A 144,179-nucleotide genomic window follows, 5' to 3' on the forward strand; every position below is an offset into this window, starting at 1 on the left:
ATTTGAACAATTCCTGTGTCACTAGTTATAGATTCCGATGCTTCACTTCAGGTTTACTGTATCCCTCTGACGTTCTTATTGACGATGAAACACAGAAATTGCATCGGAATTAAATACAAAAATCACAATGCCGACTTAAGTACAAGAAGACTGACTCTTCCTACTGTCTACGTTTTGAACCATCCCTGTGACACTAGTTATAGATTCCGATGCTTCACTTCAAGTTTACTGTATCCCTCTGACCTTCTTATTGACGATAAAACACAGAAATTGCACCGGAATTAAATAGAAAAGGCACAATGCTGACTTAAGTGCAAGATGACTGACTCTTCTTACTGTCAATGTTTTGAACCATTCCTGTGACACTAGTTATAGATTTAGATGCTTCACTTCAAGTTTACTGTATCCCTCTGACCTTCTTATTGACGATAAAACACAGAAATTGCATCGGAATTAAATAGAAAAGGCACAATGCTGACTTAAGTACAAGAAGACTGGCTCTTCTTACTCTCTATGTTTTGAACCTTTCCAGTGAGACCGGTTTTAGATTCCGATGCTTCACTTCAGGTTTACTGTATCCCTTGGACCTTCTTATTGATGACGAAACACAGAAATTGCATCGGAATTAAATAGAAAAGGCACATTGCCGACTTAAGTACAGGAAGACTGACTCTTCTTACTAACTATGTTTTCAACAATTGCTGTGAGACCAGTTTTAGATTCCGATGCTTCACTGTATGTTTACTGTATCCCTTGGACCTTCTTATTGACGATGAAACACAGAAATTGCATCGGAAATAAATACAAATGCACCATGCCGACTTAAGTACAAGAAGACTGGCTCTTCTTACTCTCTATGTTTTGAACCTTTCCAGTGAGACCGGTTTTAGATTCCGATGCTTCACTTCAAGTTTACTGTATCCCTCTGACTTTCTTATTGACGATGAAACAGAGATATATAATAGATAAGGCACAATGCCGACATAAGTACAAGAAGACTGTCTCTTCCTACTGTCAATGTTTTGAAACATTCCTGTGACACTAGTTATAGATTACGATGCTTCACTTCAGGTTTAATGTATCCCTCTGACCTTCTTATTGACGATGAAACACAGAAATTGCATCGGAATTAAATACAAAAGGCACAATGTCGACTCAAGTACAAGAAGACTGACTCTTCCTACTGTCTATGTTTTGAACCATTCCTGTGAGACTAGTTATACATTCCGATGCTTCACTTCAGGTTTACTGTATCCCTACATCTACATCTACATCTACATTGATACTCCGCAAGCCACCCAACGGTGTGTGGCGGAGGGCACTTTACGTGCCACTGTCATTACCTCCCTTTCCTGTTCCAGTCGCGTATGGTTCGCGGGAAGAACGACTGTCTGAAAGCCTCCGTGCGCGCTCTAATCTCTCTAATTTTACATTCGTGATCTCCTCGGGAGGTATAAGTAGGGGGAAGCAATATATTCGATACCTCATCCAGAAACGCACCCTCTCGAAACCTGGACAGCAAGCTACACCGCGATGCAGAGCGCCTCTCTTGCAGAGTCTGCCACTTGAGTTTATGAAACATCTCCGTAACGCTATCACGGTTACCAAATAACCCGGTGACGAAACGCGCCGCTCTTCTTTGGATCTTTTCTATCTCCTCCGTCAACCCAACCTGGTACGGATCCCACACTGATGAGCAATACTCAAGTATAGGTCGAACGAGTGTTTTGTAAGCCACCTCCTTAGTTGATGGACTACATTTTCTAAGCACTCTCCCAATGAATCTAAAACTGGTACCCGCCTTACCAACAATTAATTTTATATGATCATTCCACTTCAAATCGTTCCGTACGCATACTCCCAGATAGTTTACAGAAGTAACTGTTACCAGTGTTTGTTCCGCTATCATATAATCATACAATAAAGGATCCTTCTTTCTATGTATTCGCAATACATTACATTTGTCTATGTTAAGGGTCAGTTGCCACTCCCTGCACCAAGTGCCTATCCGCTGCAGATCTTCCTGTATTTCGCTGTGACCTTCTTCTTGATGATGAAACCCAGAAATTGCATCGGAATTAAATAGAAAAGGCACAATGCAGACTTAAGTACAAGAAGACTGACTCTTCTAACTGTCAATGTTTTGAAACATTCCTGTGACACTAGTTATAGATTCCGATGCTTCACGTCAGGTTTACTGTATCCCTTGGACCTTCTTATTGACGATGAAAGACAGAAGTTGCATCGGAATTAAATACAAAAGGCACAATGCCGATTTAAGTACAAGAAGACTGACTCTTCCTACCGCCTATGTTTCGAACCATTCCTGTGACACTAGTTATAGATTCCGATGCTTCACTTCAGGTTTACTGTATCCCTCTGACCTTCTTATTGACGGTGAAACATAAAAATTGCATCGGAATTAAATAGAAAAGGCACAATGCCGAATTAAGTACAAGTAGACTGACCCCGCTTACTGTCTATGTTTTGAGCCATTCCTGTGACACTAGTTATAGATTCTGATGCCTCACTTCAGGTTTACTGTATCCCTCTGTCCCTCTTATTGAGGATGAAACACAGAAATTGCATCGGAATTAAATACAAAAGGCACAATGTCAACTTAAGTACAAGAAGACTGACTCTTCATACTGTCTACGTTTTGAAACATCCCTGTGACACTAGTTATAGATTCCGATGCTTCACTTCAGGTTTACTGTATCCCTCTGACCTTCTTATTGACGATAAAACACAGAAATTGCATCGGAATTAAATACAAAAGGCACAATGCCGAATCAAATACAAGATGACTGGCTCATCTTACTCACAATGCTTTGAACCTTTCCTGTGAGACCGGTATTAGATTCCGATGCTTCACTTCAGGTTTACTGTATCCCTTGGACCTTCTTAGTGACGACGAAACACAGAAATTTCATCGGAATTAAATAGAAAAGGCAAAATGGCGACTTAAGTACAAGAAGACTGACTCTTCTTACTGACTATGATTTGAACAAGTCCTGTGAGACCAGTTTTAGATTCTGATGCTTCACTATATGTTTACTGTATCTCTTGGACCTTCTTATTGACGATGAAACACAGAAATTGCATCGGAATCAAATTCAAAAGGCACCATGCCGACTTAAGTACAAGAAGACTGACTCTTCTTACTGACTATGTTTTGAACCATTCCTGTGACACTAGTTATAGATTCCGATGCCTCACTTCAGATTACTGTATCCCTTGGACCTTCGTATTGATGATGAAACACAGAAATTGCATCGGAATTAAATACAAAAGCACAATGCCGATTTAAGTACAAGAAGACTGACTCTTCCTACTGTCTATGTTTTAAACCATTCCTGTGACACTAGTTATAGATTCCGATGTCTCACTTCAGGTTTATTGTATCCCTTGGACCTTCTTATTGACGATGAAACACAGAAATTGCATCGGAAATAAATACAAAAGGCACAATGCCGACTTAAGTACAAGAAGACTGACTCCTCCTACTGTCTATTTTTTGAACCATTCCTGTGACACTTGTTATAGATTCCGATGTTTCACTTCAGGTTTACTGTATCCCTCTGAACTTCTTATTGACGATGAAACACAGAAATTGCATCGGAATTAAATACAAAAGGCACAATGCCGACTCAAGTACAAGAAGACTGACTCTTCCTACTGTCTATGTTTTGAACCATTCCTGTGACACTAGTTATACATTCTGATGCTTCACTTCAGTTTTACTGTATCCCTCTGACCTTCTTCTTGATGATGAAACACAGAAATTTCATCGGAATTAAATAGAAAAGGCACAATGCCGACTTAAGTACAAGAAGAGTGACTCCTCTTACTGTCTATGATTTGAACCGTCCCTGTCACACTAGTTACAGATTCCGATGCTTCACTTCAATTTTACTGTATCCCTCGGACCTTCTTATTGACGATAAAACAAAGAAATTGCATCGGAATTAAATAGAAAAGGCACAAAGCCGACTTAAGTACAAGAAGACTGACTCTTCTTACTGACTATGTTTTGAACCAATCCTGTGACACTTGTTATAGATTCCGATGCTTCACTTTAGGTTTACTGTATCACTTGGACCTTCTTATTGACGATCAGACACAGAAATTGCATCGGAATTAAATAGAAAAGTCACAATGCCGACTTAAGTCCAAGAAGACTGACTCTTCTTACTGTCAAAGTTTTTAACCATTCCTGTGACACTAGTTATAGATTCCGATGCTTCACTTCAGGTTTACTGTATCCCACTGACCTTCTTATTGACGATGAAACTTAGAAATTGCATCGCAATTAAATACAAAAGGCACAATGCCGACTCAAGTGCAAGACGACTGTCTCTTCCTACTGTCTATGTTTGAACCATTCCTGTGAGAGTAGTTGTATATTCCGATGCTTCACTTCAGGTTTACTGTATCCCTTGGAACTTCTTATTGATGACGAAACACAGAAATTGCATCGGAATTAAATACAACAGGCACAATGCCGACTCAAATACAAGATGACTGGCTCTTCTTACTCTTTATGCTTTGAACCTTTCCTGTGAGGCCAGTATTAGATTCCTATGCTTCACTTCAGATTTACTGTATCCCTTGGACCTTCTTATTGACGACGAAACACAGAAATTTCATCGGAATTAAATAGAAAAGGCTCAATGCCGACTTAAGTACAAGAAGACTGACTCTCCTTACTGACTATGCTTTGAACATTTCCTGTGAGACCAGTTTTAGATTCCGATGCTTCACTACATCTTTACTGTATATCTTGGAACTTCTTATTGACGATGAAATACAGAAATTGCATCGGAATTAAATACAAAAGGCACCATGCCGACTTAAGTACTAGAAGTCTGACTCATCTTACTGACTATGTTTTGAACCATTCTTGTGACACTTGTTATAGATTCCAAAGCTTCACTTCAGGTTTACTGTATCCCTCTGACATTCTTATTGACGATGAAACAGAGAAATTGCATCGGAATGAATTAGAAAAGGCACAATGCTGACTTAAGTACAAGAAAACTGACTCTTCTTACTGTCTATGTTTTGAACCATTCCTGTGTCACTAGTTATAGATTCCGATGCCTCACTTCAGGTTTACTGTATCCCTTGGACCTACTTATTGACGATGAAACACAGAAGTTGCATCGGAATTAAATACAAAAGGCATAATGCCGACTTAATTACAAGAAGACTGACTCCTCTTACTGTCTATTTTTTGAACCATTCCTGTGACACTTGTTATAGATTCCGATGCTTGACTTCAGGTTTACTGCATCGCTCTGACATTCTTATTGACGATGAAACAGAGAAATGGCATCGCAATTAAATAGAAAAGGCACAATGAGGACTTAAGTACAAGAAGACTGACTCTTCTTACTGACTATGTTTTGAACATTTCCTGTGAGATCAGTTTTAGATTCCGATGCTTCACTATATGTTTACTCTATCCCTCGGCCCTTCTTATTGACGATGAAACACAGAAATTACATCGGAATTAAATGCAAAAGGCACCATGCCGACTTAAGTACAAGAAGACAGACTCTTCTTACTGACTATGATTTGAACCATTCCTGTGACACTTCTTTTAGATTCCAATGCTTCACTTCAGGTTTACTGTATCCCTCTGACCTTCGTATTGACGATGAATCACAGAAATTGCATCGGAATTAAATACAAAAGGCACAATGCCGACTTAAGTACAAGAAGACTGTCTCTTCCTACTGTCTATGTTTTGAACCATTCCTGTGACACTACTTATAGATTCCGATGACTCACTTCAGGTTTACTGTATCCCTTGGACCTTTTTATTGGCGATGAAAGACAGAAATTGCATCGGAATTAAGAACAAAATGCACAATGCCGACTTAAGTACAAGGAGACTGACTCTTACTACTGTCTACGTTTTGAACCATCCCTGTGACACTAGTTATAGATTCCGATGCTTCACTTCAGGTTTACAGTATCCCTCTGACCTTCTTATTGACGATGAAACACAGAAGTTGCATCGGAATTAAATACAAAAGGCATAATGCCGACTTAAGTACAAGAATACTGACTCTTCCCACTGTCTATGTTTTGTACCATTCCTGTGACACTAGTTATAGATTCTGATGCCTCACTTCAGGTTCCTGTAACCCTCTGACCCTCTTATTGACGATGAAACACAGAAATTGCATCGGAATTAAATACAAAAATCACATTGCCGACATAAGTACAAGATGACAGATTCTTCCTACTGTCTACGTTTTGAACCATCCCTGTGACACTAGTTATTGATTCCGATGCTTCACTTCAAGTTTACTGTATCCCTCTGACCTTCTCAATGATGATAAAACACAGAAATTGCAGCGGAGTTAAATAGAAAAGGCACAATGATGACTAAAGTACAAGAAGACTGACTCTTCTTACTGACTATGTTTTGAACCATTCCTGTGACAGTAGTTATAGATTCCGATGCTTCACTTTAGGTTTACTGTATCACTTGGACCTTCTTATTGACCATGAAACACAGAAATTGCATGGGAATTAAATACAAAAGGCACAATGCCGACTTAAGTACAAGAAGACTGACTCTTCTTACTGTCAATGCTTTTAACCATTCCTGTGACACTAGTTATGGATTCCGATGCTTAACTTCAGGTTTACTGTATACCTCTGACCTTCTTATTGACGATGAAACTTAGAAATTGCATCGGAATTAAATACAAAAGGCACAATGCCGACTCAAATACAAGATGACTGGCTCTTCTTACTCTCTCTGTTTTGAGCCTTAATTATGAGACCAGTTTAGATTGCGATGCTTCACTTCAGGTTTACTGTATCCGTTGGACCTTCTTATTGATGACGAAACACAGAAATGGCATCGGAATTAAATAGAAAAGGCACAATGCCGACTTAAGTACAAGCAGACTGACTCTTCTTACCGACTATGTTTTGAACATTTCCTGTGAGACCAGTTTTAGATTCCGATGCCTCACTTCAGGTTTAGTGTATCCCTTGGACCTTCTTATTGCCGATGAAACACAGAAGTTGCATCGGAATTAAATACAAAAGGCACAATGCGCACTTAAGTACAAGAAGACTGACTCTTCCTACTGTCTATGTTTTGAACCATTCCTGTGACACTAGTTATAGATTCCGATGCTTCACTTCAAGTTTACTGTATCCCTCTGACCTTCTTATTGACGATAAAACACAGAAATTGCATCGGAATTAAATAGAAAAGGCACAATTCTGACTTAAGTACAATAAGACTGACTCTTCTTACTGACTATGTTTTGAACCATTCCTGAGACACTAGTTATAGATTCCAATGCTTCACTTTAGGTTTACTGTATCACTTGGACCTTCTTATTGACCATGAAACACAGAATATGCATCGGAATAAAATACAAAAGGCACAATGCCGACTTAAGTACAAGCAGACTGACTCTTCTGTCTGTCTATGTTTTGAACCATTCCTGTGGCACTAGTTATAGATTCTGATGCCTCACTTCAGGTTTACTGTATCCCTATGACCCTCTTATTGACGAGGAAACATAGAAATTGCATCGGAAGTAAATACAAAAGGCACAATGCCGACTTAAGGACAAGAATACTGACTCTTCCTACTGTCTACGATTTGAACCATCCCTGTGACACTAGTTATAGATTCCGATGCTTCCCTTCAGGTTTACTGTATCCCTCTGACCTTCTTATTGACGATAAAACACAGAAATTGCATCGGAATTGAATAGAAAAGGCACAATGCTGACTTAAGTACAAGAAGATTGACTCTTCTTACTGACTATGTTTTAAAAACCATTCCAGTGACACTAGTGATAGATTCCGATGCTTCACTTTAGGTTTAATGTATCACTTGGATCTTCTTATTGCCGGTGAAAAACAGAAATTGCATCGCAATTAAATACAAAAGGCACAATGCCGACTTAAGTACAAGATGACTGACCCTTTTTACTGTCAATGTTTTTAACCAATCCTGTGACACTAGTTATAGATTCCGATGCTTCAGTTCAGTTTCACTGTATCCCTCTGACCTTCTTATTGACGATGAAACTTAGAAATTGCATCAGAATTAGATACAAAAGGCACAATGCCGACTCAAATGCAAGATGACTGGCTCTTCTTACTCTCTATGCTATGAACCTTTCCTGTGAGATCGGTATTAGATTCCGATGCTTCACTTCAGGTTCACTGTTTCCCTTGGACGCTGTTATTGACGACGAAACACAGAAATTGCATCGGAATTAAATACAAAATGCACCATGCTGACTTATGTACAAGAAGACTGACTCTTCTTACTGACTATGTTTTGAACCATTCCTGTGACACTAGTTATAGATACCGATGCCTCACTTCAGGATTACTGTATCCCTTGGACCTTCTTATTGACGGTGAAACACAGAAATTGCATCGGAATTAAATACAAAAGGCACAATGCCGACTTTAGTACAAGAAGACTGACTCTTCCTACTGTCTATTTTTTGAACCATTCCTGTGACACTTGTTATAGATTCCGATGCTTCACTTCAGGTTTACTGTATCCCTCTGACCTTCTTATTGACGATGAAACACAGAAATTGCGTCGGAATTAAATACAAAAGGCACAATGCCGACTCAAGTACAAGAAAACTGACTCTTCCTACTGTCTATGTTTTGAACCATTCCTGTGACATTAGTTATACATTCCGATGCTTCACTTCAGGTTCACTGTATCCCTCTGACCTTCTACTTGATGATGAAACACAGAAATTGCATCGGAATGAAATAGAAAAGGCACAATGCCGACTTAAGTTCAAGAAGACTGACTTTTCTTACTGTCTATGTTTTGAACCATTCCTGTGACACTAGTTGTAGATTCCAATGCTTCACTTCAGGTTTACTGTATCCCTCTGACCTTCTTCTTGATGATGTAACACAGAAATTGCATCGGAATTAAATAAAAAAGGCACAATGCCGATTTAAGTACAAGAAGACTGACTTTTCTTACTGTCTATGTTTAGAACCATTCCTGTGACACTAGTTATAGATTACGATGCTTCACTTGAGGTTTACTGCATCCCTTGGACCTTCTTATTGACGACGAAACACTGAATTTGCATCGGAATTAAATAGAAAAGGCACAATGCCGACTTAAGTACAAGAAGACTGACTCTTCCTACTGTCTCTGTTTTGAAACATTGCTGTGACACTAGCTATAGATTCCGATGCTTCACTTCAGGTTTACTGTAGACCTCTGACCTTCTTATTGACGACGAAACACAGAAATTGCATCGGAATTGAATACAAAAGGCACAATGCCGACGTAAGTACAAGAAGACTGTCTCTTCTTTCTGACTATGTTGTGAACATTTCCTGTGAGACCAGATTTAGATTCCGATGTTTCACTTCAGGTTTACTGTATCCCTTGGACCTTCTCATTGACGACGAAACACAGAAACTGCATCGGAATTAAATAGAAAAGGCACAATGCCGACTTAAGGACAAGAGGACTGACTCTTCCCACTGACTATGTTTAGAACATTTCCTGTGAGACCAGTTTTAGATTCCGATGCTTCACAATATGTTTACTGTATCCCTTGGACCTTCTTATTGACGATGAAACACAGAAATTGCATCGCAATTAAATACAGAAGGCACCATGCCGACTTAAGTACAAGAAGACTGACTCTTCCAACTTTCTATGTTTTGAACCATTCCTGTGACATTAGTTATAGATTCCAATGCCTCACTTCAGGTTTACTGTATCCCTCTGACCTTCTTATTGTCGATGAACCACATAAATTGTATTGGATTTAAATACAAAAGGCACAATGCCACTCAAATACAAGATGACTGGCTGTTCTTACTCTCTATGCTATGAACCTCTCCTGTGAGACCGGTATTAGATTCCGATGCTTCACTCCAGGTTTACTGTATCCCTTGGACCTTCTTATTGATGATGAAACACAGAAATTGCATCGGAATTAAATACAAAAGGCACAATGCCGACATAAGTACTAGAAGACTTACTCTTCCTACAGTCTATGTTTTGAACCATTCCTGTGACACTAGTTATAGATTCCAATGCCTCACTTCAGGTTTACTGTATCCCTTGTACCTTCTTATTGACGATGAAACACAGAAATTGCACCGGAATTAAATACAAAAGGCACAATGCCGCCTTTAGAACAAGAAGACTGACTCTTCCTACTGTCTATTTTTTTAACCATTGCTGTGACACTTGTTATAGATTCCGATGCTTCACTTCAGGTTTACTGTATCCCTATGACCCTCTTATTGACGAGGAAACATAGAAATTGCATCGGAAGTAAATACAAAAGGCACAATGCCGACTTAAGGACAAGAATACTGACTCTTCCTACTGTCTATGTTTTGAACCATTCCTGTGACACTAGTTATAGATTCCGATGCTTCACTTCAGGTTTACTGTATCCCTCTGGCCTTCTTATTGACGATAAAACACAGAAATAGCATCGGAACTAAATAGAAAAGGCACAATGCCGACTGAAGTACAAGAAGACTGACTCTTCTTACTGACTATGTTTTGAATCATTCCTGTGACACTAGTTATAGATTTCGATGCCTCACTTCAGGTTTACTGTATCCCTCTGACCTTCTTATTGATGACGAGACACAGAAATTGCATCGGAATTAAACACAAAAGGCACAATGCCGACTTAAGTACAAGAAGACTTACTCTTCCTACTGTCTAAGTTTTGAACCATTCCTGTGACACTACTTATAGATTCCGATGCCTCACTTCAGGTTTACTGTACCCCTTGGACCTTCTTATTGACGATGAAACACAGAAATTGCATCGAAAATAAATACAAAAGGCACAATGCCGACTTAAGCACAAGAAGACTGACTCTTCCAACTGTCTATTTTTTGAACCATTCCTGTGACACTTGTTATAGATTCCGATGCTTCACTTCAGGTTAGCTCTATCCCTCTGACCTTCTAATTGAAAATACAACACAGAAATTGCATCGGTATTAAATACAAAAGGCACAGTGCCAACTTAAGTATAAGAAGACTGACTCTTCCTATTCTCTACGTTTTGAACCATTTCCGTGATACTAGTTATAGATTCTGAGGCTTTACTTCAGGTTTACTGTATCCCTCTGACCTTCTTATTAACGATGAAACACAGAAATTGCATCGGAATTAAATACAAAAGGCACAATGCCGACTTACGTACAAGAAGACTGACTCATCCTTCTGTCTATGTTTTGAACCATGCCTGTGACATTAGTTATAGATTCCGATGCTACACTTCAGGTTTACTGTATCCCTCTGTCCTTCCTATTGTCGATGAAACACCGAAATTGCATCGGAATTAAAACGAAAAGCCACAATGCCGACTTAAGTACAAGAGAACTGACTCTTCTTACTGGCTTTATTTTGAACATTTCCTGTGAGTCCAGTTTTAGATTCCGATGCTTCACAATATGTTTACTGTATCCCTTGGACCTTCTTGTTGACGATGAAACACAGAAATTGCATCGGAATTAAATACAAAAGGCACCATGCCGACTTAAGTACAAGAAGACTGACTCTTCTTACTGACTATGTTTTGAACCATTCCTGTGACACTAGTTATAGATTCCGATGCCTCACCTCAGGTGTACTGTATCCCTCTGACCTTCTTTTTGATGTTGAAACACAGAAATTGCATCGGAATTAAATACAAAAGGCACAATGCCGACTTAAGTACAAGAAGACTTACTCTTCCTACTGTCTATGATTTGAACCATTCCTGTGACACTACTTATAGATTCCGATGCCTCACTTCAGGTTTACTGTATCCCTTGGACCATCTTATTGACGATGAAACACAAAAATTGCATCGGAATTAAATACATAAGGCACAATGCCGACTTAAGTACAAGAAGACTGACTCTTCCTACTGTCTATTTTTTGAACCATTCCTGTGACACTTGTTATAGATTCCGATGCTTCATTTGAGGTTTTCTGTTTCTCTCTGACCTTCTTCTTTATGATTAAACACAGAAATTGCATCGGAATTAAATAGAAAAGGCACAATGCCGACTTAAGTACAGGGAGACTGACTTTTCATACTGTCTATGTTTTGAATAATTCCTGTGATACTAGTAATAGATTCCGATGCTTCAGTTCAGGTTTACTGTATCCCTTGGACCTTCTTATTGACGACGAAACACAAAATTTGCATCGGAATTAAATAGAAAAGGCACAATGCCGACTTAAGTACAAGAAGACTGACTCTTCCTACTGTCTCTGTTTTGAACCATACCTGTGACACTAGCTATAGTTTCCGATGCTTCACTTCAGGTTTACTGTAGCCCTCTGACCTTCTTATTGACGAGGAAACACAGAAATTGCATCGGAATTAAATACAAAAGGCACAATGCCGACTTAACTACAAGAAGACTGTCTCTTCTTTCTGACTATGTTGTGAACCATTCCGGTGACACTAGTTCTAGTTTCCGATGCTTCACTTTAGGTTTACTGTATCACTTGGAACTTCTTATTGACGATGAAACACAGAAATTGCTTGGAATTAAATACAAAAGGCACAATGCCGACTCAAGTACAAGAAATCTGACTCTTCCTACTGTCTATGATTTGAACCATTCCTGTGACACTTGTAATACATTCCGATGCTTCACTTCAGGTTTACTGTATCCCTCTGACCTTCTAATTGTCGATGAAACATAGTAATTGCATCGAAATTAAATACATAAGGCACAGTGTCGACTTAAGTATAAGAAGACTGACTCATCCTAATCTCTATGTTTTGAACCATTCCCGTGACACTAGTTATATATTCCGATGCTTCACTTCAGGTTTACTGTATCCCTCTGACCTTCCTATTGACGATGAAGTACAGAAATTGCATCGGAATTAAATACAAAAGGCACAATGCCGACTTAAGTACAAGAAGACTGACTCTTCAAACTGTCTATGTTTTGAACCATTCCTGTGACACTAGTTATAGATTCCGATGCTTCACTTCAGGTTTACTGTATCCCTCTGACCTTCTTATTGTCGATGAAACATAGAAATTGCATCGGAATTAAAAAACGAAAGGCACAATGCCGACTTAGGTACAAGAGGACTGACTCTTCTTACTGACTATGTTTTGAACCATTCCTGTGACACTAGTTATAGATTCTGATGCTTCACTTCAGGTTTACTGCATCCCTTGGACCTTCTTATTGACGACGAAACACAGAAATTGCATCGGAATTACATAGGAAAGGCACAATGCCGACTTAAGTACAAGGAGACCGACTCTTCATACTATCTATGTTTTGAACCATTCCTGTGACACTAGTTATAGATTCCGATGCTTCACTTTAGTTTTACTGTATCACGTGGACCTTCTTATTGACGATGAAACACAGTAATTGCATCGGAATTAAATACAAATGGCACAATGCCGACTTAAGTACAAGAAGACTGACTCTTCTTACTGTCAATGTTATTAACCATTCGTGTGACACTAGTTATAGATTCCGATGCTTCACTTCAGGTTTACTGTATCCCTCTGACCTTCTTATTGACGATGAAACTTAGAAAATGCATCGGAATTAAATACAAAAGGCACAATGCCGACTCAAATACAACATGACTGGCTCTACTTACTCTCTATGTTTTGAACCTTTCCTGTGAGACCGGTTTTAGATTCCGATGCTTCACATCAGATTTACTGTATCCCTTGGACCTTCTTATTGACGACGAAACACAGAAATTGCATCGGAAATAAATAGAAAAGGCACAATGCCGACTTAAGTACAAGAAGACTGACTGTTCTTACTGAATATGCTTTGAACTTTTCCTGTGAGACCAGCCTTAGATTCCGATGCTTCGCTATATGTTTACTGTATCCCTTGGACCTTCTTATTGACGATGAAACACAGAAATTGCATCGGAATTAAATAAAAAAGGCACCATGCCGACTTAAGTACAAGAAGACTGACTCCTCTTACTGACTATGTTTTGAACCATTCCTCTGACACTAGTTATAGATTCCGATGCCTCACTTCAGGTCTACTGTTTCCCTTGGACCTTCTTATTGATGATGAAACACAGAAATTGCATCGGAAATAAATAGAAAAGGCACAATGCCGACATAAGTACTAGAAGACTGACTCTTCTTACTGTCTATGATTTGAACCATTCCTTTGACACTAGTTATAGATTCCGATGGTTCACTCCAGGTTTACTGTATCCCTTTGACCTTGTTATTGACGATGAAACACAGAAATTGCATCGGAATAAAAATACAAAAGGCACAATGCCGACTTAAGTACAAGAAGACTGTCTCTTCCTACTGTCTACGTTTTGAACAATTCCTGTGACACTAGATATAGTTTCCGATGCCTCACTTCAGGTTTACTGTATCTCTCTGACCTTCTTATTGATGATGAAACACAGAAATTGCAACCGAATTTAATACAAAAGTCACAATGCCGACTTAAGTACAAGAAGACTTACTCTTCCTACTGTCTATGTTTAGAACCATTGCTGTGACACTACTTATAGATTCTGATGCCTCACTTCAGGTTTACTGTATCCCTTAGACCTTCTTATTGACGATGAAACACAGAAATTGCATCGGAATTAAATATAAAAGGCACAATGCCGACTTAAGTACAAGAAGACTGACTCTTCCTACTGTCTATTTTTTGAACCATTCCAGTGACACTTGTTATAGATTCCGATGCTTCACTTCAGGTTTACTGTATCCCTCTGACCTTTTATTGACGAAGAAACACAGAAATTGCATCGGAATTAAATACCAAAGGCACAATGCCGACTGAAGTACAAGAAAACTGACTCTTCCTACTGTCTACGTTTTGATTCATTCCTGTGATACTAGTTATACATTCCCATGCTTCACTTCAGGTTTACTGTATCCCTCTGACCTTCTTCTTGATGATGAAACACAGAAATTGCATCGGAATTAGATAGAAAAGGCACAAAGCCGTTTTAAGTACAGGAAGACCGACTTTTCTTACTGTCTATGTTTTGAACCATTCCTGTGGCACTAGTTATAGATTCCGATGCTTCACTTCAGGTATACTGTATCCCTTGGACCTTCTTATTGACGACGAAACACAGAATTTGCATCGGAATGAAATAGAAAAATCACAATGCCGACTTACGTAGAAGAAGACTGACTCTTCCTACTGTCTCTGTTTTGAACCATTCCTGTGACACTAGCTATAGATTCCGATGCTTCATTTCAGGTTTACTGTAGCCCTCTGACCTTCTTATTGACGACGAAACACAGAAATTGCATCGCAATTAAATACAAAAGGCACAATACCGACTTAAGTACAAGAAGACTGTCTCTTCTTTCTGACTATGTTGTGAACATTTCCTGTGAGTCCAGTTATACATTCCGATGCTTCACTTCAGGTTTACTGTATCCCTCTGACCTTCTTATTGACGATGAAACACAGATATTGCATCGGAATTAAATACGAAAGGCACAATGCCGACTTAAGTACAAAAAGACTGACTCTTCTTACTGTCTATGTTTAGAACCATTCCTGTGACACTAGTTACAAATTCCGATGCTTCACTTCAGGTTTACTGTATACCTCTGACCTTCCTATTTACGATGAAACACAGAAAATGCATCGGAATTAAATACAAAAGGCACAATGCCGACTTAAGTACAAGAAGACTGACTCTTCTTACTGTCTATGTTTTGAACCATTCCAATGACACTAGTTATAGTTTCCGATGCTACACTTTAGGTTTACTGTATCACTTGGAACTTCTTATTGACGATGAAACACAGAAATTGCTTGGAATTAAATACAAATGGCACAATGCCGACTCAAGTACAAGATCTCTGACTCTTCCTACTGTCTATGATTTGAACCATTCCTGTGACACTAGTTATACATTCCGATGCTTCACTTCAGGTTTACTGTATCCCTCTGACCTTATAATTGACGATGAAACATAGTAATTGCATCGAAATTAAATACAAAAGGCACAGTGCCGACTTAAGTATAAGAAGACTGACTCTTGTTAATCTCTATGTTTTGAACCATTCCCGTGACACTAGTTATACATTCCGATGCTTCACTTCAGGTTTACTGTATCCCTCTGACCATCTTATTGACGATGAAATACAGAAATTGCATCGGAATTAAATACAAAAGGCACAATGCCGACTTAAGTACAAGAAGACTGACTCTTCAAATTGTCTATGATTTGAACCATTCCTGTGACACTAGTTATAGATTCCGAAGCTTCACTTCAGGTTTACTGTATCCCTCTGACCTTCTTATTGTCGATGAAACACAGAAATTGCATCGGAATTAAATACAAAAGGCACAATGCCGACTTAAGTACAAGAGGACTGACTCTTCTTACTGACTATGTTTTGAACCATTCCTGTGACACTAGTTATAGATTCCGATGCTTCACAATATGTTTATTGTATCCCTTGGACCTTCTTATTGACGACGAAACACAGAAATTGCATCGGAATTACATAGGTAAGGCACAATGCCGACTTAAGTACAAGAAGACTGACTCTTCATACTATCTATGTTTTGAACCATTCCTATGACACTAGTTATAGATTACGATGCTTCACTTTAGTTTTACTGTATAACGTGGACCTTCTTATTGACGATGAAACACAGAAATTGCATCGGAATTTAATACAAATGGCACAATGCCGACTTAAGTACAAGAAGACTGACTCTTGTTACTGTCAATGTTATTAACCATTCGTGTGACACTAGTAATAGATTCCGATGCTTCACTTCAGGTCTACTGTATCCCTCTGACCATCTTATTGACGATGAAACTTAGAAATTGCATCGGAATTAATTACAAAAGGCACAATGCCGACTCAAATACAAGATGACTTTCTCTACTTACTCTCTATGTTTTGAACCTTTCCTGTGAGACCGGTTTTAGATTCCGATGCTTCTCATCAGGTTTACTGTATCCCATGGACCTTCTTATTGACGACGAAACACAGAAATTGCATCGGAATTAAATAGAAAAGGCACAATGCCGACTTAAGTACAAGAAGACTGACTCTTCTTACTGACTATGCTTTGAACATTTCCTGTGAGTCCAGTTTGAGATTCCGATGCTTCGCTATATGTTTACTGTATCCCTTGGACCTTCTTATTGACGATGAAACACAGAAATTGCATCGGAATTAAGTACAAAAGGCACCATGCCGACATAAGTACAAGAAGACTGACTCCTCTTACTGACTATGTTTTGAACCATTCCTGTGACACTAGTTTTAGATTCCGATGCCTCACTTCAGGTTTACTGTTTCCCTTGGACCTTCTTATTGATGATGAAACACAGAAATTGCATCGGAATTAAATACAAAATGCACAATGCCGACTTAAGTACAAAAAGACTGACTCTTCTTACTGTCTATGATTTGAACCATTCCATTGACACTAGTTATAGATTCCGATGGTTCACTCCAGGTTTACTGTATCCCTTTGACCTTGTTATTGACGATGAAACACAGAAATTGCATCGGAATTAAGGAGAAAAGGCACAATGCCGACATAAGTACAAGAAGTTAGACTCTTCTTACTGAGTATGTTTTGAACCATTCCTGTGACCGTAGTTATGGATTCCGATGATTCACTTCAGGTTTACTGTATCCCTTGGACCTTCGTATTTACGATGAAACACAGAAATTGCATCGGAATTAAATAGAAAAGGCTCAATGCCGACTTAAGTACAAGAAAACTGACTCTTCTCACTGTCTATGTTTGGAACCATTCCTGTGACACTAGTTATAGATTCCGATGCCTCACTTCAGGTTTACTGTATCCCTTGGACCTTCTTATTGACGATGAAACACAGAAGTTGCATCGGAATAAAAATACAAAAGGCACAATGCCGACTTAAGTACAAGAAGACTGTCTCTACCTACTGTCTACGTTTTGAATAATTCCTGTGACACTAGTTATAGATTCCGATGCTTCACTTCAGGTTTACTGTATCCCTTGGACCTTCTTATTGACGATGAAAGACAGAAATTGCATCGGAATTAAACAGAAAAGGCTCAATGCCGACTTAAGTACAAGAAAACTGACTCTTCTCACTGTCTATGTTTGGAACCATTCCTGTGACACTAGCTATAGATTCCCATGCCTCACTTCAGGTTTACTGTATCCCTTGGACCTTCTTATTGACGATGAAACACAGAAGTTGCATCGGAATTAAATACAAAAAGCATAATGCCGACTTAAGTACAAGAAGACTGACTCTTCCTACTGTCTCTGTTTTGAACCATTCCTGTGACACTAGCTATAGATTCAGATGCTTTACTTCAGGTTTACTTTAGCCCTCTGACCTTCTTATTGACGATGAAACACAGAGATTGCGTCGGAATTAAATAGAAAAATCACAATGCCGACTGAAGTACAAGAAGACTGACTCTTCTTACTGTCTATGTTTTGAACCATTGCTGTGACACTACTTATAGATTCCGATGCCTCACTTCAGGTTTACTGTATCCCTTGGACCTTCTTATTGCCGAAGAAACACAGAAATTGCATCGGAATTAAATACAAAAGGCACAATGCCGACTTAAGTACAAGAAGACTGACTCTTCCTACTGTCTATTTTCTGAACAATTCCTGTGACACTAGTTATAGTTTCCGATGCCTCACTTCAGGTTTACTGTATCCCTCTGACCTTCTTATTGATGATGAAACACAGAAATTGCAACCGAATTAAATACAAAAGGCACAATGCCGACTTAAGTACAAGAAGACTTACTCTTCCTACTGTCTATGTTTTGAACCATTGCTGTGACACTACTTATAGATTCCGATGCCTCACTTCAGGTTTACTGTATCCCTTGGACCTTCTTATTGACGAAGAAACACAGAAATTGCATCGGAATTAAATACAAAAGGCACAATGCCGACTTAAGTACAAGAAGACTGACTCTTCCTACTGTCTATGCTTTGATCGATTCCTGTGACAGTAGTAATACATTCCGATGCTTCACTTCAGGTTTACTGTATCCCTCTGACCTACTTCTTGATGATGAAACACAGAAATTGCCTCGGAAGTAGATAGAAAAGGCACAATGCCGTTTTAAGTACAAGAAGACTGACTTTTCTTACTGTCTATGTTTGAACCATTCCTGTGACACTAGCTATAGATTCCGATGCTCCATTTCAGGTTTACTGTAGCCCTCTGACCTTCTTATTGACGACGAAACACAGAAATTGCATCGGAATTAAATGCAAAAGGCAAAATACCGACTTAAGTACAAGAAGACTGTCTCTTCTTTCTGACTATGTTGTGAACATTTCCTGTGAGTCCAGTTTTAGATTCCGATGCTTCACAATATGCTTATTGTATCCCTTGGACCTTCTTATTGACGATGAGACACAGATATTGCATCGGAATTAAATACAAAAGGCACAATGCCTACTTCAGTACAAGAAGACTGACTCTTTTTACTGTCTATGGTTAGAACCATTCCTGTGACACTAGTTAGAGATTCCGATGCTTCACTTCAGGTTTACTGTATCCCTCTGACCTTCTTATTTACGATGTAACACAGAAATTGCATCGGAATTAAATACCAAAGGCACAATGCCTACTTAAGTACAAGAAGACTGACTCTTCTTACTGTTTATGTTTTGAACCATTCCGGTGACACTAGTTATAGTTTCCGATGCTTCACTTTAGGTTTACTGTATCACTTGGATCTTCTTATTGACGATGAAACACAGAAATTGCATCGGAAATAAATACAAAAGGCACAATAATGACTCAAGAACAAGAAATCTGACACCTCCTACTGTCTATGATTTGAACCATTCCTGTGACACTAGTTATACATTCCGATGCTTCACTTCAGGTTTACTGTATCCCTCTGACCTTCTTATTGACGATGAAACACAGAAATTGCATCGGAATTAAATACAAAAGGCACAATGCCGACTTACGTACAAGAAGACTGACTCATCCTTCTGTCTATGTTTTGAACCATTCCTGTGACACTAGTTATAGATTCCGATGCTTCACTTCAGGTTTCTGTATCCCTTGGACCTTCTCATTGACGACGAAACACAAAAACTGCATCGGAGTTAAATAGAAAAGGCACAATGCCGACTTAAGTACAAGAAGACTGACTCTTCTACCTTTCTATGTTTTGAACCACTCCTGTGACACTTGTAATACGTTCCGATGCTTCACTTCAGGTTTACTGTATCCCTCTGACCTTCTAATTGACGATGAAACATAGTAATTGCATCGAAATTAAATACAAAAGGCAGAATGCCGACATAAGTACAAGAAGACTGACTCTTCAAACTGTCTATGTTTTGAACCATTCCTGTGACACTAGTTATAGATTCCGATGCTTCACTTCAGGTTTACTTCATCCCTTGGACCTTCTTATTGACGACGAAGCACAGAAATTGCATCGGAATTAAATAGAAAAGGCACAATGCCGACTTAAGTACAAGAAGACTGACTCTTCTTACTGACTATGCTTTGAACTTTTCCTGTGAGATCAGCTTTAGATTCCGATGCTTCGCTATATGTTTACTGTATCCCTTGGACCTTCCTATTGACGATGAAACACAGAAATTGCATCGGAATTAAATAAAAAAGGCACCATGCCGACTTAAGTACAAGAAGACTGATTCCTCTTACTGACTATGTTTTGAACCATTCCTGTGACACTAGTTATAGATTCCGATGCCTCACTTCAGGTCTACTGTTTCCCTTGGACCTTCTTATTGATGATGAAACACAGAAATTGCACCGGAATAAAATACAAAAGGCACAATGCCAACTTAAGTACGAGAAGACTGACTCTTCGTACTGTCTATGTTTAGAACCATTCCTGTGACGCTAGTTATTTATTCCGATGCATCACGTCAGGTTTACTGTGTCCCTTGGACCTTCTTATTGACGATGAAACACAGAAATTGCATCGGAATTAAATACAAAAGGCACAATGCTGACCTAAGTACAAGAATACTGACTCTTCCTACTGTGTATTTTTTGAACCATTCCTGTGACACTAGTTATAGATTCCGATGCCTCACTTCAGGTTTACTGTGTCCCTTGGACCTTCTTATTGACGATGAAACACAGAAGTTGCATCGGAATCAAATACAAAGGGCATTATGCCGACTTAAGTACAAGAAGACTGACTCTTCCTACTGTCTCTGTTTTGAACCATTCCTGTGACACTAGCTATAGATTCCGATGCTTGACTTCAGGTTTACTTTAGCCCTCTGACCTTCTTATTGACGATGAAACACAGAAATTGCATCGGAATTAAATACAAATGGCACAATGCCGACTCAAATACAAGATGACTGGATCTTCTTACTCTCTATGCTATGAACCTTTCCTGTGAGACCGGTATTAGATTCCGATGCTTCACTTCAGGTTTACTGTATCCCTTGGACCTTCTTATTGACGACGATACACAGAAATTGCATCGGAATCAAACAGAAAAGGCACAATGCCGACTTAAGTACAAGAGGACTGACTCTTCTTACTGGCTATGTTTTGAACCATTCCTGTGACACTAGTTATAGATTCCAATGCCTCACTTCAGGTTTACTGTATCTCTCTGACCTTCTTATTGATGATGAAACACAGAAATTGCAACCGAATTAAATACAATTGTCACAATGCCGACTTAAGTACAAGAAGACTTACTCTTCCTACTGTCTATGTTTTGAACCATTGCTGTGACACTACTTATAGATTCTGATGCCTCACTTCAGGTTTACTGTATCCCTTAGACCTTCTTATTGACGATGAAACACAGAAATTGCATCGGAATTAAATACAAAAGGCACAATGTAGACTTAAGTACAAGAAGACTGACTCTTCCTACTGTCTATTTTTTGAACCATTCCTGTGACACTTGTTATAGATTCCAATGCTTCACTTCAGGTTTACTGTATCACTCTGACCTTTTATTGACGAAGAAACACAGAAATTGCATTGGAATTAAATACAAAAGGCACAATGCCGACTCAATTACAAGAAATCTGACTCTTCCTACTGTCTATGATTTGAACCATTCCTGTGACACTAGTTATACATTCCGATGCTTCACTTCAGGTTTACTGTATCCCTCTGACCTTCTTATTGTCGATGAAACACAGAAATTTCATCGGAATTGAATACAAAAGGCACAATGCCGACTTTGGTACAAGAAGACTTACTCTTCCTACTGTCTATGTTTTGAACCATTGCTGTGACACTACTTATAGATTCCGATGCCTCACTTCAGGTTTACTGTATCCCTTGGACCTTCTTATTGACGAAGAAACACAGAAATTGCATCGGAATTAAATACAAAAGGCACAATGCCGACTTAAGTACAAGAAGACTGACTCTTCCTACTGTCTATTTTCTGAACCATTCCTGTGGCACTAGTTATAGATTCCGATGCTTCACTTCAGGTATAGTGTATCCCTTGGACCTTCTTATTGACGACGAACCACAGAATTTGCATCGGAATGAAATAGAAAAAGCACAATGGCGACTTAAGTACAACAAGACTGACTCTTCCTACTGTCACTGTTTTGAACCATTCCTGTGACACTAGCTATAGATTCCGATGCTTCATTTCAGGTTTACTGTAGCCCTCTGACCTTCTTATTGATGACGAAACACAGAAATTGCATCGGAATTAAATACAAAAGGCACAATACCGACTTAAGTACAAGAAGACTGTCTCTTCTTTCTGACTATGTTGTGAACATTTCCTGTGAGTCCAGTTTTAGATTCCGATGCTTCACAATATGCTTATTGTATCCCTTGGACCTTCTTATTGACGGTGAGACACAGATATTGCATCGGAATTAAATACAAAAGGCACAATGCCGACTTCAGTACAAGAAGACTGAATCTTTTTACTGTCTATGGTTAGAACCATTCCTGTGACACTAGTTACAGTTTCCGATGCTTCACTTCAGGTTTACTGTATCCCTCTGACCTTCTTATTTACGATGAAACACAGAAATTGCATCGGAATTAAATACCAAAGGCACAATGCCCACTTAAGTACAAGAAGACTGACTCTTCTTACTGTTTATGTTTTGAACCATTCCGGTGACACTAGTTATAGTTTCCGATGCTTCACTTTAGGTTTACTGTATCACTTGGACCTTCTTATTGACGATGAAAAACAGAAATTGCATCGGAAATAAATACAAAAGGCACAATAATGACTCAAGAACAAGAAATCTGACACCTCCTACTGTCTATGATTTGAACCATTCCTGTGACACTAGTTATACATTCCGATGCTTCACTTCAGGTTTCCTGTATCCCTCTGACCTTCTTATTGACGATGAAACACAGAAATTGCATCGGAATTAAATACAAAAGGCACAATGCCGACTTACGTACAAGAAGACTGACTCATCTTTCTGTCTATGTTTTGAACCATTCCTGTGACACTAGTTATAGATTCCGATGCTTCACTTCAGGTTTCTGTATCCCTTGGACCTTCTCATTGACGACGAAACACAAAAACTGCATCGGAGTTAAATAGAAAAGGCACAATGGCGACTTAAGTACAAGAAGACTGACTCTTCCACCTTTCTATGTTTTGAACCATTCCTGTGACATTAGTTATAGATTCCAATGCTTCACTTCAGGTTTACTGTATCCCTCTGACCTTCTTATTGTCGATGAAACACAGACATTGCATCGGATTTAAATACAAAAGGCGCAATGCCGACTTAAGTACAAGAGGACTGTCTCTTCTTTCTGACTATGTTGTGAACCATTCCGGTGACACTAGTTCTAGTTTCCGATGCTTCACTTTAGGTTTACTGTATCCCTCTGACCTTCTTATTGACGATGAAACACAGAAATTGCTTGGAATTAAATACAAAAGGCACAATGCCGACTCAAGTACAAGAAATCTGACTCTTCCTACTGTCTATGATTTGAACCACTCCTGTGACACTTGTAATACATTCCGATGCTTCACTTCAGGTTTACTGTATCCCTCTGACCTTCTAATTGACGATGAAACATAGTAATTGCATCGAAATTAAATACAAAAGGCACAGTGCCGAATTAAGTATAAGAAGACTGACTCATCCTAATCTCTATGTTTTGAACCATTCCCGTGACACTAGTTATATATTCCGATGCTTCACTTCAGGTTTACTGTATCCCTCTGACCTTCTTATTGACGATGAAATACAGAAATTGCATCGGAATTAAATACAAAAGGCACAATGCCGACATAAGTACAAGAAGACTGACTCTTCAAACTGTCTATGTTTTGAACCATTCCTGTGACACTAGTTATAGATTCCGATGCTTCACTTCAGGTTTACTGTATCCCTCTGACCTTCTTATTGTCGATGAAACACAGAAATTGCATCGGAATTAAATGCGAAAGGCACAATGCCGACTTAAGTACAAGAGGACTGACTCTTCTTACTGACTATGTTTTGAACCATTCCTGTGACACTAGTTATAGATTCCGATGCTTCACTTCAGGTTTACTGCATCCCTTGGACCTTCTTATTGACGACGAAACACAGAAATTGCATCGGAATTACATAGGAAAGGCACAATGCCGACTTAAGTACAAGAAGACCGACTCTTCATACTATCTATGTTTTGAACCATTCCTGTGACACTAGTTATAGATTCCGATGCTTCACTTTAGTTTTACTGTATCACGTGGACCTTCTTATTGACGATGAAACACTGAAATTGCATCGGAATTAAATACAAATTGCTCAATGCCGACTTAAGTACAAGAAGACTGACTCTTCTTACTGTCAATGTTATTAACCATTCGTGTGACACTAGTTATAGATTCCGATGCTTCACTTCAGGTTTACTGTATCCCTCTGACCTTCTTATTGTCGATGAAACTTAGAAAATGCATCGGAATTAAATACAAAAGGCACAATGCCGACTCAAATACAACATGACTGGCTCTACTTACTCTCTATGTTTTGAACCTTTCCTGTGAGACCGGTTTTAGATTCCGATGCTTCACATCAGGTTTACTGTATCCCTTGGACCTTCTTATTGACGACGAAACACAGAAATTGCATCGGAATTAAATAGAAAAGGCACAATGCCGACTTAAGTACAAGAAGACAGACTCTTCTTACTGACTATGCTTTGAACTTTTCCTGTGAGACCAGCTTTAGATTCCGATGCTTCGCTATATGTTTACTGTATCCCTTGGACCTTCTTATTGACGATGAAACACAGAAATTGCATCGGAATTAAATAAAAAAGGCACCATGCCGACGTAAGTACAAGAAGACCGACTCTTCATACTATCTATGTTTTGAACCATTCCTGTGACACTAGTTATAGATTCCGATGCCTCACTTCAGGTCTACTGTTTCCCTTGGACCTTCTTATTGATGATGAAACACAGAAATTGCACCGGAATTAAATACAAAAGGCACAATGCCAACTTAAGTACGAGAAGACTGACTCTTCCTACTGTCTATGTTTAGAACCATTCCTGTGACGCTAGTAATTTATTCCGATGCCTCACGTCAGGTTTACTGTGTCCCTTGGACCTTCTTATTGACGATGAAACACAGAAATTGCATCGGAATTAAATACAAGAGGCACAATGCTGACCTAAGTACAAGAATACTGACTCTTCCTACTGTGTATTTTTTGAACCATTCCTGTGACACTAGTTATAGATTCCGATGCCTCACTTCAGGTTTACTGTATCCCTTGGACCTTCTTATTGACGATGAAACACAGAAGTTGCATCGGAATCAAATACAAAAGGCATTATGCCGACTTAAGTACAAGAAGACTGACTCTTCCTACTGTCTCTGTTTTGAACCATTCCTGTGACACTAGCTATAGATTCCGATGCTTGACTTCAGGTTTACTTTAGCCCTCTGACCTTCTTATTGACGATGAAACACAGAAATTGCATCGGAATTAAATACAAATGGCACAATGCCGACTCAAATACAAGATGACTGGTTCTTCTTACTCTCTATGCTATGAACCCTTCCTGTGAGACCGGTATTAGATTCCGATGCTTCACTTCAGGTTTACTGTATCCCTTGGACCTTCTTATTGACGACGATACACAGAAATTGCATCGGAATCAAACAGAAAAGGCACAATGCCGACTTAAGTGCAAGAGGACTGACTCTTCTTACTGGCTATGTTTTGAACATTTCCTGTGAGACCAGTTTTAGATTCCGATGCTTCACAATATGTTTACTGTATCCCTTGGACCTTCTTATTGACGATGAAACACAGAAATTGCATCGGAAGTAAATACAAAAGGTACCATGCCGACTTAAGTACAAGAAGACTGACTCTTCTTACTGACTATGTTTTGAACAATTCCTGTGACACTAGTTATAGTTTCCGATGCCTCACTTCAGGTTTACTGTATCTCTCTGACCTTCTTATTGATGATGAAACACAGAAATTGCAACCGAATTAAATACAAAAGGCACAATGCCGACTTAAGTACAAGAAGACTTACTCTTCCTACTGTCTATGTTTTGAACCATTGCTGTGACACTACCTATAGATTCTGATGCCTCACTTCAGGTTTACTGTATCCCTTAGACCTTCTTATTGACGATGAAACACAGAAATTGCATCGGAATTAAATACAAAAGGCACAATGTAGACTTAAGTACAAGAAGACTGACACTTCCTACTGTCTATTTTTTGAACCATTCCTGTGACACATGTTATAGATTCCGATGCTTCACTTCAGGTTTACTGTATCATTCTGACCTTTTATTGACGAAGAAACACAGAAATTGCATCGGAATTAAGTACAAAAGGCACAATGCCGACTCAAGTACAAGAAATCTGACTCTTCCTACTGTCTATGATTTGAACCATTCCTGTGACACTAGTTATACATTCCGATGCTTCACTTCAGGTTTACTGTATCCCTCTGACCTTCTTATTGTCGATGAAACACAGAAATTTCATCGGAATTAAATACAAAAGGCACAATGCCGACTTTAGTACAAGAGGACTGACTCTTCTTACTGACTATGTTTTGAACCATTCCTGTGACACTAGTTATAGATTCCGATGCTTCACAATATGTTTATTGTATCCCTTGGACCTTCTTATTGACGACGAAACACAGAAATTGCATCGGAATTACATAGGTAAGGCACAATGCCGACTTAAGTACAAGAAGACTGACTCTTCATACTATCTATGTTTTGAACCATTCCTGTGACACTGGTTATAGATTCCGATGCTTCACTTTAGTTTTACTGTATAACATGGACCTTCTTATTGACGATGAAACACAGAAATTGCATCGGAATTAAATACAAATGGCACAATGCCGACTTAAGTACAAGAAGACTGACTCTTCTTACTGTCAATGTTATTAACCATTCGTGTGACACTAGTTATAGATTCCGATGCTTCACTTCAGGTTTACTGTATCCCTCTGACCATCTTATTGACGATGAAACTTAGAAATTGCATCGGAATTAATTACAAAAGGCACAATGCCGACTCAAATACAAGATGACTGGCTCTACTTACTCTCTATGTTTTGAACCTTTCCTGTGGGACCGGTTTTAGATTCCGATGCTTCACATCAGGTTTACTGTATCCCTTGGACCTTCTTATTGACGACGAAACACAGAAATTGCATCGGAATTAAATAGAAAAGGCACAATGCCGACTTAAGTACAAGAAGACTGACTCTTCTTACTGACTATGATTTGAACATTTCCTGTGAGTCCAGTTTGAGATTCCGATGCTTCGCTATATGTCTACTGTATCCCTTGGACCTTCTTATTGAGGATGAAACACAGAAATTGCATCGGAATTAAATACAAAAGGCACCATGCCGACATAAGTACAAGAAGACTGACTCCTCTTACTGACTATGATTTGAACCATTCCTGTGACACTAGTTTTAGATTCCGATGCCTCACTTCAGGTTTACTGTTTCCCTTGGACTTTCTTATTGATGATGAAACACAGAAATTGCATCGGAATTAAATACAAAATGCACAATGCCGACTTAAGTACAAGAAGACTGACTCTTCCTACTGTCTATGTTTAGAACCATTCCTGTGACGCTAGTTATAGATTCCGATGCCTCACGTCAGGTTTACTGTATCCCTTGGACCTTCTCATTGACGATGAAACACAGAAATTGCATCGGAATTAAATACAAAAGGCACAATGCTGACTTAAGTACAAGAATACTGATTTATCCTACTGTCTATTTTTTGAACCATTCCTGTGACACTTTTTATGGATTCCGATGCTTCACTTCAGGATTACTGTATCCCTTGGACCTTCTTATTGACGATGAAACACAGAAATTGCATCGGAATTAAATACAAAAGGCACAATGCCGACTTAAGTACAAAAAGACTGACTCTTCTTACTGTCTATGATTTGAACCATTCCATTGACACTAGTTATAAATACCGATGCCTCACTTCAGGTTTACTGTATCCCTTGGACCTTCTTGTTGACGATGAAACACAGAAGTTGCATCGGAATTAAATACAAAAAGCATAATGCCGACTTAAGTACAAGAAGACTGACTCTTCCTACTGTCTCTGTTTTGAACCATTCCTGTGACACTAGCTATAGATTCCGATGCTTCACTTCAGGTTTACTTTAGACCTCTGACCTTCTTATTGACGATGAAACACAGAAATTGCATCGGAATTAAGTACAAATGGCACAATGCCGACTCAAATACAAGATGACTGGCTCCTCTTAGTCTCTATGCTATGAACCTTTTCTGTGAGACCGGTATTAGATTCCGATGCTTCACTTCAAGTTTTCTGTATCCCTTGGACCTTCTTATTGACGACGAAACACAGAAATTGCATCGGAATCAAACAAAAAAGGCATAATGCCGACTTAAGTACAAGAGGACTGACTCTTCTTACTGGCTATGTTTTGAACATTTCCTGTGAGACCAGTTTTAGATTCCGATGCTTCACAATAAGTATACTGTATCCCTTGGACCCTCTTATTGACGATGAAACGCAGAAATTGCATCGGAATTAAATACAAAAGGTACCATGCCGACTTAAGTACAAGAAGACTGACTCTTCTTACTGACTATGTTTTAAACAATTCCTGTGACACTAGTTATAGTTTCCGATGCCTCACTTCAGGTTTACTGTATCCCTCTGACCTATTTATTGATGATGAAACACAGAAATTGCAACCGAATTAAATGCAAAAGGCACAATGCCGACTTAAGTACAAGAAGAGTTACTCTTCCTACTGTCTATGTTTTGAACCATTGCTGTGACACTACTTATAGATTCCGATGCTTCACTTCAGGTTTCTGTATCCCTTGGAACTTCTCATTGACGACGAAACACAAAAACTGCATCGGAGTTAAGTAGAAAAGGCACAATGCCGACTTAAGTACAAGAAGACTGACTCTTCCACCTTTCTATGTTTTGAACCATTCCTGTGACATTAGTTATAGATTCCAATGCTTCACTTCAGGTTTACTGTATCCCTCTGACCTTCTTATTGTCGATGAAACACAGACATTGCATCGGATTTAAATACAAAAGGCGCAATGCCGACTTAAGTACAAGAGGACTGACTCTTTTTACTGACTATGTTTTGAACCATTCCTGTGACACTAGCTATAGATTCCGAAGCTTCACTTAGGTTTACTGTAGCCCTCTGACCTTCTTATTGACGACGAAACACAGAAATTGCATTGGAATTAAATACAAAAGGCACAATGCCGACTTAAGTACAAGAAGAGTGTATCTTCTTTCTGACTATGTTGTTAACATTTCCTGTGAGTCCAGTTTTAGATTCCGATGTTTCACAATATGTTTATTGTATCCCTTGGACCTTCTTATTGACGATGAAACACAGATATTGCATCGGAATTAAATACAAAAGGCACAATGCCGACTTAAGTACAAGAAGACTGACTCTTCTTACTGTTTATGTTTTGAACCATTCCGGTGACACTAATTATAGTTTCCGATGCTTCACTTTATGTTTATTGTGTCACTTGGACCTTCTTATTGACGATGAAACACAGAAATTGCATCGGAATTGAATACAAAAGTCACAATAACGACTCAAGTACAAGAAATCTGACTCTTCCTACTGTCTATGATTTGAACCATTCCTGTGACACTAGTTATACATTCCGATGCTTCACTTCAGGTTTACTGTATCCCTCTGACCTTCTAATTGACGATGAAACACAGAAGTTGCATCGGAATTAAATACAAAAGGCACAGTGCCGACTTAAGTATAAGAAGATTGACTCTTCCTAATCTCTATGTTTTGAACCATTTCCGTGATAGTAGTTATAGATTCCGATGCTTCACTTCAGGTTTACTGTATCCCTCTGTCCTTCTTATTGACGATGAAACACAGAAATTGCATCGGAATTAAATACAAAAGGCACAATGCCGACTTACGTACAAGAAGACTGACTCATCCTTCTGTCTATGCTTTGAACCATTCCTGTGACACTAGTTATAGATTCCGATGCTTCACTTCAGGTTTCTGTATCCCTTGGACCTTCTCATTGACGACGAAACACAAAAACTGCATCGGATTTAATAGAAAAGGCACAATGCCGACTTAAGTACAAGAAGACTGACTCTTCCAACTTTCTATGTTTTGAACCATTCCTGTGACATTAGTTATAGATTCCAATGCTTCACTTCAGGTTTACTGTATCCCTCTGACCTTCTTATTGTCGATGAAACACAGAAATTGCATCGTATTTAAATACAAAAGGCGCAATGCCGACTTAAGTACAAGAGGACTGACTCTTTTTACTGATTATGTTTTGAACCATTCCTGTGACACTAGCTATAGATTCCGAAGCTTCACTTAGGTTTACTGTAGCCCTCTGACCTTCTTAATGACGACGAAACACAGAAATTGCATCGGAATTAAATACAAAAGGCACAATGCCGACTTAAGTACAAGAAGACTGTCTCTTCTTTCTGACTATGTTGTGAACATTTCCTGTGAGTCCAGTTTTAGATTCCAATGCTTCACAATATGTTTATTGTATCCCTTGGACCTTCTTATTGACGATGAAACACAGATATTGCATCGGAATTAAATACAAAAGGCACAAAGCCGACTTAAGTACAAGAAGACTGACTCTTCTTACTGTCAATGTTTAGAACCATTCCTGTGACACTAGTTATAGATTCCGATGCTTCACTTCAGGTTTACTGTATCCCACTGACCTTCTTATTTACGATGAAACACAGATATTACATCGGAATTAAATAGAAAAGGCACAATGCCGACTTAAGTACGAGAAGACTGACTCTTCTTACTGTCTATGTTTTGAACCATTCCGGTGACACTAGTTATAGTTTACGATGCTTCACTTTAGGTTTACTGTATCACTCGGAACTTCTTATTGACGATGAAACACAGAAATTGCATCGGAATTAAATACAAAATGCACAATGCAGACTCAAGTACAAGAAATCTGATCTTCCTACTGTCTATGATTTGAACCATTCCTGTGACACTAGTTATACATTCCGATGCTTCACTTCAGGTTTACTGTATCCCTCTGATCTTCTAATTGACGATGAAACACAGAAATTGCATCGTAATTTAATACAAAAGGCACAGTGCCGACTTAAGTATAAGAAGACTGCCTCTTCCTAATCTCTATGCTTTGAACCATTCCCGTGACACTAGTTATAGATTCCGATGCTTCACTTCAGGTTTACTGTATGCCTCTGACCTTTTTACTGTCGATGAAACACAGAAATTGCATCGGAATTAAATACAAAAGGCACAATGCCGACTTACGTACAAGAAGACTGACTCTTCTTACTGTCTATGTTTTGAACCATTCCTGTGACACTAGTTATAGATTCCGATGCGTCATTTCAGGTTTACTGTATCCCTTGGACCTTCTCATTGACGACGAAACACAGAAATTTCATCGGAATTACTTAGGAAAGGCACAATGCCGACTTAAGTACAAGAAGACTGACTCTTCTTACTGTCTATGTTTTGAACCATTCCTGTGACACTAGTTATAGATTCCGATGCTTCACTTTAGGTTTACTGTATCACTTGGACCTTCATATTGACGATGAAACACAGAAATTGCATCGGAATTAAATACAAAAGGCACAATGCCGACTTAAGTACAAGAAGACTGACTCTTCTTACTGTCAATGTTATTAACCATTCGTGTGACACTAGTTATAGATTCCGATGCTTCACTTCAGGTTTACTGTATCCCTCTGACCTTATTGACGATGAAACTTAGAAATTGCATCGGAATTAAATACAAAAGGCACAATGCCGACTTAAGTACAAGAAGACTGAATCTTCTTACTGTCAATGTTATTAACCATTCGTGTGACACTAGTTATAGATTCCGATGCTTGACTTCAGGTTTACTGTATGCCTCTGACCTTCTTATTGTCGATGAAACACAGAAATTGCATCGGAATTAAATACAAAAGGCACAATGCCGACTTAAGTACAAGAAGACTGACTCTTCTTACTGACTATGGTTTGAACTTTGCCTGTGAGACCAGTTTTAGATTCCGATGCTTCGCTATATGTTTACTGTATCCCTTGGACCATCTTATTGACGATGAAACACTGAAATTGCATCGGAATTAAATACAAAAGGCACCATGCCGACTTAAGTACAAGAAGACTGACTCCTCTTACTGACTATGTTTTGAACCAATCCTGTGACACTAGTTATAGATTCCGATGCCTCACTTCAGGTTTACTGTATCCCTTGGACCTTCTTATTGACGATGAAACACAGAAATTGCATCGGAATTAAATACAAAAGGCACAATGCTGACTTAAGTACAAGAAGACTGACTCCTCCTACTGTCTATTTTTTGAACCATTCCTGTGACACTTGTTACAGATTCCGATGCTTCACTTCAGGTTTACCGTATCCCTTGGACCTTCTTATTGACGATGAAACACAGAAATTGCATCAGAATTAAATACAAAAGGCACAATGAAGACTCAAGTACAAGAAGACTGACTCTTCTTACTGTCAATGTTATTAACCATTCGTGTGACACTAGTTATAGATTCCGATGCTTCACTTCAGGTTTACTGTATCCCTCTGACCATCTTATTGACGATGAAACTTAGAAATTGCATCGGAATTAATTACAAAAGGCACAATGCCGACTCAAATACAAGATGACTGGCTCTACTTACTCTCTATGTTTTGAACCTTTCCTGTGGGACCGGTTTTAGATTCCGATGCTTCACATCAGGTTTACTGTATCCCTTGGACCTTCTTATTGACGACGAAACACAGAAATTGCATCGGAATTAAATAGAAAAGGCACAATGCCGACTTAAGTACAAGAAGACTGACTCTTCTTACTGACTATGATTTGAACATTTCCTGTGAGTCCAGTTTGAGATTCCGATGCTTCGCTATATGTTTACTGTATCCCTTGGACCTTCTTATTGAGGATGAAACACAGAAATTGCATCGGAATTAAATACAAAAGGCACCATGCCGACATAAGTACAAGAAGACTGACTCCTCTTACTGACTATGATTTGAACCATTCCTGTGACACTAGTTTTAGATTCCGATGCCTCACTTCAGGTTTACTGTTTCCCTTGGACTTTCTTATTGATGATGAAACACAGAAATTGCATCGGAATTAAATACAAAATGCACAATGCCGACTTAAGTACAAGAAGTCTGACTCTTCCTACTGTCTATGTTTAGAACCATTCCTGTGACGCTAGTTATAGATTCCGATGCCTCACGTCAGGTTTACTGTATCCCTTGGACCTTCTCATTGACGATGAAACACAGAAATTGCATCGGAATTAAATACAAAAGGCACAATGCTGACTTAAGTACAAGAATACTGTTTTATCCTACTGTCTATTTTTTGAACCATTCCTGTGACACTTTTTATGGATTCCGATGCTTCACTTCAGGATTACTGTATCCCTTGGACCTTCTTATTGACGATGAAACACAGAAATTGCATCGGAATTAAATACAAAAGGCACAATGCCGACTTAAGTACAAAAAGACTGACTCTTCTTACTGTCTATGATTTGAACCATTCCATTGACACTAGTTATAAATACCGATGCCTCACTTCAGGTTTACTGTATCCCTTGGACCTTCTTGTTGACGATGAAACACAGAAGTTGCATCGGAATTAAATACAAAAAGCATAATGCCGACTTAAGTACAAGAAGACTGACTCTTCCTACTGTCCCTGTTTTGAACCATTCCTGTGACACTAGCTATAGATTCCGATGCTTCACTTCAGGTTTACTTTAGACCTCTTACCTTCTTATTGACGATGAAACACAGAAATTGCATCGGAATTAAGTACAAATGGCACAATGCCGACTCAAATACAAGATGACTGGCTCCTCTTAGTCTCTATGCTATGAACCTTTTCTGTGAGACCGGTATTAGATTCCGATGCTTCACTTCAAGTTTTCTGTATCCCTTGGACCTTCTTATTGACGACGAAACACAGAAATTGCATCGGAATCAAACAAAAAAGGCATAATGCCGACTTAAGTACAAGAGGACTGACTCTTCTTACTGGCTATGTTTTGAACATTTCCTGTGAGACCAGTTTTAGATTCCGATGCTTCACAATAAGTATACTGCATCCCTTGGACCCTCTTATTGACGATGAAACGCAGAAATTGCATCGGAATTAAATACAAAAGGTACCATGCCGACTTAAGTACAAGAAGACTGACTCTTCTTACTGACTATGTTTTAAACAATTCCTGTGACACTAGTTATAGTTTCCGATGCCTCACTTCAGGTTTACTGTATCCCTCTGACCTATTTATTGATGATGAAACACAGAAATTGCAACCGAATTAAATGCAAAAGGCACAATGCCGACTTAAGTACAAGAAGAGTTACTCTTCCTACTGTCTATGTTTTGAACCATTGCTGTGACACTACTTATAGATTCCGATGCTTCACTTCAGGTTTCTGTATCCCTTGGAACTTCTCATTGACGACGAAACACAAAAACTGCATCGGAGTTAAGTAGAAAAGGCACAATGCCGACTTAAGTACAAGAAGACTGACTCTTCCACCTTTCTATGTTTTGAACCATTCCTGTGACATTAGTTATAGATTCCAATGCTTCACTTCAGGTTTACTGTATCCCTCTGACCTTCTTATTGTCGATGAAACACAGACATTGCATCGGATTTAAATACAAAAGGCGCAATGCCGACTTAAGTACAAGAGGACTGACTCTTTTTACTGACTATGTTTTGAACCATTCCTGTGACACTAGCTATAGATTCCGAAGCTTCACTTAGGTTTACTGTAGCCCTCTGACCTTCTTATTGACGACGAAACACAGAAATTGCATTGGAATTAAATACAAAAGGCACAATGCCGACTTAAGTACAAGAAGAGTGTATCTTCTTTCTGACTATGTTGTTAACATTTCCTGTGAGTCCAGTTTTAGATTCCGATGTTTCACAATATGTTTATTGTATCCCTTGGACCTTCTTATTGACGATGAAACACAGATATTGCATCGGAATTAAATACAAAAGGCACAATGCCGACTTAAGTACAAGAAGACTGACTCTTCTTACTGTTTATGTTTTGAACCATTCCGGTGACACTAATTATAGTTTCCGATGCTTCACTTTATGTTTATTGTGTCACTTGGACCTTCTTATTGACGATGAAACACAGAAATTGCATCGGAATTGAATACAAAAGTCACAATAACGACTCAAGTACAAGAAATCTGACTCTTCCTACTGTCTATGATTTGAACCATTCCTGTGACACTAGTTATACATTCCGATGCTTCACTTCAGGTTTACTGTATCCCTCTGACCTTCTAATTGACGATGAAACACAGAAGTTGCATCGGAATTAAATACAAAAGGCACAGTGCCGACTTAAGTATAAGAAGATTGACTCTTCCTAATCTCTATGTTTTGAACCATTTCCGTGATAGTAGTTATAGATTCCGATGCTTCACTTCAGGTTTACTGTATCCCTCTGTCCTTCTTATTGACGATGAAACACAGAAATTGCATCGGAATTAAATACAAAAGGCACAATGCCGACTTACGTACAAGAAGACTGACTCATCCTTCTGTCTATGCTTTGAACCATTCCTGTGACACTAGTTATAGATTCCGATGCTTCACTTCAGGTTTCTGTATCCCTTGGACCTTCTCATTGACGACGAAACACAAAAACTGCATCGGATTTAATAGAAAAGGCACAATGCCGACTTAAGTACAAGAAGACTGACTCTTCCAACTTTCTATGTTTTGAACCATTCCTGTGACATTAGTTATAGATTCCAATGCTTCACTTCAGGTTTACTGTATCCCTCTGACCTTCTTATTGTCGATGAAACACAGAAATTGCATCGTATTTAAATACAAAAGGCGCAATGCCGACTTAAGTACAAGAGGACTGACTCTTTTTACTGATTATGTTTTGAACCATTCCTGTGACACTAGCTATAGATTCCGAAGCTTCACTTAGGTTTACTGTAGCCCTCTGACCTTCTTAATGACGACGAAACACAGAAATTGCATCGGAATTAAATACAAAAGGCACAATGCCGACTTAAGTACAAGAAGACTGTCTCTTCTTTCTGACTATGTTGTGAACATTTCCTGTGAGTCCAGTTTTAGATTCCAATGCTTCACAATATGTTTATGGTATCCCTTGGACCTTCTTATTGACGATGAAACACAGATATTGCATCGGAATTAAATACAAAAGGCACAAAGCCGACTTAAGTACAAGAAGACTGACTCTTCTTACTGTCAATGTTTAGAACCATTGCTGTGACACTAGTTATAGATTCCGATGCTTCACTTCAGGTTTACTGTATTCCTCTGACCTTCTTATTTACGATGAAACACAGATATTGCATCGGAATTAAATAGAAAAGGCACAATGCCGACTTAAGTACGAGAAGACTGACTCTTCTTACTGTCTATGTTTTGAACCATTCCGGTGACACTAGTTATGGTTTACGATGCTTCACTTTAGGTTTACTGTATCACTCGGAACTTCTTATTGACGATGAAACACAGAAATTGCATCGGAATTAAATACAAAATGCACAATGCAGACTCAAGTACAAGAAATCTGATCTTCCTACTGTCTATGATTTGAACCATTCCTGTGACACTAGTTATACATTCCGATGCTTCACTTCAGGTTTACTGTATCCCTCAGATCTTCTAATTGACGATGAAACACAGAAATTGCATCGTAATTTAATACAAAAGGCACAGTGCCGACTTAAGTATAAGAAGACTGCCTCTTCCTAATCTCTATGCTTTGAACCATTCCCGTGACACTAGTTATAGATTCCGATGCTTCACTTCAGGTTTACTGTATGCCTCTGACCTTTTTACTGTCGATGAAACACAGAAATTGCATCGGAATGAAATACAAAAGGCACAATGCCGACTTACGTACAAGAAGACTGACTCTTCTTACTGTCTATGTTTTGAACCATTCCTGTGACACTAGTTATAGATTCCGATGCGTCATTTCAGGTTTAATGTATCCCTTGGACCTTCTCATTGACGACGAAACACAGAAATTTCATCGGAATTACTTAGAAAAGGCACAATGCCGACTTAAGTACAAGAAGACTGACTCTTCTTACTGTCTATGTTTTGAACCATTCCTGTGACACTAGTTATAGATTCCGATGCTTCACTTTAGGTTTACTGTATCACTTGGACCTTCATATTGACGATGAAACACAGAAATTGCATCGGAATTAAATACAAAAGGCACAATGCCGACTTAAGTACAAGAAGACTGACTCTTCTTACTGTCAATGTTATTAACCATATGTGTGACACTAGTTATAGATTCCGATGCTTCACTTCAGGTTTACTGTATCCCTCTGACCTTATTGACGATGAAACTTAGAAATTGCATCGGAATTAAATACAAAAGGCACAATGCCGACTTAAGTACAAGAAGACTGACTCTTCTTACTGTCAATGTTATTAACCATTCGTGTGACACTAGTTATAGATTCCGATGCTTGACTTCAGGTTTACTGTATGCCTCTGACCTTCTTATTGTCGATGAAACACAGAAATTGCATCGGAATTACATACAAAAGGCACAATGCCGACTTAAGTACAAGAAGACTGACTCTTCTTACTGACTATGGTTTGAACTTTTCCTGTGAGACCAGTTTTAGATTCCGATGCTTCGCTATATGTTTACTGTATCCCTTGGACCATCTTATTGACGATGAAACACTGAAATTGCATCGGAATTAAATACAAAAGGCACCATGCCGACTTAAGTACAAGAAGACTGACTCCTCTTAATGACTATGTTTTGAACCAATCCTGTGACACTAGTTATAGATTCCGATGCCTCACTTCAGGTTTACTGTATCCCTTGGACCTTCTTATTGACGATGAAACACAGAAATTGCATCGGAATTAAATACAAAAGGCACAATGCTGACTTAAGTACAAGAAGACTGACTCCTCCTACTGTCTATTTTTTGAACCATTCCTGTGACACTTGTTACAGATTCCGATGCTTCACTTCAGGTTTACCGTATCCCTTGGACCTTCTTATTGACGATGAAACACAGAAATTGCATCAGAATTAAATACAAAAGGCACAATGCCGATTTAAGTACAAGAAGACTGACTCTTCTTACTGTCTATGATTTGAACCATTCCATTAACACTAGTTATACATTCCGATGGTTCACTCCAGGTTTACTGTATCCCTTTGACCTTGATATTGACGATGAAACACAGAAATTGCATCGGAATTAAATAGAAAAGGCACAATGTCGACATAAGTACAAGTAGACTGACTCTTCTTACTGTCAATGATTTGAACCATTCCTGTGACACTAGTTATAGATTCCGATGCTTCACTTCAGGTTTACTGCATTCCTTGGACCCTCTTATTGACGACGAAACACTGAAAATGCACCGGAATTAAATAGGAAAGGCACAATGCCGGCTTAAGTACAAGAAGACTGACTCTTCTTACTGTCAATGATTTGAACCATTCCTGTGACACTAGTTATAGATTCCGATGCCTCACTTTAGGTTTATTGTATCACTTGGACTTTTTTCTTGACGATGAAACACAGAATTTGCATCGGAATTAAATACAAAAGGCACAATGCCGACTCAAATACAAGATGACAGGCTCTTCTTACACTCTATGTTTTGATCCTTTCCTGTGAGACCGGTTTTAGATTCCGATGCTTCACTTCATGTTTACTGTATCCCTCTGACCTTCTTATTGACGATGAAACACAGAAATTGCATCGGAATTAAATACAAAAGGCACAATGAAGACTCAAGTACAAGAAGACTGACTCTTCCTACTGGCTATGTTTTGAACAATTCCTGTGACCCTAGTTATACATTCCGATGCTTCACTTCAGGTTTACTGTATCCCTCTGACCTTCTTCTTGATGATCAAACACAGAAATTGCATCGGAATTAAATAGAAAAGGCACAATGCTGACTTAAGTACAAGAAGACTGACTCTCCTTACTGTCTATGATTTGAACGATTCCTGTGACACTAGTTATAGATTCCGATGCTTCATTTCAGGTGTACTGTATCCCTTGGACCTTCTTATTGACGATGAAACACAGAAGTTGCATCGGAATTAAATACAAAATGCACAATGCCGACTTAAGTACAAGAAAACTGACTCTTCTCACTGTCTATGTTTGGAACAATTATTGTGACACTAGCTATAGATTCCGATGCTTCACTTCAGGTTTACTTTAGCCCTCTCACCTTCTTATTGACGATGAAACACAGAAATTGCATCGGAATTAAATACAAATGGCACAATGCCGACTCAAATACAAGATGACTGGCTCTTTTTACACTCTATGCTATGAACCTTTCCTGTGAGACCGGTATTAGATTCCGATGCTTCACTTCAGGTTTACTGTATCCCTCGGACCTTCTTCTTGATGATCAAACACATAAATTGCATCGGAATTAAAAAAAAAGCACAATACCGACTTAAGTACAAGAAGACTGTCCCTTCTTTCTGACTATGTTGTGAACATTTCCTGTGAGTCCAGTTTTAGATTCCGATGCTTCACAATATGTTTATTGTATCCCTTGGACCTTCTTATTGATGATGAAACACAGATATTGCATCGGAATTAAATACAAAAGGCCCAATGCCGACTTAAGTACAAGAAGACTGACTCTTTTTACTCTCTATGTTTAGAACCATTCCTGTGACACTAGTTACAGATTCCGATGCTTCACTTCAGGTTTACTGTATCCCTCTGACCTTCTTATTTACGATGAAACACAGAAATTGCATCGGAATTAAATACAAAAGGCACAATGCCGACTTAAGTGCAAGAAGACTGACTCTTCTTACTGTTTATGTTTTGAACCATTCCGGTGACACTAGTTATAGTTTCCGATGCTTCTTAGGTGTACTGTATCACTTGGACCTTCTTATTGACGATGAAACACAGAAATTGCATCGGAATTGAATACAAAAGGCACAATAACGACTCAAGTACAAGAAATCTGACTCTACCTACTGTCTATGATTTGAACCATTCCTGTGACACTAGTTATACATTCCTATGCTTCACTTCAGGTTTACTGTATCCCTCTGACCTTCTAATTGACGATGAAACACAGAAGTTGCATCGGAATTAAATACAAAAGGCACAGTGCCGACTTAAGTATAAGAAGATTGACTCTTTCTAATCTCTATGTTTTGAACCAATCCTGTGACACTAGTTATAGATTCCGATGCTTCACTTAGGTTTACTGTATCCCTCTGACCTTCTTATTGACGATGAAACACAGAAATTGCATCGGAATTAAATACAAAAGGCACAATGCCGACTTACGTACAAGAAGACTGACTCATCCTTCTGTCTATGTTTTGAACCATTCCTGTGACACTAGTTATAGATTCCGATGCTCACTTCAGGTTTCTGTATCCCTTGGACCTTCTCATTGACGACGAAACACAAAAACTGCTTCGGTATTAAATAGAAAAGGCACAATGCGACTTAAGTACAAGAAGACTGTCTCTTCCAAATTTCTATGTTTTGAACCATTCCTGTGACATTAGTTATAGATTCCAATGCTTCACTTCAGGTTTACTGTATCCCTCTGACCTTCTTATTGTCGATGAAACACAGAAATTGCATCGGATTTAAATACAAAAGGCGCAATGCCGACTTAAGTACAAGAGGACTGGCTCTTTTTACTGACTATGGTTTGAACCATTCCTGTGACACTATTTATAGATTCCGATGCTCACTTCTAGGTTTCTGTATCCCTTGGACCTTCTCATTGACGACGAAACACAAAAACTGCTTCGGAATTAAATAGAAAAGGCACAATGCGACTTAAGCACAAGAAGACTGACTCTTCCAACTTTCTATGTTTTGAACCATTCCTGTGACATTAGTTATAGATTCCAATGCTTCACTTCAGGTTTACTGTATCCCTGTGACCTTCTTATTTACGATGAAACACAGAAATTGCATCGAAATTAAATACAAAAGGCACAGTGCCGACTTAAGTATAAGAAGACTGACTCTTCCTAATCTCTATGTTTTGAACCATTCCCGTGACAATAGTTATAGATTCCGATGCTTCACTTTAGGTTTATTGTGTCACTTGGACCTTCTTATTGACGATGAAACACAGAAATTGCATCGGAATTGAATACAAAAGGCACAATAACGACTCAAGTACAAGAAATCTGACTCTTCCTACTGTCTATGATTTAACCCATTCCTGTGACACTAGTTATAAATTCCGATGCTTCACTTCAGGTTTACTGTATCCCTCTGACCTTCTAATTGACGATGAAACACAGAAATTGCATCGGAATTAAATACAAAAGGCACAGTGCCGACTTAAGTATAAGAAGATTGACTCTTCCTAATCTCTATGTTTTGAACCATTTCCGTGATAGTAGTTATAGATTCCGATGCTTCACTTCAGGTTTACTGTATCCCTCACTCCTTCTTATTGACGATGAAACACAGAAATTGCATCGGAATTAAATACGAAAGGCACAATGCCGACTTACGTACAAGAAGACTGACTCATCCTTCTGTCTATGTTTTGAACCATTCCTGTGACACTAGTTATAGATTCCGATGCTTCACTTCAGGTTTCTGTATCCCTTGGACCTTCTCATTGACGACGAAACACAAAAACTGCATCGGATTTAATAGAAAAGGCACAATGCCGACTTAAGTACAAGAAGACTGACTCTTCCAACTTTCTATGTTTAGAACCATATCCTGTGACATTAGTTATAGATTCCAATGCTTAACTTCAGGTTTACTGTATCCCTCTGACCTTCTTATTGTCGATGAAACACAGAAATTGCATCGTATTTAAATACAAAAGGCGCAATGCCGACTTAAGTACAAGAGGACTGACTCTTTTTACTGATTATGTTTTGAACCATTCCTGTGACACTAGCTATAGATTCCGAAGCTTCACTTAGGTTTACTGTAGCCCTCTGACCTTCTTAATGACGACGAAACACAGAAATTGCATCGGAATTAAATACAAAAGGCACAATGCCGACTTAAGTACAAGAGGACTGTCTCTTCTTTCTGACTATGTTGTGAACATTTCCTGTGAGTCCAGTTTTAGATTCCAATGCTTCACAATATGTTTATTGTATCCCTTGGACCTTCTTATTGACGATGAAACACAGATATTGCATCGGAATTAAATACAAAAGGCACAATGCCGACTTAAGTACAAGAAGACTGACTCTTCTTACTGTCAATGTTTAGAACCATTCCTGTGACACTAGTTACAGATTCCGATGCTTCACTTCAGGTTTACTGTATCCCTCTGACCTTCTTATTTACGATGAAACACAGATATTGCATCGGAATTAAATAGAAAAGGCACAATGCCGACTTAAGTACAAGAAGACTGACTCTTCTTACTGTCTATGTTTTGAACCATTCCGGTGACACTAGTTATAGTTTACGATGCTTCACTTTATGTTTACTGTATCACTCGGAACTTCTTATTGACGATGAAACACAGAAATTCCATCGGAATTAAATACAAAAGGCACAATGCAGACTCAAGTACAAGAAATCTGACTCTTCCTACTGTCTATGATTTGAATCATTCCTGTGACACTAGTTATACATTCCGATGCTTCACTTCAGGTTTACTGTATCCCTCTGATCTTCTAATTGACGATGAAACACAGAAATTGCATCGTAATTTAATACAAAAGGCACAGTGCCGACTTAAGTATAAGAAGACTGACTCTTCCTAATCACTATGTTTTGAACCATTCCCGTGACACTAGTTATAGATTCCGATGCTTCACTTCAGGTTTACTGTATGCCTCTGACCTTCTTACTGTCGATGAAACACAGAAATTGCATCGGAATTAAATACAAAAGGCACAATGCCGACTTACGGACAAGAAGACTGACTCTTCTTACTGTCTATGTTTTGAACCATTCCTGTGACACTAGTTATAGATTCCGATGCGTCACTTCAGGTTTACTGTATCCCTTGGACCTTCTCATTGACGACGAAACACAGAAATTTCATCGGAATTACTTAGGAAAGGCACAATGCCGACTTAAGTACAAGAAGACTGACTCTTCTTACTGTCTATGTTTTGAACCATTCCTGTGACACTAGTTATAGATTCCGATGCTTCACTTTAGGTTTACTGTATCACTTGGACCTTCATATTGACGATGAAACACAGAAATTGCATCGGAATTAAATACAAAAGGCACAATGCCGACTTAAGTACAAGAAGACTGACTCTTCTTACTGTCAATGTTATTCACCATTCGTGTGACACTAGTTATAGATTCCGATGCTTCACTTCAGGTTTACTGTATCCCTCTGACCTTCTTATTGTCGATGAAACACTGAAATTGCATCGGAATTAAATACAAAAGGCACCATGCCGCCTTAAGTACAAGAAGACTGACTCCTCTTACTGACTATGTTTTGAACCAATCCTGTGACACTAGTTATAGATTCCGATGCCTCACTTCAGGTTTGCTGTATCCCTTGGACCTTCTTATTGACGATGAAACACAGAAATTGCATCGGAATTAAATACAAAAGGCACAATGCTGATTTAAGTACAAGAAGACTGACTCCTCCTACTGTCTATTTTTTGAACCATTCCTGTGACACTTGTTATAGATTCCGATGCTTCACTTCAGGTTTACTGTATCCCTTGGACCTTCTTATTGACGATGAAACACAGAAATTGCATCAGAATTAAATACAAAAGGCACAATGCCGATTTAAGTACAAGAAGACTGACTCTTCTTACTGTCTATGATTTGAACCATTCCATTAACACTAGTTATAGATTCCGATGGTTCACTCCAGGTTTACTGTATCCCTTTGACCTTGATATTGACGATGAAACACAGAAATTGCATCGGAATTAAATAGAAAAGGCACAATGTCGACATAAGTACAAGAAGACTGACTTTTCTTACTGACTATGATTTGAACCATTCCTGTGACACTAGTTATGGATTCATATGATTCACTTCAGGTTTACTGTACCCCTTGGACCTTCTTATTTACGACGAAACACAGAAATTGAATCGGGATTAAATACAAAACTCACAATGCCGACTTAATTACAAGTAGACTGACTCTTCTTACTGTCAATGATTTGAACCATTCCTGTGACACTAGTTATAGATTCCGATGCTTCACTTTAGGTTTATTGTATCACTTGGACTTTTTTCTTGACGATGAAACACAGAATTTGCATCGGAATTAAATACAAAAGGCACAATGCCGACTCAAATACAAGATGACAGGCTCTTCTTACACTCTATGTTTTGATCCTTTCCTGTGAGACCGGGTTTAGATTCCGATGCCTCACTTCATGTTTACTGTATCCCTCCGACCTTCTTATTGACGATGAAACACAGAAATTGCATCGGAATTAAATACAAAAGGCACAATGAAGACTCAAGTACAAGAAGACTGACTCTTCCTACTGGCTATGTTTTGAACAATTCCTGTGACCCAAGTTATACGTTCCGATGCTTCACTTCAGGTTTACTGTATCCCTCTGACCTTCTTCTTGATGATCAAACACTGAAATTGCATCGGAATTAAATAAAAAAGGCACAATGCCGACTTAAGTACAAGAAGACTGACTCTCCTTACTGTCTATGATTTGAACGATTCCTGTGACACTAGTTATAGATTCCGATGCTTCATTTCAGGTGTACTGTATCCCTTGGACCTTCTTATTGACGATGAAACACAGAAGTTGCATCGGAATTAAATACAAAATGCACAATGCCGACTTAAGTACAAGAAAACTGACTCTTCTCACTGTCTATGTTTGGAACAATTCCTGTGACACTAGTTATAGATTCCGATGCCTCAGTTCAATTTTACTGTATCCCTTGGACCTTCTTATTGACGATGAAACACAGAAGTTGCATCGGAATTAAATACAAAAGGCATAATGCCGACTTAAGTACAAGAAGACTGACTCTTCCTACAGTCTCTGTTTTGAACCATTCCTGTGACACTAGCTATAGATTCCGATGCTTCACTTCAGGTTTACTTTAGCCCTCTGACCTTCTTATTGACGATGAAACACAGAAATTGCATCGGAATTAAATACAAATGGCACAATGCCGACTCAAATACAAGATGACTGGCTCTTTTTACTCTCTATGCTATGAACCTTTCCTGTGAGACCGGTATTAGATTCCGATTCTTCACTTCAGGTTTACTGTATCCCTCTGACCTTCTTCTTGATGATCAAACACATAAATTGCATCGGAATTAAATACAAAAGGCACAATACCGACTTAAGTACAAGAAGACTGTCTCTTCTTTCTGACTATGTTGTGAACATTTCCTGTGAGTCCAGTTTTAGATTCCGATGCTTCACAATATGTTTATTGTATCCCTTGGACCTTCTTATTGATGATGAAACACAGATATTGCATCGGAATTAAATACAAAAGGCCCAATGCCGACTTAAGTACAAGAAGACTGACTCTTCTTACTGTCAATGTTATTAACCATTCGTGTGACACTAGTTATAGATTCCGATGCTTCACCTCAGGTTTACTGTATCCCTCTGGCCTTCTTATTGACGACGAAACACAGAAATTGCATCAGAATTAAATAGAAAAGGCACAATGCCGACCTAAGTACAAGAAGACTGACTCTTTCTAATCTCTATGTTTTGAACCATTCCTGTGACACTAGTTATAGATTCCGATGCTTCACTTAGGTTTACTGTATCCCTCTGACCTTCTTATTGACGATGAAACACAGAAATTGCATCGGAATTAAATACAAAAGGCACAATGCCGACTTACGTACAAGAAGACTGACTCATCCTTCTGTCTATGTTTTGAACCATTCCTGTGACACTAGTTATAGATTCCAATGCTTCACAATATGTTTATTGTATCCCTTGGACCTTCTTATTGACGATGAAACACAGATATTGCATCGGAATTAAATACAAAATTCACAATGCCGACTTAAGTACAAGACGACTGATTCTTCTTACTGTCTATGTTTAGAACCATTCCTGTGACACTAGTTACGGTATCCGATGCATCACTTCAGGTTTAATGTATCCCTCTGACCTTCTTATTTACGATGAAACACAGAAATTGCATCGGAATTAAATAGAAAAGGCACAATGCCGACTTAAGTACAAGAAGACTGACTCTTCTTACTGTCTATGTTTTGAACCTATCCGGTGACACTAGTTATAGTTTCCGATGCTTCACTTTAGGTTTACTGTATCACTTGGAACTTCCTATTGACGATGAAACACAGAAATTGCATCGGAATTAAATACAAAAGGCACAATGCAGACTCAAGTACAAGAAATCTAACTCTTCCTACTGTCTATGATTTGAACCATTCCTGTGACACTAGTCATACATACCGATATTTCACTTCAGGTTTACTGTATCCCTCTGATCTTCTAATTGACGATAAAAACACAGAAATTGCATCGGAATTAAATACAAAAAGCACAATGCCGACTTCAGTACAAGAAGACTGACTCTTCTTACTGTCAATGTTATTAACCATTCGTGTGACACTAGTTATAGATTCCGATGCTTCACCTCAGGTTTACTGTATCCCTCTGGCCTTCTTATTGACGACGAAACACAGAAATTGCATCAGAATTAAATAGAAAAGGCACAATGCCGACCTAAGTACAAGAAGACTGACTCTTCTTACTGACTATGGTTTGAACTTTTCCTGTGAGACCAGTTTTAGATTCCGATGCTACGCTATATGTTTACTGTATCCCTTGGACCATCTTATTGACGATGAAACACTGAAATTGCATCGGAATTAAATACAAAAGGCACCATGCCGACTTAAGTACAAGAAGACTGACACCTCTTACTGACTATGTTTTGAACCATTCCTGTGACACTAGTTATAGATTCCGATGCCTCACTTCAGGTTTACTGTATCCCTTGGACCTTCTTATTGACGATGAAACACAGAAATTGCATCAGAATTAAATACAAAAGGCACAATGCCGATTTAAGTACAAGAAGACTGACTCTTCTTACTGTCTATGATTTGAACCATTCCATTAACACTAGTTATAGATTCCGATGGTTCACTCCAGGTTTACTGTATCCCTTTGACCTTGATATTGACGATGAAACACAGAAATTGCGTCGGAATTAAATAGAAAAGGCACAATGTCGACATAAGTTCAAGAAGACTGACTCTTCTTACTGACTATGATTTGAACTATTCCTGTGACACTAGTTATGGATTCCGATGATTCACTTCAGGTTTACTGTATCCCTTGGACCTTCTTATTTACGATGAAACACAGAAATTGAATCGGGATTAAATAGAAAAAAAAGCACAATGCCGACTTAAGTACAAGTAGAGTGACTCTTCTTACTGTCAATGATTTGAACCATTCCTGTGACACTAGTTATAGATTCCGATGCTTCACTTCAGGTTTACTGCATTCCTTGGACCCTCTTATTGACGACGAAACACTAAAAATGCACCGGAATTAAATAGGAAAGGCACAATGCCGACTTAAGTACAAGAAGACTGACTCTTCTTACTGTCTATGTTTTGAACCATTCCTGTGACACTAGTTATAGGTTCCGATGCTTCACTTTAGGTTTACTGTATCACTTGTACTTTTTCTTGACGATGAAACAAAGAATTTGCATCGGAATCAAATACAAAAGGCACAATGCCGACTCAAATACAAGATGACATGCTCTTCTTATACTCTATGTTTTGATCCTTTCCTGTGAGACCGGTTTTAGATTCCGATGCTTCACTTCATGTTTACTGTAGCCCTCTGACCTTCTTATTGACGATGAAACACAGAAATTGCATCGGAATTAAATACAAAAGGAACAATGAAGACTCAAGTACAAGAAGACTGACTCTCCTTACTGTCTATGATTTGAACGATTCCTGTGACACTAGTTATAGATTCCGATGCTTCATTTTAGGTGTACTGTATCCCTTGGACCTTCTTATTGACGATAAAACACAGAAGTTGCATCGGAATTAAATACAAAATGCACAATGCCGACTTAAGTACAAGAAAACTGACTCTTCTCACTGTCTATGTTTGGAACCATTCCTGTGACACTAGTTATAGATTCCGATGCCTCAGTTCAGGTTTACTGTATCCCTTGGACCTTCTTATTGACGATGAAACACAGAAGTTGCATCGGAATTAAATACAAAAGGCATAATGCCGACTTAAGTACAAGAAGACTGACTCTTCCTACTGTCTCTGTTTTGAACCATTCCTGTGACACTAGCTGTAGATACCGATGCTTCACTTCAGGTTTACTTTAGCCCTGTGACCTTCTTATTGACGATGAAACACAGAAATTGCATCGGAATTAAATACAAATGGCACAATGCCGACTCAAATACAAGATGACTGGCTCTTTTTACTCTCTATGCTATGAACCTCTCCTGTGAGACCGGTATTAGATTCCGATGCTTCACTTCAGGTTTACTGTATCCCTCTGACCTTCTTCTTGATGATCAAACACATAAATTGCATCGGAATTAAATACAAAAGGCACAATACCGACTTAAGTACAAGAAGACTGTCTCTTCTTTCTGACTATGTTGTGAACATTTCCTGTGAGTCCAGTTTTAGATTCCGATGCTTCACAATATGTTTATTGTATCTCTTGGACCTTCTTATTGACGATGAAACACAGAAATTCCATCGGAATTGAATACAAAAGGCACAATAACGATTCAAGTACAAGAAATCTGACTCTACCTACTGCCTATGATTTGAACCATTCCTGTGACACTAGTTATACATTCCTATGCTTCACTTCAGGTTTACTGTATCCCTCTGACCTTCTAATTGACGATGAAACACAGAAGTTGCATCGGAATTAAATACAAAAGGCACAGTGCCGACTTAAGTATAAGAAGATTGACTCTTTCTAATCTCTATGTTTTGAACCATTTCCGTTATACTAGTTATAGATTCCGATGCTTCACTTCAGGTTTACTGTATCCCTCTGACCTTCTTATTGACGATGAAACACAGAAACTGCATCGGAATTAAATACAAAAGGCACAATGCCGACTTACGTACAAGAAGACTGACTCATCCTTCTGTCTATGTTTTGAACCATTCCTGTGACACTAGTTATAGATTCCGATGCTCACTTCAGGTTTCTGTATCCCTTGGACCTTCTCATTGACGACGAAACACAAAAACTGCTTCGGAATTAAACTGAAAATGCACAATGCGACTTAAGTACAAGAAGACTGACTCTTCCAACTTTCTATGTTTTGAACCATTCCTGTGACATTAGTTATAGATTCCAATGCTTCACTTCAGGTTTACTGTATCCCTCTGACCTTCTTATTGTCGATGAAACACAGAAATTGCATCGGATTTAAATACAAAAGGCGCAATGCCGACTTAAGTACAAGAGGACTGACTCTTTTTACTGACTATGTTTTGAACCATTCCTGTGACACTAGCTATAGATTCCGAAGCTTCACATAGGTTTACTGTAGCCCTCTGACCTTCTTATTGACGACGAAACACAGAAATTGCATCGGAATTAAATACAAAAGCCACAATGACGACTTAAGTACAAGAAGACTGTCTCTTCTTTCTGACTATGTTGTGAACATTTCCTGTGAGTCCAGTTTTAGATTCCAATGCTTCACAATATGTTTATTGTATCCCTTGGACCTTCTTATTGACGATGAAACACAGATATTGCATCGGAATTAAATACAAAATTCACAATGCCGACTTAAGTACAAGAAGACTGAATCTTCTTACTGTCTATGTTTAGAACCACTCCTGTGACACTAGTTACGGTATCCGATGCTTCACTTCAGGTTTAATGTATCCCTCTGACCTTCTTATTTACGATGAAACACAGAAATTGCATCGGAATTAAATAGAAAAGGCACAATGCCGACTTAAGTACAAGAGGACTGATTCTTCTTACTGTCTATGTTTTGAACCTATCCGGTGACACTAGTTATAGTTTCCGATGCTTCACTTTAGGTTTACTGTATCACTTGGAACTTCCTATTGACGATGAAACACAGAAATTGCATCGGAATTAAATACAAAAGGCACAATGCAGACTCAAGTACAAGAAATCTGACTCTTCCTACTGTCTATGATTTGAACCATTCCTGTGACACTAGTCATACATTCCGATGCTTCACCTCAGGTTTGCTGTATCCCTCTGATCTTCTAATTGACGATGAAACACAGAAATTGCATCGAAATTAAATACAAAAGGCACAGTGCCGACTTAAGTATAAGAAGACTGACTCTTCCTAATCTCTATGTTTTGAACCATTCCCGTGACACTAGTTATAGATTCCGATGCTTCACTTCAGGTTTACTGTATGCCTCCGACCTTCTTATTGTCGATGAAACACAGAAATTGCATCGGAAATAAATACAAAAGGCACAATGCCGACTTAAGTACAAGAGGACTGATTCTTCTTACTGTCTGTGTTTTGAACCATTCCTGTGACACTAGTTATAGATTCAGATGCGTCACTTCAGGTTTACTGCATCCCTTGGACCTTCTTATTGACGACGAAACACAGAAATAGCATCGGAATTACTTAGGAAAGGCACAATGCCGACTTAAGTACAAGAAGACTGACTCTTCTTACTGTCTATGTTTTGAACCATTCCTGTGACACTAGTTATAGATTCCGATGCTTCACTTTATGTTTACTGTATCACTTGGACCTTCTTATTGACGATGAAACACAGAAATTGCATCGGAATTAAATACAAAAAGCACAATGCCGACTTCAGTACAAGAAGACTGACTCTTCTTACTGTCAATGTTATTAACCATTCGTGTGACACTAGTTATAGATTCCGATGCTTCGCTATATGTTTACTGTATCCCTGGGACCTTCTTGTTGACGATGAAACACTGAAATTGCATCGGAATTAAATACAAAAGGCACCATGCCGACTTAAGTACAAGAAGACTGACTCCTCTTACTGACTATGTTTTGAACCATTCCTGTGACACTAGTTATAGATTCCGATGCCTCACTTCAGGTTTACTGTATCCCTTGGACCTTCTTATTGACGATGAAACACAGAAATTGCATCGGAATTAAATACAAAAGGCACAATGCCGACTTAAGTACAAGAAGACTGACTCTTCTTCCTGTCTATGATTTTAACCATTCCATTGACACTAGTTATAGATTCCGATGGTTCACTCCTGGTTTACTGTTTCCCTTTCACCTTGTTATTGACGATGAAACACAGAAATTGCATCGGAATTAAATAGAAAAGGCACAATGTCAACATAAGTACAAGAAGACTGACTCTTCTTACTGACTATGTTTTGAACCATTTCTGTGACACTAGTTATTGTTTCCGATGATTCACTTCAGGTTTACTGTATCCCTTGGACCTTCTTATTTACGATGAAACACAGAAATTGCATCGGGATTAAATACAAAAGGCACAATGCCGACTTAAGTACAAGTAGACTGACCCTTCTTACTGTCAATGATTTGAACCATTCCTGTGACACTAGTTATAGATTCCGATGCTTCACTTCAGGTTTACTGCATTCCTTGGACCCTCTTATTGACGACGAAACACAGAAAATGCACCGGAATTAAATAGGAAAAGCACAATGCCGACTTAAGTACAAGAAGACTGACTCATCTTACTGTCTATGTTTTGAACCATTCCTGTGACACTAGTTATAGATTCCGACTCTTCACTTCAGGTTTACTGTATCCCTTGGACATTCTTATTGTCGACGAAACACAGAATTTGCATCGGAATTAAATAGAAAAGGCAAAATGCCGAATCAAGTACAAGAACACTGACTCTTCCTACTTTCTATGTTTTGAATCATTCCTGTAATACTAGTTATAGATTCCGATGCTTCAATTCAGGTTTATTGTATCCCTCTGACCTTCTTATTTACGATGAAACACAGAAATTGCATCGGAATTAAATACAAAAGGCACAATGCCGACATAAGTACAAGAAGACTGACTCTTCTTACTGTCAATGTTATTAACCATTCGTGTGGCACTAGTTATAGATTCCGATGCTTCACTTCAGGTTTACTGTATCCCTCTGACCTTCTCATTGACGATGAAACTTAGAAATTGCATCGGATTTAAATACAAAATGCACAATGCCGAATCACATACAAGATGACTGGCTCTACTTACTCTCTATGCTTTGAACCTTTCCTGTGAGACCGGTTTTAGATTCCGATGCTTCACATCAGGTTTACTATATCCCTTGGACCTTCTTATTGACGACGAAACACAGAAATTGCATCGGAATTAAATAGAAAAGGCACAATGCCGACTGAAGTACAAGAAGACTGACCCTTCTTACTGACTATGCTTTGAACTTTTCCTGTGAGACCAGTTTTAGATTACGATGCTTCGCTATATGTTTACTGTATCCCTTGTCCCTTCTTATTGACGATGAAACACAGAAATTGCATCGGAATTAAATACAAAAGGCACCATGCCGACTTAAGTACAAGAAGACTGACTCCTCTTACTGACTATGTTTTGAACCATTCCTGTGACACCAGTTATAGATTCCGATGCCTCACTTCAGGTTTACTGTATCCCTTGGACCTTCTTATTGATGATGAAACACAGAAATTGCATCGGAATTAAATACAAAAGCACAATGCCGACTTAAGTACAAAAAGACTGACTCTTCCTACTGTCTATGTTTTGAACCATTCCTGTGACGCTAGTTATAGATTCCGATGCCTCACTTCAGGTTTACTGTATCCCTTGGACCTTCTTATTAACGATGAAACACAGAAATTGCATCGGATTAAAATACAAAAGGCACAATGCTGACTTAATTACAAGAAGACTGACTCTTCGTACTGTCTATTTTTTGAACCATTCCTGTGACACTTGTGATAGATTCCGATGCTTCACTTCAGGTTTACTGTATCCCTTGGACCTTCTTATTGACGATGAAACACAGAAATTGCATCAGAATTAAATACAAAAGGCACAATGCCGACTTAAGTACAAGAAGACTGACTCTTCTAACTGTCAATGTTTTTAACCATTCCTGTGACACTAGTTATAGATTCCGATGCTTCACTTCAGGTTTACTGTATCCCTCTGACCTTCTTATTGACGATGAAACTTAGAAATTGCATCGGAATTAAATAAAAAATTCACAATGCCGACTCAAATAATAGATGACTATCTTTTCTTACTCTCTATGCTTTGAACCATTCCTGTGAGACCAGTTTTAGATTCTGATGCTTCACTTCAGGTTTACTGTATCCCTCTGACTTTCTTATTGACGATGAAACAGAGAAATTGCATCGGAATTAAATACAAAAGGCACAATGCCAACTTAAGTACAACAATACTGACTCTTCCTACTGTCTGCGCTTTTAACCATTCCTGTGACACTTGTTATAGATACCGATGCTTCACTTCAGGTTTACTGCATCCCTCTGACCTTCTTATTGACGATGAAACTCAGAAATTGCATCGGAATTAAATACAAATGGCACAATGCCGACACAAGTACAAGAAGACAGATTCTTCCTACTGTCTATGTTTGAAACATTCCTGTGACACTAGTTATACATTCCGATGCTTCACTTCAGGTTTACAGTATCGCTCTGACCTTCTTCTTGATGATGAAACACAGAAATTGCATCGGAATTAAATAGAAAAGGCACTATGCCGACTTAAGTACGAGAAGACTGACTCTTCTTACTGTCTATGATTTGAACCATTCTTGTGACTCTAGTTATAGATTCCGATGCTTCACTTCAGGTTTACTGTATCCCTTGGAACTTCTTATTGACGATGAAACACAGAAATTGGATCGGGATTAAATTCAGAAGGCACAATGCCGACTTAAGTACAGGTGGACTGACTCTTCTTACTGTCTATGTTTTGAACCATTCCTGTGACACTAGTTATAGATTCTGATGCTTCACATCAGTTTCACTGTATCCCTCTGACCTTCTCATTGACGATGAAACACAGAAATAGCATCGGAGTTAAATACAAAACGCACAATGCCGACTTAAGTATAACAAGACTGACTGTTCCTACTGACTATGCTTTGAACCATCCCTGTGACACTAGTTATAGATTCCAATGCTTCACTTCAGGTTTACTGTATCCCTGTGACCTTCTTATTGACGATGAAACTTAGAAATTGAATCGGAATTAAATACAAAAGGCACAATGCCGACTCAAATACAAGATGCCTGGCTCTTCTATTCTTTATGTTTTGATCCTTTCCTGTGAGACCGGTTTTAGTTTCCGATGCTTCACTTCATGTTTACTGTATCCCTTTGACCTTGTTCTTGATGATCAAACACAGAAATTGCATCGGAATCAAATAGAAAAGGCACAATGCCGACTTAAGTACAAGAAGACTGACTCTCCTAACTGTCTATGAGTTGAACGATTCCTGTGACACTAGTTATAGATTCCGATGCTTCATTTCAGGTGTACTGTATCCCTTGGACCTTCTTATTGACGATGACACACAGAAATTGCATCGGAAATAAATAGAAAATGCACAATGTTGACTAAAGTACAAGAAGACTGACTCTTCTTACTGTCTATGTTTTGAACCATTCCTGTGACACTAGTTATAGATTCCGATGCTTCACTTCAGGTTTACTGTATCCCTCTGACCTTCTTATTGACGATCAAACACAGAAATTGCATCGTAATTAAATAGAAAAGGCACAATGCCAACTTATGTACAAGGAGAGTGACTCTTCCCACTGTCTATGTTTTGAACCATTCCTGTGACACTAGTTATAGATCCCGATTCTTCACTTCAGGTTTACTGTATCCCTTGGACCTTCTTATTGTCGACGAAACACAGAATTTGCATCGGAAATAAATAGAAACGGCACAATGCCGACTCAAGTACAAGAACACTGACTCTTCCTACTGTCTATGTTTTGAATCATTCCAGTAACACTAGTTATAGATTCCGATGCTTCACTTCATGTTTACTGTATCCCTCTGACCTTCTTATTGACGATGAAACTTAGAAATTGCATCGGAATTAAATACAAAAGGCATAATGCCGACTCAAATAATAGATGTCTATCTCTTCTTACTCTCTATGCTTTGAACCTTTCCTGTGAGACAAGTTTTAGATTCCGATGCTTCACTTCAGGTTTACTGTATCCCTCTGACTTTCTTATTGACGATGAAACAGAGAAATTGCATCGGAATTAAATACAGAAGGCACAATGCCGACTTAAGTACAAGAATACTGACTCCTCCTACTGTCTGTGTTTTGAACCATTCGTGTGACACTAGTTATATATTCCGATGCTTCACTTCTGGTTTACTGCATCCCTCTGACCTTCTTATTGACGATGAAACTCAGAAATTGCATCGGGATTAAATACAAATGGCACAATGCCGACACAAGTACAAGAAGACTGACTCTTCCTACTGTCTATGTTTGAAACATTCCTGTGACACTAGTTATAAATTCCGATGCTTCACGTCAGGTTTACAGTATCGCTCTGACCTTCTTCTTGATGTTGAAACACAGAAATTGGATCGGAATTAAATAGAAAAGGCACTATGCTGACTTAAGTACAAGAAGACTGACTCTTCTTACTGTCTATGATTTGAACCATTCTTGTGACACTAGTTATAGATTCCGATGCTTCACTTCAGGTGTACTGTATCCCTTGGACCTTCTTATTGACGATAAAACACAGAAATTGCATCGGGATTAAATATAAAAGGCACAATGCCGACTTAAGTACAAGAATACTGACTCCTCCTACTGTCTGTGTTTTGAACCATTCCTGTGACACTAGTTATAGATTCTGATGCTTCGCATCAGTTTCACTGTATCCCTCTGACCTTCTCATTGACGATGAAACACAGAAATAGCATCGGAATTAAATACAAAACGCACAATGCCGACTTAAGTACAACAAGACTGACTCTTCCTACTGACTATGCTTTGAACCATCCCTGTGACACTAGTTATAGATTCCGATGCTTTACTTCAGGTTTACTGTATCCCTCTGACCTTCTTATTAACGATGAAACACAGAAATGGCATCGGAAATAAATACAAAATGCACAATGCCGACACAAGTACAAGAAGACTGACTCTTCCTACTGACTATGTTTTGAACCATTCCTGTGTCACTAGTTATACATTCCGATGCTTCACTTAAGGTTTACTGTATCCCTGTGACCTTCTTATTGACGATGAAACACAGAAATTGCATCGGATCTAAATACAAAGGGCACAGTGCCGACTTAAGTATAAGAAGACTGACTGTTTCTAATCTCTATGATTTGAACCATTCCTGTGACACTAGTTATAGATTGCGATGCTTCACTTCAGGTTTACTGTATCCCTCTGACCTTATTGACGATGAAACACAGAAACTGCATCGGAATTAAATACAAAAGGCACAATGCCGACTTACGTCTAAGAAGACTAACTCATCTTACTGTCTATTTTTTGAAGCATTCCTGTGACACTAGTTATAGATTCCGATGCTTCACTTCAGGTTTACAGTATCCCTTGGACCTTCTCATTGACGACCAACTGTCTATGTTTTGAACCATTCCTGTGACACTAGTTATAGATTCCGATGCTTCACTTCAGGTTTGCTGTATCCCTCTGGCCTTTTATATTGTCGATGAAACACAGAAATTGCATCGGAATTAAATACAAAAGGCACAATGCCGACTTAAGTACATGAGGACTGACTTTTCTTACTGTCTATGTTTTGAACCATTCCTGTGACACTAGTTATAGATTCCGATGCTTCACTTCAGGTTTACTGCATCCCTTGGACTTTCTTATTGACGACGAAACACAGAAATTGCATCGTAATAAAAGAGGAAAGGCACAATGCCGACTTAAGTACAAGAAGACTGACCCTTCCTATTGTCTATATTTTGAACGATCCCTGTGACACTAGTTATAGATTCCAATGCTTCACTTCAGGTTTATTGTATCCCTTGGATCTTCTTATTGACGACGATACACAGAATTTGCATCGGAATTAAATAGAAAAGGCACAATACCGACTTAAGTACAAGAAGACTGACTCTTCCTACTGTCTCTGTTTTGAACCATTCCTGTGACACTAGTTATAGATTCCGATGCTTCACTTCAGGTTTACTGTATCCCTCTGACCTTCTTATTGACGATCAAACACAGAAAAAGCATCGGAATTAAATACAAAAGGCACAAGGCCCACTTAAGTACAAGAAGACTGTCTCTTCTTTCTGACTATGCTGTGAACATTTCCTGTGAGACCAGTTTTACATTCCGATGCTTCACTATATGTTTATTGTATCCCTTGGACATTCTTATTGACGATGAAACACAGAAATTGCATCGGAATTAAATACAAAGGGCACAATGCCGAGATTAGTACAAGTAGACTGACTCTTCTTACTGTCTATGTTTAAAACCATTCCTGTGACACTAGTTATAGATTCCGATGCTTCACTTCAGGTTCACTGTATCCCTCTGACATTCTTATTCACGATGAAACACAGAAATTGCATCGGAATTAAATAGAAAAGGCACAATGCCGACTTAAGTACAAGAAGACTGACTCTTCTTACTGTCTATGTTTTGAACCATTCCGGTGACACTAGTTATAGTTTCCGATGCTTCACTTCAGGTTTACTGTATCACTTGGACCTTCTTATTGACGATGAAAAACAGAAATTGCATCGGAATTAAATACAAAAGGCACAATGCTGACTTAGGTACAAGAAGACTGTCTCTTCTTTCTGACTATGTTGTGAACATTTCCTGTGAGACCAGTTTTAGATTCCGATGCTTCACCATATGTTTACTGTATCCCTCTGACCTTGTTATTGACGATGAATCACAGAAATTGCATCGTAATTAAATACAAAAGCACAATGGTTCAAATGGCTCTGAGCACTATGGGACTCAACATCTTAGGTCATAAGTCCCCTAGAACTTAGAACTACTTAAACCTAACTAACCTAAGGACATCACACACACCCATGCCCGAGGCAGGATTCGAACCTGCGACCGTAGCAGTCCCGCGGTTCCGGACTGCAGCGCCAGAACCGCTAGACCACCGCGGCCGGCACAAAAGCACAATGCCGACTTAAGTACAAGAAGACTGACTCTACTTGCTGTCTATGTTTAGAACCATTCCTGTGACACTAGTTATAGATTCCGATGTTTCACTTCAGGTTTACTGTATCCCTCTGACCTTCTTATTGACGATGAAACACAGAAATTGCATCTTAATTAAATAGAAAAGGCACAATGCCGACTTATGTACAAGAAGACTGACTCTTCCCACTGTCTATGTTTTGAACCATTCCTGTGACACTAGTTATAGATTCCGATTCTTCACTTCAGGTTTACTGTATCCCTTGGACCTTCTTATTGTCGACGAATCACAGAATTTGCATCGGAATTAAATAGAAAAGGCACAATGCCGACTCAAGTACAAGAACACTGACTCTTCCTACTGTCTATGTTTTGAATCATTCCTGTAACACTAGTTATAGATTCCGATGCTTCAATTCAGGTTTATTGTATCCCTCTGACCTTCTTATTGACGTTAAAACACAGAAATTGCATCGGAATTAAATAGAAAGGCACAATGCCGACTTAAGTACAAGAAGACTGACTCTTCTTACTGTCAATGTTTTTAACCATTCCTGTGACACTAGTTATAGATTCCGATGCTTCACTTCAGTTTTACTGTATCCCTCTGACCTTCTTATTGACGATGAGACTTAAAAATTGCATCGGAATTAAATACAAAGGGCACAATGCCGACTCAAATAATAAATGACTGGCTCTTCTTACTCTCTATGCTTTGAACCTTTCCTGTGAGACCAGTTTTACGTTCCGATGCTTCACTTCAGGTTTACTGCATCCCTCTGACCTTCTTATTGACGATGAAACTCAGAAATTGCATCGGAATTAAATACAAATGGCACAATGCCGACACAAGTACAAGAAGACTGACTCTTCCTACTGTCTATGTTTGAAACATTTCTGTGACACTAGTTATACATTCCGATGCTTCACATCAGGTTTACAGTATCGCTCTGACCTTCTTCTTGATGATGAAACACAGAAATTGCATCGGAATTAAATAGAAAAGGCACTATGCCGACTTAAGTACAAGAAGACAGACTCTTCCGACTGTCTATGATTTGAACCATTCTTGTGACACTAGTTATAGATTCCGATGCTTCACTTCAGGTGTACTTTATCCCTTGGTTCTTCTTATTGACGACGAAACACAGAAATTGCATCGGGATTAAATACAAATGGCACAATGCCGACTTAAGTACAGGTAGACTGACTCTTCTTACTGTCTATGTTTTGAACCATTCCTGTGACACTAGTTATAGATTCTGATGCTTCACATCAGTTTCACTGTATCCCTCTGACCCTCTTATTGACGATGAAACACAGAAATTGCATCGGAATTAAATACAAAAGGCACAATGCCCACTTAAGTACAAGAAGACTGTCTCTTCTTTCTGACTATGTTGTGAACATTTCCTGTGAGACCAGTTTTACATTCCGATGCTTCACTATATGTTCATTGTATCCCTTGGACCTTCTTATTGACGATAAATCACAGAAATTGCATCGCAATTAAATACAAAAGCACAATGCCGACTTAAGTACAAGAAGACTGACTCTACTTACTGTCTATGTTTAGAACCATTCCTGTGACACTAGTTATAGATTCTGATGCTTCACATCAGGATTACTGTATCCCTCTGACCTTCTTATATACGATGAAACACAGAAATTGCATCGGAAATAAATACAAAAGGCACAATGCCGATTTAAGTACAAGAAGACTGACACTTCTTACTGTCTATGTTTTGAACCATTCCGGTGACACTAGTTATAGTTTCCGATGCTTCACTTCAGGTTTACTGTATCACTTGGACCTTCTTATTGACGATAAGACACAGAAATTGCATCGGAATCAAATACAAAAGGCACAATGCCGACTTAAGTACAAGAATACTGACTCTTCCTACTGTCTGTGTTTTGAAATATTCCTGTGACACTAGTTGTAGATTCCGAAGCTTCACTTCAGGTTTACTGCATCCCTCTGACCTTCCTATTGACGATGAAACTCAGAAATTGCATCGCAATTAAATACAAAAGGCACAATGCCGACTTAAGTACAAGAAGACTGACTCTTCTTACTGTCTATGTTTTGAACCATTCCGGTGACACTAGTTATAGTTTCAGATGCTTCACTTCAGGTTTACTGTATCACTTGGACCTTCTTATTGACGACGAAACACAGAAATTGCATCAAAATTACATAGAAAAGGCACAATGCCGACTTAAGGAAAAGAAGACTGACACTTCCTACTGACTATGTTTTTAAACCATTCCTGTGACACTAGTTATAGATTCCGATGGATCACTTCAGGTTTACTGTATCCCTTGGACCTTCTTATTGACGATGAAACACACAAATTGCATCGGAATTAAATACAAAAGGCACAATGCCGACTTAAGTACAAGAAGACTGACTCTTCTTGCTGTGTATGTTTTGAACCATTCCTGTGACACTAGTTATAGATTCCGATGCTTCACTTAAGGTTTACTGTATCTCTCTGACCTTCGTATTGACGACGAAACACAGAAACTGCATCGGAATTAAATACAAAATGCACAATGCCGACTTCAGTACATGAAAACTGACTCTTCTTACTGACTATGTTTTGAACATTTCCTGTGAGACCAGTTTTAGATTCCGAAGCTTCACTATAAGTTTACTGTATCCCTTGGACCTAAATATTGACGTGAAACACATACATTGCATCCGAATTAAATAGAAAAGGCACAATGCCGACTGAAGTACAGGAAGACTGACTCTTCTTACTTACAATGATTTGAACATTTCCTGTGTGACCAGTTTTAGATTCCGATGCATCACTATGTGTTTACTGTATCCCTTGGACCTTCTTATTGACGATGAAACACAGAAATTGCATCGGAATTAAATACAAAGGGCACAATGCCGACTTAAATACAAGAAGACTGACACTTCCTACTGACTATGTTTGAACCATTCCTGTGACACTAGTTATAGATTCCGATGCATCACTTCAGGTTTACTGTATCCCTTGAACCTTCTTATTGACGATGAAACACACAAATTGCATCGGAATTAAATACAAAAGGCACAATGCCGACTTAAGTACAAGTAGACTGACTCTTCTTGCTGTGTATGTTTTGAACCATTCCTGTGACACTAGTTATATATTCCGATGCTTCACTTAAGGTTTACTGCAACCCTCTCACCTTCGTATTGACGACGAAACACAGGAACTGCATCGGAATTAAATTGAAAAGGCACAATGCCGACTTAAGTACAAGAAGACTGACTCTTCCTACTGTCTATGATTTGCACCATTCCTGTGACACTAGTTATAGATTCCGATGCTTCACTTCAGTTTTACTGTATCCCTCAGACCTTCTTATTGACGATGAAACACAGAAATGGCATCGGAATTAAATACAAAATGCACGATGTCGACTTAAGTACAAGACGACAGACTTTTCTTACTGTCTATGATTTGAACCTTTTCTGTGACACCAGTTATAAATTCCGATGCTTTACTTCAGGTTTACTGCATCCATCTGACCTTCTTCTTGATGATGAAACACAGAATTTACATCGGAATTAAATAGAAAAGGCACAATGCCGACTTACGTACAAGATGACTGACTCATCTTACTGTCTATTTTTTGAACCATTCCTGTGACACTATTTATAGATTCCGAAGCTTCACTTCAGGTTTACTGAATCCCTTGGACCTTCTCATTGACGACGAAACACAGAAATTGCATCGGAATTAAATAGAAAAGGCACAATGCCGGCTTAAGTACAAGGAGACTGACTCTTCCAACTGTCTATGTTTCGAACCATTCCTGTGACACTAGTTATAGATTCCGATGCTTCACTTCAGGTTTACTGTATCCCTCCAACCTTCGTATTGTCGATGAAACATAGAAATTGCATCGGAATTAAATTCAAAAAGCACAATGCTGACTTAAGTACAAGAGGACTGACTCTTCTTACTGTCTATGTTTTGAACCATTCCTGTGACACTAGTTATAGATACCGATGCTTCACTTCAGGTTTACTGCATCCCTTGGACCTTCTTATTGACGACGAAACACAGAATGATCGTCGGAATTAAATAGGAAAGGCACAATGCCATCTTAAGTACAAGAAGACTGACCCTTCCTATTGTCTATGTTTTGAAACATTCCTGTGACACTAGTTATAGATTTCGATGCTTCCCTTCAGGTTTACTGTATCCCTCTGACCCTCTTATTGACGGTGAAACACAGAAATTGCATCGGAATTAAATAGAAAAGGCACAATGCCGACTTAAGTACAAGAAGACTGACTCTTCTCACTGTCTATGATTTGAACCATTCCTGTGACACTAGTTACAGATTCCAATGCTTCATTTCAGGGTTACTGTATCCCTTGGACCTTCTTATTGACGACGAAACACAGAATTTGCATCGGAATTAAATACAAAAGGCACAATGCCGACTTAAGTACAAGAAGACTGACTCTTCCTACTGTCTCTGTTTTGAACCATTCCTGTGACACTAGTTATAGATTCCGTTGCTTCACTTCAGGTTTTATGGTATCCCTCTGACCTTCTTATTGACGATGAAACACAGAAATTGTATCGGAATCCAATACAAAAGGAACAATGCCGACTTAAGTACAAGAAGACTGTCTCTTTTTTCTGACTATGTTGTGAACATTTCCTGTGAGACCAGTTTTAGATTCCGATGCTTCACTATATGTTTATTGTATCCCTTGGTCCATCTTATTGACGACGAAACACAGAAATTGCATCGGAATTAAATACAAAAGGCACAATACCCACTTAAGTACAGGAAGACTGTCTCCTCTTTCTGACTGTGTTGTGAACATTTCCTGTGAGACCTGTTTTAGATTCCGATGCTTCACTATATGTTAATTGTATCCCTTGGACCTTCTTATTGACGATGAAACACAGAAATTGCATCGCAATGAAATACAAAAGCACAATGCCGACTTAAGTACAAGAAGACTGACTCTACTTACTGTCTATGTTTAGAAACGTTCCTGTGACACTAGTTATAGATTCCGATGCTTCACTTCCGGTTTTCTGTATCCCTCTGACCTTCTTATTTACGATGAAACACAGAAATTGCATCGGAATTAAATACAAAAGGCACAATGCCGACTTAAGTACAAGAAGACTGACACTTCTTACTGTTTATGTTTTGAACCATTCCGGTGACACTAGTTATAGTTTCCGATGCTTCACTTCAGGTTCACTGTATCACTTGGACCTTCTTATTGACGACGAAACACAGAAATTACATCAAAATTACATAGAAAAGGCACAATTCCGACTTTAGTAAAAGAAGACTGACTCCTCTTACTTACTATGATTTGAACATTTCTTGTGAGACCAGTTTTAGATTTCGATGCTTCACTATGTGTTTACTGTATCCCTTGGACCTTCTTATTGACGATGAAACACAGAAATTGCATCGAAATTAAATACAACAGGCACAATGCCGATGTAAGTACAAGAAGACTGACTCTTCTTACTGTCTCTGTTTTAAACCACTCCTGTGACACTAGTTATAGATTCCGATGTTTCACTTCTGGTTTACTGTATACCTTGGACCTTCTTGTTGTCGATGAAACACAGAAATTGAATCGGAATTAAATACAAAAGGCACAATGCCGACTTAAGTACAAGAAGACTGACACTTCCTACTGACTATGTTTTTAAACCATTCCTGTGACACTAGTTATAGATTCCGATGGATCACTTCAGGTTTACTGTATCACTTGAACCTTCTTATTGACGATGAAACACACAAATTGCATCGGAATTAAATACAAAAGGCACAATGCCGACTTAAGTACAAGTAGACTGACTCTTCTTGCTGTGTATGTTTTGAACCATTCCTGTGACACTAGTTATATATTCCGATGCTTCACTTAAGGTTTACTGCAACCCTCTCACCTTCGTATTGACGACGAAACACAGGAACTGCATCGGAATTAAATTGAAAAGGCACAATGCCGACTTAAGTACAAGAAGACTGACTCTTCCTACTGTCTATGATTTGCACCATTCCTGTGACACTAGTTATAGATTCCGATGCTTCACTTCAGTTTTACTGTATCCCTCAGACCTTCTTATTGACGATGAAACACAGAAATGGCATCGGAATTAAATACAAAATGCACGATGTCGACTTAAGTACAAGACGACAGACTTTTCTTACTGTCTATGATTTGAACCTTTTCTGTGACACCAGTTATAAATTCCGATGCTTTACTTCAGGTTTACAGCATCCATCTGACCTTCTTCTTGATGATGAAACACAGAATTTACATCGGAATTAAATAGAAAAGGCACAATGCCGACTTACGTACAAGATGACTGACTCATCTTACTGTCTATTTTTTGAACCATTCCTGTGACACTATTTATAGATTCCGAAGCTTCACTTCAGGTTTACTGAATCCCTTGGACCTTCTCATTGAAGACGAAACACAGAAATTGCATCGGAATTAAATAGAAAAGGCACAATGCCGGCTTAAGTACAAGGAGACTGACTCTTCCAACTGTCTATGTTTCGAACCATTCCTGTGACACTAGTTATAGATTCCGATGCTTCACTTCAGGTTTACTGTATCCCTCTGACCTTCGTATTGTCGATGAAACATAGAAATTGCATCGGAATTAAATTCAAAAGGCACAATGCTGACTTAAGTACAAGAGGACTGACTCTTCTTACTGTCTATGTTTTGAACCATTCCTGTGACACTAGTTATAGATACCGATGCTTCACTTCAGGTTTACTGCATCCCTTGGACCTTCTTATTGACGACGAAACACAGAATGATCGTCGGAATTAAATAGGAAAGGCACAATGCCATCTTAAGTACAAGAAGACTGACCCTTCCTATTGTCTATGTTTTGAAACATTCCTGTGACACTAGTTATAGATTCCGATGCTTCCCTTCAGGTTTACTGTATCCCTCTGACCCTCTTATTGACGGTGAAACACAGAAATTGCATCGGAATTAAATAGAAAAGGCACAATGCCGACTTAAGTACAAGAAGACTGACTCTTCTCACTGTCTATGATTTGAACCATTCCTGTGACACTACTTACAGATTCCAATGCTTCATTTCAGGGTTACTGTATCCCTTGGACCATCTTATTGACGACGAAACACAGAATTTGCATCGGAATTAAATACAAAAGGCACAATGCCGACTTAAGTACAAGAAGACTGACTCTTCCTACTGTCTCTGTTTTGAACCATTCCTGTGACACTAGTTATAGATTCCGTTGCTTCACTTCAGGTTTTATGGTATCCCTCTGACCTTCTTATTGACGATGAAACACAGAAATTGTATCGGAATCCAATACAAAAGGAACAATGCCGACTTAAGTACAAGAAGACTGTCTCTTTTTTCTGACTATGTTGTGAACATTTCCTGTGAGACCAGTTTTAGATTCCGATGCTTCACTATATGTTTATTGTATCCCTTGGTCCATCTTATTGACGACGAAACACAGAAATTGCATCGGAATTAAATACAAAAGGCACAATACCCACTTAAGTACAGGAAGACTGTCTCCTCTTTCTGACTGTGTTGTGAACATTTCCTGTGAGACCAGTTTTAGATTCCGATGCTTCACTATATGTTAATTGTATCCCTTGGACCTTCTTATTGACGATGAAACACAGAAATTGCATCGCAATGAAATACAAAAGCACAATGCCGACTTAAGTACAAGAAGACTGACTCTACTTACTGTCTATGTTTAGAACCGTTCCTGTGACACTAGTTATAGATTCCGATGCTTCACTTCAGGTTTTCTGTATCCCTCTGACCTTCTTATTTACGATGAAACACAGAAATTGCATCGGAATTAAATACAAAAGGCACAATGCCGACTTAAGTACAAGAAGACTGACACTTCTTACTGTTTATGTTTTGAACCATTCCGGTGACACTAGTTATAGTTTCCGATGCTTCACTTCAGGTTCACTGTATCACTTGGACCTTCTTATTGACGACGAAACACAGAAATTACATCAAAATTACATAGAAAAGGCACAATGCCGACTTAAGTAAAAGAAGACTGACTCCTCTTACTTACTATGATTTGAACATTTCTTGTGAGACCAGTTTTAGATTTCGATGCTTCACTATGTGTTTACTGTATCCCTTGGACCTTCTTATTGACGATGAAACACAGAAATTGCATCGAAATTAAATACAACAGGCACAATGCCGATGTAAGTACAAGAAGACTGACTCTTCTTACTGTCTCTGTTTGAAACCACTCCTGTGACACTAGTTATAGATTCCGATGTTTCACTTCTGGTTTACTGTATACCTTGGACCTTCTTGTTGTCGATGAAGCACAGAAATTGAATCGGAATTAAATACAAAAGGCACAATGCCGACTTAAGTACAAGAAGACTGACACTTCCTACTGACTATGTTTTTAAACCATTCCTGTGACACTAGTTATAGATTCCGATGGATCACTTCAGGTTTACTGTATCCCTTGAACCTTCTTATTGACGATGAAACACACAAATTGCATCGGAATTAAATGCAAAAGGCACAACGCCGACTTAAGTACAAGTAGACTGACTCTTCTTGCTGTGTATGTTTTGAACCATTCCTGTGACACTAGTTATAGATTCCGATGCTTCACTTCAGGTTTACTGTATCCCGCAGACCTTCTTATTGACGATGAAACACAGAAATTGCATCGGAATTAAATACCAAATGCACGATGTCGACTTTAGTACAAGACGACAGACTTTTCTTACTGTCTATGTTTTGAAACTTTTCTGTGACACCAGTTATAGATACCGATGCTTCACTTCAGGTTTACTGCATCCCTTGGACCTTCTTATTGACGACGAAACACAGAATGATCGTCGGAATTAAATAGGAAAGGCACAATGCCGTCTTAAGTACAAGAAGACTGACCCTTCCTATTGTCTATGTTTTGAACCATTCCTGTGACACTAGTTATAGATTCCGATGCTTCCCTTCAGGTTTACTGTATCCCTCTGACCCTCTTATTGACGATGAAACACAGAAATTGCATCGGAATTAAATAGAAAAGGCACAATGCCGACTTAAGTACAAGAAGACTGACTCTTCTCACTGTCTATGATTTGAACCATTCCTGGGACCTAGTTACAGATTCCGATGCTTCACTTCAGGGTTACTGTATCCCTTGGACCTTCTTATTGACGACGAAACACAGAATTTGAATCGGAATTAAATACAAAAGGCACAATGCCGACTTAAGTACAAGAAGACTGACTCTTCCTACTGTCTCTGTTTTGAACCATTCCTGTGACACTAGTTATAGATTCCGATGCTTCACTTCAGGTTTACTATATCCTTCTGACTTTCTTATTGACGATGAAACACAGAAATTGCTTCGGAATTAAATACAAAATGCACAATGCGACTTAAGTACAAGAAGACTGTCTCTTCTTTCTGACTATGTTGTGAACATTTCCTGTGAGACCAGTTTTAGATTCCGATGCTTCATTATATGTTTATAGTATCCCTTGGACCTTCGTATTGACGATGAAACACAGAAATTGCATCGGAATTAAATACAAAAGGCACAATGTCGATTTAATTAAAGAAGACTGACTCTTCTTACTGTCTATGTTTAGAACCATTCCTGTGACACTAGTTATAGATTCCGATGCTTCACTTTAGGTTTACTGTATCCCTCTGACCTTCTTAATTACGATGAAACACAGAAATTGCATCGGAATTAAATACAAAAGGCACAATGCCGACTATAGTACAAGATAACTGACTCTTCCTATTGTCTATGTTTTGAACCATTCCTGTGACACTAGTTATACATTCCGATGCTTCACTTCAGGTTTACTGTATCCCTCTGACCTTCTTATTGACGATGGAACACAGAAATTGCATCGGAATTAAATACAAAAGGCACAACACCGACTTAAGTACAAGAAGACTGTCTCTTATTTCTACTATGTTGTGAACAATTCCTGTGAGACCATTTTTAGATTCCGATGCTTCACTATATGTTTATTCTATCCCTTGGACCTTCTTATTGACGATGAAAAACAGAAATTGCATCGGAATTAAATACAAAAGGCACAATGCCGACTTAAGTACAAGAAGACTGACTCTTCTTACTCTCTATGTTTTGAAAGATTCCGGTGACACTAGTTATAGTTTCCGATGATTCACTTCAGGTTTACTGTATCACTTGGACCTTCTTAGTGACGATGAAACACAGAAATTGCATCGGAATTAAATACAAAAGGCAGAATGCCGACTTAAGTACAAGAAGACTGACTCTTCTTACTGTCTATCTTTTTGAACAATACCTGTGGCACTAGTTATAGATTCCGATGCTTCACTTCAGGTTTACTGCATCCCTTGGCCCTTCTTATTGACGACGAAACACAGAAATTGCATCGGAAATAATAGGAAGGGCACAATGCCGACTTAAGTACAAGAAAACTGACCCTTCCTATTGTCTATGTTTTGGACCATTCCTGTGACACTAGTTATAGATTCCGATGCTTCACTTCAGGTTTACTGTATCCCTCTGACCCTCTAATTGACGACGAAACACAGAATTTGCATCGGAATTATATAGAAAAGGCACTATGCCGACTTAAGTACAAGAAGACTGACTCTTCCTACTGTCTCTGTTTTGGACCATTCCTGTGACACTAGTTATAGATTCCGATGCTTCACTTCAGGTTTACTGTATCCCTCTGACCTTCTTATTGACGATGAAACACAGAAATTGTATCGGAATCAAATACAAAAGGCACAATGCCGACTTAACTACAAGAAGACTGTCTCTTCTTTCTGACTATGTTGTGAACGTTTCCTGTGAGACCAGTTTTAGATTCCGATGCTTCATTATATGTTTATTGTATCCCTTGGCCCATCTTATTGACGACGAAACACAGAAATTGCATCGGAATTAAATACAAAAGGCACAATGCCGACTTAAGTACAAGAAGACTGACTCTTCTTACTCTCTATGTTTTGAAAGATTCCGGTGACACTAGTTATAGTTTCCGATGATTCACTTCAGGTTTACTGTATCACTTGGACCTTCTTATTGACGACGAAACACTGAAATTGCATCGGAATTAAATGGAAAAAGCACAATGGCGACTTAAGTACAAGAAGACTGACTCTTCTTACTGACTATGATTTGAACACTTCCTGCGAGACCAGTTTTAGATTGCGATGCTTTACTATGTGTTTACTGTATCCCTTAGACCTTCTTATTGACGATGAAACACAGAAATTGCTTCGAAATTAAATACGAAAGACACAATGCCGACTTAAGTACAGGAAGACTGTTTCTTCTCACTGTCTATGTTTTGAACCATTCCTGTGATACTAGTTATAGATTCCGGTGCCTCACTTCAGGTTTACTGTATCACTTGGACCTTCTTATTGACGATGAAACACAGAAATTGCATCGGAATCAAATACATAAGGCACAATGCCGACTTAAGTACAAGAAGACTGACTCTTCCTAAGGTCTATGTTTTGAACCATTCCTGTGACCTTAGTTATAGATTCCGATGCATCACTAAAGGTTTACTGTATCCCTTGGACCTTCTTATTGACGATGAAACACAGAAATTGCATCGTATTAAATACAAAAGGCACACTGCCGACTTAAGTACAAGAAGACTGACACTTCCACCTGTCTATGTTTTGAACCATTCCTGTGGCACTAGTTATAGATTCCGATGCATCACTTCAGGTTCACTGTATCCCTTGGACCTTCTTATTGACGATGAAACACACAAATTGCATCGGAAATAAATAGAAAAGGCACAATGCCGACATAAGTACAGGAAGACTGACTCTTCTTGCTGTGTATGTTTTGAACCATTCCTGTGACACTAGTTATAGATTCCGATGCTTCATTTAAGGTTTACTGTATGCCTCTGACCTTCGTATTGACGACGAAACGCAGAAACTGCATCGGAATTAAAAAGAAAAGGCACAATGCCGACTTAAGTACAAGAAGACTGACTCTTCCTACTGTCTATGCTTTGCACCATTCCTGTGACACTAGTTATAGATTCCGATGCTTCACTTCAGGTTTATTGTATCCCTCAGAACTTCTTATTGACGATGAAACACAGAAATTGCATCGGAATTAAATACAAAAGCATAACGTCGACTTAAGTACAAGACGACAGACTCTTCTTACTGTCTATGTTTTGAACCTTTTCTGTGACTCTAGTTATAGATTCCGATGCTTCACTTCAGGTTTACTGCATCCCTCTGACCTTCTTCTTGATGATGAATCACAGAAATTGCATCGGAATGAAATAGAAAAGGCACAATGCCGACATAGGTACAAGTAGGCTGACTCTTCTTCCTGTCTATGTTTTGAACCACTCCTGTGACACTAGTTATAGATTCTGGTGCTTGACTTCAGTTTTACTGTAACCCTCTGACCTTCTTATCGACGATGAAACACAGAAATTGCATCGAAATTAAATACAAAAGGCACAATGTCGACTTAAGTACAAGACGACATTTTCTTCTTACTGTCTATGTTTTGAACCTTTTCTGTGACACTAGTTATAGATTCCGATGCTTCACTTCAGGTTTACTGCATCCCTCTGACCTTCTTCTTGATGATGAATCACAGAAATTGCATCGGAATTAAATAGAAAAGGCAAAATGCCGACTTAAGTACAAGAAGACTGACTCTTCTTACTGTCTATGATTTGAACCATTCCTGTGACACTAGTTATAGATTCCGATGGCTCACTTCAGGTGTACTGTATTCCTTGGACCTTCTTATTGACGATGAAACACAGAAATTGCATCGGGATTATATACAAAAGGCACAATGCCGACATAAGTACAAGTAGACTGACTCTTCTTACTGTCTATGCTTTGAACCATTCCTGTGACACTAGTTATAGATTCCGATGCCTCACTTCAGGTTTACTGTATCCCTCTGACCTTCTTATTTATGACGAAACACAGAAATTGCATTGGAAGTAAGTAGAAAAGGCACAATGCCGACTTAATTACATGAAGACTGACTCTTCCTACTGTCTATGTTTTGAACCATCCCTGTGACACTAGTTAGAGATTCCGATGCTTCACCTCAGGTTTACTGTACCCCTCTGACTTTCATATTGACGATGAAACACAGAAATTGCATCGGAATTAAATAGAATACGCACACTGCCGACTTAAGTACAAGAAGACTGACTCTTCTTACTAACTATGTCTTGAACCGCTCCTGTGACACTAGTTATAGATTCCGATGCTTCACTTCAGGTTTACTGTATCCCTCTGACATTCTTATTGATGATGAAACACAGAAATTGCATCTGCATTATATACAAAATACACAATGCCGACTTAAGTACTAGAAGACTGACTCATCTTACTGACTCTGATGTGAACATTTCCTGTGGGACCAGTTTTAGATTCCGATACTTCACTATATGATTACTGTATCCCTTGGACCTTCTTACTGACGATGAAACACAGAAATTGCATCGTAATTAAATAGAAAAGGCACAATGGCGACTTAAGTACAAGATGACAGACTCCTCCCACTGTCTATGTTTTAACCATTCCTGTGACACTAGTTATAGATTCCGATGCTTCACTTCAGGTTTACTGATTCCCTCTGACATTCTTATTGACGATGAAAAACAGAAACTGCATCGGAATTAATTACAAAAGGCACAATGCCAACTCAAATACAAGATCACTGGCCCTTCTTACTCTCTATATTTTGAACCATTCCTGAGAGACCTGTTTTAGATTCCGGAGCCTCACTTCAGGTTTACTATATCCCTTGGACCTTCTTATTGACGATGAAACACAGAAATTGCATTGGAATTAAATACAAAAGGCTCAATGTCGACTGAAGTACAAGAAGACTGATTCTTCCTACTGTCTATGTTTTGAACCATTCCTGTGACCCTAGTTATAGATTGCGATGCATCACTTCAGGTAACCTGTAGCCCTTGGACCTTCTTATTGACGTGAAACACAGAAATTGCATCGGAATTAAATACAAAAGGCATATTGCCGACTTAAGTACAAGAAGACTGACTCTTCTTGCTGTGTATGTTTTGAACCATTCCTGTGACACTAGTTATGGATTCCGATGCTTCACTTCAGGTTTACGGTATCCCTCTGACCTTCTTATTGATGACGAAACACAGAAATTGCATCGGAATTAAATAGAAAAGGCACAATGCCGACTTAAGTACAAGAAGACTGACTCTTCCTACTGTCTATGTTTTGAACCATTCCTGTGACCCGAGTTATAGATTCAGATGCATCACTTCAGGTTTACTGTATCCCTTGGACCTTCTTGTTGACGATGGAACACAGAAATTGCATCGTAATTAAATACAAAAGGCACAATGCCGACTTAAGTACAAGAAGACTGACACTTCCACCTGTCTATGTTTTGAACCATTTCTGTGGCACTAGTTATAGAGTCCGATGCATCACTTCAGGTTCACTGTATTCTTTGGACCTTCTTATTGACGACGAAACGCAGAAACTGCATCGGAATTAAATAGAAAAGGCACAATGCCGACTTAAGTACAAGAAGACTGACTCTTCCTACTGTCTATGCTTTGCACCATTCCTGTGACACTAGTTATTGATTCCGATGCTTCACTTCAGGTTTACTGTATCCCTCAGAATTTCTTATTGACGATGAAACACAGAAATTGCATCGGAATTCAATACAAAAGGCACAATGTCGACTTAAGTACAAGACGACAGACTCTTCTTACTGTCTATGTTTTGAACCTTTTCTGTGACACTAGTTATAGATTCCGATGCTTCACTTCAGGTTTACTGCATCCCTCTGACCTTCTTCTTGATGATGAATCACAGAAATTGCATCGGAATTAAATACAAAAGGCACAATGCCGACTGAAGTACAAGAAGACTGACTCTTCCTACTGTCTATGTTTTGAACCATCCCTCTGACACTAGTTAGAGATTCCGATGCTTCACTTAAGGTTTACTGTATCCCTCTGACCTTCTTATTGACGATGAAACACAGAAATTGCATCGGAATATAATACAAAAGGCACAATGCCGACTTAAGTACAAGATCACTGTCTCTTCCTTCTGACTATGTTGTGAACATTTCCTGTGTCACTAGTTATAGATTCCGATGCTTCACTTCAAGTTTACTGTATCCCTCTGACATTATTATTGATGATGAAACACAGAAATTGCATCTGAATTAAATACAAAATGCACAATGCCGACTTAAGTACATTAGACTGACTCATCTTACTGACTATGTTGTGAACATTTCCTGTGAGACCAGTTTAAGATTCCGATGCTTCACTATATGATTACTGTATCCCTTGGACATTCTTATTGACGATGAAACACAGAAATTGCATCGGAATTAAATAGATTATGCACAATGACCACTTAAGTACAAGAAGACAGACTCCTCCCACTGTCTACGTTTTAACCATTCCTGTGACACTAGTTATGGATTCCGATGCATCAATTCAGGTTTACTGAATACCTTGGACCTTCTTATTGACGATGAAACACAGAAATTGCTTCGGAAGTAACAACAAAACGCACAATGCCGACTTAAGTACAAGAAGACTGACTCTTCTTACTTACTATGATTTGAACACTCCCTGTGAGACCAGTTTTAGATTGCATTGCTTTACTATGTGGTTACTGTATACCTTAGTCCTTCTTATTGACGATGAAACACAGAAATTGCATGGAAAATAAATACGAAAGACACAATGCCGACTTAAGTACAGGAAGACTGACTCTACTTACTGTCTATGTTTTGAACCATTCCTGTGACACTAGTTATAGATACCGATGCCTCGCTTCAGGTTTACTGTATCCCTTGGACCTTCGTATTGACGATGAAACACAGAAATTGCATCGGAATTAAATACATAAGGCGCAATGCCGACTTAAGTACAAGAAGACTGACTCTTCCTACTGTCTATGTTTTGAACCATTCCTGTGACCCTAGTTATAGATTCCGATGCATCACTTCAGGTTTACTGTATACCTTGGACCTTCTTATTGACGATGAAACACAGAAATTGCATCGGAAGTAAATACAAAAGGCACAATGCCGACTTAAGTACAAGAAGACTGACACTTCATGCTGTGTGTGTTTTGAACCATTCCTGTGACACTAGTTATGGATTCCGATGCTTCACTTCAGGTTTACTGTATCCCTCTGACATTCCTGTTGATGATGAAAGACAGAAATTGCATCTGAATTAAATACAAAATGCACAATGCCGACTTAAGTACAAGAAGACTGACTCATCTTACTGACTATGTTGTGAACATTTCCTGTGAGACCAGTTTTAGATTCCGATACTTCACTATATGATTACTGTATCCCTTGGACCATCTTATTGACGATGAAACACAGAAATTGCATCGTATTTAAATAGAAAAGGCACAATGCCGACTTAAGTACAAGAAGACAGACTCCTCCCACTGTCTATGTTTTAACCATTCCTGTGACACTAGTTATAGATTCCGATGCTTCACTTCAGGTTTACTGATTCCCTCTGACCTTCTTATTGACGATGAAAAACAGAAACTGCATCGGAATTAATTACAAAAGGCACAGTGCCAACTCAAATACAAAATGACTGGCCCTTCTTACTCTCTATACTTTGAACCATTCCTGAGAGACCGGTTTTAGATTCCGGTGCTTCACTTCAGGCACAATGTCGACGGAAGTACAAGAAGACTGATTCTTCCTACTGTCTATGTTTTGAACCATTCCTGTGACCCTAGTTATAGATTCCGATGCATCACTTCAGGTTACCTGTATCCCTTGGACCTTCATATTGACGTGAAACATAGAAATTGCGTCGGAATTAAATACAAAAGGCACAATGCCGACTTAAGTACAAGAAGACTGACTCTTCTTGCTGTGTATGTTTTGAATCATTCTTGTGACACTAGTTATGGATTCCGATGCTTCACTTCAGGCTTACTGTATCCCTCTGACCTTCTTATTGATGACGAAACACAGAAATTGCATCGGAATGAAATAGAAAAGGCACAATGCCGACAAAAGTACAAGAAGACTGACTCTTCCTACTGTCTATGCTTTGAACCATTCCTGTGACACTAGTTATAGAATCCGATGCTTCACTTCAGGTTTACTGTATCCCTCTGGCCTTCTTATTGACGATGAAACACAGAAATAGCATCGGAATTAATTACAAAAGGCACAATGCCGACTTAAGTACAAGAAGACTGACTCTTCCTACTGTCCATGTTTTGAACCATCCCTGTGACACTAGTTAGAGATTCCGATGCTTCACTTCAGGTTTACTGTATCCCTCTGACCTTCTTATTGACGATGAAACACAGAAATTGCATCGGAATTAAATAGAATAGGCACAATGCCGACTTAAGTACAAGAAGACTGACTCTTCCTACTGTCTATGTTTTGAACCATTCCTGTGACACTAGTTATACATTCTGATGCTTCACTTCAGATTTACTGTATCTCTCTGACCTTCTTATTGACGATGAAACACAGAAATTGCATCGGAATTAAATAGAATAGGCACAATGCCGACTTAAGTACAAGAAGACTGACTCTTCTTACTAACTATGTTTTGAACCGCTGCTGTGACACTAGTTATAGATTCCGTTGCTTCACTTCAGGTTTACTGTATCCCTCTGACATTCTTATTGACGATGAAACACAGAAATTGCATCTGAATTAAATACAAAATGCACAATGCCGATTTAAGTACAAGAAGACTGACTCATTTTACTGACTATGTTGTGAACATTTCCTGTGAGACCAGTTTTAAATTCCGATGCTTCACTATATGATTACTGTATCCCTTGGACCTTCTTATTGACGATGTAACACTGAAACTGCATCCGAATTAAATAGAAAAGGCACAATGGCGACTTAAGTACAAGAAGATTGACTCTTCTTACTGACTATGATTTGAACACTTCCTGTGATACCAGTTTAAGATTGCGATGCTTCACTATGTGTTTACTGTATCCCTTGAACCTTCTTATTGACGATGAATTACAGAAATTGCATCGAAATTAAATACTAACGACACAATGCCGACTTAAGTACAAGAAGACTGACTCTTCTTGCTGTGTATGTTTTGAACCATTCCTGTGACACCAGTTATGGAATCCGATGCTTCACTTCAGGTTTACTGTATCCCTCTGACCTTCCTATTGAAGACGAAACACAGAAATTGCATCGGAATTAAATAGAAAAGGCACAATGCCGACTTAAGTACAAGAAGACTGACTCTTCCTACTGTCTATGCTTTGAACCATTCCTGTGACAATAATTATAGATTCCGATGCTTCACTTAAGGTTTACTGTATCCCTCTGACCTTCTTATTGACGATGAAACACAGAAATTGCATCGGAATTAAATACAAAAGGCACAATGTCGACTTAAGTACAAGACGACAGACTCTTCTTACTGTCTATGTTTTAACCTCTTCTGTGACACTAGTTACAGATTCCGATGTTTCACTTCAGGTTTACTGCATCCCTCTGACCTTCTTCTTGGTGATGAAACACAGAAATTGCATCGGAACTAAATAGAAAAGGCACAATGCCGGCTTAAGTACAAGAAGACTGACACTTCTTACTGTCTATGATTTGAACCATTCCTGTGACACTTGTTGCAGATTCCGATGCTTCACTTCAGGTGTACTGTATCCGTTGGACCTTCTTATTGACGATGAAACACAGAAATTGCATCGGGATTAAATACAAAAGGCACACTGAACACTTAAGTACAAAAAGACTGAATCTTCCCACTGTGTATGTTTTTGAACCATCCCTGTGACACTAGTTAGAGATTCCGATGCTTCACTTCAGGTTTACTGTATCCCTCAGACCTTCTTATTGACGATGAAACACAGAAATTGCACCGGAATTAAATAGAATAGGCACAATGCCGACTTAAGTACAAGAAGACTGACTCTTCTTACTAACTATGTTTTGAACCATTCCTGTGACACTAGTTATAGATTTCGATGCTTTACTTCAGGTTTACTGTTTCCCTTGGACCTTCTTATTGACGATGAAACACAGAAATTGCTTTGGAATTAAATACATAAGGCACAATGCCGACTTAAGTACAAGAAGAGTGACTCTTCCTACTGTCTATGTTTTGAACCATTCCTGTGACACTAGTTATACATTCTGATGCTTCACTTCAGGTTTACTGTATCCCTCTGACCTTCCTATTGAGGATGAAACACAAAAATTGTATCGGAATTAAATAGAAAAAGCACAATGCCGACTTAAGTACTAGAAGAATGACTCTTCCTACTGTCTATGTATTGAACCATTCTTCTGACACTAGTTATAGATTCCGATGCTTCACTTCAGGTTTACTGTATCCCTCTAACCTTCTTATTGACGATGAAACACAGAAATTGCATGGGAAATAAATACAAAAGGCACAATGCCGACTCAAATACAAGAAGTCTGACACTTCCAACTGTCTGTGTTTTGAACCTTTCCTGTGACCTTAGTTATACATTCCGATGCCTCACCTCAGGTTTACTGTATAACTCTGAGCTTCTTAATGACGATGAAACACAGATATTGCATCGGAATTAAATACAAAAGGCACAATGCCGACTTAAGTACAAGAGGACTGACTCTTCTTACTGTCTATGTTTTGAACCATTCCTGTGACACTAGTTATGGATTCCGATGGTTCACTTCAGGTTTACTGCATCCCATGACCCTTCTTATTGACGACGAAACACAGAAATTGCATCGGAATTAAATAGGAAAGGCACAATGCCGACTTAAGTACAAGAAGACTGACTCTTCTTACTGACTACGTTTTGAACCATTCCTGTGACACTAGTTATAGATTCCGATGCTTCACTTCAGGTGTACTGTATCCCTTGGACCATCTTATTGAAGATGAAACACAGAAATTGCATCGGGATTAAATACAAAAGGCACAATGCCGACTTAAGTACAAGAAGACTGACTCTTCTTACTGTCTATGTTTTGAACCATTCCTGTGAAACTAGTTATAAATTCCGATGCTTCACTTCAGGTTTACTGTATCCCTCCGACCTTCTTATTGACGATGAAGCACAGAAATTGCATCGGAATTAAATACAAAAGGCACAATGCCGACTCAAATATAAGATGACTGGCTCTTCTTACTCCCTATGTTTTGAACCTATCCTGTGAGACCGGTTTTAGATTCCGATGCTTCACTTCAGGTTTACTGTATCCCGTGGACCTTCTTATTGACGACGAAACACAGATATTGCATCGGAATTAAATAGAAAAGGCACAATGCCGACTTAAGTATAAGAAGACTGACACTTCTTACTGACTATGATTTGAACATTTCCTGTGAGACCAGTTTTAGATTCCGATGCTTCACTATATGTTTACTGTATCCCTTGGACTCTCTTATTGACGATGAAACACAGAAATTGCATCGGAATTAAATACAAAAGGCACAAGGCCGACTTAAATACAAGAAGATTGACTCTTCTTGCTGTGTGTGTTTTGAACTACTCCTGTGACACTAGTTATAGATTCCGATGCTTCACTTGTGGTTTACTGTATCCCTTGGACCTTCTTATGGACGACGAAACACAGAAATTGCATCGGAATTAAATAGAAAAGGCACAATGCCGACATAAGTACAAGAAGACTGACTCTTCCAACTGCCTATGTTTTGAACCATTCCTGTGATACTACTTATAGATTCCGATGCTTCACTTCAGGTTTACTGTATCCCTCTGAACTTCCTATTGACGATGAAACACAGAAATTGCATCGGAATTAAATACAAAACGCACAATGCCGACTCAAATACAAGATGACTGGCTCTACTTACTCTCTATGTTTTGAACCTTTCCTGTGATACCGGTTTTAGATTCCGATGCTTCACTATAAGTTTACTTTATCCCTTGGACCTTCTTATTGACGATGAAACACAGAAATTGCATCGGAATTAAATACAAAAGGCACAAGGCCGACATAAGTACAAGAAGACTAACTCATCTTACTGTCTATGTTTTGAGCAATTCCTGTGACACTAGTTATAGATTCCGATGCTTCACTTCAGGTTTACTGTATCCCTTGGACCATCTTATCGACGACGAAATACAGAACTAGCATCGGAATTAAATACAAAAGGCACAATGCAGGCTTAAGTACAAGAAGACTGACTCTTCGTACTGTCTATGTTTTGAACCATTCCTGTGACACTAGTTATAGATTCCGATGCTTCACTTCAGGTTTACTGTATCCCTTGGACCATCTTATCGACGACGAAACACAGAACTAGCATCGGAATTAAATACAAAAGGCACAGTGCCGACTTAAGTACAAGAAGACTGACTCCTCTTACTGCCTATGCTTTGAATCATTCCTGTGACACTAGTTATAGATTCCGATGCTTCACTTCAGGTTTACTGTATCCCTCTGACCATCTTATTGACGATGAAACACAGAAATTGCATCGGAATTAAATACAAAAGGCACAATGCCGAGTCTATTACAAGATGGCTCTCTCTTCTTACTCTCTATGCTTTGAACCTTTCCTGTGAGACCGGATTTAGATTCCGATGCTTCACTTCAGGTTTCCTGTATCCCTTGGACCTTCTTATCGACGATGAAACACAGAAATTGCATCGGAATGAAATACAAAGGGCACAATGCCGACTTAAGTACAAGAAGACTGACTCTTCTTACTGTCTATGATGTGAACCATTCCTGTGACACTAGTTATAGATTCCGATGCTTCACATCAGGTTTCCTGTATCCCTTGGACCTTCTTATCGACGATGAAACACAGAAATTGCATCGGAATGAAATACAAAGGGCACAATGCCGACTTAAGTACAAGAAGACTGACTCTTCTTACTGTCTATGATGTGAACCATTCCTGTGACACTAGTTATAGATTCCAATGCTTCACTTCAGGTTTACTGTATCCCTTGGACCTTGTTATTGACGGTGACACACAGAAATTGCATCGGACTTAAATACATAATGCACAATGCCGACTTAAGTACAAGAAGACTGACTCTTCTTACTGACTATGTTATGAACATTTCCTGTGAGACCAGTTTTAGATTCCGATGCTTCACTATATGTTTACTGTATCCCTTGGACCTTCTTATTAACGATGAAACACAGAAATTGCATCGGAATTAAATACAAAAGGCACAATGCCGACTTAAGTACAAGAAGACTGACACTTCATGCTGTGTGTGTTTTGAACCATTCCTGTGACACTAGTTATAGATTCCGATGCTTCACTTCAGGTTTACTGTATCCCTCTGATCTTCTAATTGACGACGAAACACAGAAATTGCATCGGAATTAAATAGAAAAGGCGCAATGGTGACTTAAGTACAAGAAGACAGACTCCTCCCACTGTCTATGTTTTAACCATTCCTGTGACACTAGTTATAGATTCCGATGCATCACTTCAGGTTTACTGTATCCCTTGGAGCTTCGTATTGACGATGAAACACAGAAATTGCATCGGAAGTAAATACAAAAGCCACAATGCCGACATAAGTACAAGAAGACTGACTCTTCTTGCTGTGTATGTTTTGAACCATTCCTGTGACACTAGTTATAGATTCCGATGCTTCACTTCAGGTTTACTGTATCCCTCTGATCTTCTTATTGACGACGAAACACAGAAATTGCATCGGAATTAAATAGAAAAGGCACAATGGTGACTTAAGTACAAGAAGACAGACTCCTCCCACTGTCTATGTTTTAACCATTCCTGTGACACTAGTTATAGATTCCGATGCATCACTTCAGGTTTACTGTATACCTTGGACCTTCTTATTGACGATGAAACACAGGAATTGCATCGGAAGTAAATACAAAAGGCACAATGCCGACTTAAGTACAAGAAGACTGACTCTTCTTACTTACTATGATTTGAACACTCCCTGTGAGACCAGTTTTAGATTGCGATGCTTTACTATGTGTTTACTGTATACCTTAGTCCTTCTTATTGCCGATGAAACACACAAATTGCATCGAAATTAAATACGAAAGACACAATGCCGACTTAAGTACAGGAAGACTGACTCTACTTACTGTCTATGTTTTGAACCATTCCTGTGACACTAGTTATATATTCCGATGCCTCACTTCAGGTTTACTGTATCCCTTGGACCTTCTTATTGACGATGAAACACAGAAATTGCATTGGAATTAAATACATAAGGCACAATGCCGACTTAAGTACAAGAAGACTGACTCTTCCTACTGTCTATGTTTTGAACCATTCCTGTGACCCTAGTTATAGGTTCCGATGCATCACTTCAGGTTTACTGTATACCTTGGACCTTCTTATTGACGATGAAACACAGAAATTGCATCGGAAGTAAATACAAAAGGCACAATGGCGACTTAAGTACAAGAAGACTGACACTTCATGCTGTGTGTGTTTTGAACCATTCCTGTGACACTAGTTATAGATTCCGATGCTTCACTTCTGGTTTACTGTATCCCTCTGACCTTCTTATTGATGACGAAACACAGAAATTGCATTGGAAGTAAATAGAAAAGGCACAATGCCGACTTAAGTACAAGAAGACTGACTCTTCCTACTGTCTATGCTTTGAACCATTCCTGTGACCCTAGTTACAGATTCCGATGCTTCACTTCAGGTTTACTGTATCCCTCTGACATTCCTGTTGATGATGAAAGACAGAAATTGCATCTGAATTAAATTCAAAATGCACAATGCCGACTTAAGTACAAGAAGACTGACTCATCTTACTGACTATGTTGTGAACATTTCCTGTGATACCAGTTTTAGATTCCGATACTTCACTATATGATTACTGTATCCCTTGGACCTTCTTATTGACGATGAAACACAGAAATTGCATCGTAATTAAATAGAAAAGGCACAATGCCGACTTAAGTACAAGAAGACAGACTCCTCCCACTGTCTATGTTTTAACCATACCTGTGACACTGGTTATAGATTCCGATGCTTCACTTCAGGTTTACTGTATCCCTCTGGCCTTCTTATTGACGATGAAACACAGAAATAGCATCGGAATTAATTACAAAAGGCACAATGCCGACTTAAGTACAAGAAGACTGACTCTTCCTACTGTCTATGATTTGAACCATCCCAGTGACACTAGTTAGAGATTCCGATGCTTCACTTCAGGTTTACTGTATCCCTCTGACCTTCTTATTGTCGATGAAACACAGAAATTGCATCCGAATTAAATAGAATAGGCACAATGCCGACTTAAGTACAAGAAGACTGACTCTTCCTACTGTCTATGTTTTGAACCATTCCTGTGACACTAGTTATACATTCTGATGCTTCACTTCAGGTTTACTGTATCTCTCTGACTTTCTTATTGACGATGAAACACAGAAATTGCATCGGAATTAAATAGAATAGGCACAATGCCGACTTAAGTACAAGAAGACTGACTCTTCTTACTAACTATGTTTTGAACCGCTCCTGTGACACTAGTTATAGATTCCGTTGCTTCACTTCTGGTTTACTGTATCCCTCTGACATTCTTATTGACGATGAAACACAGAAATTGCATCTGAATTAAATACAAAATGCACAATGCCGACTTAAGTACAAGAAGACTGACTCATTTTACTGACTATGTTGTGAACATTTCCTGTGAGACCAGTTTTAGATTCCGATGCTTCACTATATGATTACTGTATCCCTTGTACCTTCTTATTGACGATGTAACACTGAAACTGCATCCGAATTAAATAGAAAAGGCACAATGGCGACGTATGTACAAGTAGACTGACTCTTCTTACTGACTATGATTTGAACACTTCCTGTGATACCAGTTTAAGATTGCGATGCTTCACTATGTGTTTACTGTATCCCTTGAACCTTCTTATTGACGATGAATTACAGAAATTGCATCGAAATTAAATACTAATGACACAATGCCGACTTAAGTACAAGAAGACTGACTCTTCTTGCTGTGTATGTTTTGAACCATTCCTGTTACACTAGTTATGGATTCCGATGCTTCACTTCAGGTTTACTGTATCCCTCTGACCTTCCTATTGAAGACGAAACACAGAAATTGCATAGGAATTAAATAGAAAAGGCACAATGCCGACTTAAGTACAAGAATACTGACTTTTCCTACTGTCTATGCTTTGAACCATTCCTGTGACACTAGTTATAGATTCCGATGCTTCACTTCAGGTTTACTGTATCCCTCTGACCTTCTTATTGACGATGAAACACAGAAATTGCATCGGAATTAAATACAAAAGGCACAATGTCGACTTAAGTACAAGACGACAGACTCTTCTTACTGTCTATGTTTTAACCTTTTCTGTGACACTAGTTACAGGTTCCGATGTTTCACTTCAGGTTTACTGCATCCCTCTGACCTTCTTCTTGATGATGAAACACAGAAATTGCATCGGAACTAAATAGAAAAGGCACAATGCCGACTTAAGTACAAGAAGACTGACACTTCTTACTGTCTATGATTTGAACTATTCCTGTGACACTTGTTGCAGATTCCGATGCTTCACTTCAGGTGTACTGTATCCGTTGGACCTTCTTATTGACGTTGAAACACAGAAATTGCATCGGGATTAAATACAAAAGGCACACTGACGACTTAAGTACAAGAAGACTGACTCTTCCCACTGTGTATGTTTTGAACCATCGCTGTGACACTAGTTAGAGTTTCCGATGCTTCACTTCAGGTTTACTGTATCCCTCAGACCTTCTTATTGACGATGAAACACAGAAATTGCATCGGAATTAAATAGAATAGGCACAATGCCGACTTAAGTACAAGAAGACTGACTCTTCTTACTAACTATGTTTTGAACCATTCCTGTGACACTAGTTATAGATTCCGATGCTTTACTTCAGGTTTACTGTTTCCCTTGGACCTTCTTATTGACGATGAAACACAGAAATTGCTTTGGAATTAAATACATAAGGCACAATGCCGACTTAAGTACAAGAAGAGTGACTCTTCCTACTGTCTATGTTTTGAACCATTCCTGTGACACTAGTTATACATTCTGATGCTTCACTTCAGGTTTACTGTATCCCTCTGACCTTCTTATTGAGGATGAAACACAGAAATTGCATCCTAATTAAATAGAAAAAGCACAATGCCGACTTAAGTACTAGAAGAATGACTCTTCCTACTGTCTATGTATTGAACCATTCTTCTGACACTAGTTATAGATTCCGATGCTTCACTTCAGGTTTACTGTATCCCTCTAACCTTCTTATTGACGATGAAACACAGAAATTGCATGGGAAATAAATACAAAAGGCACAATGCCGACTCAAATACAAGAAGTCTGACTCTTCCAACTGTCTGTGTTTTGAACCTTTCCTGTGACCTTAGTTATACATTCCGATGCCTCACCTCAGGTTTACTGTATCCCTCTGAGCTTCTTATTGACGATGAAACACAGATATTGCATCGGAATTAAATAGAAAAAGCACAATGCCGACTTAAGTACTAGAAGAATGACTCTTCTTACTGACTATGTTTTGAACCATTCCTGTGACACTAGTTATACGTTCTGATGCTTCACTTCAGGTTTACTGTATCCCTCTGACCTTCTTATTGAGGATGAAACACAGAAATTGCATCGGAATTAAATAGAAAAAGCACAATGCCGACTTAAGTACTAGAAGAATGACTCTTCCTACTGTCTATGTGTTGAACCATTCTTCTGACACTAGTTATACATTCTGATGCTTCACTTCAGGTTTACTGTATCCCTCTGACCTTCTTATTGAGGATGAAACACAGAAATTGCATCGGAATTAAATAGAAAAAGCACAATGCCGACTTAAGTACTAGAAGAATGACTCTTCCTACTGTCTATGTATTGAACCATTCTTCTGACACTAGTTATAGATTCCGATGCTTCACTTCAGGTTTACTGTATCCCTCTAACCTTCTTATTGACGATGAAGCACAGAAATTGCATCGGAATTAAATACAAAAGGTACAATGCCGACTCAAATATAAGATGACTGGCTCTTCTTACTCCCTATGTTTTGAACCTATCCTGTGAGACCGGTTTTGATTCCGATGCTTCACTTCAGGTTTACTGTATCCCGTGGGCCTTCTTATTGACGACGAAACACAGATATTGCATCGGAATTAAGTAGAAAAGGCCCAATGCCGACTTAAGTACAAGAAGACTGACTCTTCCGTGTCTATGTTTTCAACCATTCCTGTGACACTAGGTATAGATTCCAATGCTTCACTTCAGGTTTGCTGTATCCCTTGGACATTCTTATTGACGACGAAACACAGAAATTCCATCGGAATTAAATAGAATAGACACAATGCCGACATAAGTACAAGAAGACTGACTCTTCCTACTGTCTATGTTTTGAACTATTCCTGTGATACTAGTTATAGATTCCGATGCTTCACTTCAGGTTTACTGTATCCCTCTGACACTCTTATTGACGATGAAACACAGAAATTGCGTCGGAATTAAATGGAAAAGGCACAATGCCGACTTAAGTGCAAGAAGACTGACTCTTCCTAGTGTCTATGTTTGAACCGTTCCTGTGACACTAGTTATAGATTCCGATGCTTCACTTGAGGTTTACTGTATCCCTCTGACATTTTTATTGTCGATGAAACACAGAAATTGCATCGGAAATAAATAGAAAATGCACAATGCCGTATTAAGCACAAGACGACTGACTCTTCTTACAGCCTATGTATTGAAAAATTCCTGTAACAATAGTTATAGATTCCGATGCTTCACTTCAAATTTACTGTTTCCCTCTGACCTTCTTATTGACGATGAAACACAGTAATTGCATCGGAATTAAATACAAAAGGCACAATTCCGACTTAAGTGCAAGAAGACTGACTCTTCTTACTGTCTATGTTTTGAATCATTCCTGTGACACTAGTTACAGATTCCGATGCTTCACATCAGGTTTCCTGTATCCCTTGGACCTTCTTATCGACGATGAAACACAGAAATTGCATCGGAATGAAATACAAAAGGCACAATGCCGACTTAAGTACAAGAAGACTGACTCTTCTTACTAACTATGATGTGAACCATTCCTGTGACACTAGTTATAGATTCCGATGCTTCACTTCAGGTTTACTGTATCCCTTGGACCTTGTTATTGACGATGACACACAGAAATTGCATCGGACTTAAATACATAATGCACAATGCCGACTTAAGTACAAGAAGACTGACTCTTCTTACTCTCTATGTTTTGAACCATTCCTGTGACACTAGTTATAGATTCCGATGCTTCACTTCAGGTATACTGTATCCCTTGGACCTTCTTATTGACGACGAAACACAGAAATTGCATCGGAATTAAATAGAAAAGCACAATGCCGACTTAAGTGCAAGAAGACTGACTCTTCCTAGTGTCTATGTTTGAACCGTTCCTGTGACACTAGTTATAGATTCCGATGCTTCACTCCAGGTTTACTGTATCCCTCTGACATTTTTATTGTCGATGAAACACAGAAATTGCATTGGAAATAAATAGAAAATGCACAATGCCGTATTAAGCACAAGACGACTGACTCTTCTTACAGCCTATGTATTGAAAAATTCCTGTAACAATAGTTATAGATTCCGATGCTTCACTTCAAATTTACTGTATCCCTCTGACCTTCTTATTGACGATGAAACACAGTAATTGCATCGGAATTAAATACAAAAGGCACAATTCCGACTTAAGTGCAAGAAGACTGACTCTTCTTACTGTCTATGTTTTGAATCATTCCTGTGACACTAGTTACAGATTGCGATGCTTCACATCAGGTTTCCTGTATCCCTTGGACCTTCTTATCGACGATGAAACACAGAAATTGCATCGGAATGAAAGACAAAAGGCACAATGCCGACTTAAATACAAGAAGACTGACTCTTCTTACTGTCTATGATGTGAACCATTCCTGTGACACTAGTTATAGATTCCGATGCTTCACTTCAGGTTTACTGTATCCCTTGGACCTTGTTATTGACGATGACACACAGAAATTGCATCGGACTTAAATACATAATGCACAATGCCGACTTAAGTACAAGAAGACTGACTATTCTTACTGACTATGTTATGAACATTTCCTGTGAGACCAGTTTTAGATTCCGATGCTTCACTACATGTTTACTGTATCCCTTGGACCTTCTGATTAACGATGAAACACAGAAATTGCATCGGAATCAAATACAAAAGGCACAATGCCGATTTAAGTACAAGAAGACTGACTCTTCCTACTGTCTATGTTTTAACCATTCCTGTGACACTAGTTATAGATTCCGATGCATCACTTCAGGTTTACTGTATCCCTTGGACCTTCGTATTGACGATGAAACACAGTAATTGCATCGGAATTAAATACAAAAGGCACAATGCCGACTTAAGGACAAGAAGACTGACTCTCCTTACTGTCTATGTTTTGAACCATTCCTGTGACACTAGTTACAGATTCCGAAGCTTTACTTCAGGTTTACTGTATCCTTTGGAACTTCTTATTGTCGATGAAACACAGAATTTGCATCGGAATTAAATACAAAAGGCACAATGCCGACTTAAGTACAAGAAGAGTGAGTCTTCCAACTGTCTATGTTTTGAACCATTCCTGTGATACTAGTTGTAGATTCCGATGCTGCACAACAGGTTTACTGTATCCCTCTGACACTCTTATTGACGATGAAACACAGAAATTGCATCGGAATTAAATACAAAAGGAACAATGCCGACTTAAGTACAAGAAGACTGAGTCTTCTTACTGATTAATGTTTTGAACCATTCCTGTGACACTAGTTATAGATTCCGATGCTTCAGTTGAGGTTTACTGTATCCCTCTGACCTTCTTATTGATGACGAAACACAGAAATTGCATCGGAATCCAATAGAAAAGGCGCAATGCCGACTAAAGTACAAGAAGACTGACTCTTCCTACTGTCTATGTTTTGAACCACTCCTGTGACTGTAGTTATAGATTCCGATGCTTCACTTCTGGTTTACTGTATCCCTCTGACATTCTTACTGACGATGAAACACAAAATTGCATCGGAATTAAATGCAAACGGCACAGTGCCGACTTAAGTACAAGAAGACTGACTCTTCTTACTGACTATGTTTTGTATATTTCCTGTGAGACCAGTTTTTGATTCCGATGCTTCACTATGCGTTTACTGTATCCCTTTGGACCTTCTTATTGACGATGAAACACAGAAAATGCATCGGAATTAAATACAAAAGGCACAATGCCGACTCACATACAAGATGACTGGCTCTTCTTACTCTCTATGTTTTGAACCTTTCCTGTGAGACCGGTTTTAGATTCCGAAGCTTCACTTCAGGTTTACTGTATCCCTTGGACCTTCTTATTGACGACGAAACACAGAAATTGCATCGGCATTAAATAGAAATGGCACAGTGCCGACTTAAGTACAAGAAGACTGACTCCTCTTACTGTATATGTTTTGAACCATACCTGTGACACTAGTTATAGATTAAGAGGCTTCACTTCAGGTTTACTGTGTCCTTTGGACCTTCTTATTGACGACGAAACAAAGAAATTGCAACGGAATCAGAAAGAAAAGGCACAATGCCGACATAAGTACAAGAAGACTGACTCTTCCTAGTGTCTATGTTTTGAACCATTCCTGTGACACAAGTTATAGATTCCGATGCATCACTTCAGGTTTACTGTATCCCTTGGACCTTCGTATTGACGATGAAACACAGAAATAGCATCGGAATTAAATAGAAAAGGCAAAATGCCGACTTAAGTACAAGAAGACTGACTCTTTCAACTGTCTATGTTTTGAAAAATTCCTGTAGCACTAGTTATAGATTCCGATGCTCCACTTCAGGTTTACTGTATCCCTTGGACCTTCTTATCGACGATGAAACACAGAAATAGCATCGGAATTAAATACAAAAGGCACAATGCCGACTTAAGTACAAGACGACTGACTCTTCTTACTGTCTATGTTTTGAACCATTCCTGAGACACTACTTATAGATTCCGATGCTTCACTTCAGGTTTACTGTATCCCTCTGACATTCTTATTGACGATGAAACACAGAAATTGCATCGGAATTAAATGCAAACGGCACAGTGCCGACTTAATTACAAGAAGACTGATTCTTCTTACTGACTATGTTTTGAACATTTCCTGTGAGACCAGTTTTAGATTCCGATGCTTCACTATACGTTTACTCTATCTCTTGGACCTTCTTATTGACGATGAAACACAGAAATTTCTTCGGAATTTAATACAAAAGGCACAAAGCCGACTTAAGTATAAGAAGACTGACTCTTCTTACTGACTATGATTTGAACCATTCCTGTGACATTAGTTATAGATTCCGATGCTTCACTTCAGGTTTACTGTATCCCTTGGACCTTGTTATTGACGATGAAACACAAAAATTGCATCGGAATTAAATACAAAAGGCACAATGCCAACTTGAGTACAAGAAGACTGACTCTTCTTACTCTCTATGTTTTGAACCATTCCTGTGACACCAGTTATAGATTCCGATGCTTCACTTCAGGTTTACTGTATCCCTGTGACCTTCTTATTGACGACGAAACACAGAAATATCATCGGAATTAAATAGAAAAGGCAAAATGCCGACTTAAGTACAAGAAGACTGACTCTTCTTACTGTCTATGATTTGAGCAATTCCTGTGACACTACTTATAGATTCCGATGCTTCACTTCAGTTTTACTGTATCCCTTGGACCTTCTTATCGACGATTAAACAGAAATAGCATCGGAATTTAATACAAAAGGCACAATGCCAACTTAAGTACAAGAAGACTGACTCTTCTTACTCTCTATGTTTTAAACCATTCCTGTGACACCAGTTATAGATTCCGATGCTTCACTTCAGGTTTACTGTATCCCTGTGACCTTCTTATTGACGACGAAACACAGAAATAGCATCGGAATTAAATAGAAAAGGCAAAATGCCGACTTAAGTACAAGAAGACTGACTCTTCCAACTGTCTATGTTATGAAAAATTCCTGTGGCACTAGTTATAGATTCCGATGCTCCACTTCAGGTTTACTGTATCCCTTGGACCTTCTTATCGACGATGAAACACAGAAATAGCATCGGAATTAAATACAAAAGGCACAATGCCGACTTAAGTACAAGACGACTGACTCTTCTTACTGTCTATGTTTTGAACCATTCCTGAGACACTACTTATAGATTCCGATGCTTCACTTCAGGTTTACTGTATCCCTCTGACATTCTTATTGACGATGAAACACAGAAATTGCATCGGAATTAAATGCAAACTGCACAGTGCCGACTTAATTACAAGAAGACTGATTCTTCTTACTGACTATGTTTTGAACATTTCCTGTGAGACCAGTTTTAGATTCCGATGCTTCACTATACGTTTACTCTATCCCTTGGACCTTCTTATTGACGATGAAACACAGAAATTGCATCGGGATTAAATACAAAAGGCACAATGCCGACTTAAGAACAAGAAGAGTGAGTCTTCGAACTGTCTATGTTTTGAACCATTCCTGTGATACTAGTTATAGATTCCGATGCTGCACAACAGGTTTACTGTATCCCTCTGACACTCTTATTGACGATGAAACACAGAAATTGCATCGGAATTAAATACAAAAGGCACAATGCCGACTTAGGTACAAGAAGACTGACTCTTCTTACTGTCTATGTTTTGAACCATTCCTGTGACACTAGTTATGGATTCCGAGGCTTCACTTCAGGTTTGCCGTATCCTTTGGACCTTCTTATTGACGACGAAACACAGAATTTGCATCTGAATTATATAAAAAAGGCACAATGCCGACTTAAGTACAAGAAGAATGACTCTTCTTACTGTCTATGATTTGAGCAATTCCTGTGACACTACTTATAGATTCCGATGCTTCACTTCAGGTTTACTGTATCCCTTGGACCTTCTTATCGACGATTAAACAGAAATAGCTTCGGAATTTAATACAAAAGGCACAATGCCAACTTAAGTACAAGAAGACTGACTCTTCGTACTCTCTATGTTTTAAACCATTCCTGTGACACCAGTTATAGATTCCGATGCTTCACTTCAGGTTTACTGTATCCCTGTGACCTTCTTATTGACGACGAAACACAGAAATAGCATCGGAATTAAATAGAAAAGGCAAAATGCCGACTTAAGTACAAGAAGACTGACTCTTCCAACTGTCTATGTTTTGAAAAATTCCTGTGGCACTAGTTATAGATTCCGATGCTCCACTTCAGGTTTACTGTATCCCTTGGACCTTCTTATCGACGATGAAACACAGAAATAGCATCGGAATTAAATACAAAAGGCACAATGCCGACTTAAGTACAAGACGACTGACTCTTCTTACTGTCTATGTTTTGAACCATTCCTGAGACACTACTTATAGATTCCGATGCTTCACTTCAGGTTTATTGTATCCCTCTGACATTCTTATTGACGATGAAACACAGAAATTGCATTAGAAATTAAATGCAAACGGCACAGTGCCGACTTAATTACAAGAAGACTGATTCTTCTTACTGACTATGTTTTGAACATTTCCTGTGAGACCAGTTTTAGATTCCGATGCTTCACTATACGTTTACTCTATCCCTTGGACCTTCTTATTGTCGATGAAACACAGAAATTGCTTCGGAATTTAATACAAAAGGCACAAAGCCGACTTAAGTATAAGAAGTCTGACTCTTCTTACTGACTATGTTTTGAACCATTCCTGTGACACCAGTTATAGATTCCGATGCTTCACTTCAGGTTTACTGTATCCCTGTGACCTTCTTATTGACGACGAAACACAGAAATATCATCGGAATTAAATAGAAAAGGCAAAATGCCGACTTAAGTACAAGAAGACTGACTCTTCTTACTGTCTATGATTTGAGCAATTCCTGTGACACTACTTATAGATTCCGATGCTTCACTTCAGGTTTACTGTATCCCTTGGACCTTCTTATCGACGATTAAACAGAAATAGCATCGGAATTTAATACAAAAGGCACAATGCCAACTTAAGTACAAGAAGACTGACTCTTCTTACTCTCTATGTTTTAAACCATTCCTGTGACACCAGTTATAGATTCCGATGCTTCACTTCAGGTTTACTGTATCCCTGTGACCTTCTTATTGACGACGAAACACAGAAATAGCATCGGAATTAAATAGAAAAGGCAAAATTCCGACTTAAGTACAAGAAGACTGACTCTTCCAACTGTCTATGTTTTGAAAAATTCCTGTGGCACTAGTTATAGATTCCGATGCTCCACTTCAGGTTTACTGTATCCCTTGGACCTTCTTATCGACGATGAAACACAGAAATAGCATCGGAATTAAATACAACAGGCACAATGCCGACTTAAGTACAAGACGACTGACTCTTCTTACTGTCTATGTTTTGAACCATTCCTGAGACACTACTTATAGATTCCGATGCTTCAATTCAGGTTCACTGTATCCCTCTGACATTCTTATTGACGATGAAACACAGAAATTGCATCGGAATTAAATGCAAACGGCACAGTGCCGACTTAATTACAAGAAGACTGATTCTTCTTACTGACTATGTTTTGAACATTTCCTGTGAGACCAGTTTTAGATTCCGATGCTTCACTATACGTTTACTCTATCCCTTGGACCTTCTTATTGACGATGAAACACAGAAATTGCATCGGGATTAAATACTAAAGGCACAATGCCGACTTAAGTACAAGAAGACTGACTCTTCTTACTGTCTATGTTTTGAACCATTCCTGTGAAACTAGTTATAAATTCCGATGCTTCACTTCAGGTTTACTGTATCCCTCCCACCTTCTTATTGACGATGAAGCACAGAAATTGCATCGGAATTAAATACAAAAGGCACAATGCCGACTCAAATATAAGATGACTGTGTCTTCTTACTCCCTATGCTTTGAACCTATCCTGTGAGACCGGTTTTAGATTCCGATGCTTCACTTCAGGTTTACTGTATCCCGTGGGCCTTCTTATTGACGACGAAACACAGATATTGCATCGGAATTATGTAGAAAAGGCACAATGCCGACTTAAGTATAAGAAGACTGACTCTTCTTACTGACTATGATTTGAACATTTCCTGTGAGACCAGTTTTAGATTCCGATGCTTCACTATATGTTTACTGTATCCCTTGGACTCTCTTATTGACGATGAAACACAGAAATCGCATCGGAATTAAATACAAAAGGCACAAGGCCGACTTAAGTACAAGAACATTGACTCTTCTTGCTGTGTGTGTTTTGAACCACTCCTGTGACACTAGTTATAGATTCCGATGCTTCACTTCTGGTTTACTGTATCCCTTGGACCTTCTTATGGACGACGAAACACAGAAATTGCATCGGAATTAAATAGAAAAGGCACAATGCCGACATAAGTACAAGAAGACTGACTCTTCCAACTGCCTATGTTTTGAACCATTCCTGTGATACTACTTACAGATTGCGATGCTTCACTTCAGGTTTACTGTATCCCTCTGAACTTCCTATTGACGATGAAACACAGAAATTGCATCGGAATTAAATACAAAACTCACAATGCCGACTCAAATACAAGATGACTGTCTCTACTTACTCTCTATGTTTTGAACCTTTCCTGTGAGACCGGTTTTAGATTCCGATGCTTCACTATAAGTTTACTGTATACCTTGGACCTTCTTATTGACGATGAAACACAGAAATTGCATCGGAATTAAATACAAAACGCACAAGGCCGACATAAGTACAAGAAGACTGACTCTTCTTACTGTCTATGTTTTGAGCAATTCCTGTGACACTAGTTATAGATTCCGATGCTTCACTTCAGGTTTACTTTATCCCTTGGACCATCTTATCGACGACAAAATACCGAACTAGCATCGGAATTAAATACAAAAGGCACAATGCAGACTTAAGTGCAAGAAGACTGACTCTTCTTACTGTCTATGTTTTGAACCATTCCTGTGACACTAGTTATAGATTCCGATGCTTCACTTCAGGTTTACTGTACCCCTTGGACCATCTTATCGACGACGAAACACAGAACTAGCATCGGAATTAAATACAAAAGGCACAATGCCGACTTAAGTACAGGAAGACTGACTCTTCTTACTGTCTATGTTTTGAACCATTCCAGTGACACTAGTTATAGATTCCGATGCTTCACTTCAGGTTTACTGTATCCCTCTGACCATCTTATTGACGATGAAACACAGAAATTGCATCGGAATTAAATACAAAAGGCACAATGCCGAGTCTATTACAAGATAGCTCTCTCTTCTTACTCTCTATGTTTTGAACCTTTCCTGTGAGACCGGTTTTAGATTCCGATGCTTCACTTCAGGTTTACTGCATCCCTTAAGCCTTCTTATTGACGACGAAACACAGAAATTGCATCGGAATTAAATACAAAAGGCCCAATGCCGACTTAAGTACAAGAAGACTGACTCTTCCGTGTCTATGTTTTCAACCATTCCTGTGACACTAGGTATAGATTCCAATGCTTCACTTCAGGTTTACTGTATCCCTTGGACATTCTTATTGACGACGAAACACAGAAATTCCATCGGAATTAAATAGAATAGACACAATGCCGACATAAGTACAAGAAGACTGACTCTTCCAACTGTCTATGTTTTGAACCATTCCTGTGATACTAGTTATAGATTCCGATGCTTCATTTCAGGTTTACTGTATCCCTCTGACACTCTTATTGACGATGAAACACAGAAAGTGCGTCGGAATTAAATGGAAAAGGCACAATGCCGACTTAAGTGCAAGAAGACTGACTCTTCCTAGTGTCTATGTTTGAACCGTTCCTGTGACACTAGTTATAGATTCCGATGCTTCACTCCAGGTTTACTGTATCCCTCTGACATTTTTATTGTCGATGAAACACAGAAATTGCATCGGAAATAAATAGAAAATGCACAATGCCGTATTAAGCACAAGACGACTGACTCTTCTTACAGCCTATGTATTGAAAAGTTCCTGTAACAATAGTTATAGATTCCGATGCTTCACTTCCAATTTACTGTATCCCTCTGACCTTCTTATTGAGGATGATACACAGAAATTGCATCGGAATTAAATACAAAAGGCACAATGCCGACTTAAGGACAAGAAGACTGACTCTTCTTACTGTCTATGTTTTGAACCATTCCTGTGACACTAGTTACAGATTCCGAAGCTTTACTTCAGGTTTACTGTATCCTTTGGAACTTCTTATTGTCGATGAAACACATAATTTGCATCGGAATTAAATACAAAAGGCACAATGCCGACTTAAGTGCAAGAAGACTGACTCATCTTATTGTCTATGTTTAGAACCATTCCTGTGGCACTTGTTATAGATTCCGATACTTCAGTTCAGGTTTCCTGTATCCCTTGAACCTTCTTATCGACGATGAAACACAGAAACTGCATCGGAATTAAATGCAAAAGGCACAATGCCGACTTAAGTACAAGAAGACTGACTCTTCTTACTGTCTATGTTTTGAACCATTCCTGTGACACTAGTTATAGATTACGATGCTTCACTTCAGATTTACTGTATCCCTAGGACCTTGTTATTGACGATGAAACACAGAAATTGCATCGGAATTAAATACAAAAGGCACAATGCCGACTTAAGTACAAGAAGAGTGACTCTTCCGACTGTCTATGTTTTGAACCATTCCTGTGACACTAGTTATGGATTCCGATGCTTCACTTCAGGTTTACTGTATCCCTTGGACCTTCTTATCAAAGATGAAACACAGAAATAGCATCGGAATTAAATACAAAAGGCACAATGCCGACTTAAGTACAAGAAGACTGACTATTCTTACTGTCTATGTTTTGAACCATTCCTGTGACACTAGTTACAGATTCCGAAGCTTTACTTCAGGTTTACTGTATCCTTTGGACCTTCTTATTGACGATGAAACACAGAATCTGCATCTGAGTCGTATAAAAAACTCACAATGCCGACTTAAGTACAAGAAGACTGACTCTTCTTGCCGTGTATGTTTTGAACCATTCCTGTGACTCTAGTTATAGATTCCGATGCTTCACTTCACGTTTACTGTATCCCTCTGACCTTCTTATTGAGGATGATACACAGAAATTGCATCGGAATTAAATACAAAAGGCACAATGCCGACTTAAGGACAAGAAGACTGACTCTTCTTACTGTCTATGTTTTGAACCATTCCTGTGACACTAGTTACAGATTCCGAAGCTTTACTTCAGGTTTACTGCATCCTTTGGAACTTCTTATGGTCGATGAAACACAGAATTTGCATCGGAATTAAATACAAAAGGCACAATGCCGACTTAAGTACAAGAAGACTGACTCATTTTATTGTCTATGTTTAGAACCATTCCTGTGGCACTTGTTATAGATTCCGATACTTCAGTTCAGGTTTCCTGTATCCCTTGAACCTTCTTATCGACGATGAAACACAGAAACTGCATCGGAATTAAATGCAAAAGGCACAATGCCGACTTAAGTACAAGAAGACTGACTCTTCTTACTGTCTATGTTTTGAACCATTCCTATGACACTAGTTATAGATTCCGATGCTTCACTTCAGGTTTACTGTATCCCTTGGGCCTTGTTATTGACGGTGAAACACAGAAATTGCATCGGACTGAAATACAAAATGCACAATGCCGACTTAAGTAGAAGAAGTCTAACTCTTCTTACTGACTATAATTTGAACATTTCCTGTGAGACCAGATTTAGATTCCGATGCTTCGCTATAAGTGTACTGTATCCCTTGGGCCTTGTTATTGACGGTGAAACACAGAAATTGCATCGGACTTAAATACAAAATGCACAGTGCCGACTTAAGTATAAGAAGTCTAACTCTTCTTACTGACTATAATTTGAACATTTCCTGTGAGACCAGTTTTAGATCCCGATGCTTCACTTCAGGTTTACTGTATCCCTTGGACCTCCTTATCGACGATGAAACACAGAAATAGCATCGGAATTAAATACAAAAGGCACAATGCCGACTTAAGTACAAGAAGACTGACTATTCTTACTGTCTATGTTTTGAACCATTCCTGTGATACTAGTTACAGATTCCGAAGCTTTACTTCAGGTTTACTGTATCCTTTGGACGTTCTTATAGACGATGAAACACAGAATTTGCATCGGAATTAAATACAAAAGGCACAATGCCGACTTAAGTACAAGAACAGTGAGTCTTCCAACTGTCTATGTTTTGAACCATTCCTGTGACACTAGTTATAGATTCCGATGCTTCACTTCAGGTTTACTGTATCCCTCTGACCCGCTTATTGACGATGAAACACATAAATTGCATCGGAATTAAATACAAAAGGCACAATGCCGACTTAAGTACAAGAAGACTGTCTCTTCTTACTGATTAATGTTTTGAACCATTCCTGTGGCACTAGTTATAGATTCCGATGCTTCACTTCAGGTTTACTGTATCCCTGTGACCTTCTTATTTACGACGAAACACAGAAATTGCATTGGAATTAAATAGAAAAGGCACAATGCCGATAAGTACAAGAAGACTGACTCTTCCAACTGTCTATGTTTTGAAAAATTCCTGTGACACTAGTTATAGATTCCGATGCTCCACTTCAGGTTTACTGTATCCCTTGGACCTTCTTATCGACGATGAAACACAGAAATAGCATCGGAATTAAATACAAAAGGCACAATGCCGACTTAAGTACAAGAAGACTGACTCTTCTTACTGTCTATGTTTTGAACCATTCCTGTGACACTAGTTACAGATTCCGAAGCTTTACTTCAGGTTTACTGTATCCTTTGGACCTTCTTATTGACGATGAAACACAGAATCTGCATCTGAGTCATATAAAAAACTCACAATGCCGACTTAAGTACAAGAAGAATGACTCATCTTAATGTCTATGTTTTCAGCAATTCCTGTGACACTAGTTATAGATTCCGATGCTCCTCTTCAGGTTTACTGTATCCCTCTGACACTCTTATTGACGATGAAACACAGAAATTGCATCGGAATTAAATGCAAACGGCACAGTGCCGACTTAAGTACAAGAAGACTGACTCTTCTTACTGACTATGTTGTGAACATTTCCAGTGAGACCAGTTTTAGATTTCAATGCTCCACTATACGTTTACTGTATCCCTTGGACCTTCTTATTGACGATGAAACACAGAAATTGCTTCGGAATTGAATACAAAAGGCACAATGCCGACTTAAGTACAAGAAGACTGACTCTTATTGCTGTGTATGCTTTGAACCATTACTGTGAAACTAGTTATAGATTCCGATGCTTCACTTCAGGATTACTGTATTCTTCTGACCTTCTTATTGACGACGAAACACAGAAATTGCATCGGAAACAAAAAGAAAAGGCACAATGCCGACATAAGTACAAGAAGACTGACTCTTCCTAGTGTCTATGTTTTGAACCGTTCCTGTGACACTAGTTATAGATTCCGATGCTTCACTTTGGGTTTACAGTATCCCTCTGACATTCTTAATGTCGATGAAACACAGAAATTGCATCGGAATTAGATAGAAAAGGCACAATGCCATATTAAGTACAAGAAGGCTGACTCTTCTTACAGTCTATGATTTTGAAAAATTCCTGTAACAATAGTTATAGATTCCGATGCTTCACTTCAGGTTTACTGTATCCCTTGGGCCTTGTTATTGACGGTGAAACCTAGAAATTGCATCGGACTTAAATACAAAATGCACAGTGCTGACTTAAGTATAAGAAGTCTAACTCTTCTTACTGACTATAATTTGAACATTTCCTGTGAGACCAGTTTTAGATCCCGATGCTTCACTTCAGGTTTACTGTATCCCTTGGACCTCCTTATCGACGATGAAACACAGAAATAGCATCGGAATTAAATACAAAAGGCACAATGCCGACTTAAGTACAAGAAGACTGACTATTCTTACTGTCTATGTTTTGAACCATTCCTGTGATACTAGTTACAGATTCCGAAGCTTTACTTCAGGTTTACTGTATCCTTTGGACGTTCTTATAGACGATGAAACACAGAATTTGCATCGGAATTAAATACAAAAGGCACAATGCCGACTTAAGTACAAGAACAGTGAGTCTTCCAACTGTCTATGTTTTGAACCATTCCTGTGACACTAGTTATAGATTCCGATGCTTCACTTCAGGTTTACTGTATCCCTGTGACCCGCTTATTGACGATGAAACACATAAATTGCATCGGAATTAAATACAAAAGGCACAATGCCGACTTAAGTACAAGAAGACTGTCTCTTCTTACTGATTAATGTTTTGAACCATTCCTGTGGCACTAGTTATAGATTCCGATGCTTCACTTCAGGTTTACTGTATCCCTGTGACCTTCTTATTTACGACGAAACACAGAAATTGCATTGGAATTAAATAGAAAAGGCACAATGCCGATAAGTACAAGAAGACTGACTCTTCCAACTGTCTATGTTTTGAAAAATTCCTGTGACACTAGTTATAGATTCCGATGCTCCACTTCAGGTTTACTGTATCCCTTGGACCTTCTTATCGACGATGAAACACAGAAATAGCATCGGAATTAAATACAAAAGGCACAATGCCGACTTAAGTACAAGAAGACTGACTCTTCTTACTGTCTATGTTTTGAACCATTCCTGTGACACTAGTTACAGATTCCGAAGCTTTACTTCAGGTTTACTGTATCCTTTGGACCTTCTTATTGACGATGAAACACAGAATCTGCATCTGAGTCATATAAAAAACTCACAATGCCGACTTAAGTACAAGAAGAATGACTCATCTTAATGTCTATGTTTTCAGCAATTCCTGTGACACTAGTTATAGATTCCGATGCTCCTCTTCAGGTTTACTGTATCCCTCTGACACTCTTATTGACGATGAAACACAGAAATTGCATCGGAATTAAATGCAAACGGCACAGTGCCGACTTAAGTACAAGAAGACTGACTCTTCTTACTGACTATGTTGTGAACATTTCCAGTGAGACCAGTTTTAGATTTCAATGCTCCACTATACGTTTACTGTATCCCTTGGACCTTCTTATTGACGATGAAACACAGAAATTGCTTCGGAATTGAATACAAAAGGCACAATGCCGACTTAAGTACAAGAAGACTGACTCTTATTGCTGTGTATGCTTTGAACCATTACTGTGAAACTAGTTATAGATTCCGATGCTTCACTTCAGGATTACTGTATTCTTCTGACCTTCTTATTGACGACGAAACACAGAAATTGCATCGGAAACAAAAAGAAAAGGCACAATGCCGACATAAGTACAAGAAGACTGACTCTTCCTAGTGTCTATGTTTTGAACCGTTCCTGTGACACTAGTTATAGATTCCGATGCTTCACTTTGGGTTTACAGTATCCCTCTGACATTCTTAATGTCGATGAAACACAGAAATTGCATCGGAATTAGATAGAAAAGGCACAATGCCATATTAAGTACAAGAAGGCTGACTCTTCTTACAGTCTATGATTTTGAAAAATTCCTGTAACAATAGTTATAGATTCCGATGCTTCACTTCAGGTTTACTGTATCCCTTGGGCCTTGTTATTGACGGTGAAACCTAGAAATTGCATCGGACTTAAATACAAAATGCACAGTGCCGACTTAAGTATAAGAAGTCTAACTCTTCTTACTGACTATAATTTGAACATTTCCTGTGAGACCAGTTTTAGATCCCGATGCTTCACTATAAGTCTACTGTATCCCTTGGACCTTCCTATTGACGATGAAACACAGAAATTGCATCGGAATTAAATACATACGGCACAAGGCCGACTTAAGTACAAGAAGACTGACTCTTCTTACTGTCTATGTTTTGAACCATTCCTGTGACACTAGTTATAGATTACGATGCTTCACTTCAGATTTACTGTATCCCTTGGACCTTGTTATTGACGACGAAACACAGAAATTGCATCAGAATTAAATACAAGTGGCACAATGCCGACTTAAGTACAAGAGGAGTGCCCTTTCCGACTGTCTATGTTTTGAACAATTCCTGTGACACTAGTTATAGATTCCGATGCTTCACTTCAGGTTTACTGTATCCCTTGGACCTTCTTATTGACGACGAAACACAGAAATTGCATCGGAATTAAATAGAAAAGGCACAATGCCGACTTAATTACAAGAAGACTGACTCTTCCTACTGTCTATGCTTTGAACCATTCCTGTGACTCTAGTTATAGATTTCGATGCTTCACTTCACGTTTACTGTATCCCTCTGACCATCTTATTGTGGATGAAACACAGATATTGCATCGGAATTAAATACAAAAGGCATAATGCCGACTTAAGTACAAGAAGACTGACTCTTCTTTCGGTCTAAGTTTTGAACCATTTCTGTGACACTAGTTACAGATTCCGAAGCTTTACTTCAGGTTTACTGTATCCTTTGGACGTTCTTATAGACGATGGAACACAGAATTTGCAACGGAATTAAATACAAAAGGCACAATGCCGACTTAAGTACAAGAAGAGTGAGTCTTCCAACTGTCTATGTTTTGAACCATTCCCGTGATACTAGTTATAGATTCCGAAGCTTCACTTCACGTTTACTGTATCCCTCTGACACTCTTATTGACGATGATACACAGAAATTGCATCGGAATTAAATACAAAAGGCACAATGCCGACTTAAGTACAAGAAGACTGACTCTTCTTACTGTCTATGTTTTGAACCGTTTCTGTGACACTAGTTACAGATTCCGAAGCTTTACTTCAGGTTTACTGTATCCTTTGGACCTTCTTATTGACGATGAAACACAGAATCTGCATCTGAGTCATATGAAAAAGTCACAATGCCGACTTAAGTACAAGAAGAATGACTCATCTTACTGTCTATGTTTTGAGCAATTCCTCTGACACTAGTTATAGTTTCCGATGCTCCACTTCAGGTTTACTGTATACCTCTGACACTCTTATTGACGATGAAACACAGAAATTGCATCGGAATTAAATGCAAACGGCACAGTGCCGACTTAAGTACAAGAAGACTGACTCTTCCGACTGTCTATGCTTTGAACCATTACTGTGAAACTAGTTATAGATTCCGATGCTTCACTTCGGGATTACTGTATCCCTCTGACCTTCTTATTGACGACAAAACACAGAAATAGCATCGGAATTATGTAGAAAAGGCACAAAGCCGACATAAGTATAAGAAGACTGACTCTTCTTACTGACTATGATTTGAACATTTCCTGTGAGACCAGTTTTAGATTCCGATGCTTCACTATATGTTTACTGTATCACTTGGACGTTCTTATTGACGATGAAACACAGAAATTGCTTCGGAATTGAATACAAAAGGCACAATGCCGACTTAAGTACAAGAAGACTGACTCTTATTGCTGTGTATGTTTTGAACTATTCCTGTGAAACTAGTTATAGATTCCGATGCTTCACTTTAGGTTTACTGTATCCCTTGGACCCTCTTATCGACGATGAAACACAGAATTTGCATCGGAATTAAATACAAAAGGCACAATGCCGACTTAAGTACAAGAAGACTGACTCATCTTATTGTCTATGTTTAGAACCATTCCTGTGGCACTTGTTATAGATTCCGATACTTCAGTTCAGATTTCCTGTATCCCTTGAACCTTCTTATCGACGATGAAACACAGAAACTGCATCGGAATTAAATGCAAAAGGCACAATGCCGACTTAAGTACAAGAAGACTGACTCTTCTTACTGTCTATGTTTTGAACCATTCCTATGACACTAGTTATAGATTCCGATGCTTCACTTCAGGTTTACTGTATCCCTTGGGCCTTGTTATTGACGGTGAAACACAGAAATTGCATCGGACTTAAATACAAAATGCACAATGCCGACTTAAGTATAAGAAGTCTAACTCTTCTTACTGACTATAATTTGAACATTTCCTGTGAGACCAGATTTAGATTCCGATGCTTCTCTATAAGTGTACTGTATCCCTTGGGCCTTGTTATTGACGGTGAAACACAGAAATTGCATCGGACTTAAATACAAAATGCACTGTGCCGACTTAAGTATAAGAAGTCTAACTCTTCTTACTGACTATAATTTGAACATTTCCTGTGAGACCAGTTTTAGATCCCGATGCTTCACTTCAGGTTTACTGTATCCCTTGGACCTCCTTATCGACGATGAAACACAGAAATAGCATCGGAATTAAATACAAAAGGCACAATGCCGACTTAAGTACAAGAACAGTGAGTCTTCCAACTGTCTATGTTTTGAACCATTCCTGTGACACTAGTTATAGATTCCGATGCTTCACTTCAGGTTTACTGTATCCCTCTGACCCGCTTATTGACGATGAAACACATAAATTGCATCGGAATTAAATACAAAAGGCACAATGCCGACTTAAGTACAAGAAGACTGTCTCATCTTACTGATTAATGTTTTGAACCATTCCTGTGGCACTAGTTATAGATTCCGATGCTTCACTTCAGGTTTACTGTATCCCTGTGACCTTCTTATTTACGACGAAACACAGAAATTGCATTGGAATTAAATAGAAAAGGCACAATGCCGACTTAAGTACAAGAAGACTGACTCCTCCAACTGTCTATGTTTTGAAAAATTCCTGTGACACTAGTTATAGATTCCGATGCTCCACTTCAGGTTTACTGTATCCCTTGGACCTTCTTATCGACGATCAAACACAGAAATAGCATCGGAATTAAATACAAAAGGCACAATGCCGACTTAAGTACAAGAAGACTGACTCTTCTTACTGTCTATGTTTTGAACCATTCCTGTGACACTAGTTACAGATTCCGAAGCTTTACTTCAGGTTTACTGTATCCTTTGGACCTTCTTATTGACGATGAAACACAGAATCTGCATCTGAGTCATATAAAAAACTCACAATGCCGACTTAAGTACAAGAAGAATGACTCATCTTAATGTCTATGTTTTCAGCAATTCCTGTGACACTAGTTATAGATTCCGATGCTCCTCTTCAGGTTTACTGTATCCCTCTGACACTCTTATTGACGATGAAACACAGAAATTGCATCGGAATTAAATGCAAACGGCACAGTGCCGACTTAAGTACAAGAAGACTGACTCTTCTTACTGACTATGTTGTGAACATTTCCAGTGAGACCAGTTTTAGATTTCAATGCTCCACTATACGTTTACTGTATCCCCTGGACCTTCTTATTGACGATGAAACACAGAAATTGCTTCGGAATTGAATACAAAAGGCACAATGCCGACTTAAGTACAAGAAGACTGACTCTTATTGCTGTGTATGCTTTGAACCATTACTGTGAAACTAGTTATAGATTCCGATGCTTCACTTCAGGATTACTGTATTCTTCTGACCTTCTTATTGACGACGAAACACAGAAATTGCATCGGAAACAAAAAGAAAAGGCACAATGCCGACATAAGTACAAGAAGACTGACGCTTCCTAGTGTCTATGTTTTGAACCGTTCCTGTGACTCTAGTTATAGATTCCGATGCTTCACTTTGGGTTTACAGTATCCCTCTGACATTCTTAATGTCGATGAAACACAGAAATTGCATCGGAATTAGATAGAAAAGGCACAATGCCATATTAAGTACAAGAAGACTGACTCTTCTTACAGTCTATGATTTTGAAAAATTCCTGTAACAACAGTTATAGATTCCGATGCTTCACTTCAGGTTTACTGTATCCCTTGGGCCTTGTTAGTGACGGTGAAACCTAGAAATTGCATCGGACGTAAATACAAAATGCACAGTGCCGACTTAAGTATAAGAAGTCTAACTCTTCTTACTGACTATAATTTGAACATTTCCTGTGAGACCAGTTTTAGATCCCGATGCTTCACTATAAGTCTACTGTATCCCTTGGACCTTCCTATTGACGATGAAACACAGAAATTGCACCGGAATTAAATACACACGGCACAAGGCCGACTTAAGTACAAGAAGACTGACTCTTCTTACTGTCTATGTTTTGAACCATTCCTGTGACACTAGTTATAGATTATGATGCTTCACTTCAGATTTACTGTATCCCTTGGACCTTGTTATTGACGATGAAACACAGAAATTGCATCAGAATTAAATACAAATGGCACAATGCCGACTTAAGTACAAGAAGAGTGCCCTTTCCGACTGTCTATGTTTTGAACAATTCCTGTGACACTAGTTATAGATTCCGATGCTTCACTTCAAGTTTACTGTATCCCTTGGACCTTCTTATTGACGACGAAACACAGAAATTGCATCGGAATTAAATAGAAAAGGCACAATGCCGACTTAATTACAAGAAGACTGACTCTTCCTACTGTCTATGCTTTGAACCATTCCTGTGACTCTAGTTATAGATTTCGATGCTTCACTTCACGTTTACTGTATCCCTCTGACCATCTTATTGTGGATGAAACACAGATATTGCATCGGAATTAAATACAAAAGGCATAATGCCGACTTAAGTACAAGAAGACTGACTCTTCTTTCGGTCTAAGTTTTGAACCATTCCTGTGACACTAGTTACAGATTCCGAAGCTTTACTTCAGGTTTACTGTATCCTTTGGACGTTCTTATAGACGATGGAACACAGAATTTGCATCGGAATTAAATACAAAAGGCACAATGCCGACTTAAGTACAAGAAGAGTGAGTCTTCCAACTGTCTATGTTTTGAACCATTCCCGTGATACTAGTTATAGATTCCGATGCTTCACTTCACGTTTACTGTATCCCTCTGACACTCTTATTGACGATGATACACAGAAATTGCATCGGAATTAAATACAAAAGGCACAATGCCGACTTAAGTACAAGAAGACTGACTCTTCTTACTGTCTATGTTTTGAACCGTTTCTGTGACACTAGTTACAGATTCCGAAGCTTTACTTCAGGTTTACTTTATCCTTTGGACCTTCTTATTGACGATGAAACACAGAATCTGCATCTGAGTCATATGAAAAAGTCACAATGCCGACTTAAGTACAAGAAGAATGACTCATCTTACTGTCTATGTTGTGAGCAATTCCTCTGACACTAGTTATAGATTCCGATGCTCCACTTCAGGTTTACTGTATCCCTCTGACACTCTTATTGACGATGAAACACAGAAATTGCATCGGAATTAAATGCAAACGGCACAGAGCCGACTTAAGTACAAGAAGACTGACTCTTCCGACTGTCTATGCTTTGAACCATTACTGTGAAACTAGTTATAGATTCCGATGCTTCACTTCGGGATTACTGTATCCCTCTGACCTTCTTATTGACGACAAAACACAGAAATTGCATCGGAATTATGTAGAAAAGGCACAAAGCCGACATAAGTATAAGAAGACTGACTCATCTTACTGACTATGATTTGAACATTTCCTGTGAGACCACTTTTAGATTCCGATGCTTCACTATATGTTTACTGTATCACTTGGACGTTCTTATTGACGATGAAACACAGAAATTGCTTCGGAATTGAATACAAAAGGCACAATGCCGACTTAAGTACAAGAAGACTGACTCTTATTGCTGTGTATGTTTTGAACTATTCCTGTGAAACTAGTTATAGATTCCGATGCTTCACTTTAGGTTTACTGTATCCCTTGGACCTTCTTATCGACGATGAAACACAGAAATAGCTTCGGAATTAAATACAAAAGGCACAATGCCGACTTAAGTACAAGAAGACTGACTCTTCTTACTCTCTATGTTTTGAACCATTCCTGTGACACTAGTTATAGATCCCGATGCTTCAGTTCAGGTATACTGTATCCCTTGGACCTTGTTATTGACGACGAAACACAGAAATTGCATCGGGATTAAATACAAAAATCACAATGCGGACTTAAGTACAAGAAGACTGACTCTTCCTACTGTCTATGTTTTAACCATTCCTGTGACACTAGTTATAGATTCCGATTCTTCACTTTAGGTTTACTGTATCCCTCTGACCTTCTTATTGACGATGAAACACAGATATTGCATCGGAAACAAAAAGAAAAGGCACAATGCCGACATAAGTACAAGAAGACTGACTCTTCCTAGTGTCTATGTTTTGAACCGTTCCTGTGACACTAGTTTTAGATTCCGATGCTTCACTTTGGGTTTACTGTAAACCTCTTACATCCTTAATGTCGATGAAACACAGAAATTGCATCGGAATTAGATAGAAAAGGCACAATGCCGTATTAAGTACAAGAAGACTGACTCTTCTTACAGTCTATGTTTTTGAAAAATTCCTGTAACAATAGTTATAGATTCCGATGCTTCACTTCAGGTTTACTGTATCCCTTGGGCCTTGTTATTGACGGTGAAACACAAAAATTGTATCGGACTTAAATACAAAATGCACAGTGCCGACTTAAGTATAAGAAGTCTAACTCTTCTTACAGACTATAATTTGAACATTTCCTGTGAGACCAGTTTTAGATCCCGATGCTTCACTATAAGTCTACTGTATCCCTTGTACCTTCCAATTGACGATGAAACACAGAAATTGCATCGGAATTAAGTACATACGGCACAAGGCCGACTTAAATACAAGAAGACTGACTCTTCTTTCGGTCTAAGATTTGAACCATTCCTGTGACACTAGTTACAGATTCCGAAGCTTTACTTCAGGTTTACTGTATCCTTTGGAGCTTCTTATTGACGAAGAAACACAGAATCTGCATCTGAGTCGTATGAAAAAGTCACAATGCCGACTTAAGTACAAGAAGAATGACTCATCTTACTGTCTATGTTTTGAGCAATTCCTGTGACACTAGTTATAGATTCCGATGCTCCACTTCAGGTTTACTGTATCCCTCTGACACTCTTATTGACGATGAAACACAGAAATTGCATCGGAATTAAATGCAAACGGCACAGTGCCGACTTAAGTACAAGAAGACTGACTCTTCTTACAGTCTATGTTTTGAAAAGTTCCTGTAACAGTAGTTATAGATTCCGATGCTTCACTTCAGGTTTACGGTATCCCTTGGGCCTTGTTATTGACGGTGAAACACAGAAATTCCATCGGACTTAAATACAAAATGCACAGTGCCGCTTTAAGTATAAGAAGTCTAACTCTTCTTACTGACTATAATTTGAACATTTCCTGTGAGACCAGTTTTAGATTCCGATGCTTCACTATAAGTGTACTGTATCCCTTGTACCTTCCTATTGACGATGAAACACAGAAATTGCATCGAAATTAAATATATACGGCACAAGGCCGACTTAAGTACAAGAAGACTGACTCTTCTTACTGTCTATGTTTTGAACCATTCCTGTGACACTAGTTATAGATTACGATGCTTCACTTCAGATTTACTGTATCCCTTGGACCTTGTTATTGACGATGAAACACAGAAATTGCATCGGACTTAAGTACAAAAGGCACAATGCCGACTTAAGTACAAGAAGACTGACTCTTATTGCTGTGTATGTTTTCAACCATTCCTGTGAAACTAGTTATAGATTCCGATGCTTCACTTGAGGATTACTGTATCCCTCTGACATTCTTAATGTCGATAAAACACAGAAATTGCATCGGAATTAAATAGAAAAGGCACAATGCCGACTTAATTACAAGAAGACTGACTCTTCCTACTGTCTATGCTATGAACCATTCCTGTGACTCTAGTTATAGATTTCGATGCTTCACTTCACGTTTACTGTATCCCTCTGACCTTCTTATTGAGGATGAAACACAGAAATTGCATCGGAATTAAATACAAAAGGCACAATGCCGACTTAAGTACAAGAAGACTGACTCTTCTTTCGGTCTAAGATTTGAACCATTCCTGTGAGACTAGTTACAGATTCCGAAGCTTTACTTCAGGTTTACTGTATCCTTTGGACGTTCTTATAGACGATGAAACACAGAATTTGCATCGGAATTAAATACAAAAGGCACAATGCCGACTTAAGTACAAGAAGAGTGAGTCTTCCAACTGTCTATGTTTTGAACCATTCCTGTGATACTAGTTATAGATTGCGATGCTTCACCTCAGGTTTACTGTATCCCTCCGACACTCTTATTGACGATGAAACACAGAAATTGCATCGGAATTAAATACAAAAGGCTCAATGCCGACTTAAGTACAAGAAGACTGACTCTACTTACTGATTAATGTTTTGAACCATTCCTGTGGCACTAGTTATAGATTCCGAAGCTAAACGTCAGGTTTACTGTATCCTTTGGACCCTCTTACTGACGATGAAACACAGAATCTGCATCTGAGTCATATAAAAAGCTCACAATGCCGACTTAAGTACAAGAAGAATGACTCATCTTACTGTCTATGTTTTGAGCAATTCCTGTGACACTAGTTAGAGATTACGTTGCTTCACTTCAGGTTTACTGTATCCCTTGGACCTTCTTATCGACGATGAAACAGAAACAGCATCGGGATTTAATACAAACGGCACAATGCCGACTTAAGTACAAGAAGGCTGACTCCTCTTACTCTCTATGTTTTGAACCATTCCTGTGACACTAGTTATAGATTCCGATGCTTCACTTCAGGTTTACTGTATCCCTGTGACCTTCTTATTTACGACGAAACACAGAAATTGCATTGGAATTAAATGCAAAAGGCAAAATGCCGACTTAAGTACAAGAAGACTGACTCTTCTTACTGACAATGTTGTGAACATTTCCAGTGAGACCAGTTTTAGATTCCAATGCTTCATTATACGTTTACTGTATCCCTTGGACCTTCTTATTGACGATGCAACACAGAAATTGCTTCGGAATTGAATACAAAAGGCACAATGCCGACTTAAGTACAAGAAGACTGACTCTTGTTGCTGTGTGTGTTTTGAACCATTCCCGTGAAACTAGTTATAGATTCCGATGCTTCACTTCAGGATTACTGTATCCCTCTGACCTTCTTATTGACGACGAAACACAGAAATTGCATCGGAATTATGTAGAAAAGGCACAAAGCCGACTTAAGTATAGGAAGACTGACTCTTCTTACTGACTATGATTTGAACATTTCCTGTGAGACCAGTTTTAGTTTCCGATGCTTCACTATATGTTTACTGTATCCCTTGGACCTTCTTATTGACGATGAAACACAGAAATTGCATCGGAATTATTTACAAAAGGCACAAGGCCGACTTAGGTACAAGAAGACTGACACTTCTTACTGTCTATGTTTTGAACCATTCCTGTGACACTAGTTATTGATTCCGATGCTTCACTTCAGGTTTACTGTATCCCTTGGACCTTGTTATTGTCGATGAAACAAAGAAATTGCGTCGGAATTAAATTGAAAAGGCACAATGCCGACATAAGTACAAGAAGACTGACTCTTCCGTCTGTCTATGTTTTGAACCATTCCTGTGACACTAGTTATAGATTCCGATGCATGACTTCAGGTTTACTGTATCCCTCTGACCTTCTTATTGACGATGAAACACAGAAATTGCATCGGAATTAAATACAAAGGGCACAATGCCGACTTAAGTACAAGAAGACTGACTCTTCTTACTGTCTATGTTTTGAACCTTTCCTGTGACACTAGTTAGAGATTCGGATGCTTCACTTCAGGTTTACTGTATCCCTTGGACCTTCATATTGACGACGAAACACAGAAATTGCTTAGGAATTAAATACAAATGCATAATGCCGACTTAAGCACAAAAAGACTGATTCTTCCGTGTCTATGTTTTCAACCATTCCTGTGACACTAGATATAGATTCCAATGCTTCACTTGAGGTTTACTGTATACCTTGGACCTTCGTATTGACGACGAAACACAGATATTGCGTCTGAATTAAATAGAAAAGGCACAATGCCGACTTAAGTACAAGAAGACTGACTCTTCCAACTGTCTATGTTTTGAACCATTCCTGTGATACTAGTTATAGATTCGGATGCTTCACTTCAAGTTTACTTTATCCCTCTGACACTCTTATTGACGATGAAACACAGAAATTGCATCGGAATTAAACACATAAGGCACAATGCCGACTTAAGTACAAGAAGACGGACTCTTCTTACTGTCTATGTTTTGAACCATTCCTGTGACACTAGTTATAGATTCCGAAGCTTCACTTCAGGTTTACTGTATCCTTTGCACCTTCTTATTGACAATGAAGCACAGAATTTGCATCGGAATTAAATACAAAAGGCACAATGTCGACTTAAGTACAAGAATACTGACTCTTCTTACTGTCTATGTTTTGAGCAATTCCTGTGACACTAGTTATAGATTCCGATGCTTCACTTCAGGTTTACTGTATCCCTTGGACCTTCTTATCGACGATGAAACACAGAAATAGCATCGGAATTAAATACAAAAGGCACAATGCCGACTTAAGTACAAGAAGACTGACTCTTCTTACTCTCTATGTTTTGAACCATTCCTGTGACACTAGTTATAGATTCCGATGCTTCAGTTCAGGTTTACTGTATCCGTTGGACCTTCTTATTGTTGACGAAGCACAGAAATTGCATCGGGATTAAATACAAAAGGCACAATTCGGACTTAAGTACAAGAATACTGACTCTTCCTACTGTCTATGTCTTAACCATTCCTGTGACAATAGTTATAGATTCCGATGCTTCACTTCAGGTTTACTGTATCCCTCTGACCTTCTTATTGACGATGAAACACAGAAATTGCATCGGAATTAAATACAAAAGGCTCAATGCCGACTCACATGCAAGATGACTGGCTCTTCTTACTCTCTATGTTTTGAACCTTTCCTGTGAGACCGGTTTTAGATTCCGATGCTGCACTTCAGGTTTAATGTATCCCTCTGACACTCTTACTGACGATGAAACACAGAAATTGCATCGGAATTAAATACAAAAGGCTCAGTGCCGACTTAAGTACAAGAGGACTGACGCTTCTTACTCTCGATGATTTGAACCATTCCTGTGACACTAGTTATAGATTCCGAAGTTTCACTTCAGGTTTACTGTGTCCTTTGGACCTTCTTATTGACGGTGAAACACAGAAATTGCATCGGATTCAAAAAGAAGAGGCACAATGCCGACAAAAGTACAAGAAGACTGACTCTTCCTAGTGTCTATGTTTTGAACCGTTCCTGTGACACTAGTTATAGATTCCGATGCTTCACTTCAGGTTTACTGTATCCCTCTGAGATTCTTATTGTCGATGAAACACAGAAATTGCATCGGAATTAGATAGAAAAGGCACAATGCCGTATTAAGTACAAGAAGACTGACTCTTCTTACAGTTTATGTTTTGAAAAATTCCTGTAACAATAGTTATAGATTCCGATGCTTCACTTCACGTTTACTGTATCCCTCTGACCTTCTTATTGAGGATGAAACACAGAAATTGCATCGGAATTAAATACAAAAGGCACAATGCCGACTTATGTACAAGAAGACCGACTCTTCTTACTGTCTATGATTTGAACCATTCCTGTGACACTAGTTACAGATTGCGAAGCTTTACTTCAGGTTTACTGTATCCTTTGGGCCTTCTTATTGATGATGAAACACAGAATTTGCATCGGAATTAAATACAAAAGGCACAATGCCGACTTACGTACAAGAAGAGTGAGTCTTCCAACTGTCTATGTTTTGATCCATTCCTGTGATACTAGTTATAGATTCCGATGCTTCACTACAGGTTTACTGTATCCCTCTGACACTCGTATTGACGATGAAACACAGAAATTGCATCGGAATTAAATACAAAAGGCACAATGCCGACTTAAGTACAAGAAGACTGACTCTTGTTACTGTCAATGTTTTGAACCATTCCTGTGACACTAGTTATAGATTCCGAAGCTTCACTTCAGGTTTTCTGTATCCTTTGGACCTTCTTATTGACGATGAAACACCGAATTTGCATCTGAATTACATAAAAAAGGCACAATGCAGATTTAAGTACAAGAAGAATGACTCTTCTTACTGTCTATGCTTTGAGCAATTCCTGTGACACTAGTTATAGATTACGTTGCTTCACTTCAGGTTTACTGTATCCCTTGGACCTTCTTATCGACGATGAAACAGAAATAGCATCGGAATTTAATACAAAAGGCTCAATGCCGAGTTAAGTACAAGAAGACTGACTCTTCTTACTCTCTATGCTTTGAACCATTCCTGTGACACTAGTTATAGATTCCGATGCTTCGCTTCAGGTTTACTGTATCCTTTGGACCTTCTTATTGACGATGAAACACAGAAATTGCTTCAGAATTAAATACCAAAGGCACAAAGCCGACTTAAGTATAACAAGACTGACTCTTCTTACTGACTATGATTTGAACATTTCCTGTGAGACCAGTTTTAGATGCCGATGCTTCACTATATGTTTACTGTATCCCTTGGACCTTCTTATTGTCGATGAAACACAGAAATTGCATCGGAATTAAATACAAAAGGCACAAGGCCGACTTAGGTACAAGAAGACTGACTCTTCTAGCTGTGTATGTTTTGAACCATTCCTGTGAAACTAGTTATACATTCCGATGCTTCACTTCAGGTTTACTGTATCCGTTGGACCTTGTTATTGACGATGAAACACAGAATTTGCATCTGAATTACATAAAAAAGGCACAATGCCGATTTAAGTACAAGAAGAATGACTCTTCTTACTGTCTATGTTTTAAGCAATTCCTGTGACACTAGTTATAGATTACGTTGCTTCACTTCAGGTTTATTGTATCCCTTGGACCTTCTTATCGACGATGAAACAGAAATAGCATCGGAATTTAATACAAAAGGCTCATTGCCGAGTTAAGTACAAGAAGACTGACTCTTCTTACTCTCTATGTTTTGAACCATTCCTGTGACACTAGTTATAGATTCCGATGCTTCCCTTCAGGTTTACTGTATCCCTCTGACCTTCTTATTGACGACGAAACACAGAAATTGCATCGGAATTATGTAGAAAAAAGCACAAAGCCGACTTAAGTATAACAAGACTGACTCTTCTTACTGACTATGATTTGAACATTTCCTGTGAGACCAGTTTTTTACTCCGATGCTTCATTATATGTTTACTGTATCCCTTGGACCTTCTTATTGACGATGAAACAGAGAAATTGCATCGGAAGTAAATACAAAATGCACAATGCCGACTTAAGTACAAGAAGACTGACTCTTATTGCTGTGTATATTTTGAACCATTCCTGTGAAACTAGTTATAGATTACGATGCTTCCCTTCAGGTTTACTGTATCCCTCTGACCTTCTTATTGACGACGAAACACAGAAATTGCATCGGAATTATGTAGAAAAAGGCACAAAGCCGACTTAAGTATAAGAAGACTGACTCTTCTTACTGACTATGATTTGAACATTTCCTGTGAGACCAGTTTTAGATGCCGATGCTTCACTATATGTTTACTGTATCCCTTGGACCTTCTTATTGTCGATGAAACACAGAAAGTGCATCGGAATTAAATACAAAAGGCACAAGGCCGACATAAGTACAAGAAGACTGACTCTTCTTACTGTCTATGTTTTGAACCATTCCTGTGACACTACTTATAGATTCCGATGCTTCACTTCGGGTTTACTGTATCCCTTGGACCTTGTTATTGACGATGAAACACAGAAATTGCATCGGAATTAAATAGAAAATGCACAATGCCGACTTCAGTACAAGAAGACTGACTCTTCCAACTGTCAATGATTTGAACCATTCCTGTAACACTAGTTATAGATTCCGATGCTTCACTTCAGGTTTACTGTATCCCTCTGCCACACTTATTGACTATGAAACACAGAAATTGCATCGGAATTAAATACAAAAGGCACAATGCCGACTTAAGTACAAGAAGACTGACTGTTCTTACTGTCTATGTTTTGAACCATTCCTGTGACACTAGTTATAGATTCCGAAGCTTCACCTCAGGTTAACTGAATCCTTTGGACCTTCTTATTGACGATGAAACACAAAATTTGCATCGGAATGAAATAAAAAAGGCACAATGCCGACCTAAGTACAAGAAGGCTGACTCTTCTTACTGTCTATGCTTTCAGCAATTCCTGTGACACTAGTAATAGATTCCGATGCTTCACTTCAGGTTTACAGTATCCCTTGGACCTTCTTATCGACGATGAAACACAGAAATAGCATCGGAATTAAATACAAAAGGCACAATGCCGATTTAAGTACAAGAAGACTGACTCTTCTTACTGTCTGTGTTTTGAACCATTCCTGTGACACTAGTTATAGATTCCGATGCTTCACTTCAGGTTTACTGTATCCCTTGGACCATCTTACTGACGACTAAACTCAGATATTGAATCAGGATTAAATACAAAAGGCACAATGCCGACTTAAGTACAAGAAGACTGCCCCTTCCTACTGTCTATGTTTTAACCATTCCTGAGACAGTAGTTATAGATTCCGATGCTTCACTACAGGTTTACTGTATCCCTCTGACCTTCTTATTGACGATGAAACACAGAAATTGCATCTGAATTAAATACAAATTGTACAATGCCGACTTAAGTAAAAGAAGACTGACTCTTCTTACTGTCTATGATTCGAACATTTCCTGTGAGACCAGTTTTAGATTCCGATGCTTCACTATGTGTTTACTGTATCCCTTGGACGTTCTTATTGACGACGAAACAAAGAAATTGCATCGGAATGAAATACAAAAGGCACAATGCTGACTTAAGTACAAGAAGACTGACTCTTCCTACTCTCTATGATTTGAACCATTCCTGTGACACTAGTTATAGATTCCGATGCTTCATTTCAGGTTTACTGTATCCCTTGGACCTTGTTATTGACGACGAAACACAGAAATTGCATCTGAATTAAATACAAATTGTACAATGCCGACATAAGTACAAGAAGACTGACTCTTCCGTGTTTATGTTTTCAACCATTCCTGTGGCACTAGATATTGATTCCGATGCTCCACTTCAGGTTTACTGTATCCCTTGGACCTTCTTATTGACGACGAAACACAGAAATTGCAACGGAATTAAATAGAAAAGGCACAATGCCGACTTAAGTACAAGAAGATTGACTCTTCCTACTCTCTATGTTTTAACCATTCCTGTGACACTAGTTATAGATTCCGATGCTTCACTTCACGTTTACTGTATCCCTCTGACCTTCTTATTGACGATGAAACACAGAAGTTGCATCGGAATTAAATACAAAATGCACAATGGCGACTCAAATACAAGAAGACTGGCTCTTCTTACATTCTATGTTTTGAAACTATCCTGTGAGACCGGTTTTAGATTCCGATGCTTCACTTCAGGTTCACTGTATCCCTTGGACCTTCTTATTGACGACGAAACACAGAAATTGCATCGGAATTAAATAGAAAAGGGACAATGCTGACTCAAGTACAAGAAGACTGACTCTTCCAACTGTCTATGTTTTGAACCATTCCTGTGACACTAGTTATAGATTCCGATGCTTCACTTCAGGTTTACTGTATCCCTCTGACACTCTTATTGACGATGAAACACAGAAATTGCATCGGAATTAAATACTAAAGGCACAATGCCGACTCAAATACAAGATGACTGGCTCTTCTTACTCTCTATGAACTTTTCCTGTGAGACGGGTTTTAGATTCCGATGCTTCACTTCAGGTTTACTGTATCCCTTGGACCTTCTTATTGACGACGAAACACAGAAATTGCATCGGAATTAAATAGAAAAGGCACAATGCAGACATAAGTACAAGAAGACTGACTCTTCTTACTGTCTATGATTCGAACATTTCCTGTGAGACCAGTTTTAGATTCCGATGCTTCACTATGTGTTTACTGTATCCCTTGGACGTTCTTATTGACGATGAAACACAGGAATTGCATCGGAATTAAATACAAAAAGCACAATGCCGACTTAAGTACAAGAAGACTGACTCTTCCTACTCTCTATGATTTGAACCATTCCTGTGACACTAGTTGTAGATTCCGATGCGTCATTTCAGGTTTACTGTATCCCTTGGACCTTGTTATTGACGATGAAACACAGTAATTGCATCGAAAGTAAATACAAAAGGCACAATGAAGACTCAAGTATATGATGACTGGCTCTTCTTACTCTCTATGTTTTGAATCTTTCCTGTGAGACCGGTTTTAGATTCCGATGCTTCACTTCAGGTTTACTGTATCCCGTGGACCTTCTTATTGACGACGAAACACAGAAATTGCATCTGAATTAAATACAAAATGTACAATGCCGACATAAGTACAAGAAGACTGACTCTTCCAACTGTCTATGTTTTAACCATTCCTGTGACACTAGTTATAGATTCCGATGCTTTACTTCAGGTTTACTGTATCCCTTGGACCTTCTTATTGACGACGAAACACAGAAATTGCATCTGAAATAAATACAAAATGTACAATGCCGACATAAGTACAAGAAGACTGACTCTTCCGTGTTTATGTTTTCAACCATTCCTGTGACACTAGATATTGATTCCGATGCTCCACTTCAGGTTTACTGTATCCCTTGGACCTTCTTACTGACGACGAAACACAGAAATTGCATCGGAATTAAATAGAAAAGGCACAATGCCGACTTAAGTACAAGAAGACTGACTCTTCTTACTGTCTATGTTTTGAACCATTCCTGTGACACTAGTTATAGATTCCGATGCTTCACTTCAGGTTTACTGTATCCCTCTGACTTTCTTATTGACGATGAAACTCAGAAATTGCATCGGAATTAAATACAAAAGGCAAAATGCCGACTTAAGTACAAGAAGACTGACTCTTCTTACTGTCTATGTTTTGAACCTATTCTGTGACACTAGTTATAGATTCCGATGCTTCACTTCAGGTTTACTGAATCCCTCTGCCACTCTTATTGACTATGAAAACAGAAATTACATCGGAATTAAATACAAAAATCACAATGCCGATTTAAGTACAAGAAGACTGACTCCTCTTACTGTCTATGTTTTGAACCATTCTGTGACACTAGTCATAGATTCCGAAGCTTCACTTCAGGTTTACTGTACCAGTTGGACCTTCTTATTGACGATGAAAAACAGGAGTTGCATCGGAATTAAATACAAAAGGCACAATGCCGACTCAAGTACAAGAAGACTGACTCCTCTTACTGACTATGATTTGAACATTTCCTGTGAGACCAGTTTTACATTCCGACGCTTCACTATATGTTTACTGTATCCCTTTGACCTTCTTGTTGACGATGAAACACAGATATCGCATCGGAATTAAATACAAAAGGCACAATGCCGACTTAAGTACAAGAAGACTGACTCTGTTTGCTGTGTATGTTTTGAACGAATCCTGTGATATTAGTTATAGATTCCGATGCTTCACTTAACGTTTACTGTATCCCTCTGACCTTCTTATTGACGATGAAACACAGAAATTGCTTCGGAATTAAATACAAAATGCACAATGCCGACTTAAGTACAAGAAGACTGTCTCTTCTTACTGACTATGTTGTGAACATTTCCTGTGAGACCACTTTTAGATTCCGATGCTTCACTATATGTTTTCTGTATCCCTTGGTCCTTCTTATTGACGATGAAACACAGAAATTGCATCGGTATTAAATACAAAAGGCACAATGCCGACTTAAGTACAAGAAGACTGATTCTTCTTACTGTCTATGTTTTGAACCATTCCTGTGACACTTGTTATAGATTCCGATGCTTCACTTCAGGTTTACTGTAGCCCTTGGACCTTGTTATTGACGATGAAACACAGAAATAGCATCGGAATTGAATAGAAAAGGCACAATGCCGACTTAAGTACAAGAAGACTGACTCTTCCGACTGTCTATGTTTTGAACCATTCCTGTGAGACTAGTTATAGATTCCGATGCTTCACTTAAGGTTTACTGTATCCCTTGGAACTTCTTATTGACGATGAAACACAGAGATTGCATCGGAATTACGTACAAAATGCACAATGCCGACTTAAGTAAAAGAAGACTGACTCTTCTTGCTGTGTATGTTTTGAACCATTCCTGTGAAACTAGTTATAGATTCCGATGCTTCACTTCAGGTTTACTGTATCCCTCTGACCTTCTTAATGACGACGAAACACAGAAATTGCATCGGAATTAAATAGAAAAAGCACAATGCCGACTTAAGTATAAGAAGACTGACTCTTCCTACTGTCTATGTTTTGAACCATTCCTGTGACTCTAGTTATAGATTCCGATGCTTCACTTCACGTTTACTGTATCCCTCTGACCTTCTTATTGACGATGAAACACAGAAATTGCATCGGAATTAAATACAAAAGGCACAATGCCGACTTAAGTACAAGAAGACTGACTCTTCTTACTGTCTATGTTTTGAACCTTTTCTGTGACACTAGTTATAGATTCCGATGCTTCACTTCAGGTTTACTGTATCCCTTGGACCTTCTTATTGACGACGAAACACAGAAATTGCATCGGAATTAAATACAAAAGTCACAATGCCGACATAAGGACAAGAAGACTGACTCTTCCGTGTTTATGTTTTCAACCATTCTTGTGACATTAGATATAGATTCCGATGCTCCACTTCAGGTTTACTGTATCCCTTGGACCTTTTTATTGACGACGAAACTCAGAAATTGCATCGGAATTAAATAGAAAAGGCACAATTCCGACTTAAGTACAAGTAGACTCACTCTTCCAACTGTCTATGTTTTGAACCATTCCTGTGATACTAGTTATAGTTTCCGATGCTTCACTTCAGGTTTACTGTATCCCTCTGACACTCTTATTGACGATGAAAAACAGAAATTGCATCGGAATTAAATACAAAAGCCACAATGCCAACTTAAGTACAAGAAGACTGACTCTTCTTACTGTCTAATTTTTGAAACATTATTGTGACACTAGATATAGATTCCGGAGATTCACTTCAGGTTTACTGTATCCTTTGGACCTTCTTATTGACGATGAGACACAGAATTTGCATCGGAATTAAATACAAAAGGCACAATGACGACTTAAGTACAAGAAGACTGATTCTTGTTACTGTCTATGTTTTGAGCAATTCCTGTGACACTAGTTATAGATTCCGATGCTTCACTTCAGGTTTACTGTATACCTTGGACCTTCTTATCTAAGATGAAACACAGAAATAGCATCAGAGTTAAATACAAAAGGCACAATGGCGACTTAAGTACAAGAAGACTGTCTCTTCTTACTGTCTATGTTTTGAACCATTCCTGTGACACTAGTTATAGATTCCGACGATTCACTTCAGGTTTACTGTATTCCTTGGACCTTCAAATTGACGACGAAACACAGAAATTGAATTAGGATGAGATACAAAAGGCACAATACCGACTAAAGTACAAGAAGACTGATCCTTCCTACTGTCTATGTTTTAACCATTCCTGTGACACTAGTTATAGATTCCGATGCTTCACTTCCGGTTTACTGTATCCCTCTGACCTTCTTATTGACGATGAAACACAGAAATTGCATCGGAATTAAATACAAAAGGCACAATGCAGACTCAAATACAAAATGACAGGCTCTTCTTACTTTCTATGTTTAGAACCTTTCCTGTGAGACCGGTTTTTTGATTCCAATGCTTCACTACAGGTTTACTGTATCCCTTGGTCATTCTTATTGACGACGAAACACAGAAATTGCATCGGAATTAAATAGAAAAGGCACAATGCCGACATAAGTACAAGAAGACTGACTCTTCTTACTGACTATGATTTGAACATTTCCTGTGAGACCAGATTTAGATTCCGATGCTTCACTATATGTTTACTGTATCCCTTGGACCTTCTTGTTTACGATGAAACACAGAAATAGCATCGGAATTAAATACAAAAGGCACAATGCCGACTCATGTACAAGAGGACTGACTCTTCTAACTGTCTATAATTTGAACATTTCCTGTGACACTAGATATAGATTCCGATGCTTCACTTCAGGTTTACTGTATGCCTTTGACCTTCTTATTGAAGACGTAACACAGAAATTGCATCGGAATTAAATAGAAAAGGCACAATGCCGACTTAAGTAGAAGAAGACTGACTCATCCTACTGTCTATGTTTTGAACCATTTCTGTAACACTAGTTATTGATTCCGATGCTTTACTTCAGGTTTACTGTATCCCTCTGACATTCTTATTGGCGATGAAACACAGAAATTGCATCGGAATTAAATACAAACGGCACAATGCCGACTTAAGTACAAGAATACTGACTCTTCCAACTGTCTATGTTTTGAACCATTCCTGTGACACTAGTTATAGATTCCGATGCTTCACTTCAGGTTTACTGTATCCCTCTGACACTGTTATAGACGATGAAACACAGAAAATGCATCGGAATTAAATTCAAAAGGCACAATGCCGACTTAAGTACAAGAAGACTCACTCTTCTTACTGTCTATGTTTTGAACCATTCCTGTGACACTAGTTATAGATTCCGAAGCTTCACTTCAGGTTTACTGTATCTTTTGGACCTTCGTATTGACGATGAAACACAGAATTTGCATCGGAATTAAATACAAAAGGTACAATGCCGACTTAAGTACAAGAAGACAGACTCTTCCTACTGTCTATGTTTTGAGCAATTCCATTGACACTAGTTATAGATTCCGATGCTTCACTTCAGGTTTACTGTATCCTTTGGACCTTCTTATCGACGATGAAACACGGAAATAGCATCGCAATTAAATTCAAAAGGCACAATGCCGACTTAAGTACGAGAAGACTGACTCTTCTCACTGTCTATGATTTGAACCATTCCTGTGACACTAGTTATAGAATCCGATGCTTCACTTCAGGTTTACTGTATCCCTCTGACCTTCTTATTGACGATGAAACACAGAAATTGCATCGGAATTAAATAGAAGAGGCATAATGCCGACAGAAGTACAAGAAGACTGACTCTTCCTACTGTCTATGTTTTGAACCATTCCTGTTACTCTAGTTATAGATTCCGATGCTTCACTTCACGTTTACTGTATCCCTCTGACCTTCTTATTGACGATGAAACACAGAAATTGCATCGGAATTTAATACAAAAGGCACAATGCCGACTTAAGTACAAGAAGACTGACTCTTCTTACTGTCTATGTTTTGAACCTTTTCTGTGACACTAGTTATAGATTCCGATGCTTCACTTCAGGTTTACTGTATCCCTTGGACCTTCTTATTGACGACGAAACACAGAAATTGCATCGGAATTAAATACAAAAGTCACAATGCCGACATAAGTACAAGAAGACTGACTCTTCCGTGTTTATGTTTTCAACCATTCTTGTGACACTAGATATAGATTCCGATGCTCCACTTCAGGTTTACATTATCCCTTGGACCTTTTTATTGACGACGAAACTCAGAAATTGCATCGGAATTAAATAGAAAAGGCACAATTCCGACTTAAGTACAAGTAGACTCACTCTTCCAACTGGCTATGTTTTTAACCATTCCTGTGGTACTAGTTATAGTTTCCGATGCTTCACTTCAGGTTTACTGTATCCCTGTGACACTCTTATTGACGATGAAAAACAGAAATTGCATCGGAATTAAATACAAAAGCCACAATGCCAACTTAAGTACAAGAAGACTGACTCTTCTTACTGTCTAATTTTTGAACCATTAATGTGACACTAGTTATAGATTCCGAAGATTCACTTCAGGTTTACTGTATCCTTTGGACCTTCTTATCGACGATGAAACACAGAATTTCCATCGGAATTAAATACAAAAGGCACAATGACGACTTAAGTACAAGAAGACTGCCTCTTGTTACAGTCTATGTTTTGAGCAATTCCTGTGACACTAGTTATAGATTCCGATGCTTCACTTCAGGTTTACTGTATACCTTGGACCTTCTTATCTAAGATGAAACACAGAAATAGCATCAGAGTTAAATACAAAAGGCACAATGCCGACTTAAGTACAAGAAGACTGTCTCTTCTTACTGTCTATGTTTTGAACCATTCCTGTGACACTAGTTATAGATTCCGACGATTCACTTCAGGTTTACTGTATTCCTTGGACCTTCAAATTGACGACGAAACACAGAAATTGAATTAGGATGAGATACAAAAGGCACAATACCGACTAAAGTACAAGAAGACTGATCCTTCCTACTGTCTATGTTTTAACCATTCCTGTGACACTAGTTATAGATTCCGATGCTTCACTTCCGGTTTACTGTATCCCTCTGACCTTCTTATTGACGATGAAACACAGAAATTGCATCGGAATTAAATACAAAAGGCACAATGCAGACTCAAATACAAAATGACAGGCTCTTCTTACTTTCTATGTTTAGAACCCTTTCCTGTGAGACCGGTTTTTTGATTCCAATGCTTCACTACAGGTTTACTGTATCCCTTGGTCATTCTTATTGACGACGAAACACAGAAATTGCATCGGAATTAAATAGAAAAGGCACAATGCCGACATAAGTACAAGAAGACTGACTCTTCTTACTGACTATGATTTGAACATTTCCTGTGAGACCAGATTTAGATTCCGATGCTTCACTATATGTTTACTGTATCCCTTGGACCTTCTTGTTTACGATGAAACACAGAAATAGCATCGGAATTAAATACAAAAGGCACAATGCCGACTCATGTACAAGAGGACTGACTCTTCTAACTGTCTATAATTTGAACATTTCCTGTGACACTAGATATAGATTCCGATGCTTCACTTCAGGTTTACTGTATGCCTTTGACCTTCTTATTGAAGACGTAACACAGAAATTGCATCGGAATTAAATAGAAAAGGCACAATGCCGACTTAAGTAGAAGAAGACTGAGTCATCCTACTGTCTATGTTTTGAACCATTTCTGTAACACTAGTTATTGATTCCGATGCTTTACTTCAGGTTTACTGTATCCCTCTGACATTCGTATTGGCGATGAAACACAGAAATTGCATCGGAATTAAATACAAACGGCACAATGCCGACTTAAGTACAAGAATACTGACTCTTCCAACTGTCTATGTTTTGAACCATTCCTGTGACACTAGTTATAGATTCCGATGCTTCACTTCAGGTTTACTGTATCCCTCTGACACTGTTATAGACGATGAAACACAGAAAATGCATCGGAATTAAATTCAAAAGGCACAATGCCGACTTAAGTACAAGAAGACTCACTCTTCTTACTGTCTATGTTTTGAACCATTCCTGTGACACTAGTTATAGATTCCGAAGCTTCACTTCAGGTTTACTGTATCTTTTGGACCTTCGTATTGACGATGAAACACAGAATTTGCATCGGAATTAAATACAAAAGGTTCAATGCCGACTTAAGTACAAGAAGACTGACTCTTCCTACTGTCTATGTTTTGAGCAATTCCATTGACACTAGTTATAGATTCCGATGCTTCACTTCAGGTTTACTGTATCCTTTGGACCTTCTTATCGACGATGAAACACGGAAATAGCATCGCAATTAAATTCAAAAGGCACAATGCCGACTTAAGTACGAGAAGACTGACTCTTCTCACTGTCTATGATTTGAACCATTCCTGTGACACTAGTTATAGAATCCGATGCTTCACTTCAGGTTTACTGTATCGCTTGGACCTTCTTATTGACGACGAAACACGGAAATTGCATCGGAATAAAATAGAAAAGGCACAATGCCGACTTGAGTACAGGAAGACTGACTCTTCCTACTGTCATGTTTTGAACCATTCCTGTGACTCTAGTTATAGATTCCGATGCTTCACTTCAGGTTTACTGTATCCCTTGGACCTTCTTATTGACGATGAAACACAGAAAATGCATCGGAATTAAATAGTAAAGGCACAATGCCGACATAAGTACAAGAAGACTGACACTTCTTACTGACTATGATTTGAACTTTTCCTGTGAGACCAGTTATAGATTCCGATGCTTCACTATATGTTTACTGTATCCCTTCGACTTCTTGTTTACGATGAAACACAGAAATTGCATCGGAATTACATAAAAAGGCACAATGAAACCTTAAGTACAAGAAGACTGAATCTTCTTGCTGTGTATGTTTTGAACCATTCCTGTGACACTAGTTATGGATTCCGATGCTTCACTTCAGGTTTACTGTATTCCTCTGACCTTCTTATTAACGATGAAACACAGTAATGGCATCGGAATTAAATACAAAATGCACAATGCGGACTCATGTACAAGAAGACTGACTCTTCTTACTGTCTATGTTTTGAACCTTTCCTGTGACACTAGATACATATTCCGATGCTTCACTTCAGGTTTACTGTATCCCTTGGACCTTCTTATTGACGATGAAACACAAAAATTGCATCGGAATTAAATACAAACGGCACAGTGCCGACTTAAGTACAAGAAGACTGACTCTTCTTACTGACTATGTTGTGAACATTTCCTATGAGACCAGTTTTAGATTCCGATTCTTCACTATATGTTTACTATATCCCTTGGACCTTCTTGTTGATGATGAAACACAGAAAGTGCATCGGAATTAAATACAAAAGGCACAATGCCGACTTAAGTATAAGAAGACTGACTCTTCTTACTGACTATGATTTGAACATTTCCTGTGAGTCCAGTTTTAGTTTCCGATGCTTCACTATATATTTACTGTATCCCTTGGACCTTCTTATTGACGAAGAAACACAGAAATTGCATCGGAATTAAATACAAAAGGCACAATGCCGACTTAAGTACAAAAAGACTGACTCTTCTTACTGTCTATGTTTTGAACCATTTCTGTGACACTGGTTATAGATTACGATGCTTCTCTTCAGGTTTACTGTATCCCTTGGACCTTCTTATTGACGATGAAACACTGAAATTGCATCGGAATTAAATACAAAAGGCACAATGCCGACTTAAGTACAACAAGACTGACTCGTCTTGCTGTGTATGTTTTGAACCATTCCTGTAACACTAGTTATAGATTCCGATGCTTCACTTCAGGTTTACTGTATCCCTCTGACCTTCTTATTGACGACGAAACACGGAAATTGCATCGGAATAAAATAGAAAAGGCACAATGCCGACTTAAGTACAGGAAGACTGACTCTTCCTACTGTCATGTTTTGAACCATTCCTGTGACTCTAGTTATAGATTCCGATGCTTCACTTCAGGTTTACTGTATCCCTTGGACCTTCTTATTGACGATGAAACAGAAATTGCATCGGAATTAAATACAAAAGGCACAATGCCGACTTAAGTACAAGGAGACTGACTCTTCTTACTGTCTATGTTTTAAACCTTTTCTCAGATACTAGTTACAGATTGCGATGCTTCACTTCAGGTTTACTGTATCCTTTGGACCTTCTTATTGACGACGAAACAAAGAAATAGCATCGGAATTAAATAGAAAAATCACAATGCCGACTTAAGTACAAGAAGACTGACTCTTCCGTGTCTATGAATAGAACCATTCCTGTGACACTTGATATAGATTCCGTTGCTTCACTTCAGGTTTACTGTATCCCTTCGACCTTCTTATTGACGACTAAACACAGAAATTGCATCGGGATTAAATACAAAAGGCACAATGTCGACTTAAGTACAAGAATACTGACTCTTCCAACTGTCTATGTTTTGAACCATTCCTGTGACACTAGTTATAGATTCCGATGCTTCACTTCAGGTTTACTGTATCCTTTGGACCTTCGTATTGACTATGAAACACAGAATTTGCATCGGAATTAAATACAAAAGGTACAATGCCGACTTAAGTACAAGAAGACTGCCTCTTCCTACTGTCTATGTTTTGAGTAATTCCATTGACACTAGTTATAGATTCCGATGCTTCACTTCAGGTTTACTGTATCCTTTGGACCTTCTTATCGACGATGAAACACAGAAATAGCATCGCAATTAAATACAAAAGGCACAATGCCGACTTAAGTACGAGAAGACTGACTCTTCTCACTGTCTATGATTTGAACCATTCCTGTGACACTAGTTATAGATTCCGATGCTTCACTTCAGGTTTACTGTATCGCTTGGACCTTCTTATTGACGACGAAACACGGAAATTGCACCGGAATAAAATAGAAAAGGCACAATGCCGACTTAAGTACAGGAAGACTGACTCTTCCTACTGTCATGTTTTGAACCAATCCTGTGATCTAGTTATAGATTCCGATGCTTCACTTCAGGTTTACTGTATCCCTTGGACCTTCTTATTGACGATGAAACACAGAAATTGCATCGGAATTAAATATAAAAGGCACAATGCCGACTTAAGTACAAGAAGACTGACTCTTCTTACTGTCTATGTTTTGAACCTTTTCTCAGATACTAGTTACAGATTCCGATGCTTCACTTCAGGTTTACTGTATCCCTTGGACCTTCTTATTGACGACGAAACAAAGAAATAGCATCGGAATTAAATAGAAAAGGCACAATGCCGACTTAAGTACAAGAAGACTGACTCTTCCGTGTCTATGTATAGAGCCATTCCTGTGACACTTGATATAGATTCCGTTGCTTCACTTCAGGTTTACTGTATCCCTTGGACCTTCTTATTGACGACTAAACACAGAAATTGCATCGGGATTAAATACAAAAGGCACAATGTCGACTTAAGTACAAGAATACTGACTCTTCCAACTGTCTATGTTTTGAACCATTCCTGTGACACTAGTTATAGATTCCGATGCTTCACTTCAGGTTTACTGTATCCCTCTGACACTGTTATAGACGATGAAACACAGAAAATGCTTCGGAATTAAATACAAAAAGCACAATGCCGACTTAAGTACAAGAAAACTCACTCTTCTTACTGTCTATGTTTTGAACCATTCCTGTGACACTAGTTATAGATTCCGAAGCTTCACTTCAGGTTTACTGTATCCTTTGGACCTTCGTATTGACGATGAAACACAGAATTTGCATCGGAATTAAATACAAAAGGTACAATGCCGACTTAAGTATAAGAAGACTGACTCATCCTACTGTCTATGTTTTGAGCAATTCCATTGACACTAGTTATAGATTCCGATGCTTCACTTCAGGTTTACTGTATCCTTTGGACCTTCTTATCGACGATGAAACACGGAAATAGCATCGCAATTAAATTCAAAAGGCACAATGCCGACTTAAGTACGAGAAGACTGACTCTTCTCACTGTCTATGATTTGAACCATTCGTGTGACACTAGTTATAGATTCCGATGGTTCACTTCAGGTTTACTGTATCGCTTGGACCTTCTTATTGACGACGAAACACGGAAATTGCATCGGAATAAAATAAAAAAGGCACAATGCCGACTTAAGTACAGGGAGACTGACTCTTCCTACTGTCATGTTTTGAACCATTCCTGTGACTCTAGTTATAGATTCCGATGCTTCACTTCAGGTTTACTGTATCCCTTGGACCTTCTTATTGACGATGAAACACAGAAAATGCATCGGAATTAAATTGAAAAGGCACAATGCCGACATAAGTACAAGAAGACTGACTCTTCTTACTGACTATGATTTGAACTTTTCCTGTGAGACCAGTTTTAGATTCCGATGCTTCACTATATGTTTACTGTATCCTTCGACCTTCTTGTTGACGATGAAACACAGAAATTGCATCGGAATTACACAAAAAGGCACAATGAAACCTTAAGTACACGAAGACTGACTCTTCTTGCTGTGTATGTTTTGAACCATTCCTGTGACACTAGTTATGGATTCCGATGCTTCACTTCAGGTTTACTGTATTCCACTGACCTTCTTATTATCGATGAAACACAGTAATGGCATCGGAATTAAATACAAAATGCACAATGCGGACTCATGTACAAGAAGACTGACTCTTCTTACTGTCTATGTTTTGAACCTTTCCTGTGACACTAGATACAGATTCCGATGCTTCACTTCAGGTTTACTGTATCCCTTGGACCTTCTTATTGACGATGAAACACAAAAATTGCATCGGAATTAAATACAAACGGCACAGTGCCGACTTAAGTACAAGAAGACTGACTCTTCTTACTGACTATGTTGTGAACATTTCCTATGAGACCAGTTTTAGATTCCGATTCTTCACTATATGTTTACTATATCCCTTGGACCTTCTTGTTGATGATGAAACACAGAAAGTGCATCGGAATTAAATACAAAAGGCACAATGCCGACTTAAGTATAAGAAGACTGACTCCTCTTACTGACTATGATTTGAACATTTCCTGTGAGACCAGTTTTAGTTTCCGATGCTTCACTATATATTTACTGTGTCCCTTGGACCTTCTTATTGACGAAGAAACACAGAAATTGCATCGGAATTAAATACAAAAATCACAATGCCGACTTAAGTACAAGAAGACTGACTCTTCTTACTGTCTATGTTTCGAACCATTTCTGTGACACTAGTTATAGATTACGATGCTTCTCTTCAGGTTTACTGTATCCCTTGGACCTTCTTATTGACGATGAAACACTGAAATTGCATCGGAATTAAATACAAAAGGCACAATGCCGACTTAAGTACAACAAGACTGACTCGTCTTGCTGTGTATGTTTTGAACCATTCCTGAGACACTAGTTATAGTTACCGATGCTTCACTTCAGGTTTACTGTATCCCTCTGACTTCTTATTGACGACGAAACACGGAAGTTGCATCGGAATACAATAGAAAAGGCACAATGCCGACTTAAGTACAGGAAGACTGACTCTTCCTACTGTCATGTTTTGAACCTTTCCTGTGACTCTAGTTATAGATTCCGATGCTTCACTTCAGGTTTACTGTATCCCTTGGACCTTCTAATTGACGATGAAACACAGAAATTGCATCGGAATTAAATACAAAAGGCACAATGCCGACTTAAGTACAAGAGGACTGACTCTTCTTACTGTCTATGTTTTAAACCTTTTCTCAGATACTAGTTACAGATTCCGATGCTTCACTTCAGGTTTACTGTATCCTTTGGACCTTCTTATTGACGACGAAACAAAGAAATAGCATCGGAATTAAATAGAAAAGGCACAATGCCGACTTAAGTACAAGAAGACTGACTCTTCCGTGTCTATGTATAGAACCATTCCTGTGACACTTTATATAGATTCCGTTGCTTCACTTCAGGTTTACTGTATCCCTTGGACCTTCTTATTGACGACTAAACACAGAAATTGCATCGGGATTAAATACAAAAGGCACAATGCCGACTTAAGTACAAGAATACTGACTCTTCCAACTGTCTATGTTTTGAACCATTCCTGTGACACTAGTTATAGATTCCGATGCTTCACTTCAGGTTTACTGTATCCCTCTGACACTCTTATAGACGATGAAACACAGAAAATGCATCGGAATTAAATACAAAAGGCACAATGCCGACTGAAGTACAAGAAGACTCACTCTTCTTACAGTCTATGTTTTGAACCATTCCTGTGACACTAGTTATAGATTCCGAAGCTTCACTTCAGGTTTACTGTATCCCTAGGACCTTCGTATTGACGATGAAACACAGAATTTGCATCGGAATTAAATACAAAAGGTACAATGCCGACTGAAGTACAAGAAGACTGACTCATCCTACTGTCTATGTTTTGAGCAATTCCATTGACACTAGTTATGGATTCCGATGCTTCACTTCAGGTTTACTGTATCCTTTGGACCTTCTTATCGACGATGAAACACAGAAATAGCATCGCAATTAAATACAAAAGGCACAATGCTGACTTAAGTACGAGAACACTGACTCTTCTCACTGTCTATGATTTGAACCATTCCTGTGACACTAGTAATAGATTCCGATGCTTCACTTCAGGTTTACTGTATCGTTTGGACCTTCGTATTGACGAAGAAACACGGAAATTGCATCGGAATAAAATAGAAAAGGCACAATGCCGACTTAAGTACAGGATGACTGACTCTTCCTACTGTCATGTTTTGAACCATTCCTGTGACTCTAGTTATAGATTCCGATGCTTCACTTCAGGTTTACTGTATCCCTTGGACCTTCTTATTGACGATGAAACACAGAAAATGCATCGGAATTAAATAGAAAAGGCACAATGCCGACATAAGTACAAGAAGTCTGACTCTTCTTACTGACTATGATTTGAACTTTTCCTGTGAGACCAGTTTTAGATTCCGATGCTTCACTATATGTTTACTGTATCCCTTCGACCTTCTTGTTGACGATGAAACACAGAAATTGCATCGGAATTACACAAAAAGGCACAATGAAACCTTAAGTACACGAAGTCTGACTCTTCTTGCTGTGTATGTTTTGAACCATTCCTGTGACACTAGTTATGGATTCCGATGCTTCACTTCAGGTTTACTGTATTACTCTGACCTTCTTATTAACGATGAAACACAGTAATGGCATCGGAATTAAATACAAAATGCACAATGCGGACTCATGTACAAGAAGACTGACTCTTCTTACTGTCTATGTTTTGAACCTTTCCTGTGACACTAGATACAGATTCCGATGCTTCACTTCAGGTTTACTGTATCCCTTGGACCTTCTTATTGACGAAGAAACACAAAAATTGCATCGGAATTAAATACAAACGGCACAGTGCCGACTTAAGTACAAGAAGACTGACTCTTCTTACTGACTATGTTGAGAACATTTCCTATGAGACCAGTTTTAGATTCCGATTCTTCACTATATGTTTACTATATCCCTTGGACCTTCTTGTTGATGATGAAACACAGAGAGTGCATCGGAATTAAATATAAAAGGCACAATGCCGACTTAAGTATAAGAAGACTGACTCTTCTTACTGACTATGATTTGAACATTTCCTGTGAGACCAGTTTTAGTTTCCGATGCTTCACTATATATTTACTGTATCCCTTGGACCTTCTTATTGACGAAGAAACACAGAAATTGCATCATAATTAAATACAAAAGGCACAATGCCGACTTAAGTACAAGAAGACTGACTCTTCTTACTGCCTATGTTTCGAACCATTTCTGTGACACTAGTTATAGATTACGATGCTTCTCTTCAGGTTTACTGTATCCCCTGGACCTTCTTATTGACGATGAAACACTGAAATTGCATCGGAATTAAATACAAAAGGCACAATGCCGACTTAAGTACAACAAGGCTGACTCGTCTTGCTGTGTATGTTTTGAACCATTCCTGTGACACTAGTTATAGATTCCGATGCTTCACTTCAGGTTTAATGTATCCCTCTGACCTTATTGACGACGAAACACGGAAATTGCATCGGAATACAATAGAAAAGGCACAATGCCGACTTAAGTACAGGAAGACTGACTCTTCCTAATGTCATGTTTTGAACCATTCCTGTGACTCTAGTTATAGATTTCGATGCTTCACTTCAGGTTTACTGTATCCCTTGGACCTTCTTATTGACGATGAAACACAGAAATTGCATCGGAATTAAATACAAAAGGCACAATGCCGACTTAAGTACAAGAAGACTGACTCTTCTTACTGTCTATGTTTTAAACCTTTTCTCAGATACTAGTTACAGATTCCGATGCTTCACTTCAGGTTTACTGTATCCTTTGGACCTTCTTATTGACAACGAAACAAAGAAATAGCATCGGAATTAAATAGAAAAGGCACAATGCCGACTTAAGTACAAGAAGACTGACTCTTCCGTGTCTATGTATAGAACCATTCCTGTGACACTTGATATAGATTCCGTTTCTTCACTTCAGGTTTACTGTATCCCTTGGACCTTCTTATTGACGACTAAACACAGAAATTGCATCGGGATTAAATACAAAAGGCACAATGCCGACTTAAGTACAAGAATACTGACTCTCCCAACTGTCTATGTTTTGAACCATTCCTGTGACACTAGTTATAGATTCCGATGCTTCACTTCAGGTTTACTGTATCCCTCTGACACTCTTATAGACGATGAAACACAGAAAATGCATCGGAATTAAATACAAAAGGCACATTGCCGACTTAAGTACAAGAAGACTCATTCTTCTTACTGTCTATGTTTTGAACCATTCCTGTGACACTAGTTATAGATTCCGAAGCTTCACTTCAGGTTTACTGTATCCCTTGGACCTTCGTATTGACGATGAAACACAGAATTTGCATCGGAATTAAATACAAGAGGTACAATGCCGACTTAAGTACAAGAAGACTGACTCATCCTACTGTCTATGTTTTGAGCAATTCCATTGACACTAGTTATGGATTCCGATGCTTCACTTCAGGTTTACTGTATCCTTTGGACCTTCTTATCGACGATGAAACACAGAAATAGCATCGCAATTAAATACAAAAGGCACAATGCCGACTTAAGTACGAGAAGACTGACTCTTCACACTGTCTATGATTTGAACCATTCCTGTGACACTAGTTATAGATTCCGATGCTTCACTTCAGGTTTACTGTATCGCTTGGACCTTCGTATTGACGACGAAACACGGAAATTGCATCGGAATAAAATAGAAAAGGCACAATGCCGACTTAAGTACAGGATGACTGACTCTTCCTACTGTCATGATTTGAACCATTCCTGTGACTCTAGTTATAGATTCCGATGCTTCACTTCAGGTTTACTGTATCCCTTTTACCTTCTTATTAACGATGAAACACAGAAAATGCATCGGAATTAAATAGAAAAGGCACAATGCCGACATAAGTACAAGATGACTGACTCTTCTTACTGACTATGATTTGAACTTTTCCTGTGAGACCAGTTTTAGATTCCGATGCTTCACTATATGTTTACTGTATCCCTTCGACCTTCTTGTTGACGATGAAACACAGAAATTGCATCGGAATTACATAAAAAGGCACAATGAATCCTTAAGTACAAGAAGACTGACTCTTCTTGCTGTGTATGTTTTGAACCATTTCTGTGACACTAGTTATGGATTGCGATGCTTCACGTCAGGTTTACTGTATTCCTCTGACCTTCTTATTGACGATGAAACACAGTAATGGCATCGGAATTAAATACAAAATGCACAATGCGGACTCATGTACAAGAAGACTGACTCTTCTTACTGTCTATGTTTTGAACCTTTCCTGTAACACTAGATACAGATTCGGATGCTTCACTTCAGGTTTATTGTATCCCTTGGACCTTCTTATTGACGATGAAACACAAAAATTGCATCGGAATTAAATACAAACGGCACAGTGCCGACTTAAGTACAAGAAGACTGACTCTTCTTACTGACTATGTTGTGAACATTTCCTATGAGACCAGTTTTAGATTCCGATTCTTCACTATATGTTTACTATATCCCTTGGACCTTCTTGTTGATGATGAAACACAGAAAGTGCATCGGAATTAAATACAAAAGGCACAATGCCGACTTAAGTATAAGAAGGCTGACTCCTCTTACTGACTATGACTTGAACATTTCCTGTGAGACCAGTTTTAGAGTCCGATGCTTCACTATATGTTTACTGTATCCCTTGGACCTTCTTTTTGCCGATGAAACACAGAAATTGCATCGGAATTAAATAGAAAAGGCACAATGCCGACTTAAGTACAAGAAGACTGACTCTTCTTGCTGTGTATGATTTGAACCATTCCTGTGACACTATTTATAGATTCCGATGCTTCATATCAGGTTTACTGTATCCCTCTGACCTTCTTATTGACGATGAAACACAGTAATTGCATCGGAATTAAATACAAAAGGCACAATGCCGACTCATGTACAAGAAGACTGACTCTTCTTACTGTCTATGTTTTGAACCTTTCCTGAGACACTTGATATAGATTCCGTTGCTTCATTTCATATTTATTGTATCCCTCTTACCTTCTTATTGATGACGAAACACTGAAATAGCATCGGAATTAAATAGAAAATGCACAATGCCGACTTAAATACAAGAAGACTGACTCCTCCAACTGTCGATGTTTTTAACCATTCCTGTGGCACTAGTTAGAGATTCCGATGCTTCACATCAGGTTTACTGTATCCCTCTGACACTCTTATTGACGATGAAACACAGAAATTGCATCGGAATTAAATACAAAAGGCACAATGCCGACTTGAGTACAAGAAGACTCACTCTTCTTACTGTCTATGTTTTGAACCATTCCTGTGACACTAGTTATAGATTCCGAAGCTTCACTTCAGGTTTACTGTATCCTTTGGACCTACTTACTGACGATAAAACACAGAATTTGCATCGGAATTAAATGCAAAAGGTACAAAGCCGACTAAAGTACAAGAAGACTGACTCTTCCTACTGTCTATGATTTGAGCAATTCCATTGACACTAGTTATAGATTCCGATGCTTCACTTCAGGTTTACTGTATACTTTGGACCTTCTTATCGACGATGAAACACAGATATAGCATCGCAATTAAATACAAAAGGCACAATGCCGGCTTAAGTACAAGAACACTGACTCTACCTACTGTCTATGATTTAACCATTCCTGTGACACTAGTTATAGATTCCGATGCTTCACTTCAGGTTTACTGTTTCCCTCTGACCTTCTTATTGACGACGAAACACAGAAATTGCATCGGAATTAAATAGAAAAGGCACAATGCCGACATAAGTACAAGAAGACCGACTCTTCTTACTGACTATGATTTGAACATTTCCTGTGAGACCAGTTTTAGATTCCGATGCTTCACTATGAGTTTCCTGTATCCCTTAACCTTCTTGTTGACGATGAAACACAGAAAATGCATCGGAATTACATACAAAAGACACAATGCCGACTTAAGTACAAGAAGACTGACTCTTCTTGCTGTGTATGTTTTGAACCATACCTGTGACACTAGATATAGATTCCGATGCTTCACTTCAGGTTTATTGTATCCCTCTTACCTTAGTATTGACGATGAAACACAGAATTTGCATCGGAATTAAATACAAAAAAGTACAATGCCGACTAAAGTACAAGAAGGCTGACTCTTCCTAATGTCTATGTTTTGAGCAATTCCATTGACACTAGTTATAGATTCCGATGCTTCACTTCAGGAGTACTGTATCCTTTGGACCTTCTTATCGACGATGAAACACAGAAATAGCATCGGAATTAAATACAAAAGGCACAATGCGGACTTAAGTACAAGAAGACTGACTCTTCTTACTGTCTATGTTTTGAACCATTCCTGTGTCACTAGTTATAGATTCCGATGCTTCACTTGAGGTTTACCGTATCCCTTGGATCTTCTTTTGACGACGAAACACAGAAATTAAATCGGGATTAAATACAAAAGGCACACTGCCGACTTAAGTACGAGAAGACAGACTGTTCCTACTGTCTATGTATTAACCATTCCTGTGACACTAGTTATAGATTCCGATGCTTCACTTCAGGTTTACTGTATCCCTCTGACCTTCTTATTGACGATGAAACACAGAAATTGCATCGGAATTAAATACAAAAGGTACAATGCCGACTCAAGTACAAGATGACTGGCTCTTCTTACTCTCTATGCTTTGAACCTTTCCTGTGAGACCGGTTTTAGATTCCGGTGCTTCACTTCAGTATTACTGTATCCCTTGGACCTCCTATTGGCGACGAAACACAGAAATTGCATCGGAAGTAAATAGAATAGGCACAATGCCGACATTAGTACAAGAAGACTGACTCTTCTTACTGACTATGTTTTGAACATTTCCTGTGAGACCAGTTATAGATTCCGATGCTTCACTTCAGGTTTACTGTATCCCTTGGACCTTCTTGTTGACGATGAAACACAGAAATAGCATGGGAATTAAATAGAAATGGCACAATGCCGACCGAAGTACAAGAAGACTGACTCTTCTTGCTGTCTATATTTTGAACCATTCCTGTGACACTAGTTATAGATTCCGATGCTTCACTTCAAGTTTACTGTAACCCTCTGACCTTCTTATTGACGATGAAACACAGAAATTGCATCGGAATTAAATACAAACGGCACAGTGCCGACTTAAGTATTAGAAGACTGACTCTTCTAACTGACTATGATGTAAACATTTCCTGTGAGACCAGTTTTAGACTCCGATGCTTCACTAAATGTTTACTGTATCCCTTGGACCTTCTTATTGATGATGAAACACAGAAAGTGCATCGGAATTAAATACAAAAGGCACAATGCCGACTTAAGTACACGAAGACTGACTCTTCCTACTGTCTATGTTTTGAACCATTCCTGTGACACTAGTTATGGATTCCGATGCATCACTTCAGGTATACTGTATCCCTTGGACCTTCTTATTGACGATGAAACAAAGAAATAGCATCGGAATTAAATAGAAAAGGCACAATGCCGACTTAAGTACAAGAAGACTGACTCTTCCGTGTCTATGTTTAGAACCATTCCTGTGACACTTGATATAGATTCCGATGCTTCACTTTAGGTTTACTGTATCCCTTGGACCTTCTTATTGACGACGAAACACAGAAATTGCATCGGGATTAAATACAAAAGGCACAATGCCGACTTAAGTACATGAAGACTGACTCTTCCTACTTTCTATGTTTTAACCATTCCTGTGATACAAGTTATAGATTCCGATGCTTCACTTCTGATTTACTATATCCCTCTGACCATCTTATTGACGATGAAACACAGAAATTGCATCGGAATTAAATACAAAAGGCACAATGCTGACTCAAATACAGGATGACTGGCTCTTCTTACTCGTTATGTTTTGAACCTTTCCTGTGAGACCGGTCTTAGATTCCGATGCTTCACTTCAGGTTTACTGTATCCCTTGGACCTTCTTATTGACGAAGAAACAAAGAAATTGCATCGGAATTAAATACAAAAGGCACAATGCTGACTCAAATACAAGATGACTGGCTCTTCTTATTTGCTATGATTTGAACCTTTCCTGTGAGACCGGTTTTAGATTCCGATGCTTCACTTCAGGTTTACTGTATCCCTTAGACCTTCTTTTTGACGATGAAACACAGAAATTGCATCGGGATTAATTACAAAAGGCACAACACCGACTTAAGTACAAGAAGACTGACTCTTCCTACTGTCCATGTGTTAACCATTCCTGTGATACAAGTTATAGATTCCGATGCTTCACTTAAGGTTTAATATATCCCTCTGACCTTCTTATTGACGATGAAACAAAGAAATTGCATCGGAATTAAATACAAAAGGCAAGATGCTGACTCAAATACAAGATGACTGGCTCTTCTTACTTGCTATGTTTTGAACCTTTCCTGTAAGACCGGTTTTAGATTCCGATGCTTCACTTCAGGTTTACTGTATCCCTTGGACCTTCTTTTTGACGATGAAACACAGAAATTGCATCGGAATTGAATACAAAAGGCACAATGCCGACTTAAGTACAAGAAGACTGAGTCTTCTTGCTGTGTATGCTTTGAACCATTCCTGTGACACAATTTATAGATTCCGATGCTTCACATCAGGTTTACTGTATCCCTATGACCTTCTTATAGACGATAAAACACAGTAATTGCATCGGAATTAAATACAAAAGGCACAATGCCGACTCATGTACAAGAAGACTGACTCTTCTTACTGTCTATGTTTTGAACCTTCCTGTGACACTATATATAGATTCCGTTGCTTCACTTCAGGTTGATTGTATACCTCTTACCATCTTATTGACGACGAAACACTGAAATAGCATCGGAATTAAATAGAAAAGGCACAATGCCGACTTAAGTACAAGAAGACTGACTCTTCCAACTGTCTATGTTTTGAACCATTCCTGTGGCACTAGTTAAAGATTCCGATGCTTCACTTCAGGTTTCCTGTATCCCTGTGACACTCTTATTGACTATGAAACACAGAAATTGCATCCGAATTAAATACAAAAGGCACAATGCCGACATAAGTACAAGATGACTGACTCTTCTTACTGTCTATGTTTTGAACCATTCCTGTGACACTAGTTATAGATTCCGATGCTTCACTTCAGGTTTACTGTATCCCTTGGACGTTCTTATGGACGATAAAACACAGATATAGCATCGCAATTAAATACAAAAGGCACAATGCCGACTTAAGTACAAGAAGACTGACTCTTCTTACTGTCTATGATTTGAACCATTCCTGTGACACTAGTTATAGATTCCGATGCTTCACATCAGGTTTACTGTATCCCTTGGACCTTCTTATTGACGACGAAACACAGAAAATGAATCGGGATTAAATACAAAAGGCACTATGCCGACTAAAGTACATGAAGACTGACTCTTCCTACTGTCTATGTTTTAACCATTCCTGTGACACTAGTTATAGATTCCGATGCTTCACTTAAGAGTTTACTGTATCCCTCTGACCTTCTTGTTGACGATGAAACACTGAAATTGCATCGGAATTAAATACAAAAGGCACAATGCCGACTCAAATACAAGACGACTGGCTCTTCTTACTCTCTATGTTTTGAACCTTTCCTGTGAGACCGGTTTTAGATTCCGATGCTTCACTTCAGGATTACTGTATCCCTTGGACCTCCTTGTTGACGACGAAACACAAAAATTGCATCGGAATTAAATAGAAAAGGCACAATGCCGACATAAGTACAAGAAGACTGACGCTTCTTACTGACTATGATTTGAACATTTCCTGTGAGACCAGTTTTAGATTCCGATGCTTCACTATATGTTTACTGTATCCCTTGGACCTTCTTGTTGAAGATGAAACACAGAAATTGCATCGGAATTACATACAAAAGGCACAATGCCGACTTAAGTACAAGAAGTCTGACTCTTCTTGCCGTGTATGATTTGAACCACTCCTGTGACACTGGTTATAGATTCCAATGATTCCCTTCAGGTTTACTGTATCCCTCTGACATTCTTATTGACGATGAAACACAGAAATTGCATCGGAATTAAAAACAAACGGCTCAGTGCCGACTTAGGTACAAGAAGACTGACTCTTCTTACTGACTATTATGTGAACATTTCCTATGAGACCAGTTTTAGATTCCGATGCTTCACTATACGTTTACTATATCCCTTGGACCTTCTTATTGATGATGAAACTCAGAAAGTGCATCGGAATTAAATACAAAAGGCACAATGCCGACTTAAGTACAGGAAGACTGACTCTTCCTACTGTCTATGTTTTGAACCATTCCTGTGACTCTAGTTATAGACTCCGATGCTACACTTCAGGTTTACTGGATCCCTTGGACCCTGTTATTGACGATGAAACACAGAAATTGCATCATAATTAAATAGAAAAAGCACAATGCCGACTTAAGTACAGGAAGACTGACTCTTCCTACTGTCTATGTTTTGAACCATTCCTGTGACTCTAGTTATAGACTCCGATGCTACACTTCAGGTTTACTGTATCCCATGGACCTTCTTATTGACGATGAAACACAGAAATTGAATCGGAATTAAATACAAAAGGCACAATGCCGACTTAAGCACAAGAAGACTCACAGTTCTTACTGTCTATGTTTTGAACGTTTTCTGACACTAGTTACAGATTGCAATGCTTCACTTCAGGTTTACTGTATCCCTTGGACCTTCTTACTGACGACAAAACACAGAAATTGCATCGGAATTATATGGAAAAGGCACAATGCCGACTTAAGTACAAGAAGACTGACTCTTCCGTGTCTATGTTGAGAAACATTCCTGTGACACTTGATATAGATTCCGATGCTTCACTTCAGGTTTACTGTATCCCTTGGACCTTCTTATTGACGACGAAACACAGAAATTGAATCGGGATTAAATACAAAAGCTCAATGCCGACTTAAGCACAAGCAGACTCACTCTTCTCACTGTTTATGATTTAAACCATTCCTGTGACACTAGTTAGAGATTCCGAAGCTTCACTTCAGGTTTACTGTATCCCTCTGACCTTCTTATTGACGATGAAACACAGAAATTGCATCGGAATTAAATACAGATGGGGCAATGCCAACTTAAGTACAAGAAAACTGACTCTTCTTACTGTCTATGTTTTGAACCATTCCTGTGACACTAGTTATAAATTCCGATGCTTCGCTTCAGGTTTACTGTATCCCTCTGACACTCTTAATGACGTCGAAACACAGAAATTGCATCGGAAGTAAATACAAAAGGCACAATGCGGACTTAAGTACAAGAGGACTGACTCTTCCAAATGTCTATGTTTTGAACCATTCCTGTGACACTAGTTATAGATTCCGTTGCTTCACTTCAGGTTTACTGTATCCCTCTGACACTCTTATTGACGATGAAACACAGAAATTGCATCGGAATTAAATTCAAAAGGCACAATGCCGACTTAAGTACAAGAAAACTGACTGTTCTTACTGGCTATGCTTTGAACCTTTCCTGTGACACTAGTTATAGATTCCGAAGCTTCACATCAGGTTTACTGTATCCTTTGGACCTTCTTATTGACGATGAAACACAGAATTTGCATCGGAATTAAATACAAAAGGTACAATGCCGACTTAAGTACAAGAAGACTGACTCTTCTTACTGTCTATGTTTTGAGTAATTCCATTGACACTAGTTATAGATTCCGATGCTTCACGTCCGGTATACTGTATCCCTTGGACCTTCTTATCGACGATGAAACACAGAAATAGTATGGGAATTAAATACAAAAGGCACAATGCCGACTGAAGTACAAGAAGACTGACTCATCCTATTGTCTATGTATTAACCATTCCTGTGACACTAGTTATAGATTCCGATGCTTCACTTCAGGTTTACTGTATCCCTCTGACCTTCTTAATGACGATGAAAGACAGAAATTGCATCGGAATTAAGTACAAAAGGTACAATGCCGACTGAAATACAAGATGACTGGCTCTTCTTACTCTCTATGTTCTGAACCTTTCCTGTGAGACCGGTTTTAGATTCCGATGCTTCACTTCAGGATTACTGTATCCCTTGGACCTTCTTATTGACGACGAAACACAGAAATTGCATCGGAATTAAATACAAAAGGCACAATGCCGACTTCAGTACAAGAAGGATGACTCTTCTTGCTGTGTATGTTTTGAATCATTCCTGTGACACTAATTATAGATTCCGATGCTTCACTTCAGGTTTACTGTATCCCTCTGACCTTCTTATTGACGATCAAACGCAGTAATTGCATCGGAATTAAATACAAAATACACAATGCCGACTCATGTACAAGAAGATTGACTCTCCTTACTGACTATGATTTGAACATTTCCTGTGACACTAGATATAGATTCCGATGCTTCACTTCACGTTTACTGTATCCCTTGGACATTCTTAATGACGACGAAACACAGTAATTGCATCGGAATTAAATAGAAATGGCACAATGCCGACTTAAGTAGAAGAAGACTGACTCTTCCTAGTGTCTATGTTTTGAACCATTCCTGTGACACTAGTTATAGGTTCCGATGCTTCACTGCAGGTTTACTGTAACCATCTGACATTCTTATTGACGATCAAACACAGAAATTTCATCGGAATTAAATACAAACGGCGCAGTGCCGACTTAAGTACAAGAAAACTGACTCTTCTTACTGAATATGTTTTAACCATTCCAGTGACACTAGTTATAGATTGAAATGCATCACGTCAGGTTTAGTGTATCCTTTGGACCTTCTTATTGACGATGAAACACAGAAATTGCATCGGAATTAAATACAAAAGGCACAATGCCGACATAAGTACAAGAAGATTGACTCTTCTTACTGACTATGATTTGAACATTTCCTGTGAGACCAGTTTTAGATTCCGATGCTTCACTATATGTTTACAGTATCCCTTGGACCTTCTTTTTGATGATGAAACACAGAAATAGCATCGCAATTAAATACAAAAAGCACAATGCCGACTTAAGTACAAGAAGTCTGACTCTTCTTACTGTCTATGTTTTGAACCATTCCTGTGACACTAGTTATAGATTCCGATGCTTCACTTCAGGTTTACTGTATCCCTCTGACCTTCTTATTGGCGATGAAACACAGTAATTGCATCGGAAATAAATACAAAAGGCACAATGCCGACTCATGTACAAGAAGACTGACTCTTCTTACTGTCTATGTTTGAACCTTTCCTGTGACACTAGATATTGATTCCGATGCTTCACTTTAGGTTTAGTGTATCCCTTGGACCTCCTTATTGACGACGAAACACAGAAATTGCATCGGAATTAGATATAAAAGGCACAATGCCGACATAAGTACAAGAAGACTGACGCTTCTTACTGACTATGATTGAAAACATTTCCTGTGAGGCCAGTTTTAGATTCCGATGCTTCACTATATGTTTACTGTATCCCTTGGACCTTCTTGTTGAAGATGAAACACAGAAATTGCATCGGAATTACACACAAAAGGAACAATGCCGACTTAAGTACAAGAAGACTGACTCTTCTTGCTGTGTATCATTTGAACCATTCCTGTGACACTAGTTATAGATTCTGATGCTTCTCTTCAGGTTTACTGTATTCCTCTGACCTTATTATTGACGATGAAACACAGTAATTGCATCGGAATTAAATACAAAATGCACAATGCCGACTCATGTACAAGAAGACTGACTCTTCTTACTGTCTATGGTTTGAACCTTTCCTGTGACACTAGATACAGATTCCGATGCTTCACTTTAGGT

Source organism: Schistocerca americana, unplaced genomic scaffold, assembly GCF_021461395.2.
Source record: "Schistocerca americana isolate TAMUIC-IGC-003095 unplaced genomic scaffold, iqSchAmer2.1 HiC_scaffold_51, whole genome shotgun sequence".
In the NCBI taxonomy this organism is placed as follows: Eukaryota; Metazoa; Arthropoda; class Insecta; order Orthoptera; family Acrididae; genus Schistocerca; species Schistocerca americana.